At 45.1% G+C, this 112062-nt stretch overlaps 2 protein-coding genes across 8 annotated transcripts; one reads left to right on the plus strand and one right to left on the minus strand.

The window, feature by feature from the left end:
- Window positions 1–13898: 13898 nt before the first annotated feature.
- On the plus strand, window positions 13899–83238 carry TRPC4AP (transient receptor potential cation channel subfamily C member 4 associated protein). 2 transcript variants are annotated; one of them, XM_086332215.1, is made up of 19 exons: window positions 13899–14092; window positions 28492–28620; window positions 31258–31374; window positions 39451–39508; window positions 41500–41555; window positions 45962–46090; window positions 50850–51057; window positions 58143–58328; window positions 70216–70382; window positions 72562–72693; window positions 74268–74326; window positions 75877–75978; window positions 77320–77403; window positions 78467–78557; window positions 79559–79699; window positions 80290–80398; window positions 80995–81107; window positions 81950–82156; window positions 82321–83238. In XM_086332215.1, exons 1-19 carry the CDS (start codon window positions 13925–13927, stop codon window positions 82456–82458), a joined length of 2394 nt encoding a protein of 797 aa, XP_086188341.1. In that variant the 5' UTR covers window positions 13899–13924; the 3' UTR covers window positions 82459–83238. The 2 variants fall into 2 exon arrangements, with proteins under 2 accessions (XP_086188341.1, XP_086188342.1); XM_086332216.1 differs by having other exon boundaries at window positions 70240–70382.
- Window positions 83239–83318: 80 nt separating this feature from the next.
- On the minus strand, window positions 83319–107527 carry MYH7B (myosin heavy chain 7B). Of its 6 annotated transcripts, XM_086332214.1 has the most exons (41): window positions 107361–107490; window positions 106002–106108; window positions 105702–105845; window positions 105056–105212; window positions 104723–104750; window positions 103364–103460; window positions 101093–101116; window positions 100841–100933; window positions 100639–100702; window positions 99387–99485; window positions 98617–98720; window positions 98391–98529; window positions 97986–98104; window positions 97744–97893; window positions 97391–97561; window positions 96083–96262; window positions 95856–95988; window positions 95696–95772; window positions 95178–95265; window positions 94896–95013; window positions 93104–93227; window positions 92866–93002; window positions 91611–91866; window positions 90261–90503; window positions 89427–89603; window positions 89193–89338; window positions 88805–88895; window positions 88334–88723; window positions 87314–87440; window positions 87106–87224; window positions 86818–87014; window positions 86362–86711; window positions 86068–86192; window positions 85853–85968; window positions 85000–85396; window positions 84795–84920; window positions 84540–84710; window positions 84336–84440; window positions 84158–84253; window positions 83550–83687; window positions 83319–83474 (listed from the first exon to the last, which is right to left on the minus strand). In XM_086332214.1, exons 1-41 carry the CDS (start codon window positions 107449–107451, stop codon window positions 83463–83465), a joined length of 5826 nt encoding a protein of 1941 aa, XP_086188340.1. In that variant the 5' UTR covers window positions 107452–107490; the 3' UTR covers window positions 83319–83462. The 6 variants fall into 6 exon arrangements, with proteins under 6 accessions (XP_086188340.1, XP_086188334.1, XP_086188335.1 ...); XM_086332208.1 differs by lacking the exon at window positions 103364–103460 and having other exon boundaries at window positions 107361–107527; XM_086332209.1 differs by lacking the exons at window positions 103364–103460; window positions 105702–105845; window positions 106002–106108; window positions 107361–107490 and adding an exon at window positions 105539–105611.
- Between the last annotated feature and the right edge of the window lie 4535 nt (window positions 107528–112062).

Below are 112062 nucleotides of genomic sequence, written 5' to 3' on the forward strand. Positions count from 1 at the left end.
GCTCCACAAGAGAGGCCACTGCAGTAAGAAGCACTCACACCACATCTAGAGAGCAGCCCAGCTCTCTGCAGCTAGAGAAAAGCCCACACATGAGGGAAGACCCAGGACACCAAAACAAGGGTAAGTTAGTAAGACAGAATTTTAAAAATATGACTTTATCAAATGTACAAAACCAAAAGTGACATGTACTAATGCATTATTTGTAATGATACTCTTGCCAATGAAAGCATCAATAAGCCAGCAATATTAAAAAGATGCATTGGAGACGGAAATGGCAACCCACTCCAGTGTTCTTGCCTGGAGAATCCCAGGGATGGGGGAGCCTGGTGGGCTGCCGTCTATGGGGTCACACAGAGTCGGACACGACTGAAGTGACTTAGTAGTAGTAGTAGTAAAAAGATACTTGGAAACATGACATGCTGAATCAGTCCCTTGAATATTTTCAAAAAAAGAAAAGTATATATAATGTGATGGGACAGATTTTTCTGTGCCATGATGTAGCTATCAATGAGAAATCCTTATTATCATTGTATTGGATTGTATATTTGGTGCCAAAAGGGAAAACTGCTTACAAGGCTCCTGAAAAAATAAGAAACTGTTCTTCTGGCATATATATATTTTGCTTTTGTTTTTCTTCCAGTTTTATTGAGATATAAATTGACACACAGCACTGTATAATGATTTGATTTACATAACATGATGAAATGATTTTCACAGTAAGTTTAGTGAACATGAATCATCTCACATAGATACAAAATTAAAGAAATAGAAATAAATATTTCCTCATGATGAGAACCCTTATGATTTATTCTCTTAACTTTCATATATTTAGCAGTGTTAATTATATTTATTATGTTGTACATTACATGCCTAGTATCTATTTATCTTATAACTCAAAGTTTGTACCTCTTGACTACTTTCATCCAATTCCCAGCCCCCTCCCCCTGCCTCTAGTAACCATAAATCTGATCTCTTTTTCTGAGTTTCTTTTTGAAGTACAACTGACCTGTGTACACTGTGTTAGTTCCTGTTACACAACATAGTAATTCAATATTTCTAGACATTGCAAAATGATTACCTCAATAAGTCTAGTTACAGTCTGTCCCTGTAAAAGACATTACATAATTATTTATTTTATTAAAAAACTTATTTTGGCCTTGCTGCACAGCATGCAGGTTCTTAGTTCCTGGACCAGGGATTGAACCCGCGTCTCCTGCATTTGAAGCACAAAGTCTTAACCACTGGACCGCTTGGGAAGTCCCCATAATTATTGACTATATTCCCCACACTGGACATTTCATACCCGTGACTCATTTCTTTTGTAACTTGAATTCTGTAACTCTTAATCTCCTTCATCTCTTTCCTGCCCCCACCCCTGACTCCCTTCCCCTCTGCAACCACCTGTTTGTTCTCTGCATCTCACCCTGTTTCTGTTTTGTTATGTTCCTTTGTTTTGGTTTTTAGATTCCACATATAATTGGCACCCCACTCCAGTACTCTTGCCTGGAAAATTCCATGGACGGAGGAGCCTGGTAGACTGCAGTCCATGGGGTCGCTAAGAGTCAGACATGACTGAGCGAGTTCACTTTCACTTTTCACTTTCATGCATTGGAGAAGGAAATGGCAACCCACTCCAGTGTTTTTGCCTGGAGAATCCCAGGGACGGGGGAGCCTGGTGGGCTGCCGTCTATGAGGTTGCACAGAGTCAGACATGACTGAAGTGACTTAGCAGCAGCAGCATAAGTAAAATCATAGAGCATTTTTCTTTCTCTGACTTACTTCACTTAGCATAATACCTTCTAGGTTCATCCAAGTTATCACAAATGGCACTATTTCATTCTTTTTTGTGGCTGGGCAATATATATTTATACCACATACTCTATCCATTCAGCTATTGATGGGCACTTAGGTTGCTTCTGTATCTTGGCTGTTGTAAATAATGCTGCAGTGACCACAGGAGTGCATATCTTTTTTAATTAGTGTTTTTATTTTCTTTGGATAAATACCCAGGAGTGAAACTACTGAATTGTACGGTAGTTCTATTTTTAACTTTTTGGAGGAATCTCTATACTGTTTTCCATAGTGGCTGCATCAACTTACATTTCCACCAATAATGCAAAAGGGTTCTCTTTTCTCCACATCCTCACCTACATTTGTTATCTGTTGTCTTTTTGATAATAGCTGTCTGACAGGTGAGAGGTGATCTCTCATTGTGGTTTTGATTTGCGTTTCCCTGTTGATCAGTGATGTTGAGCATCTTTTTATGTGCCTGTTGGCCATCTGTATGTCTTCTTTGGAAAAATGTCTATATGGATCCTCTGCCCATTTTTTAATTGGGTTACTTAGGTTTTGTTTTGTTTTTGATGTTAAGCTGTATGAATTCTTTGTCTCTTTTGGATATTAACCTCTTATTGGATAGGAAATTTGCAAATACCTTCTCCCACTCAGTAGGTAGCCTTTTTGTTTTGTTGATGGTTTACTTCCCTGTGCTAAAGGTTTTTAGTCTTCTGGTATATTTTTTGGTGTGTACTGTTTTTATGGTAAATCAATAAACATACGTCTTAGCAATAATATGATTTCTCCTTGAATCTTTGCAGAATTTTAGAAGTAGTATTAATTATGGTATTGATTTTGTGATCCAACTTGAGAAAGACAAGTTGGGTATTGCACAATGCTTAGTTTATGCCTGAGATGAGCGGTAAGGCCATTTTAAGGAAGGTCTTGTTATGTATTTAGTTATTCATCTCATACAAAACTGGATTAAAAATGTATACAAAATTGACAAGTGCAATTTTGGTCAATATAAATTAATCTGGAAAAGTTAAAATATGACAAAGGCATTTTTAAAATGTTAGCAGCATCTGAAAACAATGTTATTTGGCATAGTCTTATAGGTTGTAAATCTTTGGAAAACAAATTTTGGTGAAATTCATGTGTATGTTGGGCAGAAACAGTGGATGTTGTTCATTTTATTAAAGGAAGTCAACAGAATAGCCAATTTTTGGAAAAAAATTATTCAGGGATTAGAGGTGACCTACCACTTATTTTATCTTATCAGAGTTAGTTGGTGGTCTTAAGGGAAAGTCCAAAGTACATTACAAGAATACAATAAAATTCCTATTTTTCTAGCCAAAAAGCAATCTCATTTGGAAAATCTTTTCAAAGTTGTTTTTTTGGAATAACAATGTTGGCCTATTTGACTGATATATTTTTTAACATTCTTAGTGAATTAAATTAGAAAGTTCTTAGGAAACCCAGTCCAATTCAAGCCTATCCAAGCATTTCAAATGATATTACTGCAATGGCAAGCAAAATTTCAATATATTAGGTTTGGTGCAAAAGTAATTGCAGTTTTGCACTGTTGAACTTTGCTGTTTGCTATTAGAACACATTCTTAAATGTGGTTATGTTATACATCATTTTAATTGCATTTCTCACTTTATGTTTTTTGCTAATTACATTACTTGCTGTTTATTTTATATTTATTTTGGACTATAGACATGATGTTAGACAAAAAGCAAATTTGAGCGATCTTTTTTATTTGAGTTCAAAATGGGTCATAAAGCAGTGGAGACAACTAGCTACATCAGCAATGGATTTGGCCCAGAAACTGCTAACAAATGTACAGTGCAGTGGTGGTTCAAGAAGTTTCGCAAAGGAGACAAGAGCCTTAAAGCTGAGGAGCATAGTGGCCGATCGTTGGAAATTGAGAACGACCAACTGACAGCAACCATTGAAGCTGATCCTCATTATAATGATTTAAAATTCACGGTCCGAAACTGCAATTACTTCTGTACCAACCTAATACATGCCACTGGTTCCACGGTTTTCAAGTGTGGCCCCTGGCCCAGAAGCAGGAGCATCAGCAGAGAACTTGTTACAAACGTAAACCCATGGGCTCCACCCCAGAACTTCTGATTCAGAAAAGGGAGGGCCAGCAGTATGTGTTTGAACAAGCCTTCCAGCTGATTCCCAGGTGGCGCTAGTGGTAAAGAACCTGCCTACCTTATGTGCACTCCACAACTGGACCACTCAGAGATGTTCACGGAGTTATACAGAGAAGAGAAGAAGGAGGAAGGTGACAGAGGTGGCCAGAAGGATAAAAGGGGGGAATGAAAAGGAGGGAGACAGATCCAGCCAGTAATCAGTTCCCTAAGTGTTCTCCACCGTCTGGAACACACAGAAATTCACAGAGTTGGGTAGAGTAGAGAGGGGTTAGGGAGGAGACACAGGCGACCTGGTGGAGAAAAAGGAGAGTCCAAAGGGAGAGAGAGCAGTCAAGCCAGTAATCTCGCTCCCTAGTGAAAAATGGGTCCTGAAGATTGGGTCATTAAAGGTACAAAATTGGTAACAAATACATAAAAGCAAAAATTAAAAATCTAGAGTAGAGTTTGGAATTTCAAAAATACGATGTTAAAGAAAAGAAGAAGGAAAAGAAAGAGAGAAAAAACAAACAAACAAAAACAAACAAGGTCGCGAAAATTATAAAGAAAGTACAGGTACAAAATTGATAACTAATACCAGAAAGCAAAAATTAAAAATCTAGAGTAGAGTTTGGAATTTCAAAAATACGATGTTAAAAAAAAAAAAAGAAGAAAAATAAAGAGAGAAAACAAACAAACAAATACAAACAATATCACAAAAATTATAAAGAAAATACAGGTACAAAATTGATATCAAATACCAAAAAGCATAAATTAAAAATCTAGAGTAGAGTTTGGAATTTCAGATATACAATGTTATATAAAAGAAGAAGAGAAAGAAACAGAGAAGAAGAAAAAAAAAAAAGTCACAGAAATTATATAAAAAAAAACTATAGGTACAAAATTGATAACATATACCAAAAAGCAAAAATTAAAAATCAAGAGTAGAGTTTGGAATTTCAAAAATACAATGTTAAAGAAAAGAAGAAAAAAACAAAACAACAAAAAAAACAAGGTCAAAAAATTATAAAATATATATATATGAAGTTTGCTGAAGAAGAAAAAAATAGGGTCTTTTTTTTTTTTTGCAAAGTAATAGGTTATAAAAGTGAAAATTAAAGGAACAATAGAGGACTTAAGTTTTTTTTTAATTAAAAAAAAAAAGAAAGAATGATCATAAAAATAATAAAAATATATCTAGGACTTTCTTGGTTTTTTTGTGGGTGTTGTGGGTTCAGTTCATTTTTGGCTAGTTCCTTGGTCAGACTTATATTTCTCAAGATCTATAGGCCCCTTCCTATGTAGTCCGTAGTAACCACAGGGTTTTGATCTATTGCCTGTAGCTTCCAAGGCGTTTCCCTCTGTTATATCTTCTTCACTGGGACGACCCAGAGGGATGGTATGGGGAAGGAGGAGGGAGGAGGGTTCAGGATGGGGAACACATGTATACCTGTGGCGGATTCATTTTGATATTTGGCAAAACTAGTACAATTATGTAAAGTTTAAAAATTAAAAAAAAAACCAAAACAAACATTTTCACTCAAAAAAAAAAAAAAAAAAAGAACCTGCCTACCAATACAGGAGAAAGAGACGCGAGTTTGATCCCTGATTTGGGAAGATCCTCTGGAGGAGGAAATGGCAACCCACTCCAGTATCCTTGTCTGGAGAATCCCATGGACAGAAGAGCCTGGCAGGCTACAGTCCATAGGGTCACAAAGAAGTGGACACAACTGCAGCAACTTTGCATGCTCAACTTGGCCAGGTGATTCTGATGTAAGCTCACGTTTCAGAAGCAGGGTATTTGATGTCCCCATCATTGTTGCAAGAAATCGATGAAACTTTATTAATGCAAGGAGCTCAAATTAAATGAAATAAAATTAGAGATTTTCATTGCCCCTTATCTCTTATTGTTGGTATTAATGTTATGCTGGCCTCACAATAACAGTCGGGGAATATTACTTCTTTATCTGGCTTTTGGAAGAAATTATATATTACTGGTATTATTTCTTCCTTAAAAGGTTGGTAGATTTCAGAGCCATTTGGGACTGAATTTGTGTGTGTGTGTGGGGCGGGGGGAGGTTTTTAAATTATAGATTCAATTTCTTTAATAGTTATGGGATTATTCCAATTTTCTACTACTTCTTGAGTCCATTTAGCTATAGATTTTTTTCCTAGAAATTTTATTCCATCTAAATTTTCAAATGTCTAGGCATAAAATTGTAATTATATCCTTTTAAGAGTTTCTGAATGCTGAAGAATCTCAATTTTTGACACTAATTCCTGGTGGGAATCTATTCTGTTTTCTTCATAGGGGCTCTTCTAATTTGATTGATTGCTTTCTAGGATTGCAGCACAACAGTCTGGGACTTCTTTTCCTTGTACTGAAGCTTTAAAAAAATAAACAGAAAAATGATGGTTATATAAGATGTAAATATTGGAGAAAGATGAGATATGGGTGTAAGGGTGTTAGTACTATTCTTGGAACTCTTTTGTAAATCTAAAATTATTCCAAATTAAAAAAAATTTTTTAAAGAACAAAAAAATGGTATTAATCATCCACTATTCATCATTTCACTCAAGGACTTTGGGCTGTGTTTGAGACTCGAATTCACCACAAGTCAAATTTGTCGCCTGTCAAGAAGTTCCCAAGAATTACGGAAAAGACTCAGAGGCAGTGGCTTTTACTTAGATTTTTTTTTCTTTCTTTTCAAAAGAGACCTTTTCTTTTTTTAATTCTTTCCAAAACAGAGTTTCAGAAAGGGATAATTATACAATTGCAGGAAATAAGGTTTTGAATGTCTTTTGAACTATATGTATGTTAGGAGGAGGGGAAGTAATCTTGTTACTTTATCCTTCTGTCAGATGCAGTCTACCAGGAAGTTGAAAGAAACCACGAGAACTAAGTATAGAACAATACTAAAAATGTTGGTGAGCAAGGATTAGGTTGTGAGAGTCTAACCAGAAATGCTTCCGGAGTTCTGCAAAGAGTAGGAACTTAGTCTTAAAGAAAATGTGGGATTTGCAGGAGTTGGGTCTTCTCATCCTTAGTAGGACAGGAGGTCTCTAAGGATCCAAGTCTGCCTGGAACATGGAGGGGATGTGGAAGAATGGTGGGAATCAGGGTGCGGTGTGTGTGTTACTCAGTTGTGTCAGACTCTTTGTAAGAATGATGGGAATCAGGGGTGTGTGTCTATGTGTGTGTTACTTGCTCAGTTGTGTCTGACTCTTTGCAACCCCATGGACTGCAGCCCACCAGGCTCCCATGTCCATGGAACTCTCCAAGCAAGAATAATGGAGTGGGTTGCTATTTCCTTATCTTCCCAACCCAGGGATGGAACCCGGGTCTCCCGCATTGCAGGCAGATTCTTTACCAGCTGAGCCACAAGGGAAGCCCCTTTGACAACAGAGGAAAGGTTAATTACTATCATCCTAGGGAAAAGGTTGGGCTTCCCAGGTGGCTCAGTGGTAAAGAATCCACCTGCCAATGCAGGAGATGTGGGTTTGATCTCTAGGTTGCAAAGATCCCCTGGGGAAGAAAATGGCAACCCATTCCAGTATTCTTGCCTGGGAAATCCCATAGACAGAGGAGCCTGGCAGGCTACAATCCACAGGGTCTCAAAAGAGTCAGACACGACTTAGCAATTAAAACAAGTTGGTGGGGGGAACAAGATAGCTTCAGTCTTGAGGCCACATATTACTTACTAATTACAAAAGGAAAAAATGTACCTTTCCAATAAGACACTTGGCAAATACCACTTAGGCCAAGAGTTCAACCTTGGCATCATTAATAATGGGATAAATTTATATTATTTCATCCTGATGTGAAGCAGTGAGAAAGATACCATCAACTATATAGTATTATTGCTAGAAAATCTGAACCCTAACCTAATCAAGAAATTCAGATAGTAGGGCATTCAGCAAAATTGGCCCAGACCCTTAAAAACTGTCAGTATCATGTAGACAGAACAGATGAAAGGACTCTTAGACATTAAAAGACACTAAAGAGACATGATATTCAAAAACAAGGCATGATCCTTGATTGAATCCTGTTGGGGGGGTGGGGGGGAAGACTCTATAGGACATCTTGGGGGCAATTGCAGACAATTGAATAGAAGGTGATATTATATAACATTAAATTTCTTAGATGTGATGGTATCATAGTTATTAGAAGCAGGTCCGTATTCTTGGGAGATAATATGCTAAAGTATTGAGGTATAGTATCATGATATCTGTAATTTACTTTCAAATGGTTTGGGAACAAATTTGATGTTTATGTGTGTGTGTATATATATATATATATATGCAAATAGAGAAAAATAAAGATAAAATAATGTTAAAATGGATGAGTTTAAGCAAGGATATCTGAGTATTCGTAGTATTATTCTTTCAACTTGTCTGAAGATTTGAAAATTTCCCCCAAAAAACTGGAGGGAAAATAAAATATTGCAAATAAACTGCTTGGCCAATGATAAATGCCCCCCCGCCCCGAAAAAGAAAAGGGTGGGTCTTACATAAGCATATAAGCTCCATGAGGGCAGAGACTTTGTTTCTTTTATTTAGCACTGTATCCCGAGCGCCTGGCAAGTGAAACCGTACCCAACAAACATTTTTGAAACAAATCCTTGAAAAGTTGTACATTAGAAATGTAATGTGTAAAATATAATCATTGGAAATAACAGCAAAGGACGATATATGAACAGCTGTTTCTATGGTCTGAATATAATTGTACCAGTTGCTTTGATTAAAATGACTTTTCTATGTTGAAAAATTTTTTAAATTGCCCAGAAAATCCATCTGCCCAGTTGGGTAACTCATTTATAAGAAGTTATAGTCTCTGAGTAGTATCAGCATGTTTGGTTAAACCATTTGGGATTAATATGGGGGAAAAATTAGCCTATGAAGAAGCTTAAGTTTTTCTAACTGTGACCCCAATATCAATAACCTCAGATATGCAGATGACACCACCCTTATGGCAGAAAGTGAAGAGGAACTCAAAAGCCTCTTGATGAAAGTGAAAGTGGAGAGTGAAAAAGTTGGCTTAAAGCTCAACATTCAGAAAACGAAGATCATGGCATCCGGTCCCACCACTTCATGGGAAATAGATGGGGAAAAAGTGTCAGACTTTATTTTTTTGGGCTCCAAAATCACTACAGATAGTGACTGCAGCCATGAAATTAAAAGACGCTTACTCCTTGGAAGGAAAGTTGTGACCAACCTGGATAGCATATTCAAAACCAGAGACATTACTTTGCCAACAAAGGTTCGTCTAGTCAAGGCTATGGTTTTTCCTGTGGTCATGTATGGATGTGAGAGTTGGACTGTGAAGAAGGCTGAGTGCCGAAGAATTGATGCTTCTGAACTGTGGTGTTGGAGAAGACTCTTGAGAGTCCCTTGGACTGCAAGGAGATCCAACCAGTCCATTCTGAAGGAGATCAGCCCTGGGATTTCTTTGGAAGGAATGATGCTAAAGCTGAAACTCCAGTACTTTGGCCACCTCACGTGAAGAGTTGACTCACTGGAAAAGACCCTGATGCTGGGAGGGATTGGGGGCAGGAGGAGAAGGGGACGACAGAGGATGAGATGGCTGGATGGCATCACTGACTCGATGGACGTGAGTCTGAGTCAACTCAGGGAGTTGGTGATGCACAGGGAGGCCTGGCATGCTGCGATTCATGGGGACTGATCTAATCTGATCTGAGGCTCTTTTGGGAGGGGTCCTACGCCCTCTGGTGGTGAAGGACACTCATTTGGTTTCCATGGAAAAGGCCGGCAGAAAAGAGAAGTGGGAGTGCCTTCACCCAGAGGCTTCTGGAAACCTGGGGATTCAATCCCTGGGTTGGGAAGATTCCCCTGGAGGAGGAAATGACAACACACTCCAGTACTCTTGCCTGGAAGATTTCCATGGACTAAGGAGCCTGGTAGGCTACAGTTTATGGGGTTCTCAAAGAGCTGTACCCGATTGAGCGACTTCTCTTTAACTTTCTGGAAACCTATCTCATTTCCTAGTTGGTAGTGACCTTGGGACTGAACTTGAAGTGATCATTTTTGACTCAGTGAATAGATAGATCTGGGGAATGCCTGGGCCAGGATGGGCTGAGGAACGTACAAATTTAGGAATGGACAGTGACATTTGTGGTTGGGTGTTCACATTTGTGAACATTCTCCAGTGTTCTTGCCTGGAGAATCCCAGGGATAGGGGAGCCTGGTGGGCTGCCGTCTATGGGGTCGCACAGAGTCGGACACAACTGAAGCGACTTAGCAGCAGCAGCAGCACAGCTGAGATGGGAAGACTTGCCTCCAGCATGATGAGTGCCAAGGGAAACCTGAAGGGCCATTTGAACTGTAAGATCTGTCAGGATCCTGTCTCCCAGTTGTGACAAAGATGAGAGAGTATAGTCCACCATACCTATTGGGTTGTTTGGTTTTCCTTGATTTTTGTAGGTGTTAACGCATCTGTTCATTAATTTACTGAGCCAATAAGTCAGGAAGCAACAGTTAGAACTGGACATGGAACAACAGACTGGTTCCAAATAGGAAAAGGACTATGTCAAGGCTGTATATTGTCACCCTACTTATTTAACTTCTATGCAGAGTACATCATGAGAAAAGCTGGGCTAGAGGAAGCACAGGAGAAGGCAATGGCACCCCACTCCAGTACTCTTGCCTGGAAAATCCCATGGACGGAGGAGCCTGGTAGGCTGCAGTCCATGGGGTCGCTAGGAGTCGAGACTGAGCGACTTCACTTTCACTTTTCACTTTCAGGCATTGGAAAAGGAAATGGCAACCCACTCCAGTGTTCTTGCCTGGAGAATCCCAGGGACAGGGGAGCCTGCTGGGCTACCATCTCTGGGGTCTCACAGAGTCGGACACGACTGAAGTGACTTAGCAGCAGCAGCAGCAGCAGAGGAAGTACAAGCTGGAATCAAGATTGCTGGGAGAAATATCAATAATCTCAGATATGCAGATGACATCACCCTTATGGCAGAAAGTGAAGAAGAACTAAAGAGCCTCTTGATAAAATTGAAAGAGGAGAGTGAAAAAGTTGGCTTAAAGCTCAACATTCAGAAAACTAAGATCATGGCATCCGGTCCCATCACTTCATGGCAAATAGATGGGGAAACAGTGGAAATAGTGGCTGACTTTATTTTTCTGGGTTCCAAAATCACTGCAGATGGTGACTGCAGCCATGAAATTAAAAGACGCTTACTCCTTGGAAGGGAAGTTATGACCAACCTAAACAGCATATTAAAAAGCAGAGACATTACCTTGCCAAAAAAGTAATGTCTAGTCAAGGCTATGGTTTTTCCAGTAGTCATGTATGGATGTGAGAGTTGGACTATAGAGAAAGCTGAGTGCTGAAGAATTGATGCTTTTGAACTGTGATGTTGGAGAAGACTCTTGAGAGAGTCCCTTGGACTGCAAGGAGATCCAACCAGTCCATCCTAAAGGAGATCAGTCCTGAGTGTTCATTGGAATGACTGATGTTGAAGCTGAAACTCCAATACTTTGGCCACCTGATGCGAAGAGCTGACTCATTGGAAAAGACCCTGATGCTGGGAAAGATTGAGGGCAGGAGGAGAAGGGGACGACATAGGGTGAGATGGTTGGATGGCATCACTGACTCAATGGACATGGGTTTGGGCAGACTCTGGGAGTTGATGATGGACAGGGAGGCCTGAGGCCTGGTATGCTGCGGTTCATGGGGTCGCAAAGAGTCGGACACGACTGAGCGAATGAACTGAACTGAATAACGCATCTGTTCATTAATTTACTGAGCCAATAAACATATTTGACCATCTACTATGTGTCAAGTTCTATTCTATGTGCTGGGGATATAAATGCAGCAATGAACAAAGACCCAGATTATCCTCTAGGCAGGGGGAGGGGTGCAGAAAGAAAACCATGTTAGGTCAAACAAAGCAGGTAATAAGATGGAGAGCGTAAGTAAGGAGTGTGAGTGCTGTTTTTATATGGATGGTAGGGAAGGTCTCTCCTTGAATAGAAACCTGGAGTGCATGAGAAAGCAAACCATTCAGAAAGCTTCCTGGGGATGAGAAGTTCCTCACACATTCTGGATACTGACTGTTTCCCAGAATATTCCTTGCCTTTTATGGTTGTTTATGCTGTCTTATGGGGCTTCCCTGGTGGCTCAGACAGTAAAGAATCTGCCTGCAATGCGGGAGACCTGAGTTCAATCCCCAGGTTGGGAAGATCCCCTGGAGAAGGAAATGGCAACCCACTCCAGTATTCTTGCCTGGAGAATCCCATGGACAGAGGAGCCTGGCAGGCTACAGTCCAAAGGGTCGAAAAGAGTTGGACAGGAATGAGTGACTAACACTACAGTGTCTTATACAGAAAGCTTTAATGTTGCTACGGTCAAACTTGTCAATCTTTTCCTCTTCGTGACTTCTGGGTTTTATGATTGAGAAGAACTTTCCTACTCCCAAATCATAAAAGTAGTCCCATAGATTCACTTCTACTGTTTTTATACTTTGATTTTTAACATATATAATTTACATATCATAAATTTATGAGGTATAATTTACATACAATAAAACTCGCCCACTTTGAGTCTAATTATTTGTAGCCAACTTATGGTTGTATAACCATTAGCACAATCCAGCTTTAAAACTGTACTTTGATTTTGTTACATACCACTTTTAGTATGTCTGAGATTCATTTTAGCTTTTGGTGTAAAGTTCAACACCTAACTTTTTTTTTTCTTTCCCCATTGATTTGAAATGTCTCCCTTACCACATGTTAAATTTCCATGTATACCGGAATCTGATCTTGATCTCTTTGTTTCAGGGGTCACAAATAGGGTTTTATTTGGCCCTTGGGGTTTTCAAAATTGGGTAATTTCACATAAAAATTCAGACTTTTGGCCTTTCTGGAAAAAACCAGACGATTTAGCAACAACCTGCTGAAGGCGAGTAGAGCTCACTCCCTGCAGATGGGAATGAGGACGACGACCACAATCCCAGTTTACCAGAAACAGCCTCTTTATATGCCTACTGTCCTGTTGTAATTAATAGCACTTTTTCATTCTTAACAATGTTCTGGTTTGGGCAGTAAATTATGAGTTACAACCTCCACCATTCCTTATTGCACTACACCCACCATTCCTCTTTCATTTATGTTATTAATACAAGACCCCTTCCCAGAATGAAAAAAGGCAAGGAGACACCACGATCCTACCACAGAAGTTTGCCAAAAGCATGATTATGTGGGCTCAGAGTAGAGTAAGAACATACTGGTGGGGAGAAATCAGGTCAAGTTTCCTCTGACAGTGAATATGATGTCACAATTTACCAACCATTTTCCCTTCCATTATTTCATTTAACTTCACAGCAACCTACCAAGTTACACAACTTACCCTACTGTGCGTCTGAGTAGGGATGTGCTGTCTTCCCCTGTAACTCGCATTCCAAAACAGGGACCTAGTTATCTTCTCTGCTCACCACTGCTTTTCCAGGGACCGCTCGGTGCTGGGCGCAGAGCTGGCTCCAAGGAACTATGTATTGGCTGAATAGGCTCCCAGGAACTATTGATTGAATGAACTCGGGAAAATGAAGCTCAGGGAGGTCCGTGGCGAGTCTCAGCAGAAAGAAGCAGGTGGGAATCAGAACAGGCGGCCTGGTCCTGGTCTGGAACCCAAGATCTTTTCCTAGTCATTTGACTGTAACCTCCCCAAATTGGCAAGAAATGGGAGACTGCGCACGCAGGGACTTGTCTTCGACCTCGAGGGACCTCAGTGAAATGCTGGACCGAGGGGCCAGAAGGACAAGTGGCGCAAGAAACCACTCATCGCTCGCTCTCATCTGCCCGCTTGCGAACAAGACTACATTTCCCGGCAGACCCCGCGGCACGCACAGCCCCTGCCACGCGGCCTGCGCCTCCGCCGTCGGCCCACTGGGGGCGCTGCGGCGACCCCTCTGCCGCCCCGTAGAAATCTCCGCGGCCCCGGGGCCGCTTGCTTCCTGTTTGTAGGACGAGGAGACATGGCGGCGGCGCCGGCGGCTGCTGGGTCTGGGGCCGGCCGAGGGCGACGGGCGGCGGCAACGGTGGCGGCCTGGGGCGGATGGGGCGGCCGGCCGCGGCCGGGTAACATTCTGCTGCAGCTGCGGCAGGGCCAGCTGACCGGCCGGGGCTTGGCCCGGGCCGTGCAGGTATGAAGCCGGCCCGGAGGGGCGGGGCGGGGTGGACCGGGCGGGAGCTGGCGGGGGGCCGGGGAAGAGGCCTTCCAGGCCGCCGCAGTACGGGCCTGACCCCTCTTGGCCGGTCGCTGGGCCTCTCTGTAGGCTGTCCCGACGCTGTCAGCCGCGGCGGAGCAGTGGGCAGCGGCAGGCTAGAGGCTCCGGGTTAGGGGCCGAGCCGGGCTGGGCTGCATCGGGCACTGATGGCGTGTACGAGTCCTGGGCCCAGCTCCTGGATCCTCCCTTCCTTGCGCCACGTCTGCACGTCTGGGGGACCCTGGGCGAGTTTGCTTTAGCCTCTACGGGCCGCGAGTTTCTCCTTGATGAACTGGGCGGTGGGTCATCATTGCAGCCACCAAACGGTTCCCCAGTCATCATAAATGTCATTATCTCGGAGAGGCCTTTCCTTGACATAACCCCTCCCCCCCTTCTAAAGTAGGTCCCCATTGTTATTCAGTTACAGCCCAGAATTCGTTTCGTTCACATTACTTTCTTAGTCTCTAATTACGTATTTCTTTGTTGTCTACTCTTTTTCTCGCCTGTATCTTACATTAGGCTGAGCTCCAACGGGTGCAGGGACTGTATCTGTGTTGCGTGTGTAAAGCGTCATGGTTAACAGCTAGGGTTCCGGAGTCAGGCCTGGATTCAGAACCCTGCTGTCTCTTGGTTGGGCAAGTTTACCTTTCTGTGCCTCAGTTTCCTCATTTGTAAAATGAAGATGATTATTAGTAACCAACCTGTTAAGGTGTTGTGAGGATCAAAGACAATTGTGTAAAGCGTTAAGTAAGTTTCTGGTGCATAGTAAAAAGCTGAAGGGTAATCAGTTAATATTAATGCAGTACTTGTTATCTAGCTTACGCTACGTGCCTATTATATGATTAGTTTTGGGTTTTTTTGTTTTTTTTTTTTTAATGAATGAAGGACACTGTTTTAGGGTAAATCAGGATGAATAAGACCAAGGTTGCTTGCTCCTCCCCTTCCCCCTCACCTTGTTCCCAGAACTTACCTTGTAAACACCCCTGTAAAACATTAGCTTAACTTAAGGACAGCTTTTACATAAAGAAACTTTTAAGTATGTACAGGAAACTAATAAAGTGATTGGTGGAGTGGGAATTGGGTAGATGAGGGAGAGAATGAGAATGAGATTTTTCATAGTAACTTAGTTTTGAGGCATTTTAATATTATATGGTTAAAAGGACATATGTATATGTGTGTTTGTATAGGGTTACAGATGAAGAAGCAGTTCTGGGTGAGCAGTATTTTCCTTGCCATAAGATAACCATAGATGAGCAACTTTTTTCCCTTTGCATTCTTCTCTATCTGCCTTAAGATCCTGGAAATACTTGCTCTGTCCTTTAACCCAAAGACTCTTACTGACCTGAGTAGGTAGGAACGGGCAGAAAGGGAACTTAACTCACCTTTATTGAGTACATACTTTGGATCAAGCATTGTGCAAGTTATACAGTGTCTTTGTTTCATTCTCAAGTCTTTTGAATCAAGTGTCAGGACTCATCTCTTAACACCGATGAACAAACAGGCTCAGAAAGATTAGGTAATTTGCTCCTAAGCGGTCTTCTTGATAATCTTCTGTGTTCTGAGAGCAATAGAGAGCCACCAGAGTTCTTTAACTTAATGAATGAAAGAAAATTAAGTTCTTTACATTTATTTGTACCCAATGCTGGATGACTTGGAATGGAAGGAGACTGGAGAAACTCATCGGATAGAAGGTACTGGAATGTTCTTGAGCCCCATTTATAATCTGTGGTAATAATTGATTACCACATTAATTACCACCATTAGTATGGTAATCAAGTTGCATACAGACAGGTGTGGGAGCTATTTCAGAGGTTGAGACTGCGGTTCCTTCCCAAAACTATAGTGAAGATAAAGTGGGAATCTTCATCTTTCAAATGTGTCACTTCTTAGTAACTTTGTTTGATCTCTTCCTTGTTCCACTCCTTTTCCTCCCCCACGTTGCAGAGCAAATGAGTTCCTCACAGGTATTTCCATGACACAGTGAGTATATTCTCTTATGGCCTGTGGAATACTTGGAAAGACCAGGTTAAAATTTTCTTCTTTGCGTTTTAAACACATAATGAATGTAAAGTTTACCAACTCATTCATTTTTAAGTGTGCAGTCAGTAAGTATTCATATTGTTGTGAAGCAGATCTCCAGAATTTTTTCATCTTGTATATCTGAAACTTGAGCCATTAAACTACTCTTTTTCCCTTCTCACAGCCCCTGGTAACCACCGTTCTTCTACTTTCTGTTTCCATGAGTTTGATTACGTTAAATTCCTCATATAAGTGGAATCATGCATTGTTTGTCTTTTTGTGCCTGGCATATTTAACTTAGCACAATGTCCTCAAGGTTCATCTGTGTTGTAGCATGTAGCAGGAATTCCTTGGGAAAAACCAGATTTTGAAGTAAGATGGACCTGTATTGAACCCTAGTTCTGTCATTTACTGCTAGGTTATATTATGTAACCTCTCTTAACCTCAGTTTCGTTATTTCTAAAATGGCAATGGTAACATCTTCTTAGTGCTATTGGGGGAGGAGTAAGTAGAATAATATATCTAAAAAGCTTGCCCAGTGTATGGCATATAGTAGATGCTCAGTAAATAGTTGTTATCAGCTCATAGATCTGAGACTGGGCCTCTTGAAAGACTGTGTTTTATTTTTTTATGTGTCTGCAGAGCCTGAAACAGCACCAGTCATTTGATCCTCAGGACTCAGGAAATTGTTTGACTTGAAATACTGTATCTGAGGGCTTTGTCTTTCTCGGGGCTGTCTCTTTGTATATCCCACACAGTCCCATGGCTTTAAAGAGTTCTGGAGTCAGATTACTTAGATTTGAATCCCAGCTCTGGTACATACTTGCTGTGTGTCTTTGAACAAGTAGTTTAATCTCTTTTTGCCTCAGTTTCTTCATTTATAAAATAGAGATAATCATGGGCTCTAGCTTGGTAAGGCTGTGGTAAGGACCAAGAGCATTTATACATGTAAAGCACTTAAAATGGTGTCTAAAATATAGTAGTCACGCTATAAAGATTAGCAAGTATTGTTTTTAGCAAAACTATATTCTGATAGATCCTAAATCTGTATTTCCATCCTGGTTCCCCCCTTTAGCTCCAGTTGGATATATCCAAATACTTTCTCAGCATCTCCACACAGACATCTAATGGGCACCTCAAAAACTTAATATGGCAAATACAGCCCACCAAACCTGATCTTCCTCAAGTCCCAAATGGAACTTGGGAGGAGCCTGGGAGAAGACTCCGGGCTGAATGATTTAAAATGGGGCTTTCCTAGTTGGATTTTAGTGTGCCTTATTTTCATCTCTCCCTTTCAGTTTGTCCTCTGTCAGGTAATAAAATATGCTGGTATGATGCTTTAGTGTTTACAGAGCCTGTCCAGATTTATCAGCACATTTGATCCCTAAAACAAATCAGATCTTATAATCCTTTGCCTAAAACCCTCCAGTGGCAGTTGGTATCAAATGCAGTTTCCTTCCCTGGGGTGCACAGGACCCTGCATGGTCAGTGGGAATTGCGGGAAAGTGATAGACTAGGCAAGGCAACTCAACAGGTCATGACCCACAACACCTAAAGATACCACTTCAGTTTGGAAATCTAATGATAGGCTGGCTTATGGCATCCTGTTCTGTTTCCCAAATTCCAGTCATCACTTCCTTTGTGATTATTGGTATATCTAACTTCTACCTGGGTGTTATTTACTTCATATGTATCTTTTTAGATTGACCCCTCTTTTTTTTTTCTAATTTTCAATTGGTACTGTCTCTTTCAGCCTTGTTCTAAGCATTAACATTTGAAACCTAGAGGTTCAAATCAAATACTGTCCTCTTTGCCTGTCAAGGATAATTTGGTATTGAAAACCCCCCAGTAGGATAAATTCTTTTAAAAATATGGATAATATTTAAACAGGTTTTTATATTCACAAACCATAAAATTCACTTTTAATTATATTAAAACATAACAGATCCCATTAAAGTGGATGCAAGCATTCATTGGTTAATATTAGCAGAATCTAACAATGTCTTTTATCTTCATTAATTAAAGGTATTTAATCTTCATTAATCTTTAAGAAGGCTATTTACTTGCACTTAATTTATTTCGAGGCATTTGATATCTTACACTTAGAACTAAACAAATAAAACATACATTTTATGTTTATGGAATTCATCATTTAATTATTTAAGAAGAAAAGCACTAAAGACAGAAATAAGTCAACAAAAACTGTAAATGTCTGGAAGTGTCACATTTACTAAATAGGTTGACAGCTTAGGCAGCATGATGTAAGAGATTATCACTCCTATAAACTGTCAAACCACAAGTACTCCAAGAGAAAAAACCCATACAACACCTGCCAAAAATTCAGCTTTGAAGATGCCTGGATAGTGGCTCTTTTCATCATACTTACTCAGATGCTCACAAGGAAAACAAAACCCAGATGATTATTTTTAAATGAGAGTAAGTGCCTTGTAAGACAAACTGGTAGTAGTAAAAGAAATTCCGTGTGAAGCTATTTCGATTATGATTTGGAGAATCTCTGGGTATCATGAACCTTGCGGAAAAATAACAGCAGTGCCCCCACTTTTCACCCCAAGTCCCACTCTCCCCGGGCAGTCACTGTCCACACTGTGGCTGTTTTCTTTTGCAGGCGAAGAGTCCACAAAACAGGAAAGCCAATATTCTAAATGACATAAGGCTAATACTTGACTATACAGTTTTAAAGGTTATCTTTTCTCTTCCTCTTGTAGAGGATGAGGGTTTAATTCACAGCACCCTGTGCCATACAATTGGTCTCCATGATTCTTCTAATGTGGTTATGTCAGTTTTGGCCATTGGTATTTTCATTATGATGATAGTGATAAGATATAATTGTTTATGGCAGAGCCATATAGTATGCAACAATTATATTCTGTATAATGCGTTTTTCTTAGTTAAAAGCTGCCCTTTCTTTCCCTACTTTTTAAATTGAAACCTGGGTATAGTAGAATTCACCCTTCCAGTGTATAGTTCTGTAAGTTTTGACAAACACACATAGTTGTGTGACCACCACTGTAGTTAAGATTCAGGAAGTTCCCCTGTAGTAGTCTACCCTTCCCCACCACCATCCCTTGGCAGCTGCGCATCTGTTGTCTGTCCTGTTATGCTGTTTTACTGACTGTCACAGAAATGGAATCATACCCTTCCCCACCACCATCCCTTGGCAGCTGCGCATCTGTTGTCTATCCTGTTAGGCTGTTTTACTGACTGTCACAGAAATGGAATCATTCCATATGTAGCCTTTTGAGTCTGGCTTCTTTCACTATAATCATCCTTATAAAATTTGCTTTACTTTTTGTTACAATTTATTACCAAATTCTAAAACTCCTACTTTTTTCTTTTAAAAAGAAATTCTTCTTGGAACCCTCTGGCCCACCTCAGCTTGGACTAGTTACTTGCTAGAATAGCTGTATTGCTGAATTTTGGGGGTTTCCCTTCACCAAATTCAGGACATTTTGTTTCTTTTTCTCATGTTTTGGATCTCTGTTTTCTGAATCCTGTGTTCCTTTCTCTTGGAGTACATTCTCTAGTAGCCACCTAAGAAAGCATACATGGGAGGTAACTTTCTTTTAAGTTTGTATGTCTGAAAATGTCTTTTTTTTCTTATACTTGAGTGTTTAGTTTAGCTGGGTATATAATTCTAAGTTAGAAGTTATTTTCCGTTAGAGTTTTAATGGCATATTATTCCATTGTCTTTAAACACTTGGTGTAACTGTCGAAAGGTTCTGTTCTCATGCCCCATCCTTTGTACATGACCTATATGCCCATTCCTTACCTCCTAAGAGCTTTTAGGGTCGTCTCTTTTTCTGGTCTTCTGTAATTTTACCTATAATATGCATTGATGAAAGTCTTCTTATTCATTATGGGTACACTTTGGTAGATGTACATTAAAATATGTAACAACTAAGATGAAATCATGTCTATCACCTGACTAACCCCTCTGCAAATGATTGCACTAAGTGTTCTCTTAGGATCTTCCTATTTTTAAAAGACATCTTCTCTCTTTTGAAGTTTGGGCTATGATTGCTTTGGAGAACTTCATAGAATAAGTGAGACGTGAGTTGGTTCTGAAGAATGAGTAGACTTTTAACAGTAGCATAGATATTTCTCAGGAACACCATTGAGAAAGTCCTCATAACTGGCCATTAGAAGACAGAAGAGAAAGTGAAGTGCTCCTGTGGGAGATCGGTGGGAGACAAGTTTAGATATTTGGGATTAGGGCGGGGAACGTAACATTTATTGAACGTCCACAGTATGCCATTGTGCATAGAGTTGGCTTTTTTTCTTTAGGTTTATTGTTAAATATTTGACCTTTAAAAAGCTGTAATAAGTAATACCAGTGTATTGCCACAGTAAACATGTACCCATGGCCAAATTTGAGAAGTTATTAATATATTTAATTCCCCTTTCATGTCAGTCCCTCTCTGCCGGAGATAACATTTGTTTTGAGTAACATATACTCATGTACAAAAGGGAGAAAGTGAGTCTGCCTTACAGATGGCCTGCTGCCACCTCTCCTATCTCCCTCCAGTTCTACTCCCAGATGCAACTCTGGTTATTGATTTCTTGTGGATCCCTCTGTCTAAGCTTAGGAAAGCAAATGTGTCTCTATAGTCTTCCTTACACAAGTGATACTGTCCTATACATACTGTTGTGTAGTCTGTATACACACTATACGTGCTATGTGCTTCTAGCTTTTTTCACTTACAAATGTATTGTCGAGATCCTTCCATAGTCACTACATAAGACTATTTTATTTCAGGCATTTACAAAACTTTCTGTGTTGAAATGCACAAAGATAAATGAACAGCTCAAAATTACCTACTATGTAGCAAATACTGCATCACCTCTGTACTCCTTACTAACCTCTCTATCTACTCTTCTTCCCCTCAAATGAAATCGCTAGTGTAACTTCTAACTTTGCATTTAGTCATACTAGTTTTTATACTTTATACAAATAGCATCAGGGCTTCCCAGGTGGCACAGTGGTAGAGACTCTGCCTGCCTGTCCAGGAGACTCAGGTTCAATCCCTGGATTGGGAAGATTTCCTGGTGGAGGAAATGGCAACCCACTCCAGTATTCTTGCCTGGAAAATCCCATGGACAGAAGAGCCTGGTAGGCTATAGTCCATGGGGTCATAAAGAGTTGGACACGCCTGAGCCCGCATATGCATACATACCTACATACATAGAATCAAACAGTATGTACTAAGTCTGCCTTCTGCCTTCTTTCAGTCCACATTGTGAGATTCATCCCTGATGACAGGTAAAGATGTAGTTCATTCATTTTGATTGCTATATAGTATTAAACCACAGTTAATTCATTGTAATTTTGATGAGTATTTGGGATCTTTCCAGTTTTTGGCGGTTTTGAATAATGCTTATGTGAACATTCTTGTACTTGTCTCTTGAAGCATATCTGTGCAATTTCTTTGGGGTGTATACTTAAACGTAGAATTCCTAGGTTATAGGATATACATAGGTTTAGCATCATCAGCTAAACAGTTTCCCAAATGGTTGTACTAATTTACAGTCCCACCAGCAGTGTATGTGAGCTCCTGTTCCATGTTCTGACTAACCTGTGGTGTTGCCAGTCTTTTTAGTCATTCTAGTGTGTGAGAAGTGGCGTCTCATGATTTTAGTTTGTGTTTCCCTCATGACTAGTGACGGAGAAGGCAATGGCACCCCGCTCCAGCACTCTTGCCTGGAAAATCCCAGGGACGGGGGAGCCTGGTAGGCTGCAGTCCATGCGGTTGCGAAGAGTTGGACACGACTGAGCGACTTCACTTTCACTTTTCACTTTCATGCATTGGAGAAGGAAATGGCAACCCACTCCATTGTTCTTGCCTGGAGAATCCCAGGGACGAGGGAGCCTGCTGGGAGGCCGTCTATGGGGTCGCACAGAGGCGGACACGACTGAAGCGACTTAGCAGCAGCAGCAGCATGACTAGTGAAGTTAAGCATCTTTTCAGGAGTTTATTGGCCATTTGGACTTTCTGTCTTGTGGATTACCTGTCTAAATCTTTTACATATTTTTCTGGTGGGGTTTTTCATTTAAAACAAAGTTCTTTTTATTTGCTGGATATGAGCCCTTTGTAGTTATATTTGGCAGATATCTTCTCTTATTTGGTGGCTTGCCTTGTTAGTCTCTCAAAAGATCTTTTGGTAAACAGAAGTGCTTAATTTTAATACCACTATTTTCCCTTATGGTTAGTGCTTTTTGTATTCTGTTTAATAAATCTTTACCTACTCTAAGGTCATGAAGATACTCTGCTTATCTTCTAGAAGCTTTACTGTTTTGCCTTTGCCATTGAAACATATGTTCCACTTGGAATTTATTTTTGGGTGTGGTGTGAGCTTTTCCATAGAGATATCGAGTTGACCAGTTGCTTATTGAAAAGTCTTTTTTTGTCCCTCCAGTGCTGTGTAGTATTTGTTTTCACGTCTGTTTCATGTCTGTTCTGTTCCTTTAATTTGTCCGTTTGCCCTTATGCTAATACCAATTCTTATTTTCTGTAATTTTATGTGTTGATTTTGGTTATAGAATATTGAATCAGAAGAGTAGCTTCTCCTAGTTTTCGTCAAGAATTCCTTGGCTCTTCTTGGTCCTTTGCCATTTCCATATACATTTTTGAATGAGTGTGTACATTTTTACAACAGAATTTTGATTGGGTTTGCTTTCAGTCTATTCAATACTGCACACTCATTCTCTCCTTCCCTTACATCTCTTTTTCTCTGACTTAATCTTCCTAATCTCTCTTGATGATATTTTATAGTTTTCTATGTAGTGGTCTTTGTTAGATTCATTCCTTGGTGTTTGATATGATTTGATGGTATCGTAAATAGCATTTTAAAAATCATGTTTTCTAACTGTAGCTGTAATATAAAAACAAGATTGGTTTTTGTATTGCTGCAGTGTTTATATTGCTCCTGTATTTTAATACTTTAGATTATTTTGGATTGTGTGTGTGTACAGTCATCTGCAAGTATATCTGCAATTGAAGCTTTTATTTTATCCCTTCCTATCTTGCATCTTTTTTTTCTTACCTAACTGCTGTTTGGGATGCTCCTTTACAGTGAATTAAAGTGGCATGTCACTGACCTAAGAGGGAGAGCCTTAAACATTTAACCATTAAGTATGATGTTGAATATTTTCCGTAGATACTCTTATTAGTTCACTTCTTTTCTGAGTTTTTGTGTTGAATTCTATCAAAATGCTTTTTCTGCATTGAGATGTTAATATAATTGTTTTCCTTTGTGTTATTAATATGATGAATTACACTGAGTAAACTTTTCAAATATTAAACCAAATCTGAATTTCTGATTCAAAACTTCATCCTTTTTATAGATTGCTAAATTTGATTTCTAATTTTCTTATTAGGATTTTTTTCCTTCTGTGTTTATGAATGAGAATGGCCTATAATTTTCCTTTCACCAGGTTTTGGTATCAAGTTTATCCTGGCCACTAGTCATAGCTTTAGTTGGACCCCACAAATTTTGATCTGTAGTATTTTCATTGTCATTTATTTTGGAATATTTTCAAATTTTTCCTTGGATTTCTTCTTTGACCTATGCATCTTTAGGAGGTATACTTTTTAATTTATGAACATCAGGGTTTTATAATTATCTTTCTGTTACAGATTTTAGGCTGATTGCACTGCAGTCAGAGAACATAGTTTGTGTTTTGATTCATTTAGATATGTATTGAAATTTGCTCCATGGCCCGGCAGCTGCGCATTTTGTAAATGCTCTGTGTACTTGCAAAGAATGTATCACTTCAGTTCAGTTCAGTCGCTCAGTCGTGTCCGACTCTTTGCGAACCCTTGAATCGCAGCATGCCAGGCCTCCCTGTCCACCACCAACTCCCGGGGTTCACTCAGACTCATGTCCACTGAGTCAGTTGATGCCATCCAGCCATCTCATCCTCTGTTGTCCCCTTCTCCTCCTGCCCCAAGCCCTCCCAGCATGAGTCTTTTCCAATCAGTGAACTCTTCGCATGAGATGGCCAAAGTACTGGAGTTTCAGCTTTAGCATCATTCCTTCCAGAGAACACCCAGGGCTGATCTCCTTCAGAATGGACTGGTTGGATCTCCTTGCAGTCCAAGGGACTCTCAAGAGTCTTCTCCAACACCACAGTTTCAAAGCATCAATTCTCGGCGCTCAGCCTTCTTCACAGTCCAACTGTCATATCCATACATGACCACTGGAAAAACCATAGCCTTGACTAGACGGACCTTTGTTGGCAAAGTAATGTCTCTGCTTTTGAATATGCTATCTAGGTTGGTCATAACTTTCCTTCCAAGCAGTAAGCGTCTTTTAATTTCATGGCTGCAGTCACCATCTGCAGTGATTTTGGAGCCCAGAAAAATAAAGTCTGACACTGTTTCCACTGTTTCCCCATCTATTTTTATATCACTTTTTATGAAGTGATGGGACCAGATGCCATGATCTTCGTTTTCTGAATGTTGAGCTTTAAGCCAACTTTTTCACTCTCCTCCTTCACCTTCATCAAGAGGCTTTTTAGTTCCTCTTCACTTTCTGCCATAAGGGTGGTGTCATCTGCATAAATGTAGTGTCAGTTTCTGCAGTGAAGCCGTCTGGAATTTTGATCAGTTCAGTTCGGTCACTCAGTTGTGGCCGACTCTTTGGGACCTCATGGACTGCAGCACAACAGGCCTCCCTGTCCGTCACCAACTCCCGGAGTTTACTCAGACTCATGTCCATTGAGTCAGTGATGCCATCCAACCATCTCATCAATGTGGAGAATATTGCCATATTAGAAATATTAAGTCTTCCAATCTCTGCGCATGAATGGCTTTCCATTTATTTAGGCATTCTTTACTTCTTTAATTTTTTTCAATGATGTTTTGTGTTTCATTGTACAGATCTTATATTTTGTTAAATTTATTCATAAGTATTCTTTTTGATGCTGTTACAAATGGGATTGCTTTCTTATTTTAACTTTTGGATTGTTCATTGCAGATGCATAGAAATTCAGGTGATTTTTGTATACTGATTTTGTATCCTGAAACCTTGCCAAACTCATTGATTAGCTCTAAGTGTGTGTGTGGGTCTCCTTTGAAAAAATGTCCATTTAGGTCTTACGCCTATTTTTAAATTGGGTTGTTTATATTTTTTTTTTCTGTTGAAGTATAGTTGATTTATAATGTTATGCTAATTTGTGCTAATTAGTTTTTTGTAGTTTTGCTTTGAGTTGTGTGAGCTGTTTATATGTTTTAGATATTAATCCCTTATTATATCATTTGCAAATATTTTCTATCATTCAGTGGGTTCTGCCTTTTCATTTTGTTGATTGCTTCCTTTGCTGTGCAAAGGCTTTTACGTTTAATCAGGCTCCATTTATTTGTTTTTGATTCTTTTGCCTGAGGAGACACAGAAAACATACTGCAATGATTTATGTCAGAGTTCTGCCTCTGTTCTCTTCTAAGAGTTCTATGGTTTCTTGTCTTACATTTAGGTCTTCAATCTATTTTGAGTTTATTTTTTATATTTTGTGAAAAAATGTTCAAATTTCTTTTTTTTTAATTTATTTTATTGAAGTATAGTTGATTTGCAGTGTTGTGTTACACATGCCATTGTTTTACATATAGCTATACAGTTTTCCCAACACTGCTTATTAAAGAGGCTGTCTTTTCACTGTTGTATATTCTTGTTGGTTTTGGTATAAATTAATTGACCGTAAGTGGTGGGTTTATTTCTGGGCTTTCTATTGCGTTCCATTGATCTGTGTGTCTGCATCCATGTGCCAGTACTGTGCAGTTTTGGTTCCTGTAGTTTTGTAGTATAGTCTGAATCAGGGAGCGTGATACCATCAGCTTTGTTCTTTTTTTTTTTTTTCCAGGATGGTTGTGGCAGTTCTGGATCTTTTGTGGTTCCATATACATTTTAGGAATTTGTTCTAGTTCTGTGAAAAATGCCATGGATATTTTGATAGGGATTGCATTAAATCTGTAGATTGCTTTGAGTGTATGACGTTTTAACTAGTCTTCTAATCCAAGGACACAGGATATCTTTCCATTTCTATGTATCATCCTTAATTTGCTTCATCATTGTTTTATAGTTTTCAGAGTATAGGTCTTTCACCTCCTTGATTAAGTTTATTTCTAGGTATTCTTTTAATGTCTTTGGTTTTGGTATCAGGGTAATACTAGCCTCATAGAATGAGTTGGGAAGTGTTCCTTCTTCTATTTTATGGAAGAATTTGTGAAGTATTTGCCAATTTCTCTTTAAATGTTCAATAGAATTTACTAGTGAAGCATCTAGACTTGGGCTTTTATGGGTGGTTTCCTTCCTCCATCCCTCCCTCCTTTTCTTCCTTTTGTACTAAATCACTAATTTGATCTCTTTAATTGTTTTAGGTATATCAGATTTTCTGTTTCTTCTTAAGTTAGTTTCTGTTATTTGTGTCCTTCTGAGAATTTGTACATTTCATCTAATTTATGTAGTTTGTTGGCATATAGTTGCTCCTAGTATTTCCATGTAAACCTTTTTATCTCCTTAAAATTGGTAGTTGTTTCCTCTTTCATTCCTGAATATATAGTAATTTGAGTCAATGTAAGTTAGTCAGTGTAACTATTTTTAATATTGTTGGTCTTTTCGAAGAACCAAATTTGATTTTGTTGATTTTTTTCCTGTTATTTTTCTTTTCTCTATATCACTTATTTTTGCAAGGATATTTTTAATTTCCTCATGCTTGCTTTGGGTTGGGTTTACTCCGTTTTCCCCCTAGTTTCTCATGATGGAAGATAAGATAATCTGAGATTGCTCTCCTTTTTAATATAAATGTTTATAGCTATAAACTTGTAAGCACTGCTTTTGCCAAGACCCATGAAGCCATTGTTATTTTCTGTCTTTTTCCTTTCAAGGAAGGGAAAGGTGTTTTGTTTTTTTTCCGTTGTTTTGGGGTTTGCCTTAATTTGAGTTTGCTTGAAGAATATAACATTTCTGATAATCATTTAGACCTACAGAAATGGTAATTTCCTACGGTTCACCCTAATACAAATATTCAGAAACATTTCATTATCTTTCATGACCCTTGAATTATTTTATTTTTACAATCTAAGAAAACAAGCTCAGGAAGAGTAATGGGACTTGTCCAAGATCAGAGTACTGATGTGCATCAGGATAGGCCAAGCTGTTCCTGAAGACCTGCGTGTCCTTTGTAAGCTGCAGTGAGCTTTTGATCTAATTGAGGGATAAGTCTACATGAAAATAATTCACTTCTGGCACCGATAATGCCATATCCCCAAAATAGACACTGCCATGATTAATGAACCTGTCATTAGACTAGGCTATTGCTCATGCCTTCAGACACTTACTGAGCCCCTGCTCCGTGCCTGGCGTCCTTGGGGAGAAAGAAGGTGTGCGCAGTAAACACAGCCTGGCACCTGCTCTGTAGCGGCGGCGGTTAGGACAAATGAGCCAGTAACTATGATACTGTACGATAAATGTTAGATAAGGTCCCAGACCCTCTCAGAAAGGAGAGAGAGGAAGTCCTATCAAGGAAAGTTTCTGGTTTTTTGGCTTGCATTTTGAAGGAGAAGGAACTTTCTAGGTAGAAGAGACAGGGAGGAGGAGGAGCTTTCCAGGTAGGAAAGACAGGGAGGAGGAGGAGCTTTCCAGGTAGAAGAGACAGGGAGGAGGAGGAGCTTTCCAGGATGCCCAGAAATGTTCTGTGGCATAGAGTCCACCCTTGAACAGCACAGAGGCGTAGGGGCGCTGACTGTTCAGTCGCAATTCTTGTATAACTTAAGAGTCAGCCCTCCGTACCCACAGTTTCCCTGCACCTGTGGAATCAGCCAGCCATGGATTGTGTAGTACTGTAGTATTTACTACTGAAGAAAATTTCTCATGTAAGTGGACCCATGCAGTTCAAACCTGTATATGTGTGTGTGTAAATAATTACGCCTCTTGCTCCCACCTTAGGTTTATTTTCTCCCCATACAGGTGGCATACCTATACAGAGCTGTGTACGGGGGAAGAACATATGCAAAGCATAGAGAGAGAACACATACATTTGGAGCCTAGAGTGTGCATTGGGCAAAGAAGAAGTTAAGAGGGGAAAGTAGGTGATAGGGTAGGAAGGGGGTGTATCATAAACCAGGAGCTGGACTTTGACCTTACAGGCTGTCGGGAAACTTTGGAAGGTTTCTAGAAAGACCTTTGACTTACTTGTCCTGGGTGGATTTGGGAGCCAGCTGCTCTCTTTTGCTGTATGTTCTAGTACTTCTTTCCTCACCAGTAATAGTTTCCTCTTTTTTTTTTTTCCTTTGGACTTACAGTTCACTGAAACTTTTTTGACGGAAAGGGACAAACAGTCCAAATGGAGTGGAATTCCGCAGCTGCTCCTTAAGCTGTATGCGACCAGCCACCTCCACAGTGACTTCGTTGAATGCCAAAACATCCTCAAGGTAACTGTTAGGGGCACTGGAGGGGCTGCATTCAGGCCTCCAGGTGATACCAGACATCTGGGTTATTCCTCTTTTTCAGTCTGCTTTTTAAAATAGCCTGTATTTATTGAGTAAGCTGTAGAAAATTTGGGAAGTTCAGAAAAAGTGCAAAGAAGAAAATAAAAATCACCTATTATCCCACCACACAGAGATAATCACCATAAAGTTCCCGGTGTATATACTTCTGGGTTTTATTCACACTTGTTTTGTCCTGCTGCTGCTACTGCTAAGTCACTTCAGTCATGTCCGACTCTGTGCGACCCCATAGATGGCAGCCCACCTATGGGCAGCACGGGGGAGCCTGGGATTCTCCAGGCAAGAACACTGGAGTGGGTTGCCATTTCCTTCTCCAATGCATGAAAGTGAAAAATGAAAGTGAAGTCGCTCAGTCGTGTCTGACCCTCAGTGACCCCATGGACTGCAGCCTTCCAGGCTCCTCCGTCCATGGGATTTTCCAGGCAACAGTACTGGAGTGGGGTGCCATCGCCTTCTCCGTGTTTTGTCCTAGTACTTGCCTAATTAAGGAGGCCTTGCCCTGGGATTGGGATACATTCTTTTTCAATGGGATTTAAAAGGTCCCATTTGGGTGAGACTTCAAGGAAGTGGCCTTGTGGTTGTTGATAAGTATGACAGGCATCTGAAGGTGAAGGGACTTGGAAAGAGTGCAGAGACATCCAGGGCAGTTGTTCTCAATCTGGAGTGTGTTACAGAGTCACCTGGAAGCCTTGTTAATGGTGGGCCCTGCCAGTAGAATTTCTGATTTAGTAGGTCAAACTTCATATTGGGAAAGCAGGTCCAACTTTGAATTTAGATTACTGGCTCTAATGTAGCTAAAATCTATTCAAGTTATATTTGATCATAATAAAATATGTTTTTCATATGTGAAGTTCTGTTTATTATTTCACATAAATCATTTTTAAATATTAATAGGGCCAGATAAGTTTAATCTTTACCTTTCAGAAGAGATGTTTTGTCTACACAACTTTTTTTGTAAATTGAAAATCATTCCCAAGTAAAAGTTTATAAAAAGATGTTTGTGTTCTTAATCTTCTCACAGTTTGGTTTAGGATAGAAATAATTATAGTGTCTTAGGCTTGCTTGAAAACATTTTGTGAAGAATTATACATTATTTCACTTGATTCCTGCAAAATCTCTGAGATATGAGGTAGATGAAAGAGGGAAATTCATATTTGTGAGTGCTTGCTATGTAATCATCATTTCTTTATGCATTCAACAAATACTTGAAATTTACTATGTACCAGGCATATTTAATTTTTATGATAACTCTGTGAGATGGGTGGTATTAGTGGATTAGTCCAAAATACTTTGATTGCATGTAACAGTAACCCACTCAGATTAGCGAAAAAGATTTTTTATTGTCTCGCATCTTCAGAAAGCACAGATGTGAATTCAGGGGCCAAATAGAGTTAGGCAGTCTATTTCTTATCTTGACATCTGTGTGTGGCCTCGTATTCTTCCACAGAAGTAGGGCTGTTACCTGAAGAAGAGAAAAGGAGATACTGAGCAGGAAAATCCAGGTGTCTTCTGCATTTCCTTTCTCAGTTGAGAAAACAGACTCAGCATAATCCACCCACGTTCACGTGGTTATCATGATGAGCCCAGATTTGTCCTGCTCCTGAAACCAGCTTCCACTGTACTGTGTTGCCAGCAGAATTATAGTCTAGTTTTATAAATGAGAGAAATGAAACCCAGAGGAAGTAGTTCTCCCACTAATTATGTGACCTTGTACAACTTTGTGCTTTTTGTTTTTTAACCTGTAAAATGGGTCAAACTATACTCACTTCATTGAATTATTTTAAGGATGAAATGGACTTAAGTATAGAAATCCGGTGCTTGTCATGTAATAGGTTATCTGTAAGAGAGAGTTCTGCTTTTTCTTGATGAGTGGTACTTCGACCAACATCAACATCACTTGGGTACTTAACGATAAATGCACATTCTCAGGCCCCAGCCCAGACCTGTTAAATCAGAAACTGCAGATGGGACCCAGCAGTCTGGGTTTTAACATGTCCTTCAGGTGACTGGATGCTCACCACTGTATGAGAACTACTGCTCTAGTCCAGTGGGTTCCGTCTTCCCTTGCGGTTCCTGAGAAGAGAGCATAATGAGTAGGACCCTGTATTCCTCCTACTCTTCCTCCTGTTTGACCCACAGTAGTTATGCTTTCTTTTGTAAGCACAGACTCAGGAGCCAGACATCCTAGGTTTAAGTCCTGACTCTGTCACATACCCTGTTTGACATTGACAACTTCTTTGTGTCTTAGTTTCCTTATCTGTAAAATTGGGCCAATACATTACTGTTACGTCATAGAGTTGTGAGGATTTTTTAAAAGAGGTAACTTATGAAGAACCATGCCTGGTACATAATAAGCATTTAATAAGTTAGCTTCTACTACGATTACAACAACTTTTATCATATCAGCTTTTCTGTAAGTTGGCTTTTTTTTTATTGTTCATTGTGGAGGCTGTCTTTGGCTTCATGGGAATTCAAGTTGTGACTAAAATGCAAACTGTTCTTTTGGTGTGTGGTTTGTGTTGGATGGTAGAACTCAGTGTTTCTTGGTTCCTTTTTCACTAGGAAATTTCTCCTCTTCTCTCCATGGAGGCTATGGCGTTTGTTACTGAAGAGAGGAAACTTACCCAAGAAACCACTTATCCAAATACTTATATTTTTGACTTGTTTGGAGGTGTTGATGTAAGTCATTGTTTATTATTACTACTGCTATTTAATGGCTTGGGAACTTTTGAAATGGGAATTAGGAAGCGTTTTAGAATTTATAGCAAGCATTGCAGAATTTTCTCTTTAGAAGCTCCATGGTATTCACCTGTGTTGAAGTACCATAGCTTTTACATTGAAAGAGTTGATTTTATGTGAATTGATGGTAATGTCAACTTTTTTAAGGCACAAAGTTAATGTTTCCTAGTTCAGCTGTGATGACTAGTTTCTTCTTTGTCCTTACAGAGATGTAATATATATATGTGTGTATGTAAATAGTTACCCTGACTGCCCCCCCTTAGGTTTATATTCTCCCCACATAGAAGTAGCATATCATATATACAGGTACCTTGCTTGCTTTTTTTCATGTGATTCTATAACTTGGAGGTAGATTCATTTTAATATGTGTAAATCTGCCTCATTATTATTAACAGCTATATAGTATTCCCTGGTATGATTATACCATTATTTACTTAGGCCTTAGTTGATGGACATTTAGCTTTCTCAACACCTTTCCTATAACAAACAAGGTTGCAGTGAAAGTTTTTGTACACGTGAGTACTGTATACTTTTAGGATCAAAGCATATGTCTTTTATTGTTTATAAACTTACCAATTTATGTACCTAAAAGGCTTTTATCAACTTACATCCCCAGTAACAAAGAAGAAGAGTGTCTTTTTATCCACTCCATCGCCAACACAGTGTGTGTATGTGTATTTTTATGGACTTTGTTCTTGAGGTGTAACTTGCATACAGTGAGGTATGTCAGTAACTATGAGAAGATACATTCACCTTTGCCACCCAAACCATGAAATAGACTGTTACCAACACAGAGTAGCCTCCTTCACTAAGCAATATGTTTTAAGTATTTTAAATATTTGCTAAGCAGATATGAGAAAAATGATATTTCTTCATAGTTTTTTAAAGTTTTATTGAGATATAGTTCACATCATATAATTCATCCATTTAATGTGTATAATTCAGTAGTTTTTAGTGTATTTGTAGATATGTGAGACCACCACCATAGTCACTCTAGAACATTTTTATCACCCAGAGAAGAAACTCCATATGTTTAAGCTATCACTCTCCCACTCCTCCAACCACCAGCCCCATCATAGGCAACTGTTACTCCACTTTGTCTTTATAGATAGCCTTGTCTTGGACATTTCATATGAACAGAGTCACATAATATGTGATCTTTTGTTATTGGTATGTTTCACTTAGTTTAATGTTTTTAAGGTTCATCCCCATTATAGCATGTTTCAGCAGTTTATTCTATTTTATGGTTGAATAATACTCTACTGGGTGGATATAGCATATTTTGTATGTTCATTTGTCAGTTAGTGGACACTTGGGCTATTTCTATCTTTTGACTGTTACAAATAATGCTGCTCTTAACACTTGTGTACAAGTTTGTGTGTGGAAATATCTTTCCATTAATGTTGGGAATATACCTAGAAGTGGGATTGATGGGTCATATAGTAGCTCTTGTATTTAATTCTTTGAGGATTTATCAGACTGTTTTCCAAAGCAGCTGCACCATTTTACACACCCACCAACAATGCACAAGGGTTCTGATTTTTCCACATCCTCTTCAACACTGGCTATTCTCTCCACTTTTGATTATAGCCATCCTACTGGGTGTGAAGTGTTACTTCATTGTGGTTTTGATTTGCATTTTCCTGTTGCCTAATGCTATTGAACATTATTTTATGTGCTTCTAGGTCATTTGTTTGTCTTCCTCAGAAAATATCGTTATTATGAATTCTGAGAGCCCTTTATATAGTCTCTGTATAGTTTTAAAAATTTATATCTTTCAATGAGTGGAATTGGATATCTTTTCGTGTGTTTATAAGTAGTTCCTTTTTTTTTCTTCTATTTGTTTATTAGGCCCTTCTCTTATTGATTTTTGTCTTAGTTCAGGCTGCTACAGCAAAATCCACATTTGAGTAGTTTATGAACAACAGATTTATTTCTCAAAGTTCTAGAGGCTGGGAAGTCCAGATTCATGGCACTGGCAGATTTGGTGTCTCGGGAAGATCCTCTTCTGGATTACAAATGCCAGCTTCTCCCTGTGTCCACACATGATGAAGGGCTGGGGAATCTCTCTGGAGCCTCTTTCATAATGTGTAACACCATTCGTGGGTGCTCTGCCCTCATAATCTAATCACTACCCAAAAGCCCCACTTCCTAATGCTATCACATTGGGCATTAAGATTTAGCATGGTTTTCAGGAGACAACATGCAGATTATAGTAACTTGTAAGTACTCAGTTTTTAAAGGTCCTTTGTCATAAGTGTTCTATTTTTTTCCCTAGTTTGAAAATTGAATTTTGACTTTGTTTATGATACATTTTAATGTGAAACTTTTTAGGTTTACTTTTTAAGTTGTTTACTTTTTAGGTTGTCAAACTGATCGGTCTTTCCTTTCATGGGTTCAGAGTTTTTCTTTGCCCATTGTTGCATTATAAACTGTGTCTTTATTTCCATCTAATACTTCAAAGTTTTTATCATGTATGATTAATTTTTGCACCACTTGAAATTTATTTTTATGTAATGAGTGAGGGTACTGGGATCCTGCTTCTTTTCTCTCAGATAACCTGTCCTTTCCCCTGTTACTGGGAGCATGAGGGAGGCTTTCAGGGTGTTGTGGTTGTGTTGTATCTTGATCTGGGTGTTGATTGTGTTGGATAGAGATTCACTTTGTAAAAACTGGAGCTGTATGTTTACAATTTATACTGTTTGCTTTATCACCTTCAGTTCAGTCACTCAGTTGTTTCCGACTCTTGGCGACCCCATGGACTGCAGCACGCCAGGCCTCCCTGTCCATCACCAACTCCCAGAGTTCACTCAAACTCATGTCCATTGAGTCAGTGATGCCATCCAACCATTTTATCCTCTGTCATCCCCTTCTCCTCCCACCTTCAATCTTTCCCAGCATCAGGGTCTTTTCAAATGAGTCAGCTCTTCATATCAGGTGGCCAAAGTATTGGAGTTTCAGCTTCAACTTCAGTCCTTCCAATGAATATTCAGGACTGATTTCCATTAGGATGGACTGGTTGGATCTCCTTGGAGTCCCAGAGACTCTCAAGAGTCTTCTCCAACACCACAGTTCAAAAGCATCAATTCTTCGGCACTTAGCTTTCTTTATAGTCCAACTCTCACATCCATACATGACTACTGGAAAAACCATAGCTTTGACTAGACGGACCTTTATTGGCAAAGTAATGTCTCTGCTTTTTAATATACTGTCTAGGTTGGCCATAACTTTGCTTCCAAGGGGTAAGCATCTTTTAATTTCATGGCCGCAGTCACCATCTGCAGTGATTTGGAGCCCCCCAAAATAAAATCTGCCACTGTTTCCCCATCTATTTGCTATGAAGTGATGGGACCAGATGTCATGATCTTAGTTTTCTGAATGTTGAGCTTTAAGCCAGCTTTTTCACTCTCCTCTTTCACTTCCATCAAGAGGCTCTTTAGTTCTTCACTTTCTGCCATAAGTGTGGTGTCATCTGCGTATCTGAGGTTATTGATATTTGTCCTGGCAATGTTGATTCCAGCTTGTGCTTCATCTAGAGCTCAGCGTTTCTCATGATGTACTCTGCATATAAGTTAAATAAGCAGGGTAACAATATACAGCCTTGACGTACTCCTTTTCCTGTTTGGAACCAGTCTGTTGTTCCGTGTCCAGTTCTAACTGTTGCTTCCTGACCTGGATACAGATTTCTCAAGAGACAGACCAGGTGGTCTGGTATTCCCATCTCTTTCAGAATTTTCCAGTTTATTGTGATCCACACAGTCAAAGTCTTTGGCATAGTCAATAAAGCAGAAATAGGTGTTTTTCTGGAACTCTCTTGCTTTTTCAATGATCCAGTGGATGTTGGCAATTTGATCTCTGGTTCCTCTGCCTTTTCTAAACCCAGCTTGGACATCTGGAAGTTTACAGTTCACATATTATTGAAGCTGGGCTTGGAGAATTTTGAGCATTACTTTACTAGCATGTGAGATGAGTGCAATTGTGTGGTAGTTTGAGCATTCTTTGGCATTGCCTTTCTTTGGGACTGGAATGAAAATTGACCTTTTCCAGTCCTGGGGCCACTGCTGACTTCTCCAAATTTGCTGGTATATTGAGTGCAGCACTTTCATAGCATCATCGTTTAGGATTTGAAATAGTTCAACTGGAATTCCATCACCTCCACTAGGTTCATTCGTAGTGACGCTTCCTAAGGCCCACTTGACTTCACATTCCAGGATGTCTGGTTCTAGATGAGAGATCAAACCATTGTGATTATCTGGGTTGTGAAGCTCTTTTCTGTGTATTCTTGCCACCTCCTCTTAATATCGTCTGCTTCTGTTAGGTCCATAACATTTCTGTCCTTTATTGAGCCCACCTTTGCATGGAATGTTCCCTTGGTATCTCTAATTTTCTTGAAGAGATCTCTAGTCTTTTCTATTCTATTGTTTTCCTCTTATTTCTTTTCACTGGTCACTGAAGAAGGCTTTCTTATCTCTCCTTGCTGTTCTTTGGAACTCTGCATTCAAATGGATGTATCTTTGCTTTTCTTCTTTGCTTTTTGCTTCCCTTCTTTTCACAGCTATTTGTAAGGCCTCCTCAGACAGCCATTTTGCTTTTTTGCCTTTCTTTTTCTTGGGGATGGTCTTGATCCCTGTCTCCTGTACAATGTTATGAACCTCTGTCCATAGTTTATCAGGCACTCTTGTCTATCAGATCTAGTCCTTTAAATCTAGTTCTCACTTCTACTGTATAATCATAAGGAATTTGATTTAGGTCATACCTGAATGGTCTAGTGGTTTTCCCTACTTTCTTCAATTTCAGTCTGATTTTGGCAATAAGGAGTTCATGTCTGAGGCACAGTAAGCTCCTGGTCTTGTTTTTGCTGACTGTATAGAACTTCTCCATCTTTGGCTGCAAAGAATATAATCAGTCTGTTTTCAGTGTTGACCATCTGGTGATGTCCATGTGTAGAGTCTCCTCTTGTGTTGTTGGAAGAGGGTGTTTGCTATCATGTTATTACTTCAATTTGAAAAAACACTTCCTTTCCTTAAAGATGCCATTTTCCCCAAAGCAAAAATTGAGTGTTGAACATTTACATCCATAGCATGAGTCATAGACTGTATTCCTTCAACCGTTGCTCAGCATTCCCTCTTTAGCAATCCCAGCGGTCCTGTCGAGTTTACTTACTGGCCAGTTTGAAGGGCCTTTACTTCTGAATCGTTTGTCAAAGAATTTGCTTAATAGAAACCAGTGTGTTCCTGGGAGGAAAAAGAAGATAGGAGTCTTTAGCCTGGTGTCTTATTTGCAGTGGGAACGAAGCTTTTCTCCTGCAGGTACATGCCCCATCTTAGGACATCTTCGGATCATTAGTTCTTGATTTTGTGGAGTTTTTCTTCCCTGCTTTGAGTTAGGTTAGCTTCTCCAAGAATCTCAGTGTGTTTATGGCGGCTTTTGCTTGGATTATTTTGTTCTTCACTAACCATTATTTGGGTGCATTTCTTCTTGCTGAATTCTCATGTCATCTTGCTTCTAAAAGTACCTTTCAAAGTTCTTTATTTCTCCCTCTGCCAATCCCCAGAAAGGCTCCAAAGTAATTCCGTTTTCAACATGCTGCCTAATGCTTAGCTGAAGTGGAATGGTGGCTACACCATTCCTTGTCAACTTGAACAAACCCCTAATGTAACACTGGAAAGTGTATCCTAGAGTCTGTGAAGTTAGATGCCTGTAGGATCAAGTAGGCGTATAGTGAAGCAGGCCCAGAGTAAGATGATCTACATAAGTTAAATGACTGCAGAGACTGAGATGAACTGGAGAGTGCATGCCTGCTTTTATAGGGAAATGACTTCCATTTCTTTTGACCTTTGCCCTCAGGGATGTAGGAAATCTAGATTCGTAAGTAGAATCACAGCTTTTCAGTAGATATGGACCACATGAATTACGTCTGTGGGCCAGGTGTAATCCATGCTTGGCATTCAAGGACTTTTAATTTGTTCATTGACATAGAACATCATCTATTTGAAGACAGTTTATTTTAAATATAATAATCTATGCAGGATGAGCTCCTCATACTTTACTGGGATGACTGAAAAGCAGGGCATCTCTTTGAAAAGCTTTTGTGTAGTACATCTCAAAATCTTAAAGATCGTTATTGATTTTGCTCTGTTTGCGTTTATGTGAATCTCTTCTGAGGACATAAGTCAAAATGAGATAAAGCTTTGTATACAAAAATGCTTAGTGTGGCATTACATATAATAGTTAAAAATATTCATCAGGAGGAAGGTAGTTTTTGTTTTCTATAAGGTCAGTGGTGATATCATTGATATTCTCTGTTATTTTCTATTCTCTGCTAAATTAGTTTCCATTCTAATCCTTATTATTTCTTTTCTTTTGCTTGCTTTGGGGTTGGCTTACACCTCTTTTTTTCCAGTGAATTGAAGTAAAAGATTAGGCTATTGGTTTGAGATAATTCCTTTTTTTTTCTTTTAAGAGAAATTTTTTGCATTTTTACTGAAGTACGTTGCTATACAATGTTATATAAGTTACAAATGTACAGCATAGTGATTCACAGATTTTAAAGGGTATGCTCCATTTATAGTTACTATAAATACTGGCTGTCTTCCCCATGTTGTATAATACATTTGTGTAGCCTGTGTTACTCTCAGTAGTTTGTACTCCCCCACTTTGATGTTGCCCCTCCCCACAACTGGTAACTACTAGTTTGTTCTCTGTATCTGTGAGTTTGCTTCTTTTTTTGCTATAGTCACTATTTTGTTTTATTTTTTAGATTCCACATACAAGTGATATTCATATACTGTTTGTCTTTCTCTGTTTTATTTCATTTATCATAATGTCCTCCAAGTCTGTTCATATTGCTGCAAATGGCAAATTTTTGTTCTTTTTTATAGCTGAGTAGTATTCTTCTCTCTGTGTGTGTATTCCATGCGTGCTTTAGTAGAACATGTATTCTGCTCTTGCTGGGCAGAATTATATAGCTATCTGTTATAGCTTATTGGTTTATCGTGTTCAAGTCTTCTGTTTGGTGATACCTCATTTTCTATCCATTATTGAAAGTGGAGTATTGTCTTGTCCAGCTACTGTTTAACTTGTCTGTTTCCTTCAGTTCTGTCAGTTTTTGCATCATGTATTTTGAGGCTCTGTTGTTAGATGCATATATGTTTATTATTGTTATATCTTTTCCAATGGATTGACCCTTTTATCATTATTAACTCTTTCTTTCAACAAAATGTGTGTTTTTTTTTTCAGAATGAGCTTTTAAATGCATATTTATTATAAACAGTTTAAACAGGAAGTGAAAGTGTTAGTCACTCAGTCATGTCTGACTCTTTGCAGCCTCATGAACTAGCCCACCAGTCTCCTCTGTCCACGGGACTCTCTAGGCAAGAATACTAGAGTGGGTTGCCATTCCCTTCTCAGGGGATCTTCCTGACCCAGGGATCGAACCTGGATCTCCCACATTTCGGGCAGATTCTTTACTGTCTGAGCCAGAAGGGAAGCCCTTAAACAGTTATATGTTGTATTAAAAGTATGTAAAATGATAAATGAATGCATATCCTCTCCAGCCCCCTGTGGAAATCAGTATTAACAGTTTATGGTGTATCTTTTGTGATTCTTTTTATAAACTTGTGTTTATAAAAGAACATAAATATTCTAAAGCAAGAGTAATCATTGTTGTAATGTTCTGCAGCTTTTAAAAAGTTGAAGCCACATTGGATCCCAGAGGTTAACTAATCTAACATTCTTATCTTTTGAAATGAGAGTTGAGACCATGGTGGGACCCTGACTTGCCCAAGTTTTCATGGAGAATAGGTGGCTGAGCTGTGACTAGAACCCAGGTTTCCTGACTCTTGGTACAGTGCTCATTTCCCTGAACTTCATTGCCTTCTCCCTGTGTTGGGAACAAAAGGGCCTTGCAGTACCATGACAGGTATTTGGGCCATGAGTTATCACAGCAAAGATTGTTTTATAAGTTGTGCTTTGAATTTTGAAGATTTTATCCCTTTTTTTTTTTTTTTTAAATAGCTCCTTGTAGAAATTCTTATGAGGCCTACAATTTCTATTCGGGGACAGAAACTGAAAAGTAAGTATACTCAGCAGCTACTTGCGCTCATTTTCTAACCTGCTATTGTGGTGATTCCCAGGAGTGTCTCTTCTTTCCCTTCACACTGAGGACATGCCTTACATTCAGCTGTAGAACATTCTCCGCCTAACTGCTCTCTTTATTTTATACTCGGTAGAAAATACAAATCTGGTGCTTTAAATCAAAAAGTGTGAAAACTACTGGACTAAAAGAATTGCATCTTTGTAATTTCTAACAGTCTTTGGGTTCAGCTTTTATGTTTTCTTTGCAAATTCTTATTTCTCATATCACTAATTGAGAGAGTAAGGAAAAAACTGGCAAGATCATTTACTTTTTTAAATTACTGTCTTGTTTTTGTTGTTATGAGGTTATTCACGCTCTTTGTAAAAAGTTCCGTTACTACCAGAATGTGTGTGGTGAAAAGTCAGAGTGTTAAGATAGCACATAATTTCTTGAATTGGGCGGTGGGTATATGGGTATTGTCCTATTATTAGTCTTTATAACTTACACATGTTGCAAATACTATTTTTAGGTCGTCCTTTTATAATTTTTAAAAAAAACTGTAAAAAATTAAAAGACATTAAAAGCCAGGGATCAGTTAACATTTGATGAATGTTTACTACAAACATCAGTTTGTCTTTTTTTTAATGAAAAATTTTTCTTCTAAACAAAATCAACATGACATAGTGTATAAGGAAGGCCTTGTTTATACGTGCAGGAGCAGTTAAGAGGATTTGTATTCATCTTTGATGTCGTACCTTTGTATCCTGTCTAAATTGATTCTTCCTGTCCTTGGTCCTCGTAGCAAGTAGCAGCTTGTAATTACCTGTTGGTGTACTTATTTATTCTCTCTTCCCCTCTAAATTCATAAGTTCTATGAAGCTTTGTCTTTTTTTTTCCCCTGCTAACCTCTGTATATTCTGTATCTGCTCTAGAGTGGATGCTGAATAAATATTTGATGAATGAGTGAGTTCCAATTCCCTTTGAAAATGAAGGTCTAGAAGTACTGAAATACACTGATTTGGTGTTCCAGCCTGCTCCGAAGTCATGAAGTAAACCAAAAAGCCCCCTTAGGTTGAAAAGCAGTGGTGAGGGATATAGGACATCTCCATTGTCTCAAGATTATGTCAGTTAGTCCTCTGGTCACTCTAGCTTGGCAGGGCTGCCCACTGGAATTGTGAAGGGAAGCCTGACATTTTAGAGTTTGTGGCAGCATGGGAATGAATGTAAACAGTTTTTAAAAATAAAAAATGATGCCAAACAAAACACTTTATCCATGGTTCATACTCAGCTTTATTATCTCCTGCTTTTGAGGTCATGAAAATTTATTTTCCATTTTGTCATACTCTTCTGTTCCTGCTCACGGAGAAGTAACTAGTTCTTTATTAGAGTCAGTAGGTTAGGGATTAAAAGCCTTTTATTTAGCACAAATAATAAAACAGAACACTTTGAGTCTGGAGTAAAAAAGACTTCCTTGTTTGCTGCTAATAGAATTTTCAATGGAGATTTATAACAACAATCCTGGTGCTGATACTTTAGTTTTAGTGGATTCTTACAGTTCTGTTTTTGGAAATGTGTTTTAGGGAACCAGTTCAACACAAGCATAAAATTAAGGCTGTATGTTACATTATTTATTTCTAGCCTATTTAAATAGCAAAAGTAAAAAAAAAGAAAAGCTGGATATGATTTTAAGCAAGCTGCAAAGGGAACATGGCTTATTAAGTGATAACACCACAACAGGTTGAAATTATGAAGACTGTGGACCCTAATAAGCATACTAGTATATCAGACCAAAAAGCTATATACAAATTGGTTAATAGGCTCTGATGGGCATCCTGAAACTCGGGTAAATAAGGACTGGAAGGAGGTATGCTGAAAGGAAAATAATCATTTTGGGATCATGAGGAACAATTCTTATGTTCAAAAATTTGATTCTGTTGTACTGTCTTTCCAATGAGAAAAATAACCAGTTGTTCCCCTTTCACTTTCAGTAAGTGATGAAATGTCCAAGGACTGTTTGAGCATCTTGTATAATACCTGTGTCTGTGTAAGTACCCCTGCCACTGGGACCTCATTTATCTCCCTGCGAGATCTGCAGTGCTTGAGGAAGGAAGATTTGAATGGGGGTGGTAGACATGACAGCTATCTTCACACATTGGAGAATTGGACTTATGGACTTATGTGTGCCTGAGAACCAGAACCAACAGGTAGAAATTGTGGGGTGGCAAAATTTCATAGTAATTGTTAAGAACCATGGCTGATTCAACAGCTACTGAACTCTTCTAGCCCTGGAGGAGTCCAAGCAGAGACTGAACAAATACTTGTTAAATGGATGCAAGCCTGGGAAGAGTGTCTATGACCTTTTAGGATTTCTTTAAACTCTACTGTGCCTACTCCTTCATTTTTATTGTTAGAAAACAGAACAAGAACCAGAAGGCCTACCTTTTGTTGACCAGGACACTCATCTAGGTTGATCACTGAGTGAGAAAGAATGGTAAATAGAAGCAGTTTGGTAGAGAGAGCATAGCACTTAGTGCTGGAAGTTGACTCGGGATTCTGGCTCTTGTCTTCATGCTTATTCATTCTCCCTGTGCTTCAGTTTCATTTCTTAGTAGAGTGTGGTTAGTAATCATACTAACAACACCATAGGGTTATTGTGAGGATTAAATGAGATGATAGATGTGAAAGCACTTTGTAAAGCAATATACAGTGTTAATTTTTGTAAGACACAATACCTGTCTTTTGGGAGCTTATGTGGTAAACTGTAAAGAGTGAATCATATACAACAGAAGGAAACAGATGCTGTTGCAGAAGTGAAACCTATATGCAGTCAAAGCACAAAGGAATATTTAATTTTCATTTCATTGCTTGCTTCATTCAAAGAAAGATTTCAGGCACCTTGTTAGGAGCATGTAAAATCTACCAAGATCATTAATTTAGAAGCAGATATCCAGGAATTGGGCTGAACATAAAATCATCTGTACCATGGATGGGGTACAAATTTGGATTTAAGCATCTTAACAACCAACACAAATAGGGAAATATGTTTCAGTGCTTAACACAGTTAAGCATCTATTATAACAGTGCTCTGCAATAGAAATATAACACAAAACACTCAGATTCTTTTTATTTTACCTTTAGGAATAATGTGTTTATTAGTTCAGGATTGATATCCTAAGATAAAAATCGGCATCCACAAAGATCTTGACAACATACATGATAGACCATTTGAATAAAAAGAATTAAAAAGGGATAAGCTTTGGATATAACTATAAACATACGGGAAATAAAAACTAAGGTCCTGAGCAAGGGAGGTATGTCTTAGGGACATACAAATGAAAAATAGTTTAGGGGCCTAAACTGTCAGTAAGTTCAGAGTTCAAAAGGATTCATCAAAGACTACTGTCACCAAAAAAGGCTAAAACAAGCTTAGTCTACTGATCAGTCGAAATAAAATATTTAAAAAGAGTTGCACCCTTGTGTGCGACTCAGCAGTGGTGCCCTGCTTCCATGACTGTGCAGCTTTCCTCTGGGGGCACTCCTTGCCAGAAATTTCCTCCCTCCTGTTCCCTCGGGCCATCTTTCTGTGGTGGTCCTGGGGTCCTGGCCCGGGGACTGCTCTCCAGTCCCCACTCTCCAGCTTCCCAGCCACCGTGCCCACCGGTGGACCCACATCCCAGTCCAGGCTTCGGGGGCATCTTAAAGACCATGGATCCTTGGAAAAATGATGGAGAAGGAGTACTGTCAGGCCAAAAAGGCACAAAACAGATTTAAATTTCCTTTGGGGACAAAGTTTTATAGAGTGAAACCTGTGTCATGGAAGAAGAAAGTATAATTTATGGAAGAAACTGAGACATTCTGTGACATTTTTCTCATTTGTTCAACAGTGCTCATTCATCCCTTCCAACACAGCAGACCGTCTTTTTATAGAAAAGTTAAAATAATAATATAGTTCAGTGGTACATATCATTTACTATTTACCTGGTTACATTTTAGGAACAATAAATTCACCAAAACTCTCAGCTGAATTAAAGTGGTTTTTGTTTTTGTTTTTCTACCCAAGTAACTCTAGAAATGCAGATCAAACTAGTTCATTTTTTCAAAGGGAAAATGTGCATTGTGGCTTCTGATTAGCCACCTTAATTGCCTGTTACATATACATTAGCTTGAACTTAGATATTCACTGTTAGTTATTGTTAGCAGCATTTGTCCTTTTGTGAAACCAGTATCAGAAAACTTACACCCTTTAAGACATTCTTTATAAAATGTATAAATTCTTCACAAATATTTGAAAAGGAGTGTTATTGCCTGCAGATATTTATAATTTCGAGTTTGCCTCTGTAGACTGTGAAAGCAAATTGTTTAATTTTTTTTTTTAGATGCGCTTTGATGTTTCAAAACAAAAAGAAACTAATTCCATTGACTGACTTTAAAATCAGCTATAATCATTAGTCTTCAAAAGCATTTTGCACAGATTGGTCACCTGGATTCTACAAGAAGGCATGTGCTGGTGGTGGTCTCCCAGCAGCACACAGCCCTTCCCAACACTCTCTTATTCTGTTTAGAATAATCATACTGATGAGGTCAGAATTCATGGTTCAGTTTCAGAAAAAAAGTATTCATTGTACATTAACCATTTAGAGGTCATTTAAATAACAAATGTATTGTAAAAGACATGTAGAATTTTAAAACTGAAGATTCGGACCTGTTTTTTCTCTTTTTTTTTTAAAAAAGAGTTATGTAATAAACCTGCACCTAATCTGCATTTTTAGTCACTGATTAGGCTATGTATATTTTGTGTTTGCTTCTGTGTACCACATTTTAAAAAGTATAAAAATGTATTATACTGGTCTCTCAAGAATGTTAGAGTATAATATAAAAGTACTCCAAAAACAGATGAAATAACCTATCACTCCAGCATACTAGGTTGTTTTAAATGTCCTCGTAGCCAGTTTTTTTGAAAGTAAGGAAAGAAGTAGGAAGAAATAGTTGAAGTTAATTTTAACATTGTAGTTTATTTAATACAGAGTATGTCAAGAATACTATTCCAACGTGTAATCAACATGAGTAATTTTTAGTGAGATAACATGTAATCAGTATAAGTAATTATTAATGATACATTCTTTTTTTATTTTAAACTTTCAAAGTCCAGTGTATTTTTTGCTCTTACAGCACATCTCAGTTCAGACTAGCCACATTTCAAGTCCTCAGTAGCCACATGCAGCTAGTGGCACAGGTAGGCACAGACAGACCTGTAAGGTAAAAATAAGCTAATTGTTCAGGTAGTGCACAATTATAACTAAAGCCGGTAAGAAATTGTTCTTATTAAAGAAAAGATGATGCATGTGTGATGTAAAGACTCCATCATTCACAGCTTCCATGCTGTTAATAGTCTTACGGGGCAGTCCTACAAGAGTGCCAAAGAATTTTTGAACTGTGGTGTTGGAGAAGACTCTTGAGAGTCCCTTGGACCGCAAGGAGATCCACCCAGTCCATTCTGAAGAAGATCAGCCCTGGGATTTCTTTGGAAGGAATGATGCTAAAGCTGAAACTCCAGTACTTTGGCCACCTCATGCAAAGAGTTGACTCGTCGGAAAAGACTCTGATGCTGGGAGGGATTGGGGGCAGGAGGAGAAGGGGACGACAGAGGATGAGATGGCTGGATGGCATCACTGACTCGATGGACGTGAGTCTGAGTGAACTCTGGGAGTTGGTGATGGACAGGGAGGCCTGGCGTGCTGCCTGGGGTCGCAAAGAGTCGGACACGACAGAGTGACTGAACTGAACTGAACTGAATGTTAATAATACTCCAGTAGAACACAGTTCAGTTTTAATAAAGGGCAAGGAAGGGGAAGGAAAGACAGGGAAAGAAGGAAGAAAAAAAGAAAAGGAATGGGAAAGAAAGAAAATGAAACGAAAGAGAAGAAAGAAGAAGAAACAAAAACAGATAGGATGATGTGGTCCAACCTGTGCTGATCTGATTTACATCCAGGTTAGATGGAAACCTAGGGCTTTCAAAGTTGCAAACACCAGTGCCTCCAAGGATCAGGTAGAAAACAAGAAAGGTTTGCCTGTTTTGGAGTGGGCACTTTAGTCACAAGTGACTAACCTGTGACTAACCTGGAGTAAGATTGTCCTGTCTCTTAAATTCAAAATTTAAAAGGTGCTGCTGGCCATATAAAACTTGGCTTACTAGGTGCTGGTTTGTAGCGCTTGATTTAAATACTAGGCAGATATAGGTTAAGAACCTATGATGGATATTATTTAAAAACTCCTCCCCAGAAAAAAAATGCATTCATACAGTGTTTTATATATAGTTGTAGGAATTTAAGGTCTCAGCTACAATTCCTGGTATAGCATGGAATTGCTTTTCCATGTCTGGAGGGGATATTTTGCCCTTTATGTTTTATTTTGTGATTTTAACCTGTTCTGTCTTTTCTTCTCCCCTGATAGACGGAAGGGGTTACAAAGCGTTTGGCGGAAAAAAATGACTTTGTGATCTTCCTGTTTACACTGATGACGAGTAAGAAGACATTCTTACAAACAGCAACCCTCATTGAAGATATTTTGGGTGTTAAAAAGGTGAGCTGGGTCCTCTGGCTGGTGCGTGACCAGGTGGAGCAGAATGTCTCAGACAGCTGTACATGAGTGATATACAAGAGCTCTTTTAAAGAAGAATTTTTGCCATATTCCTTATAAATACTTAAATATATTTATAAATATATAATATTATAGTATATGCTAACAGAATATTTATATATAAACATAAATACTTAAAGATTTTAAAATACTTAAATATATTTAAGTAACACAAAAAAGTTATTTTTTTGTGTTGCTTAAATATATTTACTAGGTTATGCTCCTTATAACAGGTCTTAAGTGACTATAAAACTTAAGACAGATTGAAATCAAACTAATTATAAAACTCAAAAGGACAAATTGACGTGAATTTAATGTGTCAGCTATTGTTACTGTGCTGAAATCAAATTGTCCCTCAATTATTATGATGCAGGATCTTTTTCGCATAGCTCTTCTGCTGTATGCTGTGCAGGGACTCCGTTTTGCTACCACTTCTCTATATTTGAACTGTTGTGAAGCTTTCTTATGGTGATGTTTGACTTTCACTTGTTACATTCACCTGTGTTTTTTCTCATTACTCTTCAGCAGTTACTTTTAATTGACACCAACATAAGAAATAACAAATATGAGCACTGAAATCCTGCTACTTGGTCTTAAGATGAACTTTCAAATGATGCAGAATATGCTTTTCTTAAAAAAAAAAAAAAAAAAAAGGCAAACTGTAATCGAAAGCACTAAATTAAAAACTTGTCATCAAGCACTCACAGACCTCTCCAGAGGTCTGTAGACATGTTAGAGAAGCACTGTATTAGATTTTTGGCATAATGCTTGTTAGAACCTGGTTTTCTTCCCCCAGTCTGTGTCAGTTACAGTTGGCAGATTTCTTTTACTACTGAGGAGGTGGGAGTTAGCATTGCTCTTAGAGTTGCTGTTGCAGTGAAAAGAGCACCGTGTGCATTGTGGAGATCCCCGCTTTCACTTCTGTCATCCTGCTGCACTTTCCCCAGGCTCTGCTTGTCATTGCCCAGGCCAAAGATGCACAAGTGACCCATTGTCTGTAGGAACACACTGGAGATGTGTGCAGGTCCCAGACAGACCCTTTGTTCCCTTTGATGAAAAGGCTTTGTTATTTTTCCAATAATTGTATGTTCCAGTTTGTGAGAAGGGGCTTCCAAGGCGGAAACTCCAAATTCCCTGACAATCTCAGCATGAGACTCTGGGATTGCTCCTTCATAACTTTGCCTCCTTGTCCCTTGTGTGCTCTCTCCCCTCTCATACTTTTCTGTGTTGCCAAAAATGGTGATGAGTTTTGCTAGATGTTAGTTGGAAAGAATAGACACCTTAAAGAGAGTGGGAACACAAGCCACAAACTGGGGAAAGATATTTGCAACTCATTCAACTAACAAAAGATTGGTATTCCGAATTTATCATGAGGAATTCCCTGGCACTCCAGTGGTTGGAGACTCTGAGCTTCCACTGCGGGGGGCACGAGTTCAATACCTGGTCAGGAAACAAAGATCCCACGTGCCTCATGGTACGGCCAGACAAACAACAGAAAAGACCAAAAGCAACAATAGAATTTATCGTGAATTCTTACACATCAGCAGGGAAGAGACAATTGGCCCAGTAGAAAAATGGGCAGTGATAGGAACAAGCATTTTACAGAAGAGAGACAGATGATCCATAAATAGAAGATGCTTAACTCCCATGAGAATGTGCATCACTGCAAACGTATTACTGCGGACACCTTTTTGTATCAGTGGAGTAAACCTATTTTGTTTTCTAGTTGAATATGCGCCTTCCCTGTGACCCACACCTATGGAAGCATTTCCTTGAGGACTGAGGCACTAGTATCGTGGCCTAGGTCACCTGTAACCTGTGCCCAGGCATGCTTGTGGGGAAGCTCAATTCCAGGACAGTGATTCTTTTATTTATTTATTTTTGGCTATGCTACATCTTCATTGCTGTGCAGGCTTTCTCTCGTTGCAGCGAGCAGGGGCTGCCCTCTAGTTGCAGTGCACAGGCTTCAGTAGTTGCAGCATGTGGGCTCAGTAGTGATGCTCGCAGCCACTAGAACACAGGCTCAGTAGTTGTGGCACAAAGGCTTTTAGTTGCTCCATGGCATGTGGAATCTTCCTGGACCAGGGATCAAACCTGTATCCCTCACATTGGCAGGCAGATTCTTAACCACTGGACCACTAGTGAAGTCCCCGGAACAGTGATTCTTAGAAATAAAAACACTAAATTGAAGCCACAAGGGTGTGAAATCAATTCAGTGGATCTACCAGGTAATAGAAAAGATCAAAATGTATTGTGTAAGGGTAACTCAGTTTTTGTTTCATGTGTATACACATATTTATGCATTCACCTATGTATATTTGCTAGGTTGTGATGGAAAATTTATTTTTTACTCTTGAATATTGTCAGAATGGTTTGGAAGCCACTGCCCCAGAAAAACTTCTGTACCTGTGCATCAAGAAACACATAAGAACGTTTAAAGCATTATTGATTAAGAGCCTGAAATCTGGTCTCTCTGATCCATCAACAGGAAAATGGATAAATGTCCTCTATTCCCACAATGGGATATTATACAATGAATGTTGCTATAAGCAGCAACATAGCCAAATCATAGAAATTATTGATAGAAGTCAGTCAAAGAAGATGGTCTATAGTATATCATTTTTACAAAGCTCAAAAATAGGCAAACTCAAATTATACAAAACTTTTTTCAATGAAAAAACAATAATAAAATTCAGAATAGCGGTTACCTCTGGTAGAGAGGCAGGGAAATGTGATAGAAGAGGCGCACATAGCTGTTCACTTTGTTTTACTTTGTGGCATATATTACACCAAGTATTAAATAAAAATTAAAATGTAACCCAAACAAGTGCACCTGAAGAGTGGGAGGGCCTGGGTTGTAACCCCACACCCTAAGTTAGCCAGGGCTAGAGGAACTGATGAGCTGAAAGTTTTCAATAATAACAATAGCCAACATTTATTGTTACTATTGTTACTGAGAAGCAAAGGTGGAAGAAATTGTTCTCAAATACCCCTCCACAGACAACCAGAAGTGGGAGTAGGATTCAGGAGGGCTTCTAGGAATCATCTATTTGTTCATGACATGTTTATTGAGACCCTCACTACCAGGTTCTATGCACTGAAGCTCTGGAGAGAAGGTAAGACACACCTCGCCCTCAAGACAGTGTCAGTTTATTTGGGAAATTATTTGGGAATAGAAAACTTCGTGTGATATGTGCAGTGATAGAGAAATACCCAATCCAGTGAAAGTTGAGTAAATTTATGGGATGAGGGGTAGCAGGTGTTATCTGAGGAATGTCAGGATGCTTCAAGGAGAGAAACTCATGTGATGTATGTGCAACATTTGTGGCTCTTAAGAAAGGAAATGAGAATATAACCAGATAACAAAAAGCATTTCTTTAAACTCAGTACTCACTCATGATAAAAGCTAGGAATAGAAAGAAAATTCCTTAAGGTGATATTGACTATCTGTTAAAATTTACAGCAGACATCCAACTGAACCTGGAACTTTGGGAATACTTCTATTACAGGAAAAGGGGAGAATGTCTGCTGTCATTTACTCTCGATAATTGGTTACATAGGCAGGTACACAAGGAGACGCCTTTGGGAATGTTCATTGCTAATTTGTTTAATAGTGAAAAGTTGTAGTCTACCTTAACACACACATATTGTAAAAGGAGAAAGATTGAATAAATCATAGGGTAAAACAGTGAGAAATGAATAAAGCAGACTTATTTGTATCAATAAAGTTAAATTACAGTGTTGACTGTGAAAAATAGGGTATAATATGTCAATCACACTGGATGCAGAACAAAACTATATTTTTGTTTATTGAGGTATAATTAGTTTCAGGTATACAGCTTAGTGATTCAAAATTTTAAAAAATCATGCTCTGTTAAAATGTATTTTAAGAATTTATTTGGCTGCATCCGGTCTTAGTTTTGGCACATGGGATCTTTTGTTGTGGCACATGGACTCTAGTGTGGTGTGCAGGCTTGATAGTTGGCGGCATGCAGACTTGGTGGCTCTTAGGCATGTGGGATCTTAGTTCCCTGACCAGGGATCAAACCCTCATCCCCTACATTGCAAGGAGGATTTTTAACCACTGGACCACCAGGAAAGTCCCTAGGTTATACTCCATTTAAAGTTATAAAATACTAGCTGCATTCCCTGTGCTATACGTTATATCTTTATTTTATACATAGTAGGTTGTGAACAATAACATGTATTTTTGTGGAAATATTTGTAAGTGTGAACGTGTAGAAATAATAGAGTTCAAAGTAATGGTTACCTCTGAGGGGAAAGAAGTGAAGGCTACTGGATAGGGACACACAGGGGCGTTCACCTATGTTTAAAATATTTTATGTCTTAAAAAGAGAACGTCTGTGGCAATTTCTCATTCATAAAACTTGAATGGTAGACTTTTTTTTTTTAAGCCAAAATGGGACATATGAGCAAAGGTAGAGAATACAAATAGTGGCGCTCAAAGGGTTTAATCCTCAAACCAAGACTGCTAGGTAGATTAGTTCTGTTTAACAAATGAGAAAACAAAGATTTAAATTCCATGACTTACTTAAGGTTGCACAGCTGCAAATTGCAGAGCTGGGATTTGAACCTAAGTGGTCTAAATACCAAGCTCCATTCTCAGGGGAATGCAGTAGAGCGGCACATTCAGTCTCAAATGAACTGAGCATGGGAATTGTTTTGTTTGTGTCTTTTGTAGGAAATGATCCGACTAGATGAAGTCCCCAATCTGAGTTCCTTAGTATCCAATTTTGATCAGCAACAGCTTGCTAATTTCTGCCGGATTCTGGCTGTCACCATTTCAGAGATGGATACAGGGAATGATGACAAGCATACACTTCTTGCCAAAAATGCTCAGCAAAAGAAGAGCTTGAGCTTGGGGCCTTCTGCAGCTGAAATTAACCAAGGTAAACTCTCTAAGTTGTCAGAATTTTGACACTGTAGCACTGAGATCCCTTCCTAAATCTTTTCTTTCAGTATTTCTAGAGATTTGACTCCATGTGAGGGCTCCTTGGGGTCACTTAGAGTGTGTAAAATTTGTGTGTATCTGTTCATTATTTTGGGGGACCAAGTCCATAGCCATCAGATTTTTTAATAGTTCCAGAATTTCAAAAAAGTGAAGCACCATTATTTATCAAAATTAAAAGTACATATATCTTTTGTTCCACTACACTTTTTCTGGGTCTTTATGCTATATGCAAAAAATCTTTGGTCATTACTTTGCTGACAAAGGTCAGTCTAGTCAAAGCTATGGTTTTTCCAGTAGTCATGTATGCATGTGAGAGTTGGAGTATAAAGAAAGCTGAGCGCCGAAGAATTGATGCTTTTGGACTGTGGTGTTGGTGAAGACTCTTGAGACTCTCTTGGACTGTCCATCCTAAAGGAAATCAGTCCTGAATATTCATTGGAAGGACTGATGCTAAAGCTGAAACTCCAGTACTTTGGCCACCTGATGCAAAGAACTGACTCATTGGAAAAGACCCTGGTGCTGGGAAAGACTGAAGGCAGGAGGAGAAGGGGATGACAGAGGATGAGATGGTTGGATGGCACCACTGACTCGATGGACATGAGTTTGAGCAAGCTCTGGGAGTTGATGATGGAAAGGGAAGCCTGGCATGCTACAGTCCATGGGGTCGCAAAGAGTCGGACATGACTGAGCTACTGAACTGATACTGACTGATGCTATATGCTATGTGTGTGTGTATATATGTGTGTGTATGTTTCTCTGTACAGGGAAGATCCCCTGGAGGAGGGCATGGCAGCCCACTCCAATATTCTTGCCTGGAGAATCCCCATGGACAGAGGAGCCTGGTGAGCTACAGTCCATGGGGATGTGAAGAGTCAGATACGCCTGAAGCGACTTAGCACTTGTGTATGTACACACACACAAACAGAGAGAAAGATACATACAGTCATACATTAGAGAGGCTGGAAGTTCGGTTCCAGTATCTGCAGCACTGTGAGAAATACTGCAGTAGAGTCACACAAACTCTTTGGTTTCCCAGTGCATATAAAGGTTATGTTTACACTCTACTTAGTCTATTCAGTGTGTAATAAGAGCACTATATCTAAAAAAAAGTACATACTTTAATTTAAAATATTGCCTAAAGTGCTAGCCATTATCTGAGCCTTCAGAGTTATAATCTCTTTGCCTCAGTGTTGATGGCTGCTAACTGATCAGAGTGGTGGTTGCTGAAGCTTGGGTAGCTGTGGCAGTTTCTTAAAATAGGACTGCAGTTTGCTACATGGATTGACTCTTTCATGAATGATTTCTCTGTAGCAGGCAATGCTGTTTGTTGGGATTTTACTCATAGTAGAACTTACTTCAAAATTGGAGTCAATCAAAAAAAAAAAAAATTGGAGTCAATCTTCTCAAACCCTGCTGTTGCTTTATCAACTAAGTTTATGTAATATTCTTAAATCCTTTGTCATTTCAGCAGTCTCTTTTTTTATTGAAGTATAGTTGATATACAGTGTGTTAGTTTCTGCTGTACAGCAAAATGAATCAGTTATGCATATACATACATCCACTTTTTTAAGACATTCTTTTCCCATATAGGTCATCACAGAATACTGAGTGGAGTTCCCTGTGCTATACAGAAGTTTCTTACTAGTTATCTATTTTATATATAGTAGTGTGTGTATGTCAATTCCAGTCTTCCAGTTTATCCCTCCCCCGCTTCCCCCTTAGTAGCTGTAAGTTTGTTTTCTCCATATATGACTCTATTTCTGTTTTGTAAATAAGTTTATTTGTACCTTTTTTTTTTACTTTTAGATTCCACACATAAGGGGTATTATATGGTGTTTATCTTTCTCTGGCTTACTTCACTCAGTATAACAGTCTGTAGGTCCGTGTTGCTGCAAGAGGCATTATTTCATTTTTTATGGCTGAGTAATACTTCATTGTGTATATGTACCACATCTTTATCCATTCATCCATCAGTGGACATTTGGGTTGCTTCCATGTTCTGGCTATTATAAATAGTGCTGCAATGAATGTTCTGGTGTATGTATCTTTTTGAATGATGGTATTCTCCAGGTACATGCAGGGCTTCCCTTGTAGCTCAGTTGGTAAAGAATCTGCCTGCAGGGCAGGAGACCCGGGTTTGATTCCTGGGTTGGGAAGATACCCTGGAGAAGAAAATGGCAACCCTTTCCAGTATTCTTGCCTGAAGAATCCCATGGACAGAGGAGCCTGGAAGGCTACAGTCTGTCGGGTAGCAAGAGTCAGACATGACTTAGTGACTAAACCACCAGATATATGCCCAGGAGTGGGATTGCAGGATCTGACTGGTAGCTCTGTTTTCAGTTGTTTAAGGAAATAGAGGTATACATAGTAGTCAGCTTTGGCTACCATAACAGGATAGCATAGACTGAGTGGCTTAAACAACAGAAATTAGTTTCTCACAGTTTTGGATGCTACAGGTCCAAGATGCAAGTGCCATCGGCAGTGGTTTTGGTGAGGCCTCTCTTCCTGACTTGCAGATGGCCGCCTTCTCACTGTGGCCTCAGTGTGACCTTCTCTCTGCACATGCACAGAGAGCCCTGGTGTCTCATCCTCTTAAATAAGGATACCATTCCTGTCAGATTAGGACCTCATTTTATGATCTCATTTAATTACCTCCCTAAAGACTCTGTCTCCAGATACAGTCATGTTGTGGATTAGACCTTCAACGTAACAATTTGTGGGGGGACACAGTTCATTCCATTATAGTGTGGAAGGCTAAAGTGTGTAGGATGTTGCCAAAAAGTTTTTGTTTTGTTTCTAATAAACTGCGGCTGTGAAATAGTTTTCTTGACCAGCAAAATGATGATTTATCTATCTTCCTGCCCCTCAGTTAATAAAAATGTTAGAGCACTTTATAGGCTGCTCAGAAACTACCAATTATTTCTTCTGTCGATTCAGATGGAAACAAATGGATCCATCTGTGGGAAAAAGGTCTTTCAAATTTTAGTCAGAGATGCAAATAAAGCCTCAGGCCTGGCAATTATCAATTTATAGGTGACACAGAGATGAGAGGGGCTGATTTACACAACATGTGAGCTAGAATGGAATTCAGAATCCTCTCAGAGATCTGGAAAGCTGGGCCTCAACTGCAGCAGAAAAATTTACAGGAATATTTTGGAAATACTGATGTTTTAACAAATAAGAGAGACAAGGTCTGCTTTTGCAGAAATTATTGGAAGTTGTGGATGTTTTAATTTTCAGCTGGTTTAACATTAGCCAACAGTGTGTGTGGTAGCTACTGGTAAAGCTGTGAGAAGTACAGATTGTACAATGCTGGGGTTGCCAGTCCCCTGAGATTGTGCATAAGTTGGTGAGTAAAGTGAGGCCAGTGAGTTTTTTCTGAGAAGAGACTCCATAACTTTGATCAGCTTTCATCATCAGAGAATCCATAACATTCATCAGAGATGAGTGACTAACAAAAGCTCAGGACCCTGTCGGGTGGGAATCAGTCTCAGAATCCTAAATACTGGGCAGGTCACATCTGAATGGCTGTGTTTAGTGTTCAGGGTGTGTTGACTAGGTCTTGGGAACTGCCCTCCGAGGAACAGTTAGGAAAACTGGAGCTGTTTACCTGGAGAAAGAAAATGTGACTAAAAATCCATGTTTTTGAAATTTTTCAAAATTAGAAATTTTTAGAATTCAAACTTATCATTTATTTTATTTTTTGTGGGGGGAAATCTACAGTTGTGTTTTTTTTTTTATTCACAAACTACAAGATGAATAGCAGGTATACAGCAGAAAGTTTGTTCTCCTCCCAGTGGTGACGTATCACCAGTTTCTCATCTGTCCCTCCAGAGATGCCCAGCCACGGGGGTGGAGGAGGGAATGAGAGAAGACTGGCTCCTTTCTGGTTGTACTGATGATGATGTAAAATAAGCACCATGCTGCCTCTGACTCTTTTCAGATAACTTTATCTTGCAAAGCATCCCATTCCAGTACATGTAGAATTACCTGATTCCTTTTTACAAGTGGATAGCCGTTGTATGGGTGTACCGCAATTTATTTAATTAGTCCAGTGTTGATGGAAATTTGGTTTCCCTCGTCTTTGTTCCTACAAATAACATCTTTATGTATAGAGTTTAATGTGCTGGATATTTGCCTTTTAAATGTTGATAGATGTTAACAAATTTACCTTCCATAGAAATTACTAGTTCATCTTCCCACCCTGTATACCCTTCCCAGTATAGGGCTATTTTAGATTTCTTGATATTTGTCAAACTTGATAAGTAAGAAATGGTATCTCAAAAGAAACAAATGTAAACACAAAACCAAAAAATTCTATCCCAGTATATTTTTGTTACTTGATGTGAAAGTCACATTAAAAAACCAACCACTTAGTTCAGTGACTTATAGTACCTTTGCAGTTTGTGCGGCCACCACCTCCATCTAGTTCCAAACCGTTTTCCTCATCCCAACAGGAAACCCTGAACACATTCAGCAGTTACTCCCCAGCCCCTCTCCCCGCACCCCGTGCTAAGCGGCCTTAGTTGTGTCCAGCTCTTTGCGACCCCGCCAGGCTTCTCTGTCCATGGGATTCTCCAGGCAAGACTACTGGAGTGGGTTGTCATTGCCTTCCTCCAAGGGATCTTCCAGACCCAGGAATCAGACCCCTGCATCTCCTGGGTCTCCTGCATTGGCAGGCAGGAAGCTCTATTCCCCCCAGCCACTGGCCATCATCTGCTTTCTGTCTGTGGATTCACCTATTCTGGGTTTTTCATATAAATGGATTTTAAAAATGTGTGACCTTTTGTATCACATCTCATACCTTTTTCACTTATCATGATGTTTTTGAGGTTCATCAGTGCTGTTAAATGTCAATGTTTCATTCTTTTTTCATTCTTTTTTGTGTGTATATAACAAAATTTATAATTTTGTTAAATACACACAAAATTTATACACATTACAAAATGTGTATCTATTGATGGACATTTGGGTTAGTTACACCTTTTGACTACCGTGAATAGTGCTGCTCTGAACACATGTATTTGTTTGAGCACCTACTTTCACTTCTTTTGGGTATGTATTGGGTTGGCCTAAAAGTTCATTCAGATTTTTCTGTAAGATCTTACAGAATGAATACTTAGGATGGAATTGCTAAGTCACATGGTATAATAATTCTATGTTTAACTTTTTGAGGAAAAGTTAGTTTAAATATAGTTTTATTTCATCTTTGTTAATGAAGTCATACATTATTTTATAGTCAGTCACTAATTTGTAGAGGATGGAAAGAGGGCTAAGATGATTTGCCAATTTCTGCTGGGACTAAATTCATATGACATAATCCTCCTAACTGTTATTTTGTTTTTATTTATTCTATTTTTAAAGAACTTGCTTTAAAGTTGTATTCTTCTAGGATTTATGTTAAAATTTTTTGTTATGGGACTCTTCACACACATAAAAGTAGAGACATGTATCTAACAGTATAATGATCCCTGTTTACGTATTACCTGCCTTCAGCAGTTATCAACTGATGGCCTGTCTTTGTCTCTACCTTCCTTTACTCCTCCCTTCCTCACTTTGGATATTTTGAAGCAGATCCCAGACGTTATAATATTTCACCTGCCTATATTTCAGTGTTTCTATAAGATGGTGATTCTTGAAACACAACTCTTAATACCATATTATACTCTCCCAAAGTAATATTAATATCTAGATATTTTGAAATATCTATTTGTTAATTTTTTATTAGCTGTTACATTTTCATGGTTCAGAAAATTACAAATTCAGAGAGGTGTTCACTGTAAACTTCTCCTCACACTTTTCCCAATGGCCATATTCTCTTTGCCTTTGGCAACCACTCTTTTCTGTCCTTCCAAGATTTAGTATATCCACAAGCAAATAGGCACAGACATTAGCTTTATTTTAAAGAGGGTTAATTTTTGGAGCCAAGATTTGAACCTGAATTCCCTGCCTTCAAAGTTTATTATGCTGTTTATGCTGACCAGAATTTCTGTCTTACTCATCATGGTGAGTACAATGGAACTGGTGGAAATAGGAATTGGGTGGTTAAGCTGCTTTCTTTACCTTAAAAAAAAAAAAAGGACTATCATTTTTTCTTCCTGGTGTGTGTGTTATAGGAAAATCAGATAGTTAAGTAATTTTAAAAGAAGTATTTGTATCCTTTCCTACTTAGGAACAGCCACAGTAAGTATTTTGGTATATATCCTTCCATTCTTCATGTGTGTGTATATATAATGTGCATATTTTAAAGAAGAAAACTTTAAAATTTAAAGACATTGGGCTTAAGCCAAAACTGTTTAATAATTTACTTCTTTAAGAAGTAAATTAAACACCTCTTTAGAGTTGCTATATAGACATATGTGTCATTGTTTTTAGTATTTGTGTATTGTGCTCCACTGCATGGATATATTGTATTTAATCGGTATGCTGTTAATGAACATATAGTCATCTGTGACTTTCGCTTGTTATAGAAACACCAGTGAACCTCTCTCTACAGATATCTATCTATCTATCTATCTATCTGTAATTAATTATTTCTTCATGGTGAATTCACAGAAATGGACCTCTAGCTCAAAGACAGAGAGAAATACAGGGTTTAAAGGTTACTCCAATTTATCTTCCCACCAATTGATATGAGAGAGCCTGACTCCCTGCACCTGCTAAAATTGCTCTTATTTCTCTACCTTTATTACTGTTTTACCTTGGGTGGGCATTTCATTTTAAAAGGAAGTTCTAACTGCTGTCAGCTTAAGAGTCATTCCTCTGGGTGGGATGCAGGGAGTGGGAGGCAGGCTCAAAAGGGAGGGGATATATGTATACATAGAGCTGATTCAGGTTGTTGTACAGCAAAAACTAACACAACATTGTAAAGTACTTATATTCCAATTTAAAAGGAAAAAACCCCAGAATTTTCACTTAAAAAAAAAAATCATTCCTCTCACGCAGGTGGGGATCTGGTTGTCTGTTGAGAGCTGTAGCACTGGTTTCTGTGGTCACATTTCCTCTCTTGTTTTTCCTCGGCAGCGGCCCTCCTCAGCATCCCTGGCTTTGTCGAGCGGCTATGCAAGCTGGCAACTAGAAAGGTGTCAGAATCAACGGGCACAGCCAGCTTCCTGCAGGAGTTGGAGGAGTGGTACACGTGGCTGGACAATGCCTTGGTGCTAGATGCCCTGATGCGAGTGGCTAATGAAGAATCTGAGCACAATCAAGGTACCCGGGGCAGGTCTCCTGAGAGGTGGAGAGTGTTCCTGTGGGTTCCTAGAGCCATTCTTGACCTCTTTTCCAAGGAGAATAAGTTGAAATTGACTCAAAAAAGAATCTCCCTCAGGGCGGTCCTGAATCATGATTGTTCAGATTTTAATAGCAAATGACAATTTCTTGGAGCTCCCTCAAAGCAGACCTGATTTCAGGGACAGGACCTTTATTACAGAACCCAAAGGACCAACTGGAAAACCATTACCAGAACATTCTTAGCAACCCAGAGGATCTTTCTCTGTCTCTGCTTCTTTCTACACATTTCTTTAGTCTTCTCCGTTCTCCATTCTGATGAGTATGCCGCCTGGAAATGTGTGGACTCCTAGTCTCAGCTTCAACTTCTCGGTGAACTGCTCTGTTTTAGATGAGGTGCTCAACCCAAAGCATTTGACTCTGGGGTCAAATTGTACAAATACAGGAATTCCCACTGGAATCATGCAGATAAAAGTGAAGGGAGGAGTTTCATTCCTGGGATACACAACAGCAGCAGCAACAGACATCCATATAAAGTCTGTGGAAATTGTTCTCAGAGCATGCAGCGAGTAGGGAAACATTTCTTCCAGAAAAAATCTACTAAGATTGGGATCCTTGAGAGCTTGTGATGCTGGAATTTCTACTTGATGCAAGTTCCACTGTAGGCAGGTGTGGCCAGAAAGACAGGGCTCTCTCAGCTCCCAGATAAGGATACAGAATCTCCCTGGGAGGGACAGGCTCTCATTCCTTCTAGCTCCAAATGGAAGAGGCTGAATTCTTGATGAATACAGCCACGAGGGCAGAGGTTCCTTTCCTTCTCCCTTCCTTTCCCTTCCCATTGTACAATGTGTTGATTTCATACATTTATGTATTGTAAAATGATTACCACTGTAGCCTTAGCTGACACCTCTATCCCATCAGATAATTAACATTTCTTTTTTTCTGGTGAGAGTATTTAAGATCTACTGTATTAGCAACATTCAGGAATATGATAATGGTATTATTAGCTATAATCACCATCTTCTCTATTGGACACCCAGAATTTATTAATCTTATAACTGGAAGTTTGTGTTCTTTAACCAATAACTTCTCATTTTCCCAACTCCTAACCACTAGTAACCACCACTCTGTTTCTCTGAGTTCAGCTTTTTTTAGATTCTACATATAATTGATATTATACAGTATTTGTCTTTCTCTGACTTATTTTACTTAGCGTAATGCCAGGGGCTCCTTCCTTCCACCTACCTCCATACCGTATTCATAGCTCAGAAGCTTGCCCAGTAGACCAAGAATTCTGTGGCCCTTATCACCTTGCCCCAGTTCACTTGTGGAACAAAGGTTCCACCACATAGAGAGAGGCAAGCTGAGAAGACAGTGGAGGCTATCAGTCCTGCTCAGAGTAGTAGCACTGAGATTTTGCCAGGCGGAGAGGTAATAGGTAAGAACAGAATGTTGGGAAGTTTGAGCTCAAGGTCATTCTCAGAAACAATGTAGATTTTTTAAGAAAATAAAAGGACTTATTTTTAATTGAGAATTAAAAGTCAAACCATATGCCAGCTAGTTCCCCAGAGAACCAGGGAAAGAGGTGGCTGAGAAGAGCTTAAAGCTGAGGTCACAAGAAACCTCAGTCTCAAAAACTACCCCTGCATGAATTTAACTGAATCAGACTCTGGAACAATTTATGCCTCAAGGCTTTGTCAAAAACAGTAGAGTGGTCAGCTAGCAATTAGTGGAGCCTGACAGCTGAGTTTCGTATCAGATGAGGCAGAAAGTTTAACAGAGAGATGAGGGAAAGATCCAGACAAAGAGAGCCCTGCTAAAACACTGTCATCCAGGGACACATGCCCAAGGCTGGCAGAGGGGCTCATCAGTCCTCAGAGAAGCAGACTTGACCACAAATGGCTAGGCAGGTCACTAAACAAGAAAACAACAAATCAGTCCTCAGAGAAATAGACTTTATCCCCAAGTAGCTAGGTAGGTCACTAAACAAATAAACAAGAAAACAACAAATCAGTCCTCAGAGAAATAGACTTTACCACAAGTGGCTAGGCAGGTCACTGAACAAACAAGAAGACAACAACATGCCCTGAAAGGAAGAAGGGGAATCAGCCTCAAGAGTTGCTATAATATTTACCCAAAATGTCTGATGTTTAACAAAAATTGAGACATCCAAAGAAACAGGAAAATATGACCCATACATAGGAGAAAGCAGGCAAAAGAAATTGCCTGTGGAAGAGCTCAGATGTTAGAATTAACAGAGACATCATAATTATAGTCAAAGAGCTAAAGGTAACTATGCTCAAGAAGCTCAATGAGTCATCAAATAGAGAATATTATTAACCAGATAAAAAAAGTCAAAAGGAAGTTCCAGAGATGAAAAATACAATAACTGGAATGAAAAGTTCACTGAGAGAAAGGAACAGAAAATAATATTCAAAGAAGTAGTTGCTGAAAACTCCCCAAATTTGATCAATGTATACACATCACATCCAAGAAATTCAAAGAACTACAAGTAAATAAACTCAAAAGAATTATACCCAGGCACATCATAATGAAAATGCTGGAAGACAGAGAAAATCCTGAAAAATACTTAAGCAAAGCAAATAGCTTAAAATAGCAAGAAAGAAATGACTCATCATGCCCAAGATTATCTCAATAAGATCATCAGAAATGATAGCAGCCAGAAGGGAGTGAAATGACCTACTCAAAGTGCTGGGAAAAAAACTCAGCCAAGGATTATATCCAGTAAAACCTTCTTTCAGAAATGAAGGTGAATCCCTCAAGGCAATAAAAATAAAAACAAAAATAAACAAAAGAGACCTAATCGAACTTATAAGATTTTGCATAGCAAAGGAAACCATAAAAAAACAACAACAATGAAAAGACAGCCTATGGAATGGGAGAAAATATTTGCAAATGATGCAACAGACAAGGGCTTAATCTCTAAAATATACAGACAGCTCGTACAATTTAACAACAATACTACTACTACTAAGTCACTTCAGTCCTGTCCGACTCTGTGCGACCCCAGAGACAGCAGCCCACCAGGCTCCCCCGTCCCTGGCATTCTCCAAGCAAGAACACTGGAGTGGGTTGTCATTTCATTCTCCAATGCATGAAAGTGAAGACAAAGTGAAGTTGCTCAGTCATGTCCAACCCTCAGCGACCCCACGGACTGCAACCTACCAGGCTTCTCCGTCCATGGGATTTTCCAGGCAAGAGTACTGGAGTGGGGTGCCATTGCCTTCTCTGTAACAATAAAACCCAATCAAACAATGGGCAGAAGCCTTTAATAGACATTTCTCCAAAGAAGACATGACAGATAGCCAGTAGGCCCATGAAAAGATGCTCAACATCACTAATTATTAAGGAAATGCAAATCAAAAGTTCATTGAGTCCCACTTCATACTGGTCAGAATGGCAATCATTAAAAAGTCTATAAATAATAAATGCTTTAGAAGTTTGAAGGAAAGGGAACTCCCCTACACTGTTGGTAGGAATGCAAGTTGGTGCAACCACTGTTGAGGACAAGGTGGAGGCTCCTCAGAAAACTAAGAATCACTGTATGGTCTAGCAGTCCTGTTCCAGGCATATAACCAGATGAAACTGTAATTCAACAAGGTACACGCACCCCTGTTCACAGTAGACAAAAACATGGAAATAACCCAAATGTCCATCAGCATATATTAATGGATAAAGAAGATGTGGTATGTACACATAATGGAATACTACTCAGTCATAAACAGGAGCCAGTAATGCCATTTGCAGCAACATGGATGCAACTAGAGATTATCATATGAGTGCAGTAAGGCAGAAGGTGAAAGACAAATACCATAGGATATCACTTAATATGTGAAATCTAAAATACGACACAAATGAACCTATCTACAAAACAGGAACAGACTCAGAACAGACTCGTGGTTGCCAGCGCTGGGGGGAGGAAGGACTGGGGGTTTGGGATTAACAGATGTAAACCATTATATACAGGGTGAATAAACAAAAAGGTCCTATGTAGCACATGGACCTGTATTCAATATCCTGTGATAAACCATAATGGAAAGGAGTATTTTTAAAAAGAATGTCTGTACATGTATAACTGAGTCACTTTGCTGTATAGCAGAGATTGGCACAACAATGTAAATGAACTATGCTTCAATTAAAAAATTTTCTTTTAGTGAAGGTGAAATAAACACCTAGATAAACTGCCTAGATAAAGAAGAACTTAGGGAATTTGCTGCTAGCAGATCTCCCTTATGAGAAATACTGGCTGAAAGCAAGTGACCTCAGCCAGTAATTCAGATTCACACACCAAAAAAAATGCAGCATCAGTAAAGGTAATTATATATGATTATAAAAGACAATATAAGTGCATGTTTTTCCTTAACTAATTTCAAAAGCAGTTGTGTAAAACTGCATTTATAATTATATTGTTGAACCTATAACAAATAGAAAAGTAATATATTTGACAATAACAGATCAAAGAAAGTGAGTAAGACCAAAGTTGTGTTGGAATAAGGAAATTTTACAAGATAGTAACTCAGGAATTGACAGGAATCTGAAGAAAATCAAAATGGTAAATAAAGAGGGTCATTATAGAAAATTATAAATATTTATTCTCCTTTCTTAGCTTCTTTAATTGACATACAATTTTATGAAATAATTATACAATGTTGTGTAACAAGGTATTGTATAGTACATTGTATTGTTTGGTTTTCAGCATATGTAGATGTAGTATGCATAATAATAATAGCACAAAAAGGGAGGAAAGGGACCTATGAGAGCCCTGGAGTTAGTTTATTTTTAAACTTTACAAATTGTATTAGTTTTGCCAAATATCAAAATGAATCCGCCACAGGTATACATGTGTTCCCCATCCTGAACCCTCCTCCCTCCTCCCTCCCCATACCATCCCTCTGGGTCGTCCCAGTGCACTAGCCCTGGAGTTAGTTTAAATCTAAAAAAGAGTCTGTCAAGATGTATATGGCAAGCAAGCCCTGTAGTGAATGCTGACATAGTAACTTTAGAAATATAGTTAAAGGAATTACATTGTTACACTAGAAAATATTTACTTAATACAATAAGTGTTAACGAAGAACTAGGGGAATACAAGTGAGCTTTAACAAGACAAAAAGTAAAAGGCAGAAGTACATTCAATTTTGTCAGTTAATAACATTAAATGTGAATAGATTGAACAATTCATTCAAAAAACAGATTGCCATGTTGGGTTTTTTAAAACGATCCATTATATGCATCCTACAGGATACACAGTTTCTCAAAGGTAGAAATAGGTTGAAAGTAAATGATAGAAGTGTATCATGCAGAAGATAACCATAAAAAACTGTAATGGCTGTACTATAAGAGAGACTTTAAAAACAAAAAAAAAGATATCAGAGATTTATAAGTAGATTTTATAGTAAATCTATCGAGATTTAGCAGTTAAAATCACATATGTGTCTAACAACAGAGCCAAAAATAAGTAAAGAAAGCAAAAACTAACAGATTTGAAGAGAGGAAATATAAGTTTGAAATATAAGTTCAACATAATAGTTGGAAACTTTAATAACCCAGTTTCAATAGTGGGTAACTATATAGAAGATCAACAAGGAAATAGAAGACTTGAGCAACACAGTAAGCCACCTAGACTAAATATATATATATATATATATATATATATATGCACTAAGCCCTAAAAAAAATTCAGAAAACTTAAAAAAGGATTAAAATTGTAGCGTATATACTTCGATCACGATGGAGTGACATTAGAAATTAATGGTAGAAAGAAATTTGGGAAATTCACAAATGTGTGGAAGTTAAGCAGTCCACTTCTAAATAATTGATGGTTCAAAGATAAAATCACAAAGAAAACTAGAAGATACTTTGAGATGAATGAGATGAAATGAAAATGATGGCACAACATACCAAAATTTACTGAATTTCAACTAAAGCATGCTTAGAAATTTATAGCTGTAAATGCCTGCATATAATATTTCAAAAAAATAACCTAACTTTCTGCTTTAAGTCATTGAACAAAGAAGAGCAAACCACATTCCCAGAGCAGACAGATGGAAAGAAATAATAGGATTGAATTGGAAATTAATACAGAATAGAAAAACAACGGAGAAAATCCACAAAACCAAGAGTTGATTCTTTGAAAATATCAGCAAAATTGACAAATCTTTAGCTGCACTGATCAAGCAAAAAAAAAGAGACAAGATTCAAATTACTAAAATCAGGAGTGAAAGAAGATATATTATAACCAACCTTACAAAGATAAAAGGACTATAAGAGAATACTATAAACAACTATATGCTAATAAATTAGATAACCCAGCTGAAATGGAAAAATTATAAGAAAGACACAAACTCCTGCAACTGACTCAAGAAGAAATAGAAAATCTGAACAGATCTATAACAAGAGATTGAATTAGTGATGAAAAACTATCCCGAAAACAAGTCCTGGCTCAAAAGGCTTCACTGGTTAATTCTACCAACCATTTAAAGAAGAAGTAATGCCTGTACATCACAGACTTCCATAAAGTAGAAGAGGAAAGAACATTTCTTAATTCATTCTGTGAAACTGTATTACCCTGATAACAAAACCAGAGACATCACAAGGGAATTACAGACTAACGTAACTTACAAACGTATATGCAAAACACCTCAACAAAAATACTAGCAAACCAAATACAGCAACAAAAAAGGATTATATACCTGATCAAGTATATATACATGACTAAATGGAATGTATGCAAGGTTGACTCAGTATATGAAAGTCAGTTTAATATGCCACACTGATGGAAAAGGGACGAAAACTACATGATTATTTCAGTAGATGCAGAAAAGGCATTTGACAAAATCCATCTTAAGATAAGAACATTCCAAGTGGGAATGTAAAAGAAATCCTCAACCTGTTAAAAGGCATCTAAGAAAACCCACAGCCAATATTATAACACTTTATGGCCAAAGACTGATAACTTTTCTCTCACTAAGATTAGAACAAGACAAAGATATCTGCTCTTACCACTTCTGTTCATTGTACTGGAAGTTCTGGCTAGGTAGTTAGGCAAGAAAAAGAAAGAAAAGGAAGAAGTAAAACTGTCTCTAGTCACAGATGACATGATCTCTTATACCTAAAGATCCACTACAAAACTGTTAAACCAATAAACAAGTTCATTCAACAGTTTCAGCATACAAGATAGGTATACAGAAATCAGTTGTGTTTCTGTGCAGTAGCAATGAACAAACCAAGAATGAAATTAAAACAATTTCATTTAAAAGAGCATCAGAAAAGAATAAAATACTTAGTGACATATTTAACAAAGAAATAGAAAACTTACACTCTGAAAATTAGAAAACATAATTGTTACTGAAAGAAAACCTAAAAAATTGTGAAGAAAGCATTTGTTCATGAATCAGAAGAGTTGACGTTATTAAAGTAGCAGTAATTCACACCTTGATCTCCAGGTCTGTCTAAAGATTCAGCACAGTCCTTGTCACAATCCCGACTGACTTCTTTGCAGAAATGAACTAGTAGGCCTTCAAATTCATTTGGAAATGCAGGAGGCCTCAAATAGTTATGGCAGTCTTAAAGAACAAAGTGGGGGACTTCCATTTCCTAATTTTTCAACTTAGTACAAAGCTATAATGCTACTGACCTCAAGAGATATACACAATGAAATAGAATTGAGAATTCAGAAATAAATGCTCACTTATATGGTCAGTTGATTTTCAACAAGAGTGCCAAGACCATTTGGCTGGGGAAACAGTAGTCTCTTCAGCAGATGGTACTGGGACCATTAGATATCCACATGCAAAAATGAAGTTGGACTTCCCTCCCCTGCCACCTCACGTCATATATAAAAATGAGCTCAACAAGATCAAAGACCTAAGTGTAAGAACTAATCCTTGAGAACACTTAGAAAACAAGGATAACTCTTTAGGACTTTGGATTTGGTCGTGGTTTCTTTCTTGTTGTTGTGGTTCAGTCATGTCCGACCCCTTGTGACCCTGTGGACTGTAGCCCACCAGGCTCCTCTGTCTGTGGGATTTTCTTGGCCAGAATACTGGAGTGGGTTGCCATTTCCTTCTCCAGGGGATCCTCCTGACCCAGAGAGCAAACCTACATCTCCTGCGATGGCAGGTGGGTTCTTTACCACTGAGCCACCAGGGAAACCCTAGTGGTTTCTTAGATGATGCCTAATACAGGCAACCAGATGAGAACTAGGTAAATTGGACTTCATTAAAATGAAAATATTTTGTGCTTCAAAAAGCAACATCAAGAAAAGGAAAAGCCAGAATGGGTGAAGACTTTTGGACGGTAGAAGACAACATTTTTGCAAACCATATATCTAATAAGGGACTTGTATCTAGAAGATATAAAGAACTCCTACAGCTCAATAATAAAAAGACACCCATTTCAAATTATGGGCAAAATATATGAATAGACTTTCTCCAGAGATGATACAAGAGTAATCAGCAAGCACATGAGAACATTATCAACATCATTAGCCATCAGGGAAATGCAAATCCAATCCAACAATCAGATATCCCTTCATACCCACTGGAATGACTATCATCAAAAAGACTGGTAACAGGTGTCCTTAAGGAGATGGAAAAATCAGAACCCTCATTCTCTGTTGGTAGGCATGCAAACTGGTACAGCCACTGTGGAAAACAGTCTGCAGTTACTCAAAAAGTTAAACATAGTTTTTGTATGACCTAGAAATTCCACTTCTAGGTATACACCCAGGATACATGAAAATATATGTTTATACAAAAACTTACACATGGATGTTCATAGTAGCAGGTTTATTATAACCAAAATACAGAAACAACTCATATCTATCAACTGATGAATGGATAAAAAAATTAATATGTTTTATATAATAGATTATTATTCAGTACTGATACATACTGCAGTCTGAATAAACCTTGAAAACATTGTGCTGGAAACAAAAAACGACAAGTTGTATGATTCCATTTGCAGAAAGAGACAGAACATAGTCTAATGGATGCCTGGGTTTCTAGGGGCTTGGTGAGAAAAGGGGAGTGGCTGCTAAAGCAAATAGGATTTCTTTGTGGGGTGATAAAAGTGCTCTAATGTGGATTGTGATGATAGCTGGATATTCTGTGAATATATTAAAGACCAGTGAGTCATATCCTTGAAAGGGATTAATTGTATGGTATGTGAATTATAGCTTAAAGCTATTTAAGTTAGTGTACTCCAGGGTACAGTATAGATGTATGGAGGATCATACCCACTTTAATCAGTATTGTGGAACTGAAGAGATCTGGAGGGAAGGCCAGGCCTCTTAAACTAGTTTTCCCATCCTCATCCTTGGGAATTGTCTTGTTCCTGCACACTGGCTATTGCTTTGAGGCCTGCGTTTGTTGAAAATATTTATCCTAGAGAGTTTCTTATGAGGCCTTTGCAAACCAGGCAGCAAAAGTTGTCAGTGACTCAGAAGAATCCAAGCTGCCTGCATCTCTTCACTGGTTCATTACTGAGGAGGGCTCCTGTGCTACCCACCACACCTGCTCCTTCCACAAAGGTCCTCTCCCGCAGTGCCCCCCCTCCCCCGCCACAACCCCTGGTCTAGGTGATGAGGACACTGAGGCACCAGAGGCTTCACAGCACCCTGTGGGTGTGCAGCAGAGGTGTGGTTCTGCGTGATAACTCATCAGATTCTCTTTACCAATCAGTTGACTCTGAAACTGTTCTGGGAGCTGGGCCAAGGAGTCCCAAGACATAAAATTGAGTAATGATGGTTTTTCTCCCAACATGTAAGAAAATATATGTCAATAAATAGCATTTTCTCAATTAGATTTTCTTGAGTAAACTGGTTCTTAGTTTTTGCCTACTGCCACTTTAGTTGCCATTAAGAGCTTGCAGATTACAAGAAAGAAAACAAATAGCAAGCAAGCATTAACTGAAAATCCCAGAGTTAGTTTTTTACTTCTGTTTGACACACACTTGTATGTAGGGTACATATGCTTGGCAATTTTTAAGCACTTTTAATATATTAAGTCATTTAATCTTTGCAACATTGGTAATAGATACTGTTGCCGTTGGGCTTCCCTGGTGTTGCAATATTAAAGAATCCTCCTGCCAGTGCAAGAGACACGAGAGAGAAGATGCAGGAGATGTGGGTTCAATCCCTGCCACAGAAAGATCCCCTGGAGCAGGAAATGGCAACCCACTCTAGTATTCTTGTCTGGAAAATTCCATGGACAGAGGAGCCTGGCGGGCTACAGTCCAGGGGGTTGCAAAGAGTTGGATGCAACTGAGCAACAGCACACACATTACTCCTGTTTTATAGATGAGGAAGGATGCTGAAGCATAGGCATGTCAACAGATTTCCACAAAGCCACCTAACAGTCTGGCTCCAAGTCTTTAGCCCCTGTGCTGCAGTCGTGCTTCTTTCAGCATCTGGTCGTCTTCCAGCTTATATATTAGTGATGTTTAACATGGCTGGAAAAATAGTTCCAAGTCCATGAGGTGGAGTAAGTTAGGTTCTTGTGACATGATATCACCATACAGAAATCATAACTGTGAGTGCCTCACCTGGGTATATTTTAGCACCACTGCTCTATGACAGACAGATTTTCTGGCCTTTTCAAAAGGCTCCAGGGCAGCAGTTCAGTAGGAGTATGAAAGGACCTCCTTTCACCTTAAAGATGAGAAAAACTAAGAGGAAGTAAATCCTAAGGTCTCCTGACCCTGAGCATTTAAAATAATAGGGACCGAAGAGTGAGACTTCCCAGGTGACTCAGTGGTAAAGAATCCACATGCCAATGCAAGAGATGTAGGTTAGATCCCTGGGTCTGGAAGATCCCCTGGAGAAGGAAATACTCCAGGAAGAATACTTCAGTATTCTTGCCTGGGAAATTCCATGGACAGAGAGCCTGGCGGGCTACAGTCTTGGGGGTTGCGAAGAGTCGGACACAACTGAGCACAGCACAGCGCGAGTGAGGCTTCCCAAGAATCAGGTTCTGGGCTTTTTGTGTCCTCCTCCACTGCACAGGGTCTCCAGCTGACTGCTGCAGTACTCCTGTTCTCCCCGTTTACAGAACCTTTGAAAGCCTGACGAGGAGGTGACACGCCCAGGGTCCCACAGCCAGCCAGTAGGTTGTCGTTCCACAGCCCTCAGTCTTCATCCCTTTGCTCCGCCACGCTCCTGAGAGTACCCTCCGCTGTGTGACTCACTGAGACTGTTTTGTTAGTGGGGCAGTGGGGTAAAGGGTTTATCTAAAGCCCAGAACACAGTGCTTGACACAGTACAACATAGCTGTTGCCGTCACTGCTAATAATGAAATCGGGGGAAATGAAAATCTGCTAGTAGGTAATATGTTCATCTCCATCTCTAGTATCGATTGTGATGCCTCCTCTGCCTTAGGAAAGTTCCCTTGGCTGAGCGATAGGAGGAAAAAAGTCTTTTAAAAAGATCCCGTTTCAGTCCTTCAGCGGTGCCCCCTTGTGGAATCTCGGCAGAATGACCACATATTCAGTCATTTGTGACCTGAAGAGAATTTGACACAGTTTCCTGCTGGACATGTGTCTGGGTGCCTTCTGGTGGCGGAGGTGGGGTGAGGGGTCCAGATGAGGGCAGAGAATGGGTTAGGGTACTGCGTGGGCTGTGTCAGAGCGTTAAAAGCGGATGGGGTAGAATTGCAGAGTCCGTATTTCCTACCGTCTAGTTACGCGTCTAAGCTTCCTGGTCCCTGGTGGCCTGACGTTCAGAGTCTCCATCACAGGCCTGGGGCCCAGTCTAATGGCTGTCCCCTCAAGTCTATTCAGAGCAGGTTTGAGGGGCAGAAACGTGTTTCCTCACGCGCGGTGACTGAAGCCTGTCTCCTGGTGGCTGTGCCAGCCTCCATTGTGTTCCCTCCGCCAGGGGCTTCTGAGGAGAACAGCCCGCCTCACAGCTCCACCAGGACTCAGCTGCCTCAGTCGATGAAGATCATGCACGAGATCATGTACAAGCTGGAGGTGCTGTACGTGCTGTGCGTGTTGCTGATGGGGCGCCAGCGCAACCAGGTGAGGCCCGCCCAGCTCCGGGCCGCGGCGCTGGCAAGGTGCTTCCCGCGGGTGCGTGCAGCGCGCCGGCGTCCTGCTCGGCTGCCCCCACAGCGACTCTGGCCCTGGCCCAGCAGCGCGAGGAGTCGCGTTCCTCAGCCCTGCAGTCTGGTTCCAGAGCCCATTGTCCTCCCACCGCACCGTACTGGGGCGACCTTTTTAGACAGAGCTCTGGGGCCCCAGGCAGAAGTGGGTGACGTAGCCATGTTACCTGTTACCCGACCTTGTTAATACACAGGGTAAAGGGTGGGTGTCTGCCCTGCAGATGCACTGGAGGACTTGCCAGTCTGATGGGGGCTTGGGGTGCTGGGCCAGAACTAAGTCAAGTTATGACAGCTGGGCAGCTACCAGGGGTCCAGCTGTGTGGAGGTTCCCTGAGTCTTGAAGCAGTTCCAGGAGGGCGGGATGGGGGGTGCTCTGGAAGCACACCCCGCTTCTCCCCAGGATGGACAAGCGGCCCCCTCCCGTTCCCTCTACCTCCTAGGGATGTAGCGAGGCCTGAGGGGAGCTGGGAGCGCGGCAGTCCCTGAGCACCGTTTTGAGTCAGAGACTGTTCTCTCACACAGCTCTCTGTGAGATGGATGCGGTTATCACAAGTTTGCAAGAAAGGAACAATTTTAGAGAAGGTGGAAGGGGAAAGACTGGCTGAAAAGATGACATCTGGCCTGGCAGTGTCCTGAAGAAAGTGAGGGAGCCAGGCATGCCAACCACTTCGCCTGAGGTGGCCTACCAGGTCAAGGAAGCAGGCCCTGGTGGGCACCGGGCTGGTGGTTTAGTGGAATAGTACAAAGCTGGGGGTGCACTGGAGCCAGCAGTCAGGAGAGGCAGGCTGAGGGGTCGCAGGGGGCCAGGTTGCCTCTGGCTTTCATAGGCCATTTAAGGACTCTGGCATTCACCCTGAGTGAAACGGAAAACCATCCTCCAGCTGCTGTGTGCAAGAGCTGACAGTAGCTAAGACCCACGTGTTGATGGCAGGGGTGGTGAGCAGTGCTGTTTTGAAGGTAGAACAGGTAAGATTTGCTGAGAAGTTAGGTATGGACTTAAGTGGAGAGAGGAAGTAAAGATGCCTTCCTTACCTCTCTCCAAGCAGGTGGGAGGAATGGTTTGCCGTTTATTGAGATGGTTAAGACTAGTGGGTAAGAAGTGGAGGGGCAGACGTCTGTAGGGAGGAAGGGGCAGGGTTCAGTTTGAACAGGTTAAGTTTAGCTGTCTGTTAGAATTGGCACTGGAGTTACCTGCACGTGAGTTAGGGGCGAGATGGGCCCTGGAGGTATAACTTTGGGGATTGTCAACCTGTGGTTGGCATTTAAAACCAGGACACTGGATGAGATCCTGCCATGACATCCACAGCACTGGGGCTCCTTCCTTCCATGTGGTATATATTTCATATAAAAAATATTAGTCATGGTGTCTTACCTGTGTTGAGTGCTTTTTCTTTTTCGACACACTTCTGTAATCATATTTGAATTTGCAGGTGCTTGGTAAGTTACACAGCAGATGGTGGCCTCCATCCCACTTGATATTTTTGAAAACCAAGACCCACATAAGGGCCATGTTCTCAGTCTCCAGGCATCGTCAGAGCAGGACTTAAATCCTGCTGCTCTGACTTTTCTTTCTGTCCCTTCACCGTGATAGTTCCCCTGCTCCCTTAGTCTCCCTGGCACCAAGTTTCTATGAATCTTTGTGGTCTTTGGTTAAACTGATCACAGCCGCCCTTTCCGGCTGGCCTCAACCCTGCCTTCCTGAGAGCCAGTGTGATGCTGCTGTGTCCTCATTTGCACAGTCAGCATTTACTGAGTTCCTACTGTGTGCCAGGTACTACAGGGACATGGATTATTTTAATAGGTCGGTAATTCACATAGTTCTGTATTGAGGTATAAATAAGTATCAGTGAAGCCTTTCTCCCCTCTGATCCTGAACATTCAAGGTTCTTCCATGAGGCATCTAATTTTACCAATTATTAATGTCTCTAGAGAGTGTGAAAGTGCATTGGTGCATAGTGAGAATAAGTGTAGATGTTTGCTTTAAAGCTCAGCATTGCTTTCTTTATCCTGAAGGCTTCTTGTACATATATGCCTGGGCTTTTGATAGACCTTCAACGCACATCTGTCTTCATGCTTTTGCCTTCCTACCCCTTCAGGTTCACAGAATGATTGCGGAGTTCAAGCTGATCCCTGGGCTGAATAATTTGTTTGACAAACTGATCTGGAGGAAGCATTCAGCATCTGCCCTCGTGCTCCACGGTCACAACCAGAACTGTGACTGTAGCCCGGTGAGCAGGGACCCTGATGGCAGATGCCAGGAGTGGTTGTTTCAAGACCTGCTGTTGGCCCTTTGAAATCTCCTTCTTTGAAAGTAGAGCAGAAACTAAAAGTCACAGCCCGTGTACTCCCATAATTGGAAGCCACCTTGGGGAAGGATCTGACCCCCACCCTCCACCTACCCAGGAATCCCTTTGGAGACCCTCCACCAGCCTCCCATTGTTCATTCACCTCCAGGCAGGGCCACACACTCCACTCCAGGGCAGCAGGGTTTTCCTCATTGTTCTCTACCCCATTCTAATTGACATCCCTAATAATTAGGTTTGCCTCACAGAACCACGCCAGCGGTTGGCCTCCAAAAAGGACTTTAGGAAGTTTTTTATTTTTTTTAAGGGTCAAGGGCTCATGTCTACCTGGTTTTCATCACGGTACCCTAAAGAGCCCTGAACGGGGAGTCTAAATCATCGGCCGTCAGCACCACATCAGTGCCACACGGCTGTCAGGGCCCAGAGCCGTGGGCCCTGCCTGGTCTCTCTGCTGCATCCTGGGGACTTCCCTCAGTGCCGTGTCTTCCAGTTTGCTGTTTTTCTCCTTGGCTTTGTCAGATTTACCTTTCAACAGATCCATTTGAGTTCATATATTTTGCGTTTCTAAACATTTTGTCTGGATCTTTGTCCAAAAGTATTTGGTCTTTTATTCATTATGTTAAATATTTTCTTCTTCTGTTGCATTTTCTGTCTTTAGTTTCATCTCTTTAATTATTAATAATATACTTTTGTATCGTCTTTTTTGGATTGTTCACAGAGTGCTAATACTTGTGCCTGCGTCTTCAGACTCAGCTTGGGGTGGGGAGTTGCCTTGTGTTCTTTACTGTTTATAGAAGGTCACCTTCAGGGGGCTTGTTTTCCTTGGGGATACTGGAAGTAGTCCCATAGAACATTTGGCTTTTGTCTACCAGGTGCTGTAGGGAGCGGTGTCCCAGGGCAAGTTTTCACATTGAGTATCTGCCCTCCTCCCCTGGAAGTGTGAGCCCAGGGTCCTGCAGACCTGGGGACTCCCCTCCACCAGCAGAGACAGGGTTCTTTGCCAGCTCCTGGGGCTGGTAGGTGGGGTTTTTCTAACCCTTTTTTCACTAAATGTATCAGCTCCACAGGCTTTACATAGGCCCAAGGTCCTGTCTGGTCCCTACAGAGCGTTGAAACCCAAGCCCTGGCCCAAATAAGTCTCATTTGCCCTTCTCTGCCAGCCGTCTCTGTGCTCCCTGCTCTGAACTCAGTCCTTCCTTCGTTTCTAATTCTAGTGGAATTTCTTCTTTCCTATGTGCTTAGCCTCACATTGAAAATAATTTCAGTTATTTTGTATCCAGTATCTTGGAGTGTTTTTAACAGAAAGGTTCTGCCTTAGCTTAATCCACTGTTGGCCAGATGTGGACAAAAGTTTTTCTGACTAAAGAGGAGTCCTCCCTGTGCGCCAGGACAGGGACTCAGAGAAGCAGCAGGATGCCCAGGCTCTCAGCAGACCCTTTTGTTTTCTTTTGGAACGTTGTGACTGTGGTCTTAACGTCGAGGATGCACGTGTATTTTAGGACATCACCTTGAAGATCCAGTTTTTGAGGCTCCTCCAGAGTTTCAGCGACCACCACGAGTAAGTACAAGCTGTCCCCAAGAGGAGACTTGGTTTGCTGTCTCTGTTCTCCCTTTGTCTCATCACTGACCTCAGCGGAGGAGGACCCAGGAGCTGTGAGAGCCGCTCTCACCTCAGTGTGACCATGAGGCTGCACTTCCATAAGAGCTGCCGTTTGTCCAGCCCTTCCTTTATGCCAGGCACTACCTGAGCTTCCCCTTGACCCCCACAGCCACCTTGGAAGTGAGTGCGGAAGTTGCTGGCCCCTTAATACCCCTGGAGTCAATGCAGCTCTCGGCCGTCTGTCCCTCTGAGCCGGGAGTAGACAGCTTGGCTATTCGCAGGGGCCTGTAGGAACCTCAGATGGCCAGAGTGGGCTGAGTATTTATATGTTGAACAGGTGGGATATTCTTTGCCTGTACGAGGAGATGTGCTTTCTCCTGTTTTCCTTGGAACACATTCTGCCCTCTCATTTTTTACTCTTCAGCCTTTGATGGAGGATGTGTAGGAGAATGAGTCTCCGCTATGAGGGAACAGTGCAGGCAGGGGAGGGGTAAATGGCAGCTGACCCTTGACCTTGACACTGGGAAGACATTGGTGAGCTGGCAAACAGAAGCAGGCGCTACTCAGCTCTTACCACCTGCTGGGTACAGGAAACAGGGCCCACTGTTGTATAGTTGCTGAGTTTTTCCCCCGAGAGAAGCCAGAAATGAAGATTTATGTGCACGGTCCTGATTTTTAGGTGCTGGTTTAGATTCCTTGTGTAAGCTAATAGAACATGCCTGAGGACCCGTGTGGCCTCAGGGGCCTTCACTTTGAAGCTTTTGTGTGGGTGGTGTGGCCCATCCTCTCTGAGAGATTCTCTGTTTGAAGGCCTTAAGCCCCAGGAAGTATGGCAACTCTGAAAAAAGGCACCAGTATGTCCTGAATGTGTCCTTTTTCCCCTGAGGACCTGGGTTCCTCACTTTCGTCATTTGACAGCTCACATTCGCAGGCTTGGGTTGTGTATATTCTGAAGCAGCAGGAAAGGGGGGCGTGCTTTTCATGGGAGTGGCAGGGTCAGGTTCCAGTTTTCCAAAGATCATTCTGGGTGCTGTGTGTGGGATTGATTCCTCTGGGAGACCGTTTAGGAAGCTGGTTCTGTCCACATGATGTGGGTGATGAGAGGCCTGGCTGTGAAGGAGGAAGGTCACGCTCGGGCCTCCTGGTGGGAGAGCTGAACTAGGGCCAGGCTTGAGTAAAGTGATGAGCGTCTGGGCATTATGGAGTTGGAAGTGCCTTTGAGAAATTAAATAGAAATGTTCAGTAGCAAAAGAAAGGCCTTACACATACTAAGGAAAGGGGCTTTGTTAGTGAGCATGCAGGCAGAGGGTGGCGTTGGGGCCAGGGAGACTCCCTCAGCCGAACAGCAGTGGGCTCCATGCCCTCCCCCAGAATGCTGCCTTGGGTGGGTGGTTTTCAGGGCACCTACTGGGGGCTTCTTAACAGAAGTGGGCAGCAAGAGACTGGCCCAGTGTGGAGGTGGCGGCCCCAGTTCCTGTCCATTACCGCCTCCAACACATCTGTTTCAGGAACAAATACCTACTGCTCAACAACCAAGAGCTGAATGAACTCAGCGCCATCTCTCTCAAGGCCAACATCCCTGAGGTGGAAGCCGTCCTCAACACTGACAGGTGAGCATCGGGGGCCCACAGCCCGCCTGGCTGCCTGCGTGTCCCGGGGCTCACAGACAGGTGTACCAGGGTCTGCATGCTTGTCCTTTCTCACATGTGTAACTGGCATGCTGAGGGCTCCCGTGTACCAGGCTCTGTCCTCCCGCCACCTGCATTGTCTCACTGGAGCCCCTTAGCAGCCTCAGACGGAAGTGCCATTGTCACCCACCTTGTAAACTGGGGAGCAGGGGCTCAGCAAGGTCACCTGCCAAAGGTCGTAAATGCTCTGCCCCCTCCCTGCTCACTCAGCTTCTTTGGCCTCCCCTTCTCCTGCCCTCTGCCAAAACCCATTAGCTGAGTAATGCCTCACTTTCTGGAGCAGAGCAGTGGGGTCTCAGGCTCACAGGGGTCAGGGCAGGGAGGACTGTGTGCACCAACAGGAGTCATAATTCTCTGATCTTTTGTTGTTTTGGTTTAAAAGCAGCAGAAATCTTTGTTCAAATGAAATTGAATGTAGTCCCACATCTGTCTGCAGTACAGGAGACCCGGGTTCGATCCTTGGGTTGGGAAGATCCTTTGGAGGAGGGCACGGCAACTCCCTCCAGTATTCTTGCCTGGAGAATCCCCATGGACAGAGGAGCCTGGTGGGCTACAGTCCTTGGGGTTGCAAAGAGTCAGACAGGACTGAGCGATCAAGTACACAGCACAAGGCCTGTAGTCGGTGAAGAGTAGAACTGCTCTATTTGAAGGGAAAGTTTAAGGGCCTAGAGTCGCTGCCTGCTATTCCTCTCTCCTCCATAATGCAGCCTGAGTGCTTTTCTCATTTATTTTCTTTGCTTCCTAGACCGGGAAGCAGAGGCCCAGAAATTTCAGTATGTGTCCATGGCCACCTGAAGCCAAAGCTGGGGCCCAGGGTGCTCCCTGCCTTACGTACCCTATCAGTGGCACAGACTTTTCCCCATCTCTTAGACTCTATCATGGTAATCCAAACCCACTTTTGACACAAGCAGCCCTCCCTCCAGCAGTTCCGAGCCCCATATGACTCTGGATGTGTTTTTGGCTTCTGGTCACTTGTCAGCATGCCTGGGCAGTGAAGGCTGCCCTGAGATGTGAGAATGCATTTGGCTGTTTAGTTCTGAGACGGCAGGAGTCCTTAGGGTGCTCTGGACCCAGGTGGAGCAGGAGGACATCCTGCAGGTTTAGAAATGTCCGCATGTTTTGTTTTGTTTTGCTTTTTACCCACCTACATCAGCAAAGACACCCAGCCCCAGGGTCTCAAGACGTTGTTCTTCTGCCATATGGAATTTGGCCTCTGTCAGCCTCTCAAATCTGCCATCAAGATTTTTGTCTGTTTTCTTTCAGGAGTTTGGTATGTGATGGGAAGAGGGGCTTATTAACACGTCTGCTGCAGGTTATGAAGAAGGAGCCAGCTGAGTCATCTTTCAGGTAGGTCTGGACATGCACCTCCCACTCCTGAGGGTGCAGAAACCAAGTGTTTAAGCTGTTAGAAGTGCCTTCTGTCATCACCAGCTTCCACCCCGCATAGCTGGTTATTGTCAGGGAGAGGGAGTCTGCTGGCTCCCTGGTGTTGTACGGAATCTAGCATGTACTGGATTCTGCTGTGTGCTGGCAGTGTGTTTCAGGAATTGAGCCAGCATTCAGCAAGCACCTATTCTGTGCTGATGCTGGACAAGCGGGAAGAAATGGGAGCTACAATCCCTACCCATATGGAGGCCCCTGGCATGCAGGAAATAAGCATGGAAAGACCCCTGTGTGGGGGATGCGGTATGGAAGGGCTCAGAGCCAGGACCTGCCCTGGGGACTGTGGGAGCAAAGGAAGGGCTTGTGGGCGGGGGGGGTGCAGACAGGGAGGGTGTCCCGGTTCCTTAGACTCATCCATGTTGTCTTAGAGGCTGTGGACAGGACAACGGCTGAGGGAGGCATTCCATCAGGGTGGGTGTGAGCTGTCAGCAGGCTCCACGCCCAAGGGTTCCCTGTCAGCTCAGCCTACCTTGTCCCTTCGTCCCCTCACGGATCCAAGCTCTGCCCTCTGGAGCCACTCAGTCAATATCAGCCTCCTCTTCTCTAGGACAGCCCATCAGAAGTGAGTTCAGTGACCCGTCCACAAGCCTGTCTGGTCCCTCATGCATTTCTGACCCCTCTCTTCCATGTCCTCCTGTTCCTCTGAAGGAACGGAGCCTAGAGTATGTTTTCACACGTAACTCCTGGGGCAGTCCTCTGAGCCCACATACTCCTTCCAGACGAACCACATAGAGGACTGTTCCCCACTGAGCCGTCAGCTCCCTAAGTATGGGGACTCGCCACGTGTTCCCAGGGCCCTGTGTGAGGCCCAAGGCCTGGGAGAGGTTCAGTAAGCATCTCCCAGTGTTCAGTGTGTTGGATCAGTGAAAAGGGCAATAGACATCTCCCAGCCGCTCGGTGAATGGAACGTGGGCCAGAAGAGGGCAGCCTTAGCCACCTGGGCCAGGGGTCAACATTTGGGTCGCAGGTTTTGGCAAGCCCGGGCTGTGGAGAGTTTCCTCCGAGGGACCACCTCCTATGCAGACCAGATGTTCCTGCTGAAGCGAGGCCTTCTAGAGGTAATGGCCCAGAGGAGCCAGGGTGTTGGGTGTCTCCTTATCCCCCAGCCCCATGCATTGCTTTCCTGCCCTGAGACCTAGACAGCTGGCAGAAGCAGACCAGACTATCTTCAAATGCCAGTGCACATTTCTCTGGTACTTCCCCTGAGCTTTCAGCTCTGGGTTCCCCATGGGTGCTTACCGGGTGATTGAGGGATCTGAGGGGTGGCCATGGAGGATTATAGGAGTCTGTGAAGTTGCTCAGCAAGGCCTTTTGACCCCAAGGATACTTTGCTGCTGACTATTTAATTTCCCTTTATTGAAAAATGGCCTCCAGAAAAAGCAAAGTTTACAAAAGGGGGTAGAGCAAAATGTCCAAAGCTACAATTGGTTTAAAAAATAAAAAAGGATACAAATAAGAAACTGACCCATGAACTGTAATAACATCCATAAGGTAAAGAATTCACTTAAATGAGTATATACAATCTCAAGAAAAAGAAAAGGAAACATTTTAACTGTCTTGTAAAAATTCACTCATTGTAAACCTTTCCGTTTATTAACATGAACCATGGGGTCAAAATGTGTCTCCTGTCCTTAAACCCCATGCTTCACTTGAATGGCCTCAGTGCTCAGGCCAGGGCCGTATTACCTCTGGAGACAGCTCCCTCCCTGTGAGCTGGAGAGCTTGGCCATCGTGAAAAGACTTTAGCTCAGACCTGGGCAAGCAAGAGAGGTTGTGGCTACATACCTCAACCTGCCCTCACCCCTACCCGCCCCACTTCCTGGTTAGGTGTGTCAGGCCTGGCCTTGCCCTTGGAGCCACCAGCATTCTCCAATGAGAATCTAGACAGGGGAGCAGGTTCTATCAACCTGGATGCTTGCTCGAAGCTAACACCACATGGGCTGAGCTACATACCAGGGCTGGGGGAGGCAGGCGGTGGGCAGCTCAGATGAGCATGGCCTGGGGCCTCCAGGGACCAGCCACCTTTTCCTGCCTTCATTCTGTCCTCTCCCACCCCCAGCACATCCTCTACTGCATCGTGGACAGTGAGTGCAAGTCACGGGATGTGCTGCAGAGTTATTTTGACCTTCTTGGGGAGCTGATGAAGTTTAATGTTGATGCATTCAAGAGGTTCAATAAGTACATCAACACTGATGCAAAGGTAAGTCTAAGCCAGGGCTTCGTGAGTTCACTGTTTTGTCCAGAAGTTATGTCAGAGCCCTGGTCCTTGCCAGTCTTCAGGTGCTGGTTTTACACTGGAGAGTCCTGGGGTCAGCGGGCAGATGTCAGTTAGCGTTCATTAGCCCTTGCTCTGCGCTAGACCCTGGGTATGCAGGGATGAAAGTCTCGCCTGCTTGTGGGCAGGCGGGAACAGGTGAGCTTGGCAGTGACTCTGACACAGTGTGCCAGGTGCCATGATGGGCCCTGGAAGGGCAGGACGGGGCCTGACGGGGTAAGCTTTCAGGGTGTATGTGGTAGAAACCCAGCCCAGACTAATTGAAGTAAACATGACAGCAGTCCCTTTGGTGCAGAAAACACTGGACGTGGTGTCTGAAGATCTGGTTCAGCTCTTGCTGGGGCTGCTTATTAGGTGGGGAGGGCAGGGCACCGAGTCCCTCTGAGCTTCGGTCTTCCTGTTGGCAACAGCTGGGCCAGGGTAGGTGGGTGCCCCCTGCAGTGACCGCATGCCCTGGGCCTTGGCCATCTTTAGCCGAGAGCCCACCACCCCCGTCAGCCTGGCCCCCGCTCCAGTTCCAGGTGTTCCTGAAGCAGATCAACAGCTCGCTGGTGGACTCCAACATGCTGGTGCGCTGTGTCACCCTGTCACTGGACCGATTCGAAAACCAGGTGGACATGAAAGGTAAGAGAAGGCTCAGTGCTGACGCGAGTCCGTCCATTGTGGCCACACTGGTGTCAAACACCTAGCCTCTTGCAGGAGACAGAAATTTCTGAGTCATTACACAACCAACATGGTTGGGGTCAGGGCAGTGGCTCTCTGGGTGATTTTCATGAATTTTCTCTATCATCCATGCTTCCTCTGATGGGCATGTATGACATTTTAATTAAAGAAAACCAAAACATTGTTGCCAGCAAAATGCAAGAAACAACGCCATACCCTTCCTCTCCTGGCCTGGAATTGCCTGGATGAGGATTCAAGTGGTGAAGCCTGGGGAGGGCCTCAGGGAGGCATGGCGCCAGAATGGGACTGAAGGAGAAGGGGAAGGCGCACTCCTGCTGGGGCTCTCATGGGAACGCAGGCTTGGCCATGGTGGCGGAGCAGCTGGAGCTTTGTTCCCTGCTGCAGCCCAGCTTTTCTATAGTTGTTTTGACAGTGGGGGCTCCCAGCTTCAGAGTTGGGGCCCGAGGGGGGCTTGACTAGAAGCCTGGGTGTCGGGCTCCAGGGCCATCGAGCAGCTTCTGCGCCTGCTGCTCACACCTCTGCCTGTCTGCCCTCAGTTGCGGAGGTCCTGTCCGAGTGCCGCCTGCTCGCCTACATATCCCAGGTACCCACACAGATGTCCTTCCTCTTCCGCCTCATCAATATCATTCACGTGCAGACGCTGACCCAGGTGAGAGGCCTACAGACCTGCCCCCAGGAAAGGGGTTTGGAAAGTTACCGTCATCCCGGGGCCACCTTCACCCTAGAAGTACCTCTCCTGTCACCCACCCCTTCATTCCTAGGAGACCCCCCAGCTATTCTGAGGACTTGTTCCAATAAGGGATCAGCTCCCCATTTTACAGAAGGGGCCTGGGGAAGGAGCCAGCCTCTGAGGTCACAAGTGGTTTGGGCAGAGTCTGGGTGGGCAGTGAGTTCTGACTCCCCATCCAGTGCTCTCCAGGCCCTGCCTGCAGCACAGACCTGGGGTTGGATCTGATGTTGACACCCATCTCCTTCAATAAGCAATTGTGCAGCTGCCCTCCTCCAAGCTTCACACCCTCTTTTCTAAAATGGGGGTGACACTCAGAGGTTTTCTTTTGTTCCTTCATCTAACAAACATTTATTAAGGCAAGACCCTGGGCTGGGGATGCACCATGAATAAACAGACCAAGATGCTTCCAGTCTAGTGCTGAGTGAGAGAGATGTGTACGCCCAGCCGCCCCAGGGACTGAGGCTCCCAGGAAGAAGCCGTGCCTGAGCCGATTCTGGAGGAGGCATGGACTGACTAGATTAATAGTGCCGCTCCCCCCAACTCTGGGGTGGGAGATGGGGGCAGTGAGGGCCAGGAAGGCACTGGGGGCAGGAGCTTCATCGTTCCTCTCCGCCGTCCTCTGTTGGCTTTATGCAGGGCAGCACCGTGTGAGGCCCGTGGACACCTCCGCCCTGCCCACTACCCCCTTACCTCCCGCCCCGGTCCACCAGGGCCCCTGGGCTGCCGGCACACGCCTGACCCACACAGCCCGATCCTTGTAGGAGAACGTCAGCTGCCTCAACACCAGCCTGGTGATCCTGATGCTGGCCCGACGGAAAGAGCGGCTGCCCCTCTACCTGCGGCTGCTGCAGCGGATGGAGCACAGCAAGAAGTACCCCGGCTTCCTGCTCAACAACTTCCACAACCTGCTGCGCTTCTGGCAGCAGCACTACCTGCACAAGGACAAGGACAGCACCTGCCTGGAGAACGTGAGTGCCCCGCCCCCGAGGGTGGCAGGCAGGCTGCGGGCGCGCCGGCCCAGGCTCCTCGGAGGGGCAGGTGTCCGGGGCGCCTGACTCCCACCGGGCCCTGTGGAAGGCAGCTCTCTACCCCTTACCAGGGCACTTCCCGTGGCCCCTCTCTCTGTGCACAGAGCTCCTGCATCAGCTTCTCATACTGGAAAGAGACCGTGTCCATCCTGTTGAACCCAGACCGCCAGTCTCCCTCTGCCCTTGTCAGCTACATTGAGGAGCCCTACATGGACATAGACAGGGACTTCACCGAGGAGTGATCTTGGGCCAGGCCTCGGTGGCTGCTGGGCCAGCGCGGGTGAGCGGGGTACGCGTGCCTCACGCCCTGCCCCCACCCTTCCCCCGCCTCCCTGCTGCTCCACCTGCCCCGGGTCTTCAGGTACAGGCTGAGTGGGAGGGAGCATCTAGAAGCCCTTGGCCCTTGGGTTCTGAGGCTCCGGGTCATTGGGGTGCCTCAGTTCCCTCAAGATGGCCATGATGAGGACAGGGGCGCTGTGCCCACCCTTCGTTCAGAACCCTGGGGCCCTGGCCCACCTAGAGCTAAGGGGACTTTTAAAAACAGCTCTGTCTGAGCTCCCGCCGGTCTCTTGACTGTCAGTCCTGGCATGGGGAGGGAGATGTGGGCCCCCTCCCCAATCTGTGAGCCGAGCTTGCCCTGGCCTTTGGACCCAGGCAAAGGCTTCTGAGCCCCTGGGCAGGGGTGGGGGATACCAGAGAATGCTTCTTTCCCCCAGGCCTGCCCATCTGTCCCTCCTTTCCTCCCTCCCTCGTTTTCCTTTAGCTCCTCTGGTTCTGTTTGCTCATTGGCCGCTGTGTTCATCCCAGGGGTTTCCCCCAGAAGTGGGGGGCTTTCTCCTTCAATCCCCTGGGGCACAGGGTGGCTGTGCCCCACCCCCACCCCCAGGCAGCATCTCCTGCCTGAGCCTGCCCGCACGGGAGCCTGCCTGGGAGCACACCCCCGGCCCCTTCTTGTGTTGCCAATTTATTAACAACAAATAAACCAATTAAATGGAGACTATTAAAGAATTTATTTTAAATGACTGATGTGGGCCTGACTTTTGTCTGTGAGACCATGTGCTCCCCTCCCCTCCTGAACCCCAAAGAATGAGCAGAAACCCAGTCAGAGCTGCAGCCACGGGGTTTATTCAAGGTGGAGCAGGGCTTGGGGTGGCGAGGCTCCAGCATGTGTGAATGAAGAGAGGCCAGGATCAGGCTGGGGCAGACAGCAGGTGTCCCTCTTTTCCCAGAGCCCAGGGTTCCAGTGTCACTCCTTGTGCTAAAGGGAGAGGGGTGCCTGAGTGAGCGGCTTCCGGGGCAGAGGGCAGGGAGGGTGCCCCACACCACCCCTCACCTTGGGGCCCAGGGCGTCCCGGGTGCGTGCCCGCAGCTTGTTGGCCTGGGTTTCCGCCATGTCTGCCCGCTCCTCTGCATCATCCAGCTCATGCTGGGCCTTTCGATACTTGGCTAGGTTGGTGTTGGCCTGCTGCTCCTGTGGGCACAGGCAGGCCTGCTCACTCTCTGATCACTGAGACGGTCAGCTGCCCCAGAAGGGGCCGGCTTCTCCTGGTCCTCCAGTCTGCTTCACCACCACTGCCCACGGCCCTCCCCATCCCTCCCCAGTCCCCACGGCAGGAAGGAAGGGCATGGAGCCACTCATTCCAGAGGTGCCTGGGTGCCAGACCTGCCTGGAAGGGGAAATCAGAGAGGTCCCCTCAGAGACAGAGCTAGGTCTTGTGTCTTGCTGGACCTGTTAGAAACTTGTCTTTCTTCCCACTGGGCAGTGGGGTCACTGTCCCAACCAACACACAAAGCCACCGTGGGGGAAATCACAGCCCAGAGATGGAACAGGCCTGACCATTGCTGGCATCCCCACTGACTGGGGCCAGCTGTAGAAGTGGGGTGACCACCGGAATCCTGACTGGTACTAGGCCCCAAAGACCCAGACTTCCGTGCACTCACCGCCTCTTCAAACTGACGTTTGTAGCTCTTGACCTTGCTCTGCAGCTTGTCCACCAGGTCCTGCATGCGAGCCAGATTCTTCCTGTCCTCCTCAGCCTGGGCAGGCAAAGGGGATTCAGGTCTTGCCCAAAGCAGCCCAGCCCTAGGGCCACCCCTCGAGGTGGTCCTGGTTACCCACCTGGTACGCGAGCTCCTTGACCCGGCGTTCATGCTTCCGCACCCCTTTGAGGGCCTCTGCGTGCTTCTTCTGCTCCGCGTCCAGCTCGGCCTCCAGCTCCCGCACCTACAAGCAGCCAGCCGGTGGGCCTGCTGCCCCTGGCCTGCCCTCCCCGGGGCTGACCCACCCGCCAGAGCAGCAGGCTGGGAGGCGGGCCGCACACACCTTGGCCTCCAGCTTCTGCACCTGCTTCTTCCCGCCCCGGAGGGCGGCTTGTTCTGCCTCCTCCAGCCGGGCCTGCAGCTCCCGCACCGTCTGCTCCAGCGTCTTCTTCATCCGTTCCAGGTGTGTGCTTGTGTCCTGCTCCTTCTTCAGCTCCTCCGCCATCATGGCTGCCTGTGGGGGAGGCGGCGGTCTGATCAGGAGGTGACGGTCCCTTTGGACTCTTCTCTGGCATCCCCAGCCCCGGCCCAGCCTCACATCAGTGATGGCCTTTTTGGCCTTCTCCTCGGCTTCCCGCCTTTCCTGGGCGGCCTCCTCCACCTCCCCACTCAGCTGGGCCAAATCCACCTCCAGCTTCTTCTTCTGGTTCAGGAGACCTGTGTTCTGCAGGGAAGCAGAGCTTTAGAGTTGGGCCTTGCAGGCCCCCGCCCCGCACGCTCTGGTGACAACCCCCAGTGCCCACCTGTGAATGCAGGAGGTTGAGACGCTCCGTGGCTTCCAGCAGCTCTTGCTCCGCCAGCCGCCGGCTGCGCTCACCCTGCTCCAGGGCTGCCCGCAGCTCTTCCAGCTCCGCGGCCAGCAGGGCGGCCCGCCGCTCCAGGGCCTGTGCCTGCTCGCGGAGCTCTGCCGCCAGCCGCTGCTCCTCGTCCCGCCCCGCCTGCTCCTCCTTGAGCTGGGCCTGCAGCAGCCGTGTGGCAGCCTGCGCCTCTGTGGCCTGGCGGGTGGCGTGGCCCAGCTGCAGCTCCAGGTCATTGAGGTCACCCTCCATCTTCTTCTTGAGGCGCAGTGCCTCGTTGCGGGCCCGAGTCTCCGCATCCAGGGAGGCCTGCAGGGACTCCACTGCCCGCTGGTGGTTGCGCCTATGGTTGGGAGGGACGGAAGGAGGAGTGGTGACCTTCGAGGAGCAGGGGCCCGCGCACCGCACCTGCTGACAGGCGCAAAAGGAATGCTGGAGACGTAAGCTGGACTAAGTGACCGGACTCTCCCTGGTTTCAAGCCCCTCATGACTGCCTGCTGCCCATCAGAGCAACTTCACAGGCAAGAGTGAGGCTCCGGAGCAAACGGACATGGACTGAATCTTGGCTCTGCCTCTACTGTGTAACCTTGCACAAGTCCTCTGGCCTCTCCTCGGTTCACCTCTGAACTGTGGACAATAATCCATTCCTCCCCCCAAAGAAAGTCCTGGGGAGGGGGGACTAGGTGTCATGCAAATCTGTGTGCACGCTGGGGCTCAGCCAACACCTCTTGCCCTCTGCTCTCAGACGGTTGGGACGGGAGAGGCTGTCGGCCTGGAGAGGAGGGCCAGCCCCCCGCACCTCAGGTTAGTACACTCCTCATCTTTCTCTGCCAGCTTCCGGTCCACCTCAGCCTTGACCTGGGAAAGCTCCAGCTGGATCCGCAGGGTTTTGGTCTCCTCCAGCTCCAGGGCCCCCTGGGGTATAGAACAAGCCATTGAGCCAGGAGGTCCACGAACGTATGTTGAGAGGGGAGGCCAGAGGAGCCAGCGGGTCAGCGTCGCCCCACTCCTGACCTCAGCCTCCTCCAGCGCTGCCTGGAGCTCGCTCTTCTCCCCTTCCAGCGCCTTCTTGGCTTTCTCCAGCTCCTGGACGCTCTTCCCACTGAGGCCGACCTGGTCTGTGAGGTCACTGATCTCTTCTGCAGAAAGGACAGGGCACTGAGGGGCCACCCCACCACTCATGCTGCAGCCACATCACTTCACCCCCTCGTAATTCCAGGGTGCCCCGGCCAGGGCACCCTGCCTGTGTGACTCGGAGGGAACTCCCAGTGACCCCCAGGGCGGCTCTGACCCCATGGTGGGCCGTACCCTGCAGGTTCTTGTTCTCCCGCCTGAGCGTCTCCAGGGCCTCCAGGGCCTCCTCATGGCTGTGCCGCAGCCGGAAGAGCTCAGTGCCCAGGCTGCGGGCCTCCCTCTGGGCCGCCTCCAGCTCCCGCTGCATCTCCTCCTCCTGCCGCCGCCGCTCCTCCAGCGCCCGCTCCAAGTGCCGCTGCTTCTTGTCCAGCGCCGCGGCCGCAGAGGTTGCCCGCTCCAGCTCCAGGGTCACGTCCTCTGACTCGGTCTGCAGCCGCAGCTTGGCCTTCTCCAGCGACGAGCACTTGGCGTGAGCGGCCTCAACCCCCTCCTCTGCCTCCTGCAGTCGCAGCGCCAGCTTCTTTCTGGGCCGCGGGAACAGATGGGATGTGGGAGTGTAGCTGAGCCCCGCATCCTCCCCCACCCTACCCCGCCCCGAGGTGGTGCTGGCCAGGCCGGCAGGGCACTCACTTGGCCTCCTCCAGTTCCTCGGTCCTCTGGATGGCATCTGCCTCGTACTTGCTCCTCCACTGGGCCACCTCGGCATTGGCCTTGGACAGCAGCCTCTGCAGCTCAGCCTGGGCCTCAGCCTCCTCCTCATGCTGCTCTCTCAGGAGGTCACAGTCGTGCCGCAGAGCCTGCACTGCGTGAGCCAGCGCACTCTTGGCCTGCAGAGAGCCCGGTGACCTCAGCGTGGGGCCGGCCGGTGGCCCTGTGCCCCCACCCCCGCCATTCTGTGGCTGCCCACAGCTGGCCCACCTTGCTCTCTTCCTCTAGCTGCCGCCGCAGTTCCTCCAGGCTCTGGGTGGCCAAGGCCTTCCCGCGGCTCAGCTGGCTAATCAGAGACTCCTTCTCCTCCAGCAGGCGGCTCAGCTCCCCTGCAGGCCAAAGGGGAGCCAGCAGGTCAGGTGAAGGCGAGTGGACAGCATGGAGGCCCCGCCGTGGCCCGCTGAGCCCCGTGCCTCACCACTCTCGGTTTGCAGCCGCCCACGCTGGGTGCTTGCGTCTGCCAGCTGCCGCTGTAGCTCCTCCACCTTGATCTTGGCCTCACTCAGCTGATCCTCATATGCCCGGCACAGCTTCTCTGCACTGGCCTGGGAGCCGGGGTCAGGGATCAGAACAAGTCAGAGACCCACAAAGCAGGATCTAGGGCTGCCAATCAGAGAGACTGGAGCCAGGAATTGGAAGGCTAGACATGTGCCAGGAATCAAAGGGAGAACAGAACCCCAAGTTCAGGGTCAGAGATTCAAGTGCTGGACTATGGCTTAAAACATGGGTGTCAGAAGTGAGCTGGCTGAACCTGTCCTAAGGCCAGTGGGTCAAGGTGAGGTAAGGATACCAGAGTCTGAAGTCAGCTGGGGACAGTGGTCACAGGTCAGCTGTTAAGATTAGGTGGTACAAAGGTCAGGGGTCAGGGTTGGGTGCTGGGATTCAGGACAAGAACAGTCAGGTATGTGTTATTTGCTCAGTCATGTCCGATTCTTTGCGACCCCATGGACTGTAGACAACCAGGCTCCTCTGTCCATGGAATTGTTCAGGCAAGAATACTGGACTGGGTTGCCATTCCCTTCTCCAGGGCATCTTCCCGACCCAGGGATCAAACCCAGGTCTCCTGCATTACAGGCAGATTATTTACCATCTGAGCCACCAGGGAAGCCCAAACAGGATAGGGATGAGGTCAGAATTCAGAGGTTAAAGACTGAGAAGTTGGAATTGGATGCTGGGTCAAAATCCTTTGGCATCAGGGCACAGAGTTTAGGAGGTAGGGTTTGAGGTCAGAACTGGTGGGGGAGGTTTCGGGCTGGGTGCCAGGTGAAGGGGCCGGGGATCAGGATCAGGTGCAGGATCAGCACTAGTGTGGTGTCAGATAGGCAGGGGGTGCTCAGGGCTCAGAGCGTGGGGTCAGCTGCTGCAGTCAGGAGGGGTTCGGTGAGGGTGGGCTGCTAAGCGGCAGGTCAGAGGTCGGGGTCAGGAAGGAGGCCGACACCTTGCCGCGGGCCAGGGTCTCCACGTTGGCGCTCAGATCGTCCACCTCCATGCGGAGCTCGCTCTTCTCCTTTTCCAGCTTCTGCCGCACACGCTGCAGGCTGTCCACCTGCTCGCCCAGCTCGGCCGCACTGTCCGCCTGCTTGCGCCGCAGGGCCGCCACCGTGGCCTCGTGCCGCAGAGCCGCCTCCTCCAGTTCCCGCCGCAGCCGGCCCAGCTCGGCTTCGCGCTTCCGGCAGCCCTCGCGCTGCCCGGCTGACGCACCGCCGGCCTCCTCCAGCCGCTCGCTCAGCTCCTCCAGCTCCCGGGCCGCCTCTGCCCGCTGCTTCTCCACGCGGGCCCGGGCCGCCCGCTCAGCCTCCAGCTCCTCTTCCAGCTCCTCGGCCCGAGCCTGGGGACGGGCAGGCAGGCGGCAGGGTCACCTCCATGGGCCCCTGAGCCGGGTCCTCGCCCGCCCCCGTCCCTCATGCACCTGCAGCTCCTTGATCTTCTTCTGCAGCTGGGCTCCAAGGAGCTGCTCATCCTCCACCCGCAGGTTCAGCTGACTCAGCTCCGAATCCTTCCTGGGGGAGAGGGTGGGCGTGAGCCGGCCCAGGTCCTAACTGCCGCCAATCTGCTGGGAGCCCCAGCACACATGCTGTGCTGAGGCACTGTGCCTGGAGTAGCCCTCAAGATCTCCCCAGAGTTCCCTCTCAAGCCCCGGCCCTAGAGCCTGGCCCTAAGTGGGCCCCCTTCACCCTACGGTTCAACCTCTGCTGTGATGCAACACTGACTAGAGTCCTGGGGGCGACGAGAAGCGAGCTGCAGGCTCAGGAGGCCCCCGCGGCAGGAGGTCGGGGCTGGGCCCTCCCCACACTTACTTTTTGAGCTTCTCCTCCAGCTGTTGCTTGTCCTGGGCAGCGTCTGCCACCGACTCCTGCGTCAGCTTCAGGTCCCCCTCGAGCTTGCGTTTGGCCCGCTCCGTGTCCATGCGCAGCTTCTTCTCTTGCTCCAGGGAGCACTCCAGCTGTTGGGCAGGACAGGGTGGGTGGGCTCCCCCCTGTCCTGGCCAGCCCGGCCCCTCCATGCAGCCCCCTGCTGTGGCCCCAACTCACATCTTCCACCTGCTGCTCCAGCCGAACCTTGGCCTTGGCCAGCGCGCTCACACGGTCCTCCTCAGCCTGCAGGTCACCCAGGGCCTGCTGGTGGGCCTCCTGCAAGGCCTTCTTCTCCTTGGTCAGCCGGACCACAGACTCGTCCAGTGCTGCCATCTCCTCCGTCAGATTCTTCACCTGTGTCGGGGCCAAGGTCACTGTGGGGCTGCCTCCCCCAACTCTGGCCTGAGCAGCTGCCCCTTCCAGCCAGGGAACCTCAGGTGAGTCAGTTCATCCCGAGCCTCAATTTCTTCATCCTTCAGGGATGGTTGTAACTTCCTCCTCGAGGGATTACTGAGCCCTTCCCCAGTGTCTGGCTGGCACTGAGAGATCAATAGATGCCAGCTATTTGGGCATTCAGGGGTGTTTAAGCAGCTGTTCTTACTCCTGGCTTCCTCAGGGAGCACCTGTGAGAACCTGAATAAGCAGCTCACCCTCCCCCAGAGCCTCACCTTCCCCTCCTGTATGATGGAGTCAGTCCCCCCAGACTGTGAACCAACGGGCTCTCGAGAGGGTTCAATGAGGGAAGGCCCCTGGGGCACATGGAGCTGGTGGATGACGATCCGAGCATCTGCTGAGCACCTACTACGTGTGAAGCTTGGTGGCGAGTGCTCACACAGCCTAGTTACACACTGAATCCTCACCCGCCCTAATTAGGGAAGTGCTGCTATTAGCCCCATTTGACAGAGGAGGAAACTGAGGCTCACAGGATGAGACCTGCCCAGGGCCACACAGGTGTGGGACTTGCAGGTGCCTGGCCCCACAGCTCTTCCCCACCCCACCCCGCACCCACACCTTATTCTCCGTGGCTTGCTTCTCCTTCTCGGCCTTGGCCAGCGTCAGCTCCAGGTCGTCAATGTCCTTCTTGAGCTCTGTGCACTCGTCCTCCAGCTTGCGGCGGCGGGCAGCCAGGTCTGCGTTCACTTCCTCCTCGTCCTCTAGCCGCTCGCTCAGCTCCTTCACCTTTGCCTCCAGCTGCACCTTGGACTTGATGAGCAAGTGGCAGCGCTCCTCAGCATCCGCCAGGTTTTCCTGCTCCTGGAGGGGGACATGGGAATGGCGCAGAGTCAGGACAGCCAAGGGTCCTGCTCCTGGAGGGGGACACGGGAATGGCGCAAAGTCAGGACAGCCGAGGGTCCTGCTCCTGGAGGGGGACACGGGAATGGCGCAGAGTCAGGACAGCCGAGGGACCCCAGGCCAGGTCCTAGAAAGAAAGCTCATGTGTCCATGCCAAGGCCTGACACAGGTTCAGTTGGCTTCTGGGACCAAGGAATGCCATGCCAATGACCTGTTCTGGGCCCTGAAGGCAATCAGGTGTGGTGGGATGAGAGCACAAGTGGAGGGATGGACCGGGGGACAAGAGGGGAACCTAGGCTGCGGGGCGACCCAGAGAAAGGCCCAAACAAGGCTCATGGAGAGAAGCCAACGGCCAGGTCCGCCCTCACTGAAGTCGGGGTGGGGAGGGCCCTGCGGGGCCACAGAGGGCTCAGATTCTCGGCCACCGCACTGTTTCCTTACCACCTGACCGGATAACCATCTCCTGCTCTAGAGGGTGGGTTTCTGAGCACAGGCCCGTCTGTCTTCCCACCAGTGTTATCTCCAGAGCTTCTGTGGTGCCTGACACTCAAGGTGTTTGCCGAAGGAAGGAAGGAAGGGCTCTGTGGACTTGGGGGAGGATCTGGACCCTTGATCTCTGCCCTTTGGTTGTTACTATTACCTGCTGCCTGGGTTCCCATGGCCCTTAACCAGAGAAGAGAGCCTGGCACTCTCTCAGGGAGGGAGCAGAGGAGAGAGCTGGGGAGATGGGGCTCCACGGAGGCTTTAGCAGGAAGCCATGGGGGCCCAGGGTGTGGGAGCACTGGGGCACGTGCACTGACTGGGTGGGGAGGTTGGGTATGAGGAGGCCGCACACAGGTATGAGCCCATGAGCCTCCAGAATAGCAAAAAGGACCCAGGTAAAGCCTGAGCACCCAGCACATGCCAGGTTGGCCTTGGCTGGGCGGGGGGCGGGGGGGGTGGTCGGGGGGAGTGGGGCACGGTGGGTCTGCCTGTGCTATTTCCTCGGAGCAGCCTGGGGTTCCCTGAGGATGCCCGGGGGTCGGGGCACCAGGTCACAGAAAGAAAGCCCGCCCCTCCCCGCCTCACCGCCTGCAGCTGAAGGGCCAGGTCGTTCTTCTCCTGGGTGACGCTGACGTGCGTCTCCTCCAGCTCCTGGCGCTTGGCCTCCGCAGTGGCCAGGGCCCCCCGCAGCCCCCGCAGCTCTGCCCGCAGGGCCGCCAGCTCCTCCTCAGCCTGCGCCGAGCGGAGCAGTGGCTTCATCTTGAAAAAGAGCTTCATCCATGACCAGTTCTTGACAGCGTTAAAGGCACGGATGTTCCACTGGATGGTGAACAGGGCATCCCTGGGAGGGGTGACCGCAGGTGGTCAGCAGGTTCACAGCTGCCCCTTCATAGCAATAGCCCCGATGTTGCTGAGCACCTCCCCTGGGCCGGACATTGCACTAAGCACTTCAGTGTGTGGTCGATCGCATTAACCTTCCCAACAGCCTCTCAAATAGGTCCTAATCCTCTGCTTTACAGACGAGGTTGAGGGAGAGGCCCAGGGCATGCAGGTCTGCCTCCAGGGCTGGAGCTCACAAACCCTGAATGGCCTGGTGGTCCCTGCAAGGGTCCTGAAGACAGGACACCAGTGGGGGTTAAGCCGACTGTCATATAAGGTCGGACAGCCTGGGCTCCCATCCCAGCCTCCCACCTCCCCCATGAGACAGCTGACAGCTCTCTCTCTGCTCAGACACCCCCTCTGGTGAGCAGAGATGGTCATCTGCCTCTTAGGACTGTCCAGTACTTTGCATGTGTGTTCAGTCTATTCCGACTCTTTGTGACCCCATGGACTGTGGCCCACCAGGCTCCTCTGTCCATGGGATTCTCCAGGCAAGAATACTGGAGTGGGTTGCCATTTCTTTCTCCAGGGGATCTTCCCTCAAACCCGTGTCTCCTGCATCTCCTGCATTGGCAGGCGGATTCTTTACCAGAGACGCCTGAGAAGTCCATCCTGTACCTTAACCAAGATAAATTCAAACAAGATATCTCGCCCAGGGCTTGGCACATAAGACTCTTAGAAAACACTAGATGCCCTTATTCTCACTCCAGACCACACTCTGGGACGGCCTGGAATAGAGATGGACTCTCTTTTCCCACCTTCTGAGGGGAGGAAGTGGCAGGTAGCTGGGGGCTGATGGGCACACAGCAGAGCCTTGCCCCTTCGGAGACACTCAACCAGCCATACACAAAATCTGACCCACAGGACAGTACGACCAGGTTCAGAGAGCCTAGAGGTTCTGTGAGCTGGGGGACAGTGGCTGTACGCCAACCCTGTGTCCCACCCCCTTGCTCGCACCCACCTGCCTCCAAGCAGGCGCTGGTACTCCAGGCGCATCAGGCGGCCCCGGCTCCGCGCCTGCAGCAGCGTCAGGACCTTGGCCAGACGCTGGTCACGAAGCTCTTCCAAGACGCCTAGGAGCCCAGCCTTGAAGAACACCTGGGGTAGGCATGGTAGGTATAACCCTCAATCATCTGCATGACCCCCTGCAGAGTGCGTGCCCACACCGGGTCAGGACCCTAACTCCCTTGTGCCCCGACCTTGGTGTGGCCAAACTGGTACTGGGTGTGGTCGATGTCCAGTGAGCCCAGCAGCTTCTCTGTAGCCTTCCTGCTGTCCATGAAGGTGTCGTCCGGGATGGCGCTGGGGTTCAGGATGCGGTACCTGAGGGGGTGGGGAAGGGTTGGTGAGGAGGGTGCTGGGCAGGGAGCAGAGGACTGGAGAGGCTGGCCTCTCGGAGGCTTGTTCAGGCTCCACTGAACAAGCTGGCAGGTGACACTTGACAGCCTCGTGATACTCGGGGAGTGGGCATACTCTGCTTTAAAAGCTCAGGTAATATTTAAACGGCTTCAGTAGTTCTTTAAGAGGCGGCAGTATTTACAGAAGGCCTATGGCACTGTCATAATTTTTAACTTACAATTTTTAATTATTTATCAGTTTTTTGAGAAGACAATAAAAAAGTAAAGACGGTGATGTGTTACAGCATATCACAAACTGAAGAAACATTGGGAGAGAATTGTGATTGATAAGATCACGATCTTGTGGATCACAAGATCAATAAGGGTTCCGGCATGCCCACTTCTAAAAGGACACACTTGCACGTGTGCACAGGGCCGTGTGGGTCAGGTTGCGCTGACCACACTGTGAAGGCAAAACCCTGGAAACACAAAAGGGCCCTCACTAAGGGACTGATTACAAAGCACGGGTCACTAGATTACAGAGTACTTCACTCCATAACAAAATGGATGATGCTCCTTGTCATTACACTTACCCAAAGTCCTAGAAGGCACAATACTGAGAACGGACTGTAATGGTGACTATACACACTGAGGGATTATGACGCCACCGTAACAGATGCCCCACTCTGGTGGGGTTCACTGACCACAGGGGAGGCGGGACTGTCGGAATTTCCTGTACCTTCCCCTCAATTCTGCTGCAAACCTTAAACTACTCTAAAAAATAGTCTTCATGTTTTTTAAAGAGGGTGATGATGCAGACTTATGTCTATTAACAAGGAACAATCCCCAAGACACGGTTACAGGGAAAAAATAGAACATGTGTGTGTTCTCATGTGTGCATGTTCATGTGTGTGTGTGTGCTCATGCGTGTGTGCGCATGTGTGTGTGTGCACCCATGTGTAAAGTATTTCTACAGACACACATGTATAATGGTCAGCATGGATGGCCACAATTACTTCTGAAGAGGGAGGGACCCATGGACAATTGCAGCCAGACAAAAGTCAAACCTATAAAGGGAAGGCAGAGAGGCTACAGCACTGACCAAGCGCTCATTGCCAGGCATTACATAAAGCCTAGTCCATGTGAACCCTCATTCAACTCCCAAATCCACACCTGGCTCTGCCTGCCCGACCTCCCTCCTGGGCTTCCTGCTGGAGACATTTCAAGTCTGACATGTTCCAAGGAGAGTTCAATCCACTGTCCACCTACTTCCCCCTGCCAAAAGTTTAAAAATCTATCTTGGTTTCTTAGTAAATCTACCACCAACTCCCCAGTTGATAGGCCAAACACCTGGAAGTCACCCCTGTCTTTTTCATTCTCTTTCCACTTCCAGTTCATTAGCAAACCCTGCTGGCTGAAGCTGCAGTATTTACCCAGAGCCTGTTCACTTCTCCCAAACCCAGTCCCTCAGGTCTCACCGACTAGCATTTCCCACTGGGATGCCCCCCAGCCCCCTCCCCAGCCCTCCTGCATCCTCCTTGGTGCCCTTCCTACCCCACCCAACCTTCTGCCTCCACCTGGGAGGAAGGTAAGAGGGAAGGTGGCTGGCGGGGGAGCTAGGGAGGAGCCAGGGCTGGGGCCGGGAGACACCCACCGCTGCCGGAAGTCAGTGTAGAGCAGCCTGTTGGGGAACCCCTGTCGGCAGATCCGGATCCCCTCCAGCACCCCATTGCAGCGCAACTGGTGCAGCACCAGGAAGGCGTCCATGACCCCTGGGCACAGTGGAGGTTAAAGGAAAAGACTAGCGGTCAGGGGACACACCTTCATGAATTCGAGGCCGCACAAGCCCTGTGGAGAGGGGTGACCCAGCTCTGGCCACCCCATCCCCTCCCTCCCATGTCCCCCCATGGGGAACCAGCCCCCCTGGGGTGACTACCTGGGGTCTTGTTCTCATTTGGGACGATGCAACGGACAAAGTGGGGCTGCGTGGCCCGCAGATTGGTCATCAGCTTGTTGAGGTTCTCCTGGGGGAGGGAGAGGGGAGAAAGCACAAGAGGGCAGAGAAGCAGGATTGGAAGCCGCAGTGGACCAGCCCACCAAGGATGGACCAGCCCGCTAAGGACTGGGCACCTCAGCACTGGGTCTCTGCAGTGACACCCTTTGACTCTCCTTGTGACCCTTGGCCCTCTTCCATTTGACCAGGCAAGTCCCCCAACCAATCCTCAGCCCTCCCACAGGCCCCGTGGCTCCCACCCCATCCCCCCTAAACCCTGCCCAGGCAGCGTGGGGACGGGAAGCAGCACAGACTTGCTGTGATGTTCACGTGGAGAGGAGTTAAACATCACTGCAAGTCTTAACGGCCGCCCGCCCCGGGTGCAGGGGACAGAGCAGGGAGCCAGGACCGAGTGGGGGCGGCAGGGAGGGGTCCTCCACAGGGCCTAGGTGGGGCCTCACCTTGTGCAGCTGGGACACCGTCTGGAATGATGCTGCCTTCTTACGCTTCTCTTTCACCCCGGACTTGGGGGGCTCAGCTAGGACAGACAAGGGGCCAGTCACTCACTGCAGAGAACTCCCTCCGTGAGTCCCCTGCAGACTTGCACCACTTGGTACTCACTAGAGCAGGAGCCAGCGTAGTTCTCGTAGAGAGTAGCCAAGAGCTTGTTCTGCGACTTCTGGAAGATGGGGACCACCGTCTCATTCAGTGGATCCTTGTTTTTCTCCAGCCAGCCCACGATGCTGTAAGGCACCTGCCAGAGACCAGACAGGTGCTGACCCGAGGGGCGGAGGAACCGCAGGAAGGGAGGAGGGAGATCAAGAGCTGGGGTTTCAACAGGCACTTACCACGCCTGCATAGTGGACCACCTCAAAGTGGGCCTGGTACTTGCGCTTCTTGTCAGGCCGTGGCTGCTGGAAATTGGGCGACTTCCCCGCGTGGTTATCATAGAGCTTGGCCCGGAAGCTGGCATCCGAGGCCTTGGGGAACATGCACTCCTCCTCCAGGATGGACAGAATGCCCAGCGGCTGGGGACAGGGCACAAGGGTGAAGGGTCTCCATCAAGCCAGTCCATCCAGGCTGGGCTGGACTCCCACTTCCTGGAGCCCCACTCTCTGGGAGCTTCCCCAGACCCCCCAACCTCAGCTACCATCTGCCCAGAGGGAGGCAGAATGGATCTGCACCCAGGAGCCCTGTCTTCTAAGAAAGAAAGTTTGTGGCTTGGCTTTCAACCCGCTTCTGACCAATTTGCAGCTGGCCCTGAGTTGTTCTCTTTGCTTATAAGTGTGCAAATTCAAACCAGCACCCCTGCACCCACACACCCCCGACATCTGTGGTCTCACACTCTCCCACATGGTGCTGTCAAAAAATGCAGTTGATGTCAAACTCTGGCTTCCTCACTTAGTGGTTAAGGGGCCCTTAGACCTCTCTAAGCCTCAGTTTTCTAACCTGCAAAATGGGGACATGAATACTTTCATTCCTGCCATAACAGCAAAGAACTGTCGACCACCTGAATGTGCATAGGTAGGAGATTATAGAAACGCATGGGCATCATCTGCTGTGTGAACCACTGTGCCTTCTTCAACAAAGCACCACGCCCAGAATACACTTTTAGAGAAAAGGTAGGATGAGAAGTGAGTCTGTGTCCGTTAGAGAAAAGAGATGCCGAGGATAAAGGATGGAGAGGATGCACGTCGTGGTAGGATTGGGGGAAATATTCTTTCCCCTTTATTTCTGATTTTTCCATTTTTCTTTGATTTTTCTTTCCTTCTAGTCTTTGTACCATAGGGAAATACGTGTAATGTTTTATAAAGCAAATAAACAAACACACCCTACCCTGCCCTGTAGTTCTGGACAGTTTTGAGGGTCCAGTGAAACTGTGTCTGCAATAGGGCTTACTGTCAGCAGTGCAACAGGGACGCATGCTCACACACACGCCCTGCTCACCAACACACAATCGCACTCAATCTCCAACACACCTAGTCACACACCCGCACACATTTCCATTCATATACACATCACACACACACGCTCACAGTCATGCTCGTATACACATGCTCACTTCAATGCACACGCACATGCATGCCTGCACACGCTCGTTCACACACAAGCACACAGGCACTCCCTTGCCGGAGTGACCTGGCCCTGGGCCCCACCTTCTCGATGAGGTCGATGCAGGGCTGCAGGTCCAGGCCGAAGTCGATGAAGACCCAGTCAATGCCCTCCCGCTTGTACTCCTCCTGCTCCAGCACGAACATGTGCTGGTTGAAGAACTGCTGCAGCTTCTCGTTGGTGAAGTTGATACACAGCTGTTCGAAGCTGTTAAACTGTAGAGGGCAGCGCCCGGCTCAGCCGGCCTGCTTGTAGATGGGGACATGGAGGCCCACAGAGAACAGGGATGTGCGGGACTCCACCCTGCCTCCAGGCAGACCCCCAGGGCTCCTGCCCCCACCCCTATGGTCCTCCACCCCAGAGAGAACAGAGCCTGGGGCCATGGGCCTGCCCGCACCTCAAAGATCTCAAAACCCGCAATGTCCAGGACGCCGATGAAGAATTGACGGGGCAGCTTGGTGTCCAGCGTCTGGTTGATCCGAGACACCAGCCATCGGAACAGCCGGTCGTAGGTGGCCTTGGCCAGAGCCCCCACGGCAAACACCACCTGGAGTCGTGGGGAGGCTGGGCTGGGACCCGGCAAGAAGCGGACCCTGCCCCGGCTGTCCCAGGGTGGGCCCCGGCCTGCCGGCAGCTCACCTGCTCCACGCTCTGACCCTTGGTCACATATTCATTCCCCACACGCACTCGGGGGTGCAGAAGACCTTTGAGGAGGTCCCCGCTGCTGACCCCCATCAGGTAGGCAGCCTTGTCAGCACCTGGCAGGACACACAGGTGAGATGAGGAGGCGGCTAAGACTAGGGGTTTTGGGGGCTCTACTGGTCTCTACTTAGGGTTAGGAGAGGGAGGTTGGGAGAGGTCAGGATCAGCAAACTGTACAGCTCAGAAGGGTGAGGGGCTGGAGTTGAGTAATCACAATTTACAAATCAGGGCCAGACTGAGGTCAAAGGTTGCAGACAAGGCTCAGGGATCACAGTCACGGGCTGGAGGTTGGAATCAGGGTCAAGAGAATGACCAGGTCAGGTCAGGGTCAGGGCGCCTCACTCTCAGTGCCGTCAGCCTCAGCCTGCTCCTCCCGCTGTTTCTGCTTGAATTTCATGTTGCCGAAGTGCAGGAGGGCCCCCACGATCTTATAGCAGGCGCACTTCTCCTCCACGCTGAAGCCCAGGATGTCCATGGCATGCTGTGGGGAAGGGGAAGACTCAGAAAACTCTAGGCTCCTCAGGGTCCAGCGGAGCCACGGGACCTGCTCCCCTCGCACCAGACGTACATCAGTGGCCATGAGCTCCTCCCCGTCATCCATGTTGTCCACGGTGATGACGCCCTGGCTGCAGAAGTGGTAGTCGTAGGGGTTCATAGACAGAAGCAGCATGTCTGGGGGACACAGAGCCGAGAAGGGGGTGTCGGCTGGGTTCACCAGCTCTCCTCCTTCCCCTGGTCCCAGCGTGGTGGGTCCTGGGGGCTCTTGCGGCAAGAGACTCTAGGGCCCTCTCTAGATTTTGTACCCGGAGTTTCTCTCCTCCACTCTAATGCCCAAGGCTTCTCTTTCTTTATGAGTCTGGGGAAAGAGCCACAGTCCCTAGCTCTCACTCACCTTTTGATCCTTGCTCACGGCCACCCCTCCGGCCCAGACCCCGTCTGGGTTCTCGGGTACAGGGAGGATCAGATTCTGCCCTCGAGGGGCTTGCAAGAGAGGTAAGCCAGGCCCAGATGGAGCCCTTGCTCCCTGCTTGGTGCTGGGGGAAACCTTTCTAGTCTCAGGACAAGAGAGACAACCTGGCCAGGGCAGAGGTGCTGAGGTGCCTGTTCCCCAGCGCAAGGGGGAGGGCTCAGCAGGAACCAGAAATCCCAGGAAGCGGGTGGGTGGCTAGAAGGAGTGCTGCGTCTCTAGGGAAGAAGGGATGTCACAGACCCCAGAACAGCAGGGGAACAGGCAGCCCAGGGCCTGGTCTGTGGGGGCCCGGGACAGGGCTGGGCAGCCCCACTGCCACCCAGACCGGCGGGCTCTGACTCCCACCCCGTCGGGCTGCTGGCCCTCACCCTGCAGCTCTGGCTTCTTCCCCGAAAGGATCTGGTAGTAGACGTGGTAGCCTCGCTCACCGGGCAGCTGGAAGATCACCCGTGACTTCTCCAGGAGATCTGGGGGAAAGGGAGGAGCTGGCCTACTGTCCCGAGTGGGTCACCCCACCAGGGCTGAGGAGCAGGGGGCAAGGGTGTCTGCACACATGGAGGTGCCGTGTCTGCACACACCCCCGGCATGTGCTGTGGGAGGTCTCTCCATTGGCACATGTGCCACAGTGTGGGAATGTGTGTGTCTGTACACCAGTGTGCGTGTATTAATGTGGGTGTCTGTGTAGGGGTCTTTTTTTTTTTGGCCACTTGACTTGTGGGATTTTAACTCCCTGACCAGGGACTGAACCCAGGCCCTCAGCACCGAGTGCCAAATCTTCACTGTCCTAACTGACCATCGGGGAAATCCCCTGCGTGTGGATCTTGGTTTTTCTGTTCTTTCATCTAGGCTGTCATTCCTCCACCCACAGACTGCTCCTTTCCCCAGAGGTGTGCTGGTGTGCCAGTGTGTGCAGAGAGCAGAGCCTTGGTGTGTTTGCACACGGGCCCATCAGGGTGTAAATTACGACGTTTCCTCCCATCACCACCTGCCTATGCTTGTCCGTCAGGATCTGGCCCTGCATCCCAAGATGGGGAGCAGTCAATGTGGAGGGGTCCCTCTGTGCATGTGACCTGGGCACCCAGTGTCTGCATAGCCGGACTGGGTCAGGGATAGGCGATGACTGCAGAGACACACTGGGGGAGACCTTCCTGGCAGGACAGGGTCTCAAGGTGCCCAGAGATAAGGCTGGGCAGGAGGGGCACAGGTCTGCTGGATGGAGGGTCAGAGAAAAGGCTGGGGTTGTGGTAGGGGGAGGGGCCCAATCACAAGGAGTCTGACCCGCCAAATAAGGGTGGGGGTCTCCATCTTAAGGTGATGGGATCTGGAGAAGGTTTTTAGGCAGGAATGCGATGTGATCAGATTAGTAGCCAAAAAAAGATCACTCTGGCTAAAAGAAGATCAGGCAGAGGAATGGAGACTGGGAGATCACGTGGAGGCAGTGGGTAAAGTTCCAGGTGAGAGGTGAGGTGGCATGAGCTCGGCAGTGGCCTGAGGATGAAGAGCAGCGTCTGGGGCAGGTGGGAGCCCCAAAGACTTGATGAAACTTGTTCAATCTAAGTGGGAAGGTGCAGGCCTGGGCCCCTCCCATCCTCCTTCTTCCCCTCCCTCTCCTGAACTCACAGCTGTCAATATCCGCTGATGCCAGCTTCCCAGAGGGACCAAAGTGAATGCGGATGAACTTGCCCTGTGGGCAGAGGAGCAGCCTCAGTCGGGGGCCCAGGCAGTGCTGCTCCATCCACCCAGGGCTCCCCAGACCTTGTGTCTCCCCGCCTCCCCACCCTCCTGCCCCAACCCCACCCAGTCTCCCACCAAAGCCACTCACAAAGCGGGACGAGTTGTCATTGCGCAGGGTCTTGGCATTGCCGAAAGCCTCCATGGCGGGGTTAGCCTCGATGATCTGATCCTCGAGGGTGCCCTGGTGGCAGGATGAGGGGTCTCTCACCCCGTAGTCCTGGGTCTTAGCCCATCCCAGACCACCTCTGCTTGGGAAGGGGAAGAGGAAGGGGAAGGGGAGGGAGGGTCCCCAGGACTTCATAATAATTGTCTGCCCCACTCATACCAGCCCCATACCTACCCCGGTCTTTGTGGCCAGAAATTGCTGGGAGGAGAAGGAAGACAAAGTTAGAAGGTGTGAGGTCTCACCAGGCGGGAGTGTGGCAGTGGGGGAGTAGGGTGGGTTAGCAGGACAGTGAATGTTAGTCACCCAAATGTCACCCCACTCCCTATGCCTGACCCTCCAGGGGCTGTTAGATGGAGAAATGCAAGAAATGGAGCAGGCAGGGCTCTAGTCAGGGAGGGGCTTGAGGCAGGAGCTGTGTGTGGGTGTCCCCTACCCACAGTGCCCCAAAGCTCTGTCTTTGGCCTCCTCCATATCCCTTCATTTCCCACACCCCTGGAATTGACCCTGTTCCAAGCCCCAGAGGTTCCTGACTACAATCTACTCCCCTTTAGAGTCCAGCTCAAAAGCCCCCTCCTCTAGGAAGTCTTCCCTGATTCTCTGAGGCTGGAAGAGACTCTTCCTGTCCAAACCTTCTGACCCTTGACCTCCCTCTGTGATGGCCCTTCTTCACACTTCTCCTTTCTATTATGATTGGGTGCATTTTCACTGTACAACTGTATATCGAGTATTAGTCAAAATAGCCCCGCCAGGTGCATATTATTAGCCCTAATTTGCAAATGAGGAACCTAAGACTCAGAGCTGGAAAGTGTCTGCTCAAGATGACACAGTAAGTCAGGGGCAGGGCAGACACTGAGTCCAGGCATCCTGCTTCCCATGACGCCCAAAGCCACCTGTCTCTCATCTAGAGGGACTTGCTGAACCAAAGGACTCCTCCCCACTTGCTCTCCTAGCCTCATCTTCCCTCCATCTACCCTTCTATCTCTTCCCTGCCCTGGATCCCAGCAGCCTGGGAAAAAAAGGGGGGAAAGGAAGGAATGGATTCTGGAGTGACAGGTGCCATGCCACCTGTCCTATGCTATGAGACTTTGGTGATTCACTCACCTCCAGGGAGCCCAAGACTTAAAAATCCCCCTGAGCTGTTGTTGGGGAGACAGGGGCAGGAGACAGATGGCAGGAGCCCTCCCCTGAGCTCCACCCCACACACTCAGCTCCAGGCTTTTGAATAGGGCTCCTTCTGATAGATGTAGTCAAATTTGGGAGAGAAGGGAGGCAGGTTGATAAGGTTTTTAAGCTACAATGCCCATGGCCCCTGTGGGCCAGGCTTTCTCTCTACCTCCCTTGCCTGACAGCTCCCCTAAACCTCAAATCCACGATGCAGGGCTCCTTTCTGCCCAGGTGCCCCCTAGACTCACCCATTCTGGCTGCAGCCCCATCAGCTCCCGCCCTCCATTCCTATTCCTGGACCGAGCCCCAACTTCCTGTAGCATCCTCAGAGACATTTTGGGAGTTGGAAAATGAGGTGGAGGGGAAGGAGGAAAGAGTACCAAAAAAGTCAACAGCAAAAACAAAACCAAACAAGAAAAACAACCACCACCACAACAAAAAACCAAAACTGAAAAAAAAAAAAAAATCACAAGAAAATCAAATGGGAAAACAGGAAAAGGCAAAAAGAAAAAGGAAAAAAAAAAAAACTTTAAATGGAAAAAAAGATAAGAAAAAGAAGAAAGAAAAATGCCCCAGAATAAAAGCAAGGCTCAACAAGACCAGGAGTGAGGGCTGGGTGGGCGGAGGCCTTAGGCTTCTGGAAAGAAAAGTCAACCCATTTGGGGGTGGGGGTGCAGTGCCCACACATCTCTAAACAGCTGGCCATAGGGCTAGGAAGGAAAACTGCACCTTGAAAACAAATAAAAAACCCCAAAATACTGGTCCCCCATTGTTTCAGAAAATTTCAAAAACCATAAAGAAATCATAGGGTGCAAAACTGCCCTTAATCTTGACTGTTGGGAAGGCCAAGTGCCCTTGGCTCTGGCTAAACCTGCCTTGTTTGATTGACAGCAGGTAACTGGAGCATGAAAACCAAGAAACCGATTATTACTTCTTGGTAAAAACAGCTTGCTTGGTAAACTTTTAAAATATGAAGGTCGTGAGAATATGAAAGGGAAAAATTACATGAAATGTTGAGGACTAGCAATGTGGTCCCGCCCCTCTGCATTTCAGATGGGAACAGTAAGGCAAGCCTGGATCTGCGTCACTTGACAGAGAATGGCCACAGCCTCTCTGGTCAAGCCTTGCTCGGGCCAGAGTCTGCCACCAGGGTGGGAGGCTCAGGCAGGGCGAGAGGCTCTGGGGAATCAACTTTTAAAAAAAAGAAGAAAAGGAGAAAAAAAAAGAAAAGAAAAACAGTGAGAAGCAGCAGGGAGCAGTGCCCGCGTGGGCAAGTCTTACAGCCTTCTTGCCCGGCCCGTCTCCCAGGGCAGCGACGATGGCAAAGTACTGAATGACCCGCTTGGTGTTAACGGTCTTACCGGCCCCCGATTCTCCCCTTGGACGACACAAACATGAATCACCAATGTCCATCTGGCTACTCTAATTCCTCCCACCCCCAGCACCCTACTTCTCCAGCAGGGTGCTTCTGCCCTCCCCACACCCAGCTCCCAACTCAGGAGCCCCCCAACCCAAAACTCCTCAGAGATGGGTCAGCTCCCAGAGGTGTTGAATTGTTTACAAAACAAACCAGCATAAATCATCCCAGTGAGATGAAAAAACACATGATGCCACTGTTTACTGAGCGCTAACTTACTGCCAGGCCCTGGGCCGAGTGCTTCACCTGAACTGGTTCACTGAAGCCTCAGGAACCCTGTAAGGCAGGCGCCATCATCACCCTCTTGATAGAGAAGGGGATGTGACTCAGAGAGGTCATGTAGCTGTTTCTGCTGGGTGCCAGGTGCAAACATTCACCGGCTGACTCCTATAGCTCTGCAGTAGGTAAGCAGGACTGTCCTGTTTTTACTGATGAGATTCAGAGGACCAAGGGCACCAGCAGGAAGTGGACCCATGAGAACTTGAATCCAGGTCTTTCTGGTTTCAAAGGCTTTACTCTTAACCAACAGGCTGCACACTCACACACATACACACACTCACGCACAACCGATGTCCATATTGGCTTGGCTGGACCTAAACTTGGTATGTGAGAATTCTACCACTTTCCCAAGGAGGCAAACAAAGGGTTATAAATAAGATTCAGAAATAAGAAGCTGGTAATAAAGAAGAAGGGCTTTCTTGGTGGCTCAGTGGTAAAGAAGACTCGTGCAATGCAAGAGATATGGGTTCAATCCCTGGGTCAGGAAAATCTCCTGCAGGAGGAAATGGCAACCCACTCTAGTATTCTTGCCTGGGAAATCCCGTGGACTGAGGAGTGTGATGGGCTACAGTCCATGGGGTCTCAAAGTCAGACATGACTGACCGACTAAAATAAAGAGGAAAGGGAAGGGGATCTCCTCCCCCCTCCTTGAGCCAGAATCAGAACTCCCCAAAGATCAAGGTTAGAGAAGATTCCAGGCCCTAGGAACAGGGGGTATGAGGGTAGGTGATCAGTCTGGCATTCCTTTTCTACTTATCTGCTCAGAACAGGGGCAGAGAAGACGCTATAATTTGCCTCACCTGGGACACTGGCTCTAGGTGGTAAAACCCCTGCCCTTAGCACTTTGTATTCAATTATTCAATCTCGGGAAATGATTTTAGTTCCAATCCCTTCCTGCCAGATGGCCAGCATTTCCCACCCCATCCCCAGAGCCCCACACTCACGTGATCAGCATGGACTGGTTCTCTCGGTCTGGAAGAAAGGGGAGGAGACAGAGAAGTTAGCCAAAGTGAGGGACCAGCCACAGGTGGAACACCTGGGATATCCTTGGTGCTGGGACAGCCCCTCCGCCACCCAGAGCCAGAAATGGGAAGGACCAGGTGGGAACCTTCAGACTGCAGGCCAGCTCCCACTTGAAGACACAGAACGACTATGCTTCAGTGTCCAGCGGGATGGAAAAGAGGGCAGTGCGAGTGGAGGGAAGGGGAGCCGGGAGCCGGGGGAAGGGTCTCAGGAGAGAAAGAGGACTCAGGGAGAGGAGTCAAGGCAGCCCTTACTGCGCAGCATGTCATTGTAGGCGTTATCCGCCACCGCGTATATGTGGGGCGGGGCCTCCGAGCGGCGCTTTCCCTTGTAAGCTGCTACCACGGAGGCTGTATAGACAGGGAGCCATTTGTAGGGGTTGATGGTGACACAGAAGAGGCCCGAGTATGTCTGGGGAGAGAGAGTATAGATGGGTTATTGGAGGCCAAGTTCCCGTCCTCAAGCTCTAGCCCTCGCAAAACTATGATCTTTGCAAAAATTCTCCAAAATGAGCTGCCTAAGGTGCGACGCCACACCTCTGTGGCCGTCCTGGCCCCGCCCTAGCTCTCACTCCTGCCCTCAGCCTGTGGTCCCACCTCCACAGCCCATTGCCCAGCGACTCGGCGGCTGCCGCTCCTTCCCTACAGTCCCGTAGCCAAACCTCCAGCCCCACCTCCAGCTCCGCCCACCAGCCGGTGGCCCCGCCCCCTCAGCCCCATGACATCACCCTACCCTACCTCTAGCCCTGCTCCTCCACCACACACAGCCCCGCGCCGTCCCCACGGTCCCGACCCCGCCGAGCTGTGGCTCTCGCTCTAGCCCCGCCCCTGATGGTACGGCCCCGCCCCCACCACGCACAGCCCCATCCCACCCGTGGCCCCTCCTCGGTTCCAGGCTCACATAGATCATCCAGCGAGCATAACGCTGGCGCAGGTTGTGCAGTACGGATGCCTCGTTGAGGTGCGTCATCATGGCCATGTCCTCCAGCAAGTCGAAGCGGGGCGGGTTCATGGGCTGCAGCTCAGCCTCGCGAACCGTCAGCACCTGCCAGGAAGGCCATATCGTGGGGGCAGGAACCAAGTGACCTCAGCCTCTCACCCCTGTACACCCCCAGACCCCCTTTCATCCAGAGCATGCCTTCCAGGAGCTACACCTCCGGGAGGCAGAGGAGCTAATTCCAGGAAAAGGGGGGAGCCAAACCTTCTGGTCTTTGGTCTCCACGTTGACTCTGCCCCCAGTGGCTTCCGACTTGATCTCAGCCTCCACGTAAGCATCCTGTTCATCAGGTACCCAGACCCGCTTCTTCCCTGGTTTCCGGGAGAGCATTGGGGCTTTGAAAGAGACTGATGCACATCCAGGGGTTGGGGGCCCAACTGGGTTCCCCTGTCGTGTCCCTAGAGCTGTGTGCCTAGGAGCCCCTCTATCAGGACACAGGAGTACCCAGGAAAGATCCCTCCAGACCCTCTTTCCTGAAAAGGCAGCACTGGGAGGTTTCCCTAGAGATCTCCTCAAAGAATCCCCTGACTGAAGTAAGGGTCCCCCACAGCCCTGGATTACACACTTTGGTTCAGATTCATGCTTCTCTTGTATTTGCCCTGCGACCTGTGGAAAATCCCTCATTCTCTCTGGGCCTGTCCCTCAAAGGCAAAACATTGTAAGCATTGCCTTAGTTCTCCTCTGGAGCAACCCTCAGTATCAGGCACTTAATATTAGTGGGTTCTGTCTCCCCTATTTCACCCAAGACTCAAGCCCTGCATCTTGTAAGTCTGTCTTATGCTCCTTCCTGCCCAGGCAGCTGGTCCCAGAGCTCCAGGGAGCCCATATTTCATGGTAGTTTAAAGGCATCATGAAAGTTAAAGACTCAGGTATCCTGTCACCTACTGGCCAAATACCTTAGGACCAACTACATAACTTGCAGGCTCCAGTGTTAAAATGCAAGTCCTCTTGTTAAGAAATCATTTAAAATTTCAAGATGCTGATAGCAAAGAGTAAAAGGCCCCCAGTGCAGCTGCAGAGGTCACATGCCCACGAAGCTGGCCCTGGCCCTGGTCACCACCTCCCCAGGTTGTTGCAATGATGCATGGAAAGTCATCTGCTCTGGGCCTGGCGCACAATAAGTGCTTGATACACATTGCCTATTGTTATTATTGTCCTATGAGCAAACCGGGTCATAAATAGTCGCCTTTATTCCTGTCCCTAATAAACAGAGGGATTGGCTCTAGGGAAAGCACTAAAAATAACTCCAGCACAGGTTTTATGGACACGTGAAGGCAGCCCGCACACATACCAGGCACTCTCGTCTCAGAAGCCTCAGGCTCTGGCCGCGGACTGCAGTCACAGGAGGCAGGCGATACTGTCCCATTTTACAGAGGAGCAAACCAAGGCTTGCTCACAGACACCCAAGTGAGGTATACTAGGTCCCTGGGATTTTCTTCTTGGGGCTAAAGCTGTCAGGCCAGAGGGCTCCTTCAGACCCGAGTGGAGTGCCACCCCTCCTCACTCCTGTTCTGAGTCCTTAAGAACTTCTCTGTGGCTCTGCCCACCTCTGCCCTCACTTACCATCCCACAGGACGGTGTGCACCTTCATCTGCTCATGGTAGCCCTGGCGGAGGTAGCGTGCAGACTCCCCAAGTTCACTCACATCCATCATGGTAGTGGCACTGAGAGGCGGAGGATGCAGCAGCAGAGATCTTGGAGGTTCAAGGTGGTCCAAGTCAGCAGGCACTGGAAGATGGCATGGAGAGGGGACTAAGGGCAGGGGCCCCAAACTGGGGTGTGATCAACCAACCCACAAGACCTAATAGTAGGTGATTCTTTGGTAAGCCCCCAACACATGCACGCACCCTCTCAGACACCAGAGCATCCTCTCCCACAGAAATGGAGAGACTGGTGCCAACCCACAAGCACCCTCACCCACCAGCCTGTCTGCCCTCCCTTGGGCTCCCACTCCAGCCCTGATCACCCACCTCGGCACCACGGTGAGGGCTGGGAGCTGGGCTCCCCCTTTTATTGCTGCCGTCAAGGTCAGCGGAGGAGAGCTATGTCAGCAATCTCCACGTGTCACAGCCCCCCCAGCCTGGCCACAGGACACAAAAGGCAAATTCCCTTTTATCTCCACCAGCTCGGCCCCTGGGCTATTTTTACCTCCCATTGTCAAGGGATCACAAAGGCGGAGAGAGACACTCACTCCACTCAGAGACTGGGAGGTTGAGATTCAGACTGACAGGGGCAGGGACAAGGCAGGGAGAGATTTGGAAAGACTGAGGTACTGGGGGAGAGAAACCAAGTCTCAGGGAGTCTGATATACCCAGAAAAATGTCCGCATGCCCAGGAAAGAAGAGCAAGAAAACTGAGAGAGCGGGAACCACAGGATGCACTCTGGGACTCTTTGGTCCAGCCTTCTCTGTACATCCAGAAAACCGAGGCCCAGAGAAAGGAGAGCACTGGTCAAGTCTCAACAAAAAGCAGTGGCAGAGACCAAATCAAAAAGAGAAGCGGGGACTTCCCTCTGAGGGAGTGGGGGTCCAGTGGTTAAGACTCCACGCTTCCAATGCAGGGGCCGTGGGTTTGATCCCTGGTTGGGAGACTAAGATCCCACATGTCATGCAGCATGGCCAAAAGATTAAAAAAAAAATAAAGAAAGAAACAAAGAGAAGCAGAGAGAGTGAGACATCCCTCTCCAAGCACCTGGATGCTGTCGTTTCCCCTTTCTGCTCCCCTCTATCCCCAGTTCTCCCAGGTTCCCTGGGGAAATCACACAAGAAGAAAAGCAGGTCTCGAACCACAGGTGAAAAGGAATAACCTGGCTGAAGAGGAAGAAAATAGAGGAAATGTAGACCAGTTAGGAGCCTCCTTCATCCTGGCATTGAAGATTCACAGGAAGCCAACTTCCCACCTTAGCCCTCTCTTGCACCCTACTCTCATCAGGAGTTGGGGATGCTGACACTCCAGCTGCCTTCCTCACTTTAGGGCTCTCCTTGTGCGTCACCCCATTCAAGCCCTGGTGGTGCCACAGATTTTTAGAGTCAGAAAATCAAAGGATCCTGGAACCCTCGACACGACACAAAGAGGTCCAGAGCTAGGAATCTCGCCAGGTGTCTTGGGCTGAGCTCACAAAGAGAAATCTTCCATACCAACAAGCTACCAGCAACAAATATATAGACATATCTATAGTCTATAAAATATATAGAAATAATTTCAAAGATCCTTTTCAACTGTATATTGTTCAAAACAGGCAAAACTAGCTAATGATGATAAAAGTGAAAGAGTGGTCCTTTGAGGGAAAGTAAGGATGGGAGGAGGCACAGGAGAAGCTTCTGAAATGCAGGAAATGCTCTATAAACTGAGCTGGGCTATGGCTACACAGGTGTGTTCTCTCTGAAACTAATCACGCTATAAGTTTAAGATGTGTGCACTTTATGGTATATGTATTACATGAAAACTTAGTTTAAAATGTATTGCCAAGGACTTCCCTGGCAGGCCAGTGGTTAAGACTTCGCGGTTCTAAAGCAGAGGGTGTGGGTTGGATCCCTGGTTGGGGAACTGAGGTCCCACATGCCACATGATGCGGCCAAAAAAAAAAAAAAGCATGACCAGCTTTGGCAGTGTCTATCAAAATTACAATCACCCAGACCCTGTTAGTAGTTTACCCTACAGGTATTTCCCCATGTTACAAAATGATACTGGTGGACATTTAGATTGTTCTCTTTTTGCCATTACAGTCAGGGCTGCAGTGAATATTCTTGTACAGTCTGATAAATTTTTCCCAAAATAAACACATCCTGTTCAAGAACCCAAAATTACCAGCACCCCCCGCCAAATTACCATCATCCCCCTCAACCTTCTTTCAGTTATCACTTCTTCACCTACTACTCTGACTTCTAAACATCATAGATTGTTTTGAAATTTATATGTATTGCTTTCTTCTTTCTCTCCACGTATTTGTGAGAACATCATCATTTTTTTTTCTTTTTTTGTAATTCGGCTGTATTTGGTTTTAGTTGTGGCACATGGGATCTTCAATCTTTGTTGAGGCACCTGTGATCTTTAGCTGTGACATGCGAACTCTTGATTTTGGCATGTGGGATCTTGTTCCCAGGCCAGGGTTCAAACCCGGGAAACCCCGCTTTGGAAGTGTGGAGTCTTAGCCACTGGACCACCAGGGAAGTCCCTTTTCCTTTTCTTTTCTTTTTAAATAACCTAATATTTATTTAATTGGCAGAGTCACATGGGATCTTAGTTCCCTGACCAGGGATCAGACCCGTGCCCCCTGCAGTGGAAGCCCGGAGTCTTAACAACTAGACTGCCAGAGAAGTTCGAGAACATCATTCTGTTTTAATGCTCTTCATAGAACTTAGACTGTTTCTTCCCTGCCCCTCCCTCCCACCCACACCCACACTCTAAAAAGCACAAGAGCTTGGTCTACATCTCCAGCACCTTGCAGAGGGGATGCATGTAATAGAAAGTCAATAAGTACCTATGAAGTAAGAGAATGAAACAAGAATGAATGAACTTGATTAATAGTTTAGATTATAGAGTTGTAATTTCCATATGGGTTCAGAAGATAAGGACCTGGGTTTGAGCAATTTATAAAAAGCCAAGAGGGTAAGGAAAGCGATTCTCCTGTTCAAAGATGCTCAGAAAGCAGGGCCTTGTGCCTAAGGCCCAAGCAATAGAATTGGTCTGGAGAATCAGAACCTCTAACAAGCCTAGCCTGTACCAAACATAACGTGGATCTGAATTCTAGAATTAACTGCTTGGTGTAGAAATCTGGGACTGAAAAACCAGCCCAAAGAAATGGTTCTGGAACTGCCCTTGTAAGTTCACTTCTACTATGCAGGGCACACCTTCCTGCTGAGATCAGCTCACAGACAAACATGACAAAGCAATGAGGAAACCTAAGATGCGCCTGAAGTGAAGTGAAAGACGCTCGGTCATGTCCAACTCTTTGAGACTCCATGAACTATACAGTCCATGGAATTCTCCAGGCCAGAATACTGGAGTGGGTAGCCTTTCCCTTCTCCAGGGGATCTTCCCAACCCAAAGATCAAACCCAGGTCTTCCGCATTGCAGGTGGATTCTTTACCAGCTAAGTGACAAGGGAAGCCCAAGATGCATCTGAGAGATGCAAAAAATGCTACAATCTGCAAGGACTTAAGGTACCAACTTTAAACACCTGAGGAGTTGTCCTGGAGCAGAGGGAGTCGATGGGCTTCCCTGGTGGCTCAGATGGTAAAGAATCTGCCTGCAGTGCGAGAGACCCAGGTTCGGTCCCTGGGCCAGGAAGATCCCCTGGAGGAAGAAATGGCAACCTACTCCAGTATCCTTGCCTGGAAAATCCCATGGACTGAGGAGCCTGGCAGGCTACAGTCCATGGAGTTGCAAAGAGTCGGACACGACTAAGCAACTTAACTAAGAGCAGAACAGGCTTCTCTGGTGGCTCAGGTGGTAAAGAATCTGTCTGCAATGTGGGAGACCCAGGTTTGATCCTTGGGTCTAGAAGATTCCCTGGAGAAGGAAATGGCAACCCACTCTAGTATTCTTGCCTGGAAAATTTCATGGACAGACAAGCCTGGTGGGCTACACCCCATGGGATCACAAAGAATTGGACACAACCGAGCAACTAACACTTCCTTTCAGGAGCAGATCAATGGTGCAGTTACAAGGAAGCAGCATTTGGAGACAACATACAAAAGGACTTTCTCACGCTTGAAGCCAATCAGCAGGGAAAGAGGCTGCCTTAGAAGAAAGTGAGCCTGCCAAAAGCAAAGAAGAATCGAGGAGAGGTTGCAACAGGGCTTGAAGCCTTGGACTGGACAACTTCTGAGGTTTGTTCCAACCTTAGGACTCTAGGGTTCCAGAATTTTAGACCCTCTGAAAGTTTTGTTTCTTAACAACCATCCTCTCATCCCAACTAACCCACCCACTGAGTAGGCAGCCTAGACAACCTGAAGTTTTTTTGTTCTGCTTCTCTTCCCAATGTTACAAGTACAGAGACAAGACATATATGCATCTTGGTTTAGAATCCTGGGGTGTTAGAACCCTGGGTCATTAGAACCCTGAAGTGCTAGAGTTCTGGGTCAAAAAACTTGAAGCAAATATGCCAAAATGTGCAATGGCTTGTTTTCTGTACTTTCCTGTATCTTTTCTGGGCTTCCCAGGTGGCACTAGGGGTAAAGAACCCACCTTCCAATGCAGGAGACATAAGAGACATGGCTTCGACCCCTAGGTCAGGAAGATCCCCTGAAGGAGGAAATGGAAA

The sequence above is a fragment of the Bos grunniens genome, chromosome 13 (genome assembly GCF_055505025.1).
Source record: "Bos grunniens cultivar Pamir isolate PY7600 chromosome 13, Bosgru_T2T1.0, whole genome shotgun sequence".
Classification (NCBI taxonomy): domain Eukaryota; kingdom Metazoa; phylum Chordata; class Mammalia; order Artiodactyla; family Bovidae; genus Bos; species Bos grunniens.

Bases quoted from the DNA above. Each gene is read 5' to 3' on its own strand.
- TRPC4AP (XM_086332215.1), top strand. From the start codon at position 13,925: ATGGCGGCGGCGCCGGCGGCTGCTGGGTCTGGGGCCGGCCGAGGGCGA. The intron at 70,383-72,561 runs GTGAGGCCCGCC...CTACCCCTTCAG, and splicing joins TGGGGCGCCAGCGCAACCAG to GTTCACAGAATGATTGCGGA. The intron at 82,157-82,320 runs GTGAGTGCCCCG...CTCTGTGCACAG, and splicing joins ACAGCACCTGCCTGGAGAAC to AGCTCCTGCATCAGCTTCTC.
- MYH7B (XM_086332214.1), bottom strand. From the start codon at position 107,451: ATGATGGATGTGAGTGAACTTGGGGAGTCTGCACGCTACCTCCGCCAG. The intron at 95,266-95,695 runs GTGAGGCCCCAC...TCCCTCCCCCAG, and splicing joins CGGTGTCCCAGCTGCACAAG to GAGAACCTCAACAAGCTGAT. The intron at 85,969-86,067 runs GTCAGGAGTGGG...TCTATACCCCAG, and splicing joins CAGCGCTGGAGGAGGCTGAG to GGGGCCCTGGAGCTGGAGGA.